The sequence below is a fragment of the Chiloscyllium plagiosum genome, unplaced genomic scaffold (genome assembly GCF_037043375.1).
Source record: "Chiloscyllium plagiosum isolate Xiang-an unplaced genomic scaffold, Cpla_swu_hap1 HiC_scaffold_33, whole genome shotgun sequence".
NCBI classification, from domain to species: domain Eukaryota; kingdom Metazoa; phylum Chordata; class Chondrichthyes; order Orectolobiformes; family Hemiscylliidae; genus Chiloscyllium; species Chiloscyllium plagiosum.
Genome location: NW_028270171.1, coordinates 26,189,857 through 26,334,035, shown reverse-complemented (window position 1 = coordinate 26,334,035; position 144,179 = coordinate 26,189,857). Strand labels below are relative to the sequence as shown.

The following is a 144,179-nucleotide window of genomic DNA, read 5'->3' as shown; positions in this document are numbered from 1 at the left end:
TTACAGTGTGCGTTTGTACTTCTTTGGAAGTGGAGACACAGGTTGACAGGGTGGTGAAAAAGACATTTGGCACACTTGCCTTTATTGGCATGTGCATCGGAGTTTGGACATCATGTCGTGACCGGACAGGGCATTGGTTAGGCATTATTTTGGAATACTGCATTCAATCCTGATCTCCCTGCTATAGGAAAGGTGGTGTGAAACTTGAAAAGATGCAGAAGCGATTTACAAGGACGTTTGCCAGGACTGATGGGTTTGAGCTATAGGGAGAAGCTGAATAGGTTGGGGTTGTTTTCCCCGGAGCATCAGAGGGTGAGGTGTGACTTTACAGAGGTTTATAAAATCATGAGGGGCATGGGTAGGGTAAGTAGACAAAATCTATTTCCCAGTGTAGAGGAGTCCAAAACTGGACAGCATAGGTTTAAGGAGAGAGGGGAAAAAGTTAAAAGGGAACTAAGGGGCCACTTTGTCACGCAGAGGGTGGTGTGAGTATGGGATGAGCTGCCTGAGGAAGTGGTACAGTTTCAACATTTAAAAAGCATCTGGATGGGTACTTGAAAAGGAAGGGTTTAGAGGGATATGGGCCAAATGCTGGCAAATGGGACTAGATTAGTTTAGGATATCTGGTCAGTATGGACGAGTTGGACCGAAGGGTCATTTTCTGTGCTGTACATCTCTGTGAAGGGTCAACTGGCACCTTACATGACAAGCCAAAGTATCTTAACTAAGCAGTTGGCTCTGAAACAGCCCGGCGTGGTCTTGCAGTACTCACAGTGAAGTTATAAGGTGGGATTTTGTGTTTGTTGATATGAGTGTCTGCAAGTTCCTTCACATTGACACTATGGTTTCCCTTCTGTCTAAAAATATTGCCAAGAGCCCGGAGAACAGTGGTTCCATGTTTGCGAAGGTCCTCATTGTTCCCCAGCTGTTCCAGAGGGATATCCTTAAACTTGGGGAATAAGGCTTTGGTGTCCGGGTGTTCCTTGAATAATCTGAAGGGGGGGAAGAGAGAGAGAGAGAGAGAGAGGAAGGTTAAAGTGGCACCTTCTTACTTTTTAATTGTCCTGCACAAGGGTTGAGGAAGAAATCCTAGGGCTATGAAGCAAAGGGTAGAGGAAGGAAAGATGAATTGAAGAGGATTGGGGTAAAGGAGAGAGAGGAATGACCTGAGGACTTCTCAGGGTTGCTGCGGACATTTAACTGCTCCCTCCCTCCCCCTTCATCCCCCCCCCCCACCCCATTCCATTCTTGCCACATCTCTGTCTTTCCAAACCAGTCTCTCAGAGACAGCCCTCAAATAACACCAGCGCTGGCTTCACAAAACCCTTTCAATCTCAGGGCATAGGAAGCAAGGCGCCTTATAACCCAAGAAATAAGCATTAAAAGGAAGACTTTACATTTATGTAGCACCTTTCACAATCTCAATGATCCGATAACTTACGGTCACGTGTGTAAGATAGGAAGCAAAGTAGCCGATTTGGACACAGCATGATGCCATTAATGGCGGTATGCTAATAACCACCACCATTTTGGCTGAGGATAACACTTTGGGCAGGACAAGGGTTACCAACCCCCCCGGGTGTGTCCTGGAGTTTCGCTGCATGAAAATTTAATCTCCAGGAAACAACGACAAGCAGCCCAGAAGGATGATTAAAACAAGTTGCCTTTTTTCCCTAAATTTTTATTGAACACTTATAACTCTCAACAAATGAAACTGGAGATGAGGGTAAAAGGCTGACAGACCACGGGCAGCACGGTGGCTCAGTGGTTAGCATGGCTGCCTCACAGCACCAGGGACCCAGGTTCGATTCCAGCCTCGGGCAACTGTCTGTGTGGAGTTTGCACATTCTCCCCGTGTCTGCGTGGGTTACCTCCGGGTGCTCCAGTTTCCTCCCACAGTCCAAAGATATGCAGGTCAGGTGAATTGGCCATGTTAAATTGCCTGTAGTGATAGGTGCATTAGTCAGAGGGGGGTGGGCTGCTCTTCGGAGGATCAGTGTGGACCTGTTGGGCTGAAGGGCCTGTTTCCACACTGTAGGGAATCTAATCTAATAAGACCAGGGCAAGGGGGATATCAGAAACCTACCTAATGGCAGCTTGTAACAGTTAGACAAGACTCTGAGGATAGCTCCCCACAATGGCCACTGGTTTAACATTTCATCCCAAAGACAGCAGCGCAGGAACAGTGTAGCACTCCCTGCCCTGGTAATGTCAGCTTAGGTCATAGGTTCAAACCCTGCACTGTGCCACACACTGACCAGTGCACAAACTTTATTTTTAACTTTGAGTTTGTTGCTCGGCATCCAAATATGTCACAATGAAAGAATTCCGATGAACTGAAATGTTATTTACGGATGCCGTCAGTCTCTCTCTGACAATGTCCTGACCTTGCCCTCTCCCTAGGGAAACAAAAGCATTCCTCAATATGCATCCATTTCACGGCTGACCCCTAACTTAGCAGATGCCTTTAATAACTGTCAGCAATCCAGCTACAGAGGCACACAGAGAATGTGCAAGGTACAGGCCATTCAGCCCAATGGTTTGTACTGGTGACATTTATAGAATCACACAATATGGAAACAGATCCTTCGGTCCAACCAGTCCATGCTGAACATAATCCCAAACTCAACTAGTCCCACCTGCCTGTTCCTGACCCATATCCCTCCAAACCTTTCCTATTCATGTATCCATCCAAATGTTTCTTAAGCATTGTAATTGGACCCGCATCCACCACTTCCTCAGGCAGTTCATTCCACACATGAACCACCCTCTGTGCAAAAAAGGTTTGCTCCTCATGTCTTTTTTAAATCTGTCTCTTCTCACCTTAAAACTGTGCCCCCTAATCTTGAATCCCTCATCCTCAGGAAAAGACACCTGCCATTAACTCTGCCTATACCCCTCATGATTTTATAAACATCTATAAAGTCACCTCTCAATCTCCTGCGCTCCTGTGAAAGAAGCCCCGGCCTACCCAGCCTCTCCTTTGTAACTCAAACCTTCCATTCCCAGCAACATCCTGGTAAGTCTCTTCTGAACCCTCTCCGGCTTAATAATGTCCTTCCTCTAACAGGGTGACCAGAATTGGACACAGTACACCATGATCAAAATGTCTTTTGCATTGCTGCCCGTGTGAAATCTTGGTGGATGGTGTAATGTTTAATGTGACGGAGGGAGTGCCAATTAAGTTTTGGCCTGGATGGTGTCGACCTTCTTGAGCACTGGTAGAATTTCACTCAGTGAAGAAACTGGAGAGTATTCCGTCCCATTTCTGATTTGTGTCTCATACCTGACTGACCAACTCTGGGAAGGTGAGATCCACGTTCCCTTTCTCAGATTACCCAGTCTCTGACCTATGACCATATTACTGAGACAGCTGGTCAAGCTACATCAATGTTGGGCAACACAGGATATTAATGGCGGGCCATTCAGCCATTGTATTCCCACTGGATGCCATGGGGAGATGGTTAGATTTGCTTGCGTTGGAGATGACCATTACCTGGCACTTATGATGGTGCCAATGTCAGTTGTCTCTTACAAAGTGAATCCGGAATGTTGTCCACTTGGTGAAGGAATGAGACATGGAAATGAACAGTTAGTTTACCTACTTGTGACCTTCTGTTAGAGTGAAGGTCATTGATGAAGCAATTAGTGAGAGTTGCAGCCTTGTCTTGACACTGAGATGCTTGGTTTCCAAATGTCTCATTTGTCTCTACATCTGCTCTCTGACCTCCTTGAGGTGCCCAGAGATGAGGAAGCAATTTGTTAAAATGTGCCTATAGGGGCTAATGCTAGTTTGGTACCTGAAAGGGAGACTCACTAACATTAACCCAGAGGGAGACTCTAACACTATCCCAAAGGGAGACTCAAACATTACCCCAGAGGGAATTCTAACATTATCCCAGAGGGAGACTCTAAAACTATCCCAAAGGGAGACTCAAACATTACCCCAGAGGGAATTCTAACATTATCCCAGAGGGAGACTCTAAAACTATCCCAAAGGGAGACTCAAACATTACCCCAGAGGGAATTCTAACATTATCCCAGAGGGAGACTCTAAAACTATCCCAAAGGGAGACTCAAACATTACCCCAGAGGGAATTCTAACATTATCCCAGAGGAACACTCTAACGCTATCCCAAAGGGAGACTTGTACATTATCCCAGAGGGAGACTCGAACATTTTCCCAGATGGAGACTCACTAACATTATCCCAGAGGGACACTCTAACGCTATCCCAGAGGGAGACTCAAACATTATCCCAGAGGAACACTCTAATGCTATCCCAGAGGGACACTCGCACATTATCCCAGAGGGACGCTCGAACATTATCCCAGAGAGAAACTCTAACGCTATCCCAGAGGGAGACTCAAACATTATCCCAGAGGGAGACTCACTAACATTATCCCAGAGGGACACTCGAACGCTATCTCAGAGGGACACTCTAATGCTATCCCAGAGGGACACTCTAATGCTATCCCAGAGGGACACTCGCACATTATCCCAGAGAGAAACTCTAACGCTATCCCAGAGGGACACTCGAACATTATCCCAGAGGGACACTCGCACATTATCCCAGAAGAATGCTCGAACATTATCCCAGAGAGAAACTCAAACTCTATCCCAGAGGGAGACTCAAACATTATCCCAGAGGGAGACTCGAACATTATCCCAGAGGGAGACTCACTAACATTATCCCAGAGGGAGACTCAAATGCTATCCCAGAGATAGACTCTAACACTATCCCAGAGGGAGACTCTAAAAGCATTCCAGAGGGAGATTCTAACATTGTCCCAGAGGGAGACTCACTAACAGTCTGTGAGATGAGAACTCATGGTGAGCAGACAGTCCACATTTTATAACCACTGTTTCACAGCAGCCACTGCACTCACACCATTTCACACCAACTTGGAAGGTGCACAACAGTCACTGCCTCCTGATGCTACACTATTACACGCAGTCGCCTATGTTCACACATCCTACATGAGAACTGATGTGATTATATATTTACCCTCTAACACCAATCAGCTTCTGCACAAATCGTCTCTTCACAACAGACAGCTCCACCCACCTGTCCACAACAGGTAAACTTACAGCATTACACAAAAGACATTCACAACACTACAAGCATTGCACGCATCTCTTCACAACACCAAGCAGACATTGAGATTTGGATAGACCTTGCTTCCCGCTGTACACTCAGCAATTCACAGGAGTCAACTGTGGTCACACACACACACTCTCTCTCTCTCTCTTAACCTCAGTGCATCCCAAAAGACGTTTCTCTGGTAAATACAACACACATAAATTTCACATAATTGCCATGACAGTGAGTGGGTCATCACACAGCAGCTGGTTGGATAGTGAGTGGTTGCGGAGGGTCATGTCTGGGAATGGGGTGTTTGGATAGAAGAGGTAGCTCAGGAGAGACTGGTTGGAGAGGGGGGCATTTGGGGTAACATTTCTGGGAGGGAGGGAGTGATTAGTTGAAAAAGGGGGCAATTTCGCAGAGACGGCACGTAGAAGGGGGTGGTTAAAGGGTAACTAGTCAAACAGGGAACGTTTGGAGACTGACCCATTGCGGGAGAGGGGTTTTGGGGAGTGACCCTTTGGGGGAGAGTGACCCATTGGTGAAGGGGGGAGGTGGGTGGTTGGGGAGTGACCCATTAGTGGAGACGGGCATTTGTAACCAGGGAATTGATAGTCAAGGTGCAGAAGGGGGGGGCTGAGCGCAGACTAAGTCACGGAGGAAGAGAACAAATAAAACACACTCAGGAATAACCGTCAGAATTCACTTTCTTCTTTTCCAGCAGGGTTTCAAGGTCCAAATATTTACCGTTCAGTTGCAGAAAGTGACCTGTCTGTTCAAGTCAGGGCTTTGACTCACCTTTGGGAATTAAACAAAACTACATTTTCGTGGCATTTTCCATTCTGCGACCAGTGATGTTTTGGTGGGACTTGGACACAGAATCGCGTGTGAGAGACACCAAAACTGTGTCAGAGACGACACTGGTCCCAACTCTGAAAAGGAGCAAGAGAGTTACTTTCACAGGACTAATACATCGAAGTGATGCAGGACAGTGATTTACCGCAGTAGAATATTCTGCCCGACAGTAGTTATGTTTGGCTCCACCGCACTCCAGACCGTATTCACATTCTCCCAGTCACTCATTCTTCAGACCTCAGTGTAAAGACCTTTATGCTCCAAACAAATGCCAGGAATGACTCTGGCTGTAGCTGCAAACTGGACCTTTTATACCTTGCTGAATGCTCTCTCCCTCCTCCCATCAGTCAGCCAATCCCCTGCAGTCTAAGCTGCCTATTTTGAGCCGCATTGCTGCGCAGGTATGAGAGGTTTTGGCAAGTCCTTATCAGGGACTAACAGTACTGAGCAGAGGCTGGTCAGTGAGAGGACTAACAGACCCCCCACACAGTCCCAGCTCTTCATGTAGACCTTTCCAATCTCCACAAGCTGTGGGCTTTACCTTGTTGAATGACAGGAAATGTGACATTTGCTTTTGCTGGAACCCAGGCTGTCAGTTCACAAAAGATTTGAACAGGAGAGTACAGAATCTCAGGTTCCAGAGTTAGAGAAGGGGCCACGCTGAATGAGGGCTGCACAAAGACTGTGTTCAGTTAACCCTCACCCAGATCACCCTGTGCACATTTTGGAGTTTTCTATACTCTTGTGTTGGCACCTACTTTTTTCTGGGAATATACTTTATTTGTGGTGTCCATTGGTTTAGGGGGAGAATGGACTGCGCCCAGGACATATGATGCTTAAATCGTAAACGTATACAATGGCTTAAATTTGACATTATAGAGATCTCATTTCTGTTCACAAACTCTGAGGTACCAACTACAGTTAATACTAACAATTTATAATTACAATATGCATTTAAACTTCTTGTCACTCACACATTCCTGACGAGATCTACACTCCCTAACTTCTTGGTGCTCTACAGCAGAAAGATCTTAGGAGTGACCTTTCCCCACTGTCCCTTGGCAGCAGCTGCCCCAAGCTTCAGTGCGCCCCTCAGCACTTAGTCCTGAACCTTGGAAGGTGTCAGTCTGTAACACTCGGTCAGGGTCAGCTCCTTGCTCTGGAAGACCAACACGTTTCGGGCAGATCAAAGAGCGTCTCTCACTGAGTTGATGGTCCTCCAGGCGCAGTCGGTGTTTGTCTTGGTGTGTGTCCCGGGGAACAGACCGTAGAGCACAGAGTCCCGCCTCACGGAGCTGCTCGGGACGAGCCTCAACATGACCCTTTAGATTAGATTAGATTACTTACAGTGTGGAAACAGGCCCTTCGGCCCAACAAGTCCACACCGACCCTCCGAAGAGCAACCCACCCCTACCCATTCCCTTACATTTATCCCTTCACCTAACACTACGGGCAATTTAGCGTGGCCAATTCACTTAATCTGCACATCTTTGGACTGTGCGAGGAAACTGGAGCACCCGGAGGAAACCCACGCAGACACGGGGAGCATGTACAAACTCCACACAGTCAGTTCCCTGAGGTGGGAATTGAACCCGGGTCTCTGGCGCTGTGAGGCAGCAGTGCTAACCACTGAGCTACTGCATCTCTCTCCAGACTTCCTTGACAAAGGCCCATTTCAGAAGGAGATGTGTGACAGTCTCTATCCCCCACAGCCGCTTCAAGGGCAGCGTGCGATGGCACAGACCGACCGGGCGTACATGAAGGATCTGACAGGCAGTGCCCTTCTCCCCACCAGCCGAGTGATGTCTTGGGGCTTGTTGGAAAGTTCTGGTGATGGGACATTCTGCCGAATGACTTTGACAGTCTGCCCAGGGAACAACCCGACAGGATTCACCCTCTCCATTTCCCACAGGGTCTTGACGAACGTTATGTGCTGACTATTTCCTGATGGACTTGTGGTCAAAGGGCTGTCATGTTGTATCGTCTGTTATAAAAGGATTTGTCGATCCACGGAACATAATTCTGTGGTGACTTTGCCAAACCACATTTTCCCTCTTGTCGACATTATTCAGAGCAAATATAGAAAGGTCACACATCCCTGGCTGCTGGCAGGTACTCAGACATCACTATCTCAGTAAAGCTGACTATGTGTGAGGGAACAATAGAGTAATCTTAGACTAACAGACAAGGATAGGAGCAGCATTCTACAGAACTCTTTCATAACCTCAGAACATTTTACTAAACAAAATCATACACTTCAGGTAAAGTGTCTCTTGTACTGTAGAAAGTTTGGGGCAATTTTGCAGACAGCAAGATCCCACAAACAATTTAACAGCCAGATTATCTGTATCTCTGGAATTGTTGGTTGGCGGATATATTTGAGACCAAAAGACATTGGAGCCGAAAAAGCCCATCAAATCTCCTCTGCCATTCAATGAGATTGTGGCTGATCTGATAAGCCCCAACTCCACGTTTCTGCCTTTTTCCCTTTCTAACTAAAAATCTGTTTATCTCAGCCTTGAACACACATAACAACCCATCCTCAACAGCCCTCTGTGGTGAAGCATTTCACAGATGCACTCCCCTCTGAGAGAAGGAATTTCTCCTCACCTCTGTCTTAAGTGAGCAACCCTTTATTCTGAGGTGACGCCCTCTGCTCCCAGTCTCTCCCACGAGGGAAACAACCTTTCTGCATTGACTCTGTCAAGTCCCCAAAGATATTTGTACATTTCAATAAGGTCACCATTCATTCTTCTAAACTCCACTGACTACCGGCCCAATCTACCCAACCTCTCCTCATAAGACAGTCCCTCCATACCTGGTATCAGCCGAGTGAACCTTCTCTGGGCTACCTCCAATGTCAGAATATCTCTCCTTAGATAATGGGCCCAAAACTATTCAGTGTTCCAGCTGTGGCCTGACTAGTGCCTTGTATAGATTTAGCCAAATGATTAGATTAGATTCCCTACAGTACGGAAACAGGCCCTTCAGCCCAACAAGTCCACACTGACCCTCCAAATAATAACTCACCCAGACCCATTAGATTAGATTACATTACATTAGATTACATTACAGTGTGGAAACAGGCCCTTCGGCCCAACAAGTCCACACCGACCCGCCGAAACGAAACCCACCCATACCCCTACCCCTACATTTACCCCTTACCTAACACTACGAGCAATTTAGCATGGCCAATTCACCTGGCCCTGCACATCTTTGGACAGTGGGAGGAAACCGGAGCACCCGGAGGAAACCCACGCAGACATTGGGAGAACGTGCAAACTCCACACAGACAGTTGCCCGAGGTGGGAATTGAACCCGGGTCCCTGGCGCTGTGAGGCAGCAGTGCTAACCACTGAGCCACCGTGCCGCCCCAATGATTAATTGATGAGTACTCCCAAATCCCTCAATGCTGCAGCTTTCTGGAGTCTTATTCCATTTAAATAATTTTCAGCTGTTCTATTCTTCCTGCCAAAGTGCGTGACCTCACATTTCCCAACATTACATCCCAGCTGCCAAGGTTTCACCCATTCACTTAACCTGTTTATCTCTCTCTGTTGATTCTCTGTTTGGTCCTCACTACTTGCCATTGATTCTTGTGTCATCCACAATCCAGGCACCAGCACATTCAGAGTCAAAAAGTGTGGTGCTGGAGAAGCACAGCCAGTCAAGCAGTACCTGAGCAGCAGGAGAGTTGGCATTTGGGGGATATGCTCTTCATTGATTCTCCTGCTCCTCGGATGCTGTCTGACCGGCTGTGCCTTTCCAGCACCACGCTCTTTGAGTCTGATCTCCAGCATCTGCAGTGCTCACTTTCTTCTAGTGTATTCACTCCTATCAGCCAAGGCATTAAAAATATATTGTAAATGATTGCAGCCCTAGCTGACCCATTTATCTCTTTGATTAGTTAGCCAATCCTCTACCAGACTAATATATTAACTACTGCATGGCCCCATATGTGCCCAGTTGAGAGTTCTGACAGAGCCTTTGTTTATCTGAAAAACCGCAGCTCTGACAACACTGCACCCTGTCAGTACTGCAATGGGCTGTCATCCACAATTATTGCCTGAAATGCCTGGAATGGGACTAAAAAAATCCCCTGAGCTTCTGACTCAGTGACAAAAGCACTCCCAGTATTAAGAAGCCCATTTTCCTTCAGTGCTGAGGGAGTGCTGCACTGTCAGAGGGTCAGTGCTGAGGGAGTGCTGCACTGTCGGAGGGTCAGTGCTGAGGGAGTGCTGCACTGTCGGAGGGTCAGTGCTGAGGGAGTGCTGCACTGTCGGAGGGTCAGTGCTGAGGGAGTGCTGCACTGTCGGAGAGTCAGTGCTGAGGGAGTGCTGCACTGTCAGAGAGTCAGTACTGGTGGAGTGCTGCACTGTCAGAGGGTCAGTGCTGAGGGAGTGCTGCACTGTCAGAGAGTCAGTACTGGTGGAGTGCTGCACTGTCAGAGGGTCAGTGCTGAGGGAGTGCTGCACTGTCGGAGGGTCAGTACTGAGGGACTGCTACCCTATCAGAGGGTCAGTGCTGAGGGAGTGCTGCACTGTCAGAGGGTCAGTGCTGAGGGAGTGCTGCACTGTCAGAGGGTCAGTGCTGAGGGAGTGCTGCACTGTCAGAGAGTCAGTGCTGCACTGTCGGAGTGTCAGTACTGAGGTAGTGCAGCATTGTCGGAGGGTCAATACTGAGGGAGTGCTGCACTGTCAGAGGGTCAGTGCTGAGGGAGTGCTGCACTGTTGGAGGGTCAGTGCTGAGGGAACCACTGCACTGTCGGTGGGTCAGTGCTGAGGTAGTGCTGTACTGTCGGAGGGTCAGTGCTGAGGGAGTGCTGCACTGTCACAGGATCAGTGCTGAGGGAGTGCTGCACTGTCGGTGGGTCAGTGCTGAGGGAGTGCTGCACTGTCAGAGGGTCAGTGCTGAGGGAGCGCTGCACTGTTGGAGAGTCAGTGCTGGGGGAGTGCTGCACTGTCAGAGAGTCAGTACTGATGGAGTGCTGCACTGTCAGAGGGTCAGTGCTGAGGGAGTGCTGCACTGTCAGAGGGTCAGTGCTGAGGGAGTGCTGCACAGTCGAAGGGTCAGTACTGATGGAGTGCTGCACTGTCAGAGCGTCAGTGCTGAGGGGGCGCTGCACTGTCAGAGGGTCAGTGCTGAGGGAGTGCTGCACTGTCAGAGGGTCAGTGCTGAGGGAGTGCTGCACTGTCAGAGAGTCAGTGCTGAGGGAGTGCTGCACTGTCTGAGGGTCAGTGCTGAGGGAGTGCTGCACTGTCAGAGGGTCAGTGCTGAGGGAGTGCTGCACTGTCTGAGGGTCAGTGCTGAGGGAGTGCTGCACTGTCAGAGGGTCAGTGCTGAGGGAGTGCTGCACTGTTGGAGGGTCAGTGCTGAGGGAACCACTGCACTGTTGGACGGTCAGTGCTGAGGGAACCACTGCACTGTCGGAGGGTCAGTGCTGAGGGAGTGCTGCACTGTGGGAGGATCAGTGTTGAGGGAGCGCTGTACTGTAGGAGGATTAGTGCTGAGGGAGTGCTGCACTGTCGGAGGGTCAGTGCTGAGGGAGTGCTGCACAGTCGGAGGGTCAGTGCTGAGGGAGTGCTGCACAGTCGGAGGGTCAGTGCTGAGGTAGTGCTGTACTGTCGGTGGGTCAGTGCTGAGGGAGTGCTGCACAGTCGGAGGGTCAGTGCTGAGGTAGTGCTGTACTGTCGGTGGGTCAGTGCTGAGGTAGTGCTGCACAGTCGGAGGGTCAGTGCTGAGGGAGTGCTGTACTGTCGGTGGGTCAGTGCTGAGGGGGTGCAGCACGGTGGGAGGGTAGGTGCTGAGGGAGTGCTACACTGTTTGAGGGTCAGTACCGAATGAGTGCTGCATTGTCGGTGGGTCACGCCAACTTGCGGAATCGTTCAGAGAACATCTCCAGGACACACGCACTAAACAACCACCCTGTGGCTGACCACTTCAACTCTCCCTCCCACTTCACCAAGGACATGCAAGTCCTAGACCTCCATTAGTGCCAAATCCTAGCCACCTGAGGACTGGAGGAAGAACACTTCACCTTCCCCCTTGGGTCTCTCCAACCACATGGCATCAATGTCGATCTCACAAGTTTCCTCATCTCCCCTCCCCACACCTTACCCCACATCCAACCCCCTAATCTGGTACTGCCCCCTTGAACTATCCTGTCCTTCTTCCTTCCCATCTATCCGCTCCACCCTCTGCTTCGACCCTCCACCATCCCCTCTCAGTATTGAAGGAGTGCTGCACTATTGTAGGGTCAGTGTTGAGGGAGTGCTGCACTGTCGGAAGGTCAGTGCTTAAGGACTGCCACATTGTCAGAGGGTCAGTACTGAGTTTGTGCCGCATAGTTGGAGGGTCGGTGTTGACAGAGTGCGCACAGTTGGAGGGTCATTGTTGAGGGAGTGTGCTATACCGTCGGAGGGTCAGTGCTGAAGAAATGCTGCACTGTCAGAGGATCAGCACTGAGGACCCTGATGTAGGGTCAGTGGTGAGGTAGCAAACACCATCGGGGAGGGTCAGCGCTGAGAGAGTGGCACACTTTTGGAGGGTCAGCGCTGAGAGAGTGGCACACTTTTGGATGGTCAGTAATGAGAGAGTGCTCATTGATGGAAATGCCAGGTTTTTGGTGAAATTGTTTTGCTGTGGAGTATTTCAGACACTGTTGGAAGTCGTCCCCTGATCTGGAGAAAGCTTGATGTCCTCTGGATCCAGTTTTAACTTCACTCTGTCTTGCCAAATCCTGCTTACACACACAATCCTTACAACATAGTTCTGGTCGCCCGACTATAGGAAAGATACAGAGGCTTTGGAGAGGGTGCAAAGTAGGTTTACCAGGATGCTGCCTGGACTGGAGGGCTTGCCTTATGAAGAAAGGTTGACTAAGCTCGGACTTTTCTCTCTGGAGAGAAGGAGGAAGAGAGGAGACCTGATAGAGGTATACAAAATAATGAGAGGAATAGGTAGAGTCAATAGTCAGAGACTTTTCCCCAGGGCAGGATTGACTGGTACGAGAAGTCATAGTTTGAAGATATCAGGAGGAAGGTACAAAGGAGACATCAGAGGAAGGTTCTTTACGCAGAGAGTTGTGGATGCATGGAATGTGTTGCCAGTGGTGGTGGTGGAAGCAGAGTCATTAGGGACATTTAAGCGACTGCTGGACATGCACATGGATAGCAGTGAATTGAGGGGTGTGGAGGTTAAGTTATTTTATTTTACATTAGGATTAAACCTCGGCACAACATCGTGGGCCAAAGGGCCTGTTCTGTGCCGTACTTTTCCATGTTCGATGTTCTAATCCACTGAACGAGCTATTAACCAAAGAAAGTTGGTCGATGACGGTTTGTAACCAAGCTCAGAGTGAGGCCACTCAGCCCATTGTGCCTGTACTGGCTCAGCTGTCCGATATGCGTTTTCTTTTTTAATTCACGTGATGAGAGCATCGCTGGCTAGGCCAGCATTTATTGCCCATTCCTAATTGCCCAGAGGGCAGTTAAGAGTGAACCACATTATTGTGGGTCTGCAGTCACATGTAAGCCAGACCAGGTAAGGATGGCATTTCCTTCCCTAAAAGATATTAGTGAACCAGATGGGTTTTTCTGACAATTGGACATCATTAGACTGTTAATTCCAGATTTTCACTGGATACCAATTCCACCATCTGCCATTGCAGGGTTCAAACCCAGAACACTCCCCGGGTCTCTGGATTAACAATCGAGCGATAATATAACTAGGTTATCATCGCCCGTTAATTACATTCCACTGCTGTAGTCCCATCACCTTAAAATGTTTTCCGAATTTGAATACTCACCCAATTCTTTTTCCTCTCAAATAGATTTTGGTCACACAGACTCAGCAACTTGCCTCTCATTACACACCCAGTGTGTGCAAACTTTTACTTCATCACCTTCAGTCTATATCCTCCGGTTCCCAACCCTTCACCCCTGGAAACTGGATCTAGTTCCTCAAAAGCTCCTACGTATTTTTCAAAGTTAAAAATCACACAACACTAGGTTATAGTCCAACAGGTTTAATAGGAAGCACTAGCCTTCAGAGCACTGCTTCTTCATCAGATGGTTGTGGAGAATAAGATCATAAGACAAAGAATTTATAGCAAATGTTTACAGTGCGATGTAACTGAAATTATACATTGAAAAAGACCTGGATTGTTTGTTAAGTCTCTCATCTTTTAGAATGACCATGTTGGTTTCAGTTCTTTCATATGTAAGTTGCAGAACTTTTTAAATGTTACATTCTCAAGTGAACTTTTAAAATTGGTGTCATGTCGGCCCAGACAATGCATTGATGGTGTGAGGTGCCCTGTGTGAGACTGTCCGTGCCACAATGTTCAGACTGATTCTAGTCGAAAAAAAAAACGGATTTACAGAACCTTACATAGATTCATGCAATTTTTCAGCCAAATAAAATGTAATTCTGCAAGTTCAAGTTCACCCCACAAACTTATATGTGCATGTGTGGGGGGTTATGAGCATCTGTAAGTGTGTGTATGTGTGTGAGTGTGAGTGTAAAGGAGTATAAAGCATGTGTGTGTAGGTGTGTATGTGTGAGCATATGAGAGGGAGATTGTGTATGAGAGTGTGTGTGCGTCTGTAGGAGTGTGTGAATGTGTGAATGTGTGTGTGTCTGTGAAAGTCTGTGAGAGATAAGACATAGAGGGCACCTGTTGCCCCATGTCACGTTGTTTATCTCTGAATACTGCGCCTGAGTTCAACACTTCACACCTCGGGCACATTTCCCTTTGCCCAATCCATCAAGTAGTCTGGCACTCACTAGTTCACGCTGGGCTGGAGGTCAGACCTCAGGCTTGTCACCCAGGACTGTTCAATAACTCAGTGGGAGACAAGCTCTTCAAACCCGCAATCTGAACATGTTTGAGAGGCCACTGACATTCCAATAGGCTAGCCTCTCATGGACAGAAGATGTAAAGGCCAGTTGCTGAGGGTTATGTCAACTCAGAGAAATCTTATTCCAACTATAGATAGACGAATGTTGTAACTGGGATCTTGTGACTGAACGGAAAGAGAATCAGCTGCAGATAGAATAGAACAGAATACAATAGAAATGTATTGTCATGTACTTCTCCATGAAAGACTTTATAAGTTGCTCCACCACAGCGCCCTAAGATATAAGGCCCTCTCTCTCCCGGGCTCCGACTCAACACAGCACAAGTGGGGAGGCAGGGTTGGTGCTGGCCAGAACCCCAGGCTGACCTTCTGGGCAGGCCTGGCCCACGAGGCTGCAGGGGCGTGGAGCTGCATTGTGCCCTGTGATTTCTGACCCAGGCCCTGCTTCTGGATGGCTGGGCTCAAATCCCTCAAGGGCAGCAAGTGAAATCTGAATTCAACAGAAAATCTAGAATGAAATGTGAGCCTAATAATGACCGTGCAATCAACATTCATTTCCGTATAACCTCATCTGGTTCACTAATGTCCTTTAGGGAAGGAAAACCTGCCACTCTTACCTGGGCCGGCCTACACGTGACTCCTGACCACAGCAATGTGGGTGTCTTTTAACTGCCCCCTGGGCCACGAGGGTTGGGTGATAAATGCTGGACCAGGTACTGAAGTTTGCATCCCATGACCAAATAAAATCTTTCGGTTGGAACGGTGGTTCTTTATACAAATCCTGGATTTATACCATCTCCGGGCCTCATAAAAAGCTTCAGTGTTAACAAAGTAGTTCATGGAGTGTAGTTATTGTTGTAATAAAGGAAAAGCAGTAACTCTGGGTGAAGAATGTGATGGAGAAAACAGAAAGCAGAAAATGATGGGTATGACAGATATCAGGTGGATTGCAGAAGTGAGGACAATGCTTAATATTGAAATTTCCATGGGAAAGTCAATAAGCAAATAAGGGAGGCAAAGAGAGAATGTGAGAAGAGCCCGGCAGCGAACATAACATGGTTATTCCAGAGACATAGTTGAACAATAACATAACTTTTGACCTGAATATCAAAGATTACAGGACATTTATAGAGAACAGGAAGCTAGGAAAATGTACAGCTGCTAATCAATGATGTTATTAGCACAGTCGAGCAGAATGATTAAAATTTAGGAAACCAGAATTCAGAAGTGGTTTGGGTAAAGATGAGAAAAAAATAAAAACAAGAAATCGCTTGTAGGAGTAGTGCCCAGGCCCCTTGATGTAATAGATGAATATAAAGGAAGAAACAATTGGACCTTGTCAGAACGCTTTGGTTTTAATCACTTCGAATTTTAATCCACGTATAGATTGGGACGACCAGATGTGCAAAAGTAGCCCAGTTAAGGAGTTCATCAAAATCTTTCAGGATAGTTTCTTAGAATAGCATGTGCTGGAGCTGACCAGAGAGCAGGTTTAATAGACTTGCTATTGTGAAATGAGGTGAGACCACAGATTGAAAATACCTCTAGGAAACAGTGATCATAACATAATGGCAGCAGTGGAGTAGGCAGCAGCCTGGGTCTCATCCATTCCATCAGCTTTCTTTTTCCCTTCTTTTCTCTTTTTCCGTTTTTCTAACTAACTGTCTGGAGAGAGCTCCAACGTGGAGGTGCTGGTGATGATGGAGTGTGGCAGGGGCTGGGGCCCAGCACAAGCCCCATTGGTGGTCAGTGGTGAAGTGGCAAGTCAATCCGGGCAGGACTTAGCCCAGAGTGGGGAATGGTCAGTGTGGGGAATGGTCAGTGTGGGGAATGGTCAGTGTGGGGATTGGCCAGTGTGGGGAATGGTCAGTGTGGGGAATGGTCAGTGTGAGACATGGCCAGTGTGGTCAATGGTCAGTGTGAGACATGGCCAGTGTGCGGAATGGCCGGTGTGGGGAATGCCCAGCGTGGGGATTGGTCAGTGCGGGGATTGGTCAGTGTGGGGAATGGCCGGTGTGGGGAATGGCCAGTGTGGGGATTGGCCAGAGCGGGTATTGCCGAGTGTGAGGATTGGCCAGTGTGGGTATTGGCCAGTGTGGGGAATGGTCAGTGTGGGGATTGGTCAGTGTGGGGATTGGCCAGTGTGGGGAATGGTCAGTGTGGGGATTGGCCAGTGTGGGGATTGGCCGGTGTGAGGAATGGCCAGTGTGGGGAATGGCCAGTGTGGGGATAGGCCAGTGTGGGGAATGGTCAGTGTGGGGAATGGTCAGTGTGGGGATAGGCCAGTGTGGGGATAGGTCAGTGTGGGGATAGGCCAGTGTGGGGAATGGTCAGTGTGGGGATAGGCCAGTGTGGGGATAGGTCAGTGTGGGGATAGGCCAGTGTGGAGATAGGTCAGTGTGGGGAATGGTCAGTGTGGGGATAGGCCAGTGTGGGGAATGGTCAGTGTGGGGAATGGTCAGTGTGGGGAATGGTCAGTGTGGGGATTGGCCAGTGTGGGGAATGGTCAGTGTGGGGAATGGTCAGTGTGAGACATGGCCAGTGTGGTCAATGGTCAGTGTGAGACATGGCCAGTGTGCGGAATGGCCGGTGTGGGGAATGCCCAGCGTGGGGATTGGTCAGTGCGGGGATTGGTCAGTGTGGGGAATGGCCGGTGTGGGGAATGGCCAGTGTGGGGATTGGCCAGAGCGGGTATTGCCGAGTGTGAGGATTGGCCAGTGTGGGTATTGGCCAGTGTGGGGAATGGTCAGTGTGGGGATTGGTCAGTGTGGGGATTGGCCAGTGTGGGGAATGGTCAGTGTGGGGATTGGCCAGTGTGGGGATTGGCCGGTGTGAGGAATGGCCAGTGTGGGGAATGGCCAGTGTGGGGATAGGCCAGTGTGGGGAATGGTCAGTGTGGGGAATGGTCAGTGTGGGGATAGGCCAGTGTGGGGATAGGTCAGTGTGGGGATAGGCCAATGTGGGGAATGGTCAGTGTGGGGATAGGCCAGTGTGGGGATAGGTCAGTGTGGGGATAGGCCAGTGTGGAGATAGGTCAGTGTGGGGATAGGCCAGTGTGGGGATAGGCCAGTGTGGGGATAGGCCAGTGTGGGGATGGGTCAGTGTGGGGATAGGCCAGTGTGGGGAATGGTCAGTGTGAGGATAGGCCAGTGTGGGGATAGGTCAGTGTGGGGAATGGTCAGTGTGGGGATTGTGCAGTGTGGGGATAGGCCAGTGTGGGGATAGGCCAGTGTGGGGATAGGTCAATGTGGGGATAGGTCAGTGTGGGGAATGGTCAGTGTGGGGATAGGCCAGTGTGGGGATAGGTCAGTGTGGGGATAGGCCAGTGTGGGGATAGGCCAGTGTGGGGATTGGCCAGTGTGGGGAATGGCCAGTGTGGGGATAGGCCAGTGTGGGGATAGGCCAGTGTGGGGAATGGTCAGTGTGGGGATAGGCCAGTGTGGGGATAGGTCAGTGTGGGGATAGGCCAGTGTGGGGAATGGCCAGTGTGGGGAATGGCCAGTGTGGGGATAGGCCAGTGTGGGGAATGGTCAGTGTGGGGAATGGTCAGTGTGGGGATAGGCCAGTGTGGGGATAGGTCAGTGTGGGGTTAGGCCAGTGTGGGGAATGGCCAGTGTGGGGATAGGCCAGTGTGGGGAATGGTCAGTGTGGGGAATGGCCAGTGTGGGGATAGGCCAGTGTGGGGATAGGTCAGTGTGGGGATTGGCCAGTGTGGGGATAGGCCAGTGTGGGGATAGGCCAGTGTGGGGAATGGCCAGTGTGGGGAATGGCCAGTGTGGGGATAGGCCAGTGTGGGGAATGGTCAGTGTGGGGAATGGTCAGTGTGGGGATAGGCCAGTGTGGGGATAGGCCAGTGTGGGGAATGGTCAGTGTGGGGAATGGTCAGTGTGGGGAATGGTCAGTGTGGGGATAGGTCAGTGTGGGGATAGGCCAGTGTGGGGAAAGGCCAGTGTGGGGAATGGTCAGTGTGGGGAATGGTCAGTGTGGGGAATGGTCAGTGTGGGGATAGGTCAGTGTGGGGAATGGTCAGTGTGGGGATAGGCCAGTGTGGGGATAGGCCAGTGTGGGGAATGGCCAGTGTGGGGATAGGCCAGTGTGGGGAATGGTCAGTGTGGGGAATGGTCAGTGTGGGGATAGGCCAGTGTGGGGAATGGTCAGTGTGGGGATAGGCCAGTGTGGGGATAGGCCAGTGTGGGGAATGGTCAGTGTGGGGACTGGTCAGTGTGGAGATAGGCCAGTGTGGGGATAGGCCAGTGTGGGGATAGGTCAGTGTGGGGAATGGCCAGTGTGGGGAATGGCCAGTGTGGAGATAGGCCAGTGTGGGGATTGGCCAGTGTGGGGAATGGTCAGTGTGGGGATAGGCCAGTGTGGGGATAGGTCAGTGTGGGGAATGGCCAGTGTGGGGAATGGCCAGTGTGGAGATAGGCCAGTGTGGGGAATGGTCAGTGTGGGGAATGGTCAGTGTGGGGATAGGTCAGTGTGGGGATAGGCCAGTGTGGGGATTGGCCAGTGTGGGGATAGGCCAGTGTGGGGATAGGCCAGTGTGGGGAATGGTCAGTGTGGGGAATGGTCAGTGTGGAGATAGGCAAGTGTGGGGATAGGCCAGTGTGGGGATAGGTCAGTGTGGGGAATGGCCAGTGTGGGGAATGGCCAGTGTGGAGATAGGCCAGTGTGGGGATTGGCCAGTGTGGGGAATGGTCAGTGTGGGGATAGGCCAGTGTTGGGATTGGCCAGTGTGGGGATAGGTCAGTGTGGGGAATGGCCAGTGTGGGGAATGGTCAGTGTGGGGATAGGTCAGTGTGGGGATAGGCCAGTGTGGGGATTGGCCAGTGTGGGGATAGGCCAGTGTGGGGATAGGCCAGTGTGGGGAATGGTCAGTGTGGGGAATGGTCAGTGTGGGGAATGGTCGGTGTGGGGATAGGTCAGTGTGGGGATAGGCCAGTGTGGGGAATGGTCAGTGTGGGCAATGGTCAGTGTGGGGATAGGTCAGTGTGGGGATAGGCCAGTGTGGGGATTGGCCAGTGTGGGGATAGGCCAGTGTGGGGATAGGCCAGTGTGGGGATAGGCCAGTGTAGGGAATGGTCAGTGTGCGGAATGGTCAGTGTGGGGATAGGCCAGTGTGGGGATAGGCCAGTGTGGGGATAGGTCAGTGTGGGGATTGGCCAGTGTGGGGATAGGCCAGTGTGGGGATAGGCCAGTGTGGGGAATGGTCAGTGTGGGGAATGGTCAGTGTGGGGATAGGTCAGTGTGGGGAATGGTCAGTGTGGGGATAGGCCAGTGTGGGGATAGGCCAGTGTGGGGAATGGTCAGTGTGGGGAATGGTCAGTGTGGGGAATGGTCAGTGTGGGGATTGGCCAGTGTGGGGAATGGTCAGTGTGGGGAATGGTCAGTGTGGGGAATGTCAACGTGGAGCGAATGCAGGCCCGTGGCTTAGGAAAGAATTGTTACGTTTAACTTTTAACTTTATTTCTTTATTTTCCTACTTTACACTAATCAGAACTGTAGTGATGAAATTTTAACTTATTTCTTTATTTTTCTGTTTTTGTGTCTAGGATTTTGTACCTGGGTCACCTTGTACTTAAGATGGTGCCAGGGATGGCAACATTGAACACTTCACTGTCCTCCTGTACTTGAGTATGTGACAATAAAACCTAAATCTAATTGAATTTTTCATCCAGTTTGAGTTATGAGTGAAGGAAAAGGTGAAATTGTTCGTTTGGCAGGAAGAATAGTAAAACAAAATAAATTATCTAAATGATGTGAGATCAAGAGAACTGAGATGCTGAGTGATCTGAGTTCAAGAACCACAAAACAAATCGTTTGCAGGTTCGGCAGGTATAAGGAAATTGGTGAAATGATGAAAATTTCCTCACAGAGGGTTGAGAATTCTTTGAAACTCTTCCTCAAAACATGGCGGAAGCACAGTCTCTGAATATTCCTAACAGATTATTGACAAGCAAAGGGTGAAAGGTTACTGAAGGCCAGCAGGAATGTGGAGTAATCAGGGCAGCCATTCATCTTATTGAACAGGCTTGCAGGGCTGAGTGGCCTCTTTTGGCACCTAACCACCTCCTAAACATCAGGGAATTCAAAGTATTCTCTGGGATTACAAACAATAGGAAGGTAAATAGAGAAAGACCGAGGTCAGTTAAGGAGAGATCTGTGTGTAAAGACAGAGGACATAGTTGAGATACTAAATGGGAGCTTCGCATCTGCCATTGTCAATGTCACAATGAAAGTGCAGCTTGTTTGGTTAGGAAAGCATTTGTGGGAATTACTGACACATAATGGCCATGCACTTGCTGCAATTTCCAACTTGAACATCATTGTCAAGTTGATTACATTTATAACAACCATGTTAAGAAGAACATGCTGCACGGGGACAAGTTGAATATTATTGCAAATATTTGTGGGCGGCACGGTGGCACAGTGGTTAGCACTGCTGCCTCACAGCGCCAGAGACCCGGGTTCAATTCCCGCCTCAGGCGACTGACTGTGTGGAGTTTGCACGTTCTCCCCGTGTCTGCGTGGGTTTCCTCCGGGTGCTCCGGTTTCCTTCCACCATCCAAAGATGTGCAGGGTCAGGTGAATTGGCCATGCTAAATTGCCTGTAGTGTTAGGTTAGGGGTATGGGTGGGTTTCGCTTCGGCGGGTCGGTGTGGACTTGTTGGGCCGAAGGGCCTGTTTCCACACTGTAATCTAATCTAATCTATTGTAAGGTTCAAGTTGAAATAGTTTTATCATAATTACAAATTTCATGAATAAAACATGACTTTGTAAGATAATTTTTCAATACTCTAGTTACAGAGGCAGTGTAGGGAACTGGAGAATTGAAAATATTGTTTCAAGAAGGGATTTCAGGGTAATTCCAGTATCTTCAGGGCACTCAATTTAATCTAAGCAGTGGGGAAGGCTTTCGGACAAAATTTACAGTCTCTTGGACAAGTGTGAATTCATTAAGGAACATCAGCACGGATTTCTTAAGGGCAAATTGTGTTTCACTAACTTGACAGAGAAGGTAATGAGGGCAATATAGTTGATGTGTATACACGGACGTCCGTGTTTACCCTACACATACCCCACAGGCTTGTCAGCAACATTGACGATCAGGGAGGGAGAGGAATGGGGCCACACAGACTCCAGGTTGGCTGAGCGTCAGGAGAGCTCCCTCTCAAGCTCATAATCCTCCTGGGATCTTGTCCTTCCTGCCACACCTGGGCTAGAAACAAAAGAAATGCAAGTGAAAGGGCCTAAAATATCAAAAATGCAATTATCTATATTTTACATCTCCTGTGATCGGGGATACACAATGTGAATATCATGGAAACATTTCAAACACTGCATGAACTGAAGAACTTTGTGATACACATCTTTTAAAATTCTTTTATAGGAATGTGGACCAGTGTTTGTTGCTCTCCCATTTCAGAGAGCAGTTAATGACTAATCACATTACCGTGGGTCTGGAGTCACATGTAGGCCAGACCAAATAAGGACAGCAGTTTCCCTCCCTGAAGGACATTAGTGAACCAGGTGGGTTTTTAATAGCTTCACGGGCATCATTGCTGAGGTGAAGTCTCAATTACAAACTTATTTAATGAACCGAATTGAAATCCCACCAGGTCTCCTGCTAGGATTTGAACCCAGGATTAGTGGAGGTACGAGACCAGGGACAAACCATCCCGTCTCACAAAGCATAACTCATTCTGTGCTCCAAAATACTCTCAGGTTGATTCTAACTTAAGGCTACACATCATTCTGATATACACACCATTCTATCACAAACCCCACCCACATTTACCCCACTCATACCCTATATTTACCCCACTCATATCCAACTCATATGCACTCATACCCCACATCTGCACACTTATACCCCCATCTGCCCACTTATACCTCACATCTGCCCACTCATACCCCACATCTGCCCACTCATACCCCACATCTGCCCACTTATACCTCACATCTGCCCACTTATACCCAACATCTGCCCACTTATACCCCACATCTGCCCACTCATACCCCACATCTGCCCACTTATACACATCTGCCCACTCATACCCCACATCTGCCCACTTATACCCCACATCTGCCCACTTATACCCCACATCTGCCCACTCATACCCCACATCTGCCCACTCATACCCAACATCTGCCCACTTATACCCCACATCTGCCCACTCATACCCAACATCTGCCCACTTATACCCCACATCTGCCCACTCATACCCCACATCTGCCCACTTATACCCCACATCTGCCCACTCATACCCCACATCTGCCCACTTATACACATCTGCCCACTCATACCCCACATCTGCCCACTTATACCCCACATCTGCCCACTCATACCCCACATCTGCCCACTTATACACATCTGCCCACTCATACCCCACATCTGCCCACTTATACCCCACATCTGCCCACTCATACCCCACATCTGCCCACTTATACACATCTGCCCACTCATACCCCACATCTGCCCACTTATACCCCACATCTGCCCACTCATACCCCACATCTGCCCACTCATACCCCACATCTGCCCACTTATACACATCTGCCCACTCATACCCCACATCTGCCCACTTATACCCCACATCTGCCCACTCATACCCCACATCTGCCCACTTATACCTCACATCTGCCCACTTATACACATCTGCCCACTCATACCCCACATCTGCCCACTTATACCTCACATCTGCCCACTTATACACATCTGCCCACTCATACCCCACATCTGCCCACTTATACCCCACATCTGCCCACTCATACCCCACATCTGCCCACTCATACCCCACAGCTGCCCACTCATACCCCACAGCTGCCCACTTATACCCCACATCTGCCCACTCATACCCCACATCTGCCCACTTATACCCCACATCTGCCCACTCATACCCCACATCTGCCCACTTATACACATCTGCCCACTTATACCCCACATCTGCCCACTCATACCCCACAGCTGCCCACTCATACCCCACAGCTGCCCACTTATACCCCACATCTGCCCACTCATACCCCACATCTGCCCACTTATACCCACATCTGCCCACTTATACACATCTGCCCACTTATACCCCACATCTGCCCACTCATTCCCCACATCTGCCCACTCATACCCAACATCTGCCCACTCACACCCCACATTTACCCCAGCCTCTGTGTTGCTGAATGTAGAGTTTGCAAGGTGACAGGCTGCTAAGATTCTTATTCACCTTACTACAGCTCAGTCTCAAACTCCAATCCAGCCTCCACCTGGGCTGACTTTATTCAAGTTTTCACATTCAGACTTTCAGGAGACTTTGCACACTTCCTAGAGTCAGGGCATCCTGAGTGCACCTCTCCATTATCTCAGTGTCACTCAGTTGTAGGTTCAAGTACCACTCCAGAGAGCTGAGTACAACCTCCCCATACTGAGGGAGTGCCACACTGTCAGAGGTGCTGTCCTTCCTTTGAAACACTGAATTGATTCAGCACTGTATTGCAATGAAGAAATAAGAAATTTACAAGTGGATATAGAGTGGCTAGGTGAATGGACCAAAACTTGGCAGATGGGAGTTTAACATGGATAAGTCTGAGGCTATCCATTTTGGTTGGAGGAGTGGAAAGGCAACTTATTATCTAAATGAAGAGAAACCTCAAAGTGCTTCAATGCAAAGAGATGTGAGTGTCCTCATGCAGGAATCGCAGAAAACTGGTATTTAGGTACATCAGGTAATAAGGAAGGCAATGGAATTTTGATATTTATTGTGAAAGGAATAGAGTATAAGTGGAGGGATGTGTTGCTGCAACTGTACATGGCATTAGTGAGATTGCACCTATGGTATTGCACTACAGTTTTGATCCCCCTTACTGGAGGAGAGTTAGAGTTGCAATTGAAGAGAAGGTTCACTAGATTGATTCCAGAGGGGTTTGTCTTATGAAAAGAGATTGAGCAGTTTAAGCCCATGCTCTCTAGAGTTTAGCAGAATGAGAGGTCTAAGTGTATATAAGATGTTACAGGAGATTGACAAAGTAGACGCAGAGCAGGTATTTCCACTTGTGGGACAGTTTTGGAGTAAGGGATGACAGATTTAAAATGGAGGTGAGTGGGATTTACCTTCTCTGAAAGGATCATAAAGCTGAAGAATTCATTAACCCAGACAGCAGTGAATTCTGGGACATTGTGTAAAGTTAAGGAGGAGATTGAGAATTTTTAAATTAGTAATTAGAATCCCTACAGTGTGGAAGCAGGCCATTCAGCCCAACAAGTTCCACAACAACCCTCCGAAGAGCATTCCATTCAGACACACCCCATAACCCTATATTTCCCAAGGCCAATCCACCTGACCTGCACATGTTTGGTAATGGGTTGAAGGATTATGGACAGCAGTCAGCAAAGTGGGGTTGAGTCTGAGGTAAGCTCAGTCATGATCGTAATGAATGGTTAAAAATCACACAACACCAGGTTATAGTCCAACAGGTTTAACTGGAAGCACTAGCTTTCGGAGCGACGCTCCTTCATCAGGTGATAGTCAGAAAGTCCAAACGCTTCTCTGCTGAATGGTGGGATGTTTAATAAACAGTTAATTTTAAACCTGAGACTGCTAGTTACTTTGTTATGCTAAGGGCTGTGGGGTGAGGCAGGTATAGATCACAGAATAGTTGCTGAACTCAGAGTGAAATAGGCTCCAGATGTGCATAATGGGACTATATTCCCTCCCTGTCCCTCTCTCGACACTATCATTCTCTCCCTTTCCCTGATGAAGCGTCGCTCCGAAAGCTAGTGTGCTTCCAATTAAACCTGTTGGACTATAACCTGGTGTTGTGTGACTTTTAACTTTGTACACCCCAGATACCAACACTGTCATCTCCAAGTAATGAATGGTACAGGTTTGAGGGGGTAGAATGGGCCTACTCCGGCTCCTAGTTCTCATGATGCCCAGCCCATCCCCAACAGTAAGGCAGCAGCGCCACCTATTGTGCAGCTGCAGCTTATGTCCACAAAATGGAATTTGGAATGAGATGCAGATTTGAATTTGTTTTCCCTAAAAAAAAAATCAGAAAAAAAATCAGCTTTTCCTCAAATTGGAAAGAGAGTTTTTGGGAATGGGAGAGAATGATAGTGTCGAGAGAGGGACAGGGAGGGAATATAGTCCCATTATGCACATCTAGAGCCTATTTCACTCTGAGTTCAGTAACTATTCTGTGATCTATACCTGCCTCACCCCACAGCCCTTAGCATAACAAAGTAACTAGCAGTCTCAGGTTTAAAATTAACTGTTTATTAAACATCCCACCATTCAGCAGAGAAGGGTTTGGACTTTCTGATTTCACTTTTATCGGGCCTTTCTCTAATTCTTCAGCTGGGACCCAGTCAATGTTGTTCCTCAGATCTGGGATGCGTCTGGAGATTAATTATTTGAACCTCCCACACTAACCAGTCCCTCAGGTTTTTTTCCTGCACACATTCCCTACGTCTCTCTACAGGTTACCATTTTAGCTTCCCCCCCCCCCCCCCCCAGGCTGCCATGTGGGGTGTCTTCCAGAATAGTACAGCAAGCTCAAAGGGCTGAATAGCCTCACCCCACTCGAAGCCCTGTGTTCCTTTCCCTCGCTCTAATCAGCCACAAGAAATGGATCTGCCCCTTCCCTGGACAATACCTTTTCAAGCTGCTCCTCACCTCAGGATCATGTTGTCAACATCTCTTCTGCTCTGAAGAAGAGTCACTGGACCTGAAACATTAACTCTGTTTCCTGCTCCACAGATGCTGCCAGAGCTGCTGAGTTTTTCCAGCAGTTTCTGTTTTTGCTTCAGACCTCCAGCACCTGCAGGTTTTTATGTTTTCTTTCAAGGTCCGTTCCACGTCTGTCTGACATAGACTCCCTTTACTGCACAAGCGCCTGGTTACATCGGGCCCACAGTGAGCAGCAGCTCTCTGCATTGTGTGTGACTGAAGTCTGGAGCAAACTGTCTGGTTACCTGATGAAGCGCTTTTGCCCGAAACGTCGATTTTCCTGCTCCTCAGATGCTGCCTGACCTGCTGTGCTTTTCCAGCACTACTCTAATCTTGTCTGGTTACCCTTCCTTGGAGAAAGTGAGGACTGCAGATGTTGGAGACCAGAGTTGAAAAATGTGATGCTGGAAAAACACAGCAGGCCAGGCAGCATCTGGGGAGCAGGAGAATCGATGTTTCGGGCATAAGCCCTTCTTCAGGAATGAGAGAAGGGCTTATGCCCGAAACGTCGATTCTCCTGCTCCTCGGATGCTGCCTGGCCTGCTGTGTTTTTCCAGCATCACATTTTTCAACTCTGGTTACCCCTCCTTCCCTTCTCTGTCCAACTTTCTCCAACTTTCACTTGAGCTAGACTGATTCTGAGATTACAGTCCTACACTACAATACAATCCCACTCTACCCTACTCTAGATTACAGTTTTATACTACAATACAATCCCACTCTGCCCTTCCCTAGATTACAGTCCCACTCTACATTACAGTCCCACTCTGCCCTACTCTAGATTGCAGTCCCACTCTACATGACAGTCTCACTCTACATTACAGTCCCACTCTACATTATAATCCCACTCTACCCTTCTCTAGATTACAGTTCCATTCTACATTACAGTCACCCTCTACATTGTAATCCCACTCTGCCCTACTCTAGATTGCAGTCCCACTCTACATGACAGTCCCACTCTGCCCTACTCTAGATTACCTTCCTACACTACATACAGTCCCACTGTCCTTTTATAGATCACAGTCCCTCTCTCTCCTAGTCCAAATTACAGTCCATTCTGTCCTACTCTAGATTAAAGTCCCCTCCAAAAACAGTCCCACTTTGTCCTAGTCCAGATTATAGCCCCATTCTGTTTCATTCCAGATTATAATCCCACTCTGGTCTGTCTCCTATTTCACCAATTTGTGTGCGCCCTTTAGAGGTTCCACACTATTTTCCCCACAGTTTGCAAAGCCTCTTAGTTTAGAATCCTCCACAAACTTTATAATTGTGATCCATACAATTTTGTTGATTGATAATGCAGATTGAATCTTTTGTTCACTATTAGTTTCTGGTCACTGCGGGCTTTAGTTGCAGTCAGTCTCAGTCATTAGGTAATATCTGAGAGCTCTGAATCCATTGAACCTGACTGCAATTGTGAGGCAGCACTGCCACCTGGTGGCCAACACCTTTTAAAACAGCAGCTCACACATTTACAATGGAATCTCCATGCAGCCACATTTCTGATCTTTAGTAATGCCTTGGTTGAGAAGAGCTCCTGACAGGATCACATTCTTAGTCTTAACACAGGAATTTCCATCTTCACATCCTGCCCAACACCCAGGGAAGATTCGACAGACATTGGCTCCGTTGTAACTAGGAGATAGAGCCTCCTGAACTTGCCCAGGACAGTCACACTGGGAATCAGAGGCGCAGGATATGGCCAGAAAGTGACTAACTGCAAAAAATGCATCCGAAGGCCTCAAAATGTACTTTAAAAAAAGATTTCTGAACAATTAAAACCCTCCGCCACATAAATGACCCCACCTTCACATCCACTCTACCTCACACTACAGTTCTTCAGCATCATATCCATTACTACAGCCAAATCCTCTCCCTCACACTCACGCACAGACCCCCAACGCTCAACTCCCACCCTCACCCTCACACACAGACACCTATAAACAGACACCACAGCATAACTCCCACGCTCTCTTTCCTTCTTTCTCTCTCACACACACACAAACTGTCTCTCATTATAACTAATCAGAATGAGAGGTGATCTCATTGAAACATTGAGGATTCTTAAAGGACTTGGCAGGGTAAGTACTGAGAGAATGTTGCCCCTCATGGGACTCTAGGACCAAAGGGCATAGTCTCAGAATAAAGGCCTGCCAATTTAAGTCTGAGATGGGGAGGAATGTCTTCTCTCAAAGAATGAGAGTTTTTGGAACACCTTACTACAGAGAGCTGTGGGGGCAGAATCCTCATGTATATTTAAAGCTGAGATAGATTCTTGATCAGTTGGAGAGCCAAGGGATATGGGAAAAGAGCAAGAGGTGGACAGAAGGAATGTCAGGATCAGCTACGATCCTGTTGAATGATGGAGCAGGCTTGAGGGGCTGAATGGCCTACTCCTGTTCCTATTTCTTATGGTCTCTCTCTCTCACACACCAGAACCAGAACACATAATGTTGCAATGTGGCAGAACATACTGAGGGATATTTTTAAAGATCAATGACAATTAGTGGAGATATAGGAATAGTTGATGACTTGACTGGATCCAAGCTGGGCTCGGTGACCCTTGGTTGAGTTATTGGTGGTTGATTAATATTCTCTACCAGAGAAGTCGATGCTAAAAACTTCAGCCTCGGTGAATGAGTGGTCACCCAGCAGGTAGGGTTCGAGCTGCTGGCATGCCTGGGACTTTCGGAACACCATTCCTTTCTTCGCACTACTATCCCAATCTATAATTGGACCATTATCATTCGCTTTTATAAATGCTCTTAATTCTTGGACTTCTCTGTAGCTTCCTCATAAATGTGTTCCTCCGTTCTCACTGATCATTGTGATTGCATCTTCTTACTCCTTAGTTCTCACCAGATTGATACGATAAGCTTTCTGAGACATTCTTTTTTTCCTAGCACTGCTACGCTCTCCTTATTAGTAACTCCACACCTCCACCTTTTCTCCATTTCCTATCTTTCCTGAAAATCTTGTATCCAGGAAATATTTTACAGCCCAGTCTTACCTTTATTGAGCCGGTTCTCTATGCTTGTCCCAAAATTGTGACTGTATCTTGGCAATTTACTTCCAACACTTTGTGCATTCACACACATTGTAATCCTTGGCACATAGTCAGAGACCTTGGGATATGAAGGTATTGAAGAGAGGGTACAGTAAAGATTCACAAGAATAATTCCAGGGATGAAGAGTTTTAGTTACAAGGATAGATTGGGGAAAGGCAGGAAGGAGTTCCCAATGTCTGGGGTCTTCTGAACCAGGGGTTACAATCCATGGATTTGGGGTGGGTCATTCAGAATTGCAAAAAGAGGAAATGTCTTCACCCAGAGAGTGGTGAACCAATGGAATTCACTACCACAGAAAATGGTTGAGGCAAAAACATTGAATGTCTTCAAGAAGGAGTTAGATATAGTTCTTAGGGCTAACGGGGAGAAAGCAGGAACAGGGAACCGAAGGGCATATAGGAAGGCACTTCTTCCATTAGTGGAGGCGTCAATAATCAGGAGGCATAGATTGAAAAGTCTTATCTCCATAAAGGTGTTTGGAACCCTCCAGGAAGAGCTTTGTCACTGACGCCACCCCCGAACGTGAGAAGGAGCCATGTCGTTGTTGCTGCTGTATCCAATCACCGGGACCACGAGCAGGCAGCCGCCATTATGTGAAAGGGCCGCTCTCACTGCCCCTGCCTCTGATCGATGAGAGGAGCCTGGGAGGTCACTGCCTGCAATCCTGCTGCTACCCCTGATTGCCAGGAGGCCTGCTATCACTGCCGTGACAATGCCGGCGAATTACCACAAAAGGTTTTAAAGAAAACGAACAAAACAAAGGAGAACAAAAGTAAAAGAAGAGAAAACCTATATGGAGATAAGGCTTTAGAGTTTAAGATCTGTATGTTTTCTTACCTTATGGCTCTTTTTTTTAGATTCCTTACAGTGTGGGAACAGGCCCTTCGGCCCAACAGGTCCACACTGACCCTCCGAAGAGTAACCCACCCAAACCCATTTCCCTCTGACTAACGCACCTAACACTACGGGCAACTGAGCATGGCCAATTCACCTGACCTGCACATCTTTGGACTGTGGGAGGAAACCGGAGCACCCGGAGGAAACCCACGCAGTCACGGGGAGAACGTGCAAACTCCACACAGACTTTGTGCACTTTTCACTGTCCTCCTGTATTGCTATGCTTGAGCGTTCGTGACAATAAATCTAATTCTAAATAAATAGAATAGAATAGAAATTTATGGCCGTATGTTCTTTTACATGAAACATACATTGAATAGTTTTATAAGTCATAGACTCACGGAGATGTACAGCTTGAAAACAGACCCTTCAATCCAGCTCGTCCATGCCGACCAGATATCCTAAATAAATATAGTCCCATTTGCCAGCACCTGGCCCATATCCCTCTCAACCCTTCCTATTTATATAACATCCAAATACCTGTTAAATGTTGCAACTGTACCAGTTTCCACCATTTCCTCTGGCAGTTCATTCCATATACCCACCATCCTCTGTGTGAAAAAGTTGCCCCTTAAGCCCTTTTAAATTTTTCCCCTCTCACCTTAAACCTATGCCCTCTAGTTTAGGACTCCCTATCCTAGGGAAAAGACCTTGTCTATTTACCCTATCCATGCCTCTCATGATTTTATAAACCTCTATAAGGTCATCCCTCAGCCTCTAATGGTCCAGAGAAAACAGCCCCAGCCTATTCAGCCTCTCCCTGTAGCTCAAACCCTCCAACCCTGGCAACATCCTTGTAATTGTTTTCTGAACCCTTTCAAGTTTCACAACATTCTTTCTTATAGCAAGGAGACCAGAACTGGATACAGTATTCCAAATGTGGGCTAACCAATGTCCTGTACAACCACAACATGACCTCTCAACTCCTGTACTCAATGTACTGACCATTAAAGGAAAGCTGACCAAGCGCCTTCTTCACTATCTTGTTTACCTGTCATTCAATTTTCAAGGAACTATGAACCTGCACGCCAAGGTGTACTCTTTATTTGGCAACGCTCCCCAGGATCTTACCATTAAGTGTATAAGTCCTGTCCTGTCACCTCATCCCAGCATTTACATCAATGACAGGAGTCATACGTAATGTGAAAAAAAGTAAAATTCAGAAAAAGTTCATCACAGTTCAGTTACTGCTCCTGGGATCAGGGAAAGTTGATTAAGGAATGATGGAATACCCTGAAGGTGCAGCCAGGACAAGACTGCCACGCCAGTCTGCTGGAACACTGGGCCAGAGGTCTCTGGCTAAGAAGACCATCATGTGGTGCTGAGCCCATAACTCCTGGATGTGATCACCTGCCAGGCCGATGGAAAACCTGGACACTGAAGATGAAAAAGACCTCCACACCGGGACAAGACTGCCATACAAGAAGAAGAGTATTGAAGAGGTAAAAGGCTAAGAGGCTAAGCAAGGGTATGAAATGTGTTATCGGCATAGATAGGATTTGTGGAGTAATCATGATCTTTTTGACAGGTGGAGCAGGTTTGAGGGGGTGAGTGGCTTACTCCAAATCCTAATTCATATGTTGGTAGGTAGATGTTTGTGTCTATATTTGATGTTTGTATCTCTATGTTTGCATATAAATGTTTTTGTGCACATTTGTGTGTGTTTCCTTTTTATATGTTCATATGGAAATGTTTGTATCTATGATTATGTATGTTCGCACATCTACATTTGTATGAATGTTTGCATGTTCATGTTTCTACATATGTTTGCATGTATTTACGTTCACATGTATTTGTTTGAATGTATACATTTACATGTTTACATGTATATCTTTGAATGTGTTTTAAATAAAAAATCTTTGTGTACATATTTGTTCAATCTATTTGATTGTATATGTTTGTTGTAGAGGTGGAGTTTCCTCATTTTGGGTTAAAGATGTGACCGATTGCACCTCCCACTGGATACATGTGGAATTTAGGGAGGTGATAATCTAGTGGCATTATCACGAGACTATTAATCCAGGACGATAAAAACAATGACTGCAGATGCTGGAAACCACATTCTGGATTAGTGGTGCTGGAAGAGCACAGCAGTTCAGGCAGCATCCGAGGAGCAGCAAAATTGACGTTTCGGGCAAAAGTCCTTCATCAGGAATAAAGGCAGAGAGGCTGAAGCGTGGAGAGATAAGCTAGAGGAGGGTGGGGATGTGGAGAAAGTAGCATAGAGTACAATAGGTGAGTGGGGGAAGGGATGAAGGTGATAGGTCAGGGAGGAGAGGGTGGAGTGGATAGGTGGAAAAGGAGATAGGCAGGTAGAACAAGTCCGGACAAGTCATAGGGACATTGCTGAGCTGGAAGTTTGGAACTAGGTGAGGTGGGGGAAGGGGAAATGAGGAAACTGTTGAAATCCACATTGATGCCCTGGGGTTGAAGTGTTCCGAGGCGGAAGATGAGGCGTTCTTCCTCCAGGCGTCTGGTGGTGAGGGAGCGGCGGTGAAGGAGGCCCAGGACCTCCATGTCCTCGGCAGAGTGGGAGGGGGAGTTGAAATGTTGGGCCAGGGGGCGGTGTGGTTGATTGGTGTGGGTGTCCCGGAGATGTTCCCTAAAGCGCTCTGCTAGGAGGCGCCCAGTCTCCCCAATGTAGAGGAGACCGCATCGGGAGCAACGGATACAATAAATGATATTAGTGGATGTGCAGGTAAAACTTTGATGGATGTGGAAGGCTCCTTTAGGGCCTTGGATAGAGGTGAGGGAGGAGGTGTGGGCGCAGGTTTTACAGTTCCAGCGGTGGCAGGGGAAGGTGCCAGGATGGGAGGGTGGGTTGTAGGGGGGCGTGGACCTGACCAGGTAGTCACGGAGGGAACGGTCTTTGCGGAAGGCGGAAAGGGGTGGGGAGGGAAATATATTCCTGGTGGTGGGGTCTGTTTGGAGGTGGCGGAAATGTCGGCGGATGATTTGGATTATGCGAAGGTTGGTAGGGTGGAAGGTGAGCACCAGGGGCGTTCTGTCCTTGTTACGGTTGGACGGGTGGGGTCTGAGGGCGGAGGTGCGGGATGTGGACGAGATGCGTTGGAGCACATCTTTAACCATGTGGGAAGGGAAATTGCGGTCTCTAAAGAAGGAAGCCATCTGGTGTGTTCTGTGGTGGAACTGTTCCTCCTGGGAGCAGATACGGTGGAGGCGGAGGAATTGGGAATACGGGATGGCATTTTTGCAAGAGGTGGGGTGGGAAGAGGTGTAATCCAGGTAGCTGTGGGAGTCGGTGGGTTTGTAAAAAATGTCAGTGTCAAGTCGGTTGTCATTAATGGAGATGGAGAGGTCCAGGAAGGGGAGGCAGGTGTCAGAGATGGTCCAGGTAAATTTAAGGTCAGGGTGGAATGTGTTGGTGAAGTTGATGAATTGCTCAACCTCCTCGTGGGAGCTCGAGGTGGCGCCAATGCAGTCATCAATGTAGAGGAGGAAGAGGTGGGGAGTGGTGCCAGTGTAATTACGGAAGATCAACTGTTCTACGTAGCCAACAAAGAGACAGGCATAGCTGGGGCCCATATGTGTGCCCATGGCTACCCCTTTGGTCTGGAGGAAGTGGGAGGATTCGAAGGAGAGATCGTTGAGGGTGAGGACCAGTTTGGCCAAACGAATGAGAGTGTCGGTGGAAGGGTACTGTTGGGGATGTGTGGAGAGGAACAAACGGAGGGCTTGGAGGCCCTGGTCAAGGCGGATAGAAGTGTAGAGGGATTGGATATCCATGGTGAAGATGAGGCGTTGGGGGCCAGGGAAACGGAAGTCTTGGAGGAGGTGGAGGGCGTGGGTGGTGTCTCGAACATATGTGGGGAGTTCCTGGACTAGGGGGGATAGGACAGTGTCGATGTAGGTAGAGATAAGTTCAGTGGGGCAGGAGCATGCTGAGACAATGGGTCGGCCAGGGTGGTCAGGCTTGTGGATCTTGGGAAGGAGGTAGAACCGGGCAGTGCGGGGTTCCCGGACTATGAGGTTGGAAGCTGTGGGTGGGAGATCTCCTGAGGTGATGAGGTTCTGTATGGTCTGGGAGATGATGGTTTGGTGATGGGGGTGGGGTGGGGTCATGATCGAGGGGGCAGTAGGAAGAGGTGGTCCCAGGCTTGAATCCCACAAAGCAGACGTTTGAATTTGAATTCCATAACAACATTGGAAATTGAGAGTCAAATGATGACCATTAATCATTAGGGTGTTGTGAGAAACAAAGCTCACTCACTTCAATAATGTCAGTCCGAGACAAAAATCTGAATCAGTAGTGTCCTTTATTTGTACACTTGCAAGTGGGTGCAATGTCAAATGCCAGGCAAGGCAATGACAAATACACATCATATTCCACAAACTTTCAAAATTTATACAATTTGAGCTTACGTCACTCATTTCCTTAAGACTGATCCCACAACTTCTGTTTATCTGTGACAAATGCCTATCTCTGGCCCCCATAAGGTTGTTTGACGTCATCCCACTGCAGGTCATCACTCGGCATATCCTTTCGTTATCAGCATTTATTCCTCTCCGGAGGCCACTCTGACCTTTATGACCTCTTTAATTAGGGTTTGTTCCTGTGTCTCCGTACAAGTGGGAAACAGATGTTTTACCTACTGTTATACAAGTGATTGCATTCTCCTACAACTTCGTATCTATTCGCCCATACATCTACCATTGTTTTGTAATCACGTCTCATGCTGACATACCATTTTTAACTGATTATATACTTCCTCTATATAGTCCCCATTCTTGTTAACTCAGCTCTTAGCGAAACAATTACACACTGATGTGAATTCATTTACTCTGTATCAGAACTTATAATTGCAGAAATAACATTAATTCACCGATATCCCACAATTTCCCCTTTTTCTTTTTAATTATCATTTGTTATTTTCTGCATTTTTTTTAACATCGTTCCCGAAATTTGCAAGCATCATTCCAGAGATTTCATCCATCTTGGTTTCACTCATCTCCTTATTATTTAGTCGATAAAGTTCCTCTGCCTGATTCCCTCTTAGGGGCATCTGTTTCATCAAGGCTGTTTCAATCAGCCTCTGGGTGAGCCCTCGTATACAACAGCCAATGGCCACCAATACCCTGACTACTACTATCAGGGAAGTAAGGATAGAAACCACCACCCCCTTCCATTTTCCAAACCAGGATTCAAGCCATCCCGTGAGAGATGTGTCTACTCCTGAATTCTCAGCCAGTTCCTCTGCTAAGGTAGTCAATCCCCTTAGGGCCCGAGTAATTGAACCATCAGGTGCAGTGTTATTAGGAATAAAGGTACAACAGCTTCCTCCTAACATCACACACACACACCCTTTTTCTGCTAAAATCATATCAAGGGCCATTCTGTTTTCCCATGCCATCCTACTTGTCGCATCAAGCTGTTCTGATATTCCTTTAACCGCATCTCTTGTATAATTTATAAATCGCTGTTGATTATAGAAAATGTAATTTATCCAATCTAAATTTTTATTAATTGTTACCCACCAAAAGAGAGCTGACTCAAAGCCTGCTGCAATCTGGTTACGAGCCTTGAATTCATCAGGTACTCCCCCCCCCGGGACTCCTACCGAGTCGAGATAAATCCTGTCATCAAAAGAAGTATCTAACAGTAATCTCTTACCCCTTCCCTTTTTCCCTACTATCTTCTCCTTCTCAAATGCCAAGGTAAATGGAATTGCCAATTGTACAATTGCGCATATCCCTTTCCAATCCGGAGGTAGGGTGGGTCTCAATATTTGCCTCCACAGTACCACCACAGATCCGCTCGGGGAACCTTTAGTGCTGAGTAGTTCCCTCCCTTCTCCGTTTCAGTAACATTCTTAATCTCTGTACATAATTTCAGCTCCCCCCAAATGTCTCGACCGACTTGTACCTCGCCTGTGCACACACGACGTGTGATTTCCAACTGCGGCGGAAAATGTGGGGGGAACTTTTACATCTTTCTTCTCCAAGGGAGGGAACATCAGAGATAGGGAGGTACAATTCCTATCATTCCATGCAGCCTCATCCTGGTACAGGGCTATCATACATTTCATGCCCTTCCTGTCTCACTTCCACCCGAGCGGAAAGGGAACCACCTGGGCCACTGGCCTACCGGAGGCACATCCATAGCAATTGCTTTTGTTCAGACTTTTTACAGTATACTTTACCCATTCAACCCAGGCATTTGCATCCCCGTACCCAGTCTCTATCTCGATGGTCTGTTTCAAATCCTTTACCTCTATAATTTTTACTACTTTAGGATCATTGGGAGGGGTGAAAGGTTGTATCTTATTACCCAGTAATTCTACCCATTTTCCCTGTCCTACGCTAATTCGAAAACAACAGCCCAAGAAATCCTTCCCATTTGCTTCCATTTCGATCCCAAATGTTTCATTTAATTGTATCTCATAGGTGCCCCCCCGCCCCCCCAGAATTGCTTCGTGCCATGTGGTTTTCCTTATTGTTAGGTATATTGGGTTACACTTTTTATCGGGACAATCGCGAGCTGGTCGGAAGGGGGCCCGGTGTACTGTGACATGACCATTATACCAGGTACCATCCCCAAGGCCATCCCCATAGGACTTAAGGTGTATCTCAGAGCTGCGGTACTGTCTCTGATTATCTACATCCCCACAATTTACTAAGCTGCATGCATCAGCGTCTATTACTTGTGGATTATCAGACTCAGGAACTGTTAATAATACATATGAAAATGATATTTGACAAAATCCCAATACCAAGAGGGCTAGCATCATAACTCTAACCATTCCCAGTATTCTAAACATCACGCTGAAGCACAAAAAGGCTTAATATACAATCTTACAGAAATGATCCCGCGCCCGCGCCGCCACTGTATAGTCAGTTACTCAAAGTCTCTTTAGTCTGAGTTTCAGCGGGTCTTGCGTTGATTCGGCTGTCCAGACTTCTTCCTCAACTGGAGAGTCCACTGGCCCTTTGATCCGAGTGTAGTGAGTCCAGCCTTTCTCCGCCATCCTTATTGCCGTTTTGGTCAAAAGAGCCTGGTACGGCCCTTCCTAGTCCGGCTGGAATTTAGTCTCTGTCCATGATTTTACTAAGATGAACGGTGGGATGAACGGTGAATTCAAAGGGTGGAGTCTGTGCCTATAAACCCTGTTTCCTGAGGAAAGACAAAGAGGAGGACAAGCCCAGTATATACGTCTTTAAAAACAAATCTTTAGTTTCGGCAATTGGCAATTCTCCATTCGTTCCCAGATAAGGTATTCCAAATAAGATTTCATAGGGGGATAGTCCCAAATCTTTCCTCTGCCAAGGGACAAGCCCAAAAGGCATCCTTTAAATCTATCGCACTAAACCATCTGTGGTCATGGGGGATCTTACTTAATAACGTGTAGGGGTTTGGTACCACTGGGTGCCTGACCTGTACTATTCGATTTAATGTTCTCAAATCCTGCACCAATCAATAAGTTGCATCAGATTTCCGCACTGGTAGAATTGGGGTATTATAAGGAGACATACATGGCTCCAACAGTCCATCTCTAATCAGTCCCTCAATTACTGGCTGCAGTCCTCGTTGACCTTCTATGGAAATAGGGTATTGTCGTTCACAGACAACGTCCCCTTTCTGTTTTAAATTTATTAAAAGGGGAGGGATCTGTAGTTTTCCACGCTTCCCTTCTCTAGCCCATACAATAGGGTCTATCTCTCTCTCTGCATCCTCTGTTAACATCGCCAGTTGTACAACTAATTCTTTTTCCTGAATTCCAATCTCCAGTCCTAAGAGGATAATTAAGTCTCTCCCCAGTAAGTTACTTCCTATATCAGGGATATACAGCAGTTCCCCTGTGACCCTATCCCTAAGACCTTCTATCATCATAGGTTCAAATACTGGAACAGTAAATCCTTCCCCTTTTACCCCCGAAACAGTAATTGACCGTGTCGACATTTCTACTTTCTTTGGTTTAAAATTCAGCGATGACCGTGCTGCCCCCGTATCTACTAGGAAGACTACCTCTTCCCTACAGGGTCCCACCTTCAAGTTTATCAAGGGTTCCTGGTGGGCCCCCGAGGGCAGGAACCCCTGACACCCCTATTCTTCATCAAAATTCATAAGTGGAATTGCCCTTTCTCCTCTTTGTAGATCAGGACACTCCCGCTTAAAATGCCCTATCTTTCCGCAATAATAGCATCCTGCCTGTGGAGACTTCCATCTCTGCCCCTGTCGCTCAAACCCTCTATCAAATGCTCCCCCTTGTCCTCTCCCTCTCCCTCTCCCTCTCTGTCCGACATGCTGCCTCCCGCCGCTCCGGTTGCTTACTATTGGTTCCATTCTTTTCTTAATTACCTCATCAACCGTAGCTACCATCATTTTCGCCTTCTGTTTTTGTCTCTCATCCTCCCTCTTTACAAACACTTTCTGTGCCTCTCTCAACAATTCATCTAATGGTTTTTCACTCCATCCTTCTATCTTCTGTATCTTTCTCTGTATGTCTGGCCATGCTTTTGTCACAAAATGTACTTTCAAAAGACCCTGTGCCACTGGGTCCTCAGGGTTCATTCCAGAGTATTTCCGCATTGAGTCCCTTAATCTTTTCAAGAAAGCTGAGGGAGTCTCATCTTTCTCCTGTCTAACTTCAAAGGCTTTAATCAAATTCTGTGACTTCGGAACTGCCTCTTTTATTCCTTTTCGAATCAGGTCTTTCAATTCCCTCATTTCTTCTCTATGCTCCGGGTTTTGGTTTTCCCACTGGGGGTCTCTGAGGGGAAACTTCACCTCTCCCTGTCCAGCATCCCCATCTCCAATCGGGTGTTCCCTGTCCCATATTTTAATGGCGACTCCTCGTATAAGTCCTCTTTCTTCCCCAGTAAATAGTATATTCAAAATAGACATTAACTCAGCCCACGTATACAGACTGGGCCCCAAAAATTGATCAATTTGTTCAGACAACCCTACCGATCCTCAACCAGGACCTTCATTTCCTTTTTAAATGTTCCGACCTCCCCACTGGTGGGGGGGGGGCACTCACAAACCCAATCTCTTTGTCCCCTATGGGGATAAGTCATTACGTTCTTCCCTTTTTTTTCTTTTTTTTAAAGAAATATTGCAATATTTCTAGCTCCCCATAACTTCGAACACCAATTCATCAATTCATGCTTGACAAACTTTAAAGCCTGTTCCAAACTTGTAAATATATTTATATATTTACGTTCATTTATTTAGTATTTAATATTTAAAATGTAAAATGCATTAGTTCCCAATTTTGAAATCCACTGTAATCACCCAGTTTTAATCCCTTAATTTAAATCCAAAATTAGTTTTATTAAGTAATCCTGACCAATCGTTGCTCAATTACAATACTATAGGTCGTGAAATAATCAGAGCTGCCTTAAAAGAATTTGTCTATTCAAGTTTAAAAAAAACTTCTAATGCATGAACAATGGCTGAATCCAAGGTCACAGATATTAACCATAGAATTTTGTTTTTACTACAATTTAATGTTGAACTGAAACTTCAACTGTCCTCCATAAATCGCTTTTATGTAAAGATAAAAGAGATTAGTTAGAAACTGATAGTAAGGCAGTCATGACCTGTAAAAAGAACAGGAGTTATCATTCTTTTTTTCATAATCTCTATAGAATCCTTAACCTTAAAAGAAATCATGTTAAATTTCCATAATAAAAATCAGATTCAAAACAGTCCTGGAACTCAAGCTCCAGGGAATAAAACACAAACATTCAATCACCAACAAACAAATGTTCACTCAAACCAAATCACAAAGGGTTAAACTTTCTACCAGCTGTACAGCTCTTTTCATTCTCTCTCCCTCACACATTGACATATAAATTCAGATACTTACAAACCCAGTCTTCGTCCGACCTGTACTTTGGCCAGAAGACAGCGGGACGAAGAATGGATTCCTTAGTCCATACAAAGCAACAATATTTAATCATCTTTCTCCCTTGTATAAGTATTATTTCTCCAATTCCACAACATCCTGCCCAAAGGACTTCCTGGAGGTATGTTGTAAGGGACCCCGCCTCCATTTCCATTGCCTTTTTCTTCTTTTGTTTTCCCGGAGGCTTTTTCCTTACCAACGGCACAACCCATATTGAGTTCCTTCGTTAGTCCCTTATTAACTACTAAAACTCAATCCCGGCCACCAAGGCAATACTTAAAAGTCAATTTTCTTACCTTGGTCTGTGCAAAGAGTTGCCTGGCCCCTTTTTGCCGTATTTTCTATCAACCTCCCATCACTGTCTGATTCAGATGTCTCTCTTGTGGGACCCGTACCAGTCGCCCAAGGGAGCAGACCAAACCGGGACACGAGACCGCTCCTCAATGGGGAACGGGACGCGTCTTCCCAGTGTCCAAGGCCAGCCACTCCCCCCGGCGATGGAAGAAAATCCCGGACGAGCCCCCAATTGTGAGAAACAAAGCTCACTCACTTCAATAATTCCAGTCCGAGACAAAAATCTGAACCAGTAGTGTCCTTTATTTGTACACTTGCAAGTGGGTGCAATGTCTAATGCCAGGCAAGGCAAAGACAAATACACATCATATTCCACAAACTTTCAAAATTTATACAATTTGAGCTTACGTCACTTATTTCCTTAAGACTGATCCCACAACTTCTGTTTATCCGGCCTTGTCCGTGACAAATGCCTATCTCTGGCCCCCATAAGGTTGTTTGACATCATCCCACTGCAGGTCATCACTAGGCATATCCTTTCTTTATCAGCATTTATTCCTCTCCGGAGGCCACTCTGACCTTTATGACCTCTTTAATTAGGGTTTGTTCCTGTGTCTCCGTACAAGTGGGAAAACAGATGTTTTACCTACTGTTATACAAGTGATTGCATTCTCTTACAACATCTTATCTATTCGCCCATACATCTACCACTGTTTTGTAATCACGTCTCATGCTGACATACCATTTTTAATGGATTATATATTTCCTCTATATAGTCCCCATTCTTGTTAACTCAGCTCTTGGCCGAAACAATTACACACTGATGTGAATTCATTTATTCTGTATCAGAACTTATAATTGCAGAAATAACATTAATTCACCGATATCCCACAATTTCCCCTTTTTCTTTTTAATTACCATTTGTTATTTTCTCCATTTTTTTTAACATCGTTCCCGAAATTCGCAAGCATCATTCCAGAGATTTCATCCATCTTGGTTTCACTCATCTCTTCATTATTTAGTCGATAAAGTTCCTCTGTCTGATTCCCTCTTAGGGGCATCTGTTTCATCAAGGCTGTTTCAATCAGTCTTTGGGTGAGCCCTCGTATACAGGGTATGACACAACAGCCAATGGCCACCAATACCCCGACTACTACTATCAGGGAAGTAAGGATAGAAACCACCACCTCCTTCCATTTTCCAAACCAGGATTCAAGCCATCCCGTGAGAGATGTGTCTACTCCTGAATTCTCAGCCAGTTCCTCTGCTAAGGTAGTCAATCCCCTTAAGGCCCGAGTAATTGAACCATCAGGTGCAGTGTTATTAGGAATAAAGGTACAACAGCTTCCTCCTAACATCACACACACACACCCTTTTTCTGCTAACATCATATCAAGGGCTATTCTGTTTTCCCATGCCATCCTACTTGTCACATCAAGCTGTAGTGATATTCCTTTAACCGCATCTCTTGTATAATTTATAAATCGCTGTTGATTATAGAAAATGTAATTTATCCAATCTACATTTTTATTAATTGTTACCCACCAAAAGAGAGCTGACTCAAAGCCTGCTGCAATCTGGTTACGAGCCTGGAATTCATCAGGTACTCCCCCCCCCGGGACCCCTACCGAGTCGAGATAAATCCTGTCATCGAAAGAAGTGTCTAACAGTAATCTCTTACCCCTTCCCTTTTTCCCCACTATCTTCTCCTTCTCAAATGCCAAGGTAAATGGAATTGCCAATTGTACAATTGCACATATCCCTCTCCAATCCGGAGGTAGGGTGGGTCTCAATATTTTCCTCCACAGTACCACCACAGATCCGCTCGGGGAACCTTTAGTGCTGAGTAATTCCCTCCCTCCACTGTTTCGGTAACATTCTTAATCTCTGTACATAATTTCAGCTTCCCCAAATTTCTCGACCGACTTGTACCTCGCCTGCGCACACAGGACGTGTGATGTCCAACTGCGGCAGAAAATGTGGGGGGAACTTTTGCATCTTTCTCCTCCAAGGGAGGGAACATCAGAGATAGGGAGGTACAATTCCTATCATTCCATGCAGTCTCATCCTGGTACAGGGCTATCATACATTACATGCCCTTCCTGTCTCGCTTCCACCCGAGCGGAAAGGGAACCATCTGGGCCACTGGCCTACCGGAGGCACACGCATAGCAATTGCTTTTGTTCAGACTTTTTACAGTATACTTTACCCATTCAACCCAGGCATTTGCATCCCCGTACCCAGTCTCTATCTCGATGGTCTGTTTCAAGTCCTTTACCTCTATAATATTTACTACTTTAGGATCATCGGGAGGGGTGAAAGGTTGTATCTTATTACCCAGTAATTCTACCCATTTTCCCTGTCCTACGCTAATTCGAAAACAACAGCCCAAGAAATCCTTCCCATTTGCTTCCATTTTGATCCCAAATGTTTCATTTAATTGTATCTCATAAGTGCCCCCCCCCCAGAATTGCTTCGTGCCATGTGGTTTTCCTTATTGTTAGGTATATTGGGTTACACTTTTTATCGGGACACTCGCGAGCTGGTCGGAAGGGGGCCCGGTGTACTGTGACGAGACCATTATACCAGGTACCATCCCCAAGGCCATCCCCATAGGACTTAAGGTGTATCTCAGAGCTGCGGTACTGTCTCTGATTATCTACATCCCCACAATTTACTAAGCTGCATGCATCAGCGTCTATTACTTGTGGATTATCAGACTCAGGAACCATTAATAATACATATGAAAATGATATTTGACAAAATCCCAATACCAAGAGGGCTAGCATCATAACTCTAACCATTCCCAGTATTCTAAACATCACGCTGAAGCACAAAAAGGCTTAATATACAATCTTACAGAAATAATCCCGCGCCCGCTTCGCCACTGTATAGTCAGTTACTCAAAGTCTCTTTAGTCTGAGTTTCAGCGGGTCTTGCGTTGATTCGGTCATCCAGACTTCTTCCTCAACTGGAGGGTCCACTGGCCCTTTGATCCGAGTGTAGTGAGTCCAGCCTTTCTCCACCGTCCTTATTGCCGTTTCGGTCAAAAGAGCCTGGTACGGCCCTTCCCAGTCCGGCTGCAATTTAGTCTCTGTCCATGATTTTACTAAGATGAACGGTGGGATGAACGGTGAATTCAAAGGGTGGAGTCTGTGCCTATAAACCCTGTTTCCTGAGGAAAGACAAAGAGGAGGACAAGCCCAGTATATACTTCTTTAAAAACAAATCTTTAGTTTCGGCAATTGGCAATTCTCCATTCGTTCCCAGAGAAGGTATTCCAAATAAGATTTCATAGGGGGATAGTCCCAAATCTTTCCTCTGCCAAGGGACAAGCCCAAAAGGCATCCTTTAAATCTATCGCACTAAACCATCTGTGGTCATGGGGGATCTTACTTAATAACGTGTAGGGGTTTGGTACCACTGGGTGCCTGACCTGTACTATTCGATTTAATGTTCTCAAATCCTGCACCAATCAATAAGTTCCATCAGATTTCCGCACTGGTAGAATTGGGGTATTATAAGGAGACATACATGGCTCCAACAGTCCATCTCTAATCAGTCCCTCAATTACTGGCTGCAGTCCTCGTTTACCTTCTATGGAAATAGGGTATTGTCGTTCACAGACAACGTCCCCTTTCTGTTTTAAATTTATTAAAAGGGGAGGGATCTGTAGTTTTCCACGCTTCCCTTCTCTAGCCCATACAATAGGGTCTATCTCTCTCTCTGCATCCTCTGTTAACATCGCCAGTTGTACAACTAATTCTTTTTCCTGAATTCCAATCTCCAGTCCTAAGAGGATAATTAAGTCTCTCCCCAGTAAGTTACTTCCTATATCAGGGATATACAGCAGTTCCCCTGTGACCCTATCCTTAGGACCTTCTATCATCATAGGTTCAAATACTGGAACAGTAAATCCTTCCCCTTTTACCCCCGAAACAGTAATTGACCGTGTCGACATTTCTACTTTCTTTGGTTTAAAATTCAGCGATGACCGTGCTGCCCCCGTATCTACTAGGAAGACTACCTCTTCCCTACAGGGTCCCACCTTCAAGTTTATCAAGGGTTCCTGGTGGGCCCCCGAGGGCAGGAACCCCTGACACCCCTATTCTTCATCAAAATTCATAAGTGGAATTGCCCTTTCTCCTCTTTGTAGATCAGGACACTCCCGCTTAAAATGCCCTATCTTTCCGCAATAATAGCATCCTGCCTGTGGAGACTTCCATCTCTGCCCCTGTCGCTCAAACCCTCTATCAAATGCTCCCCCTTGTCCTCTCCCTCTCCCTCTCCCTCTCTGTCCGACATGCTGCCTCCCGCCGCTCCGGTTGCTTACTATTGGTTCCATTCTTTTCTTAATTACCTCGTCAACCGTAGCTACCATCATTTTCGCCTTCTGTTTTTGTCTCTCATCCTCCCTCTTTACAAACACTTTCTGTGCCTCTCTCAACAATTCATCTAATGGTTTTTCACTCCATCCTTCTATCTTCTGTATCTTTCTCTGTATGTCTGGCCATGCTTTTGTCACAAAATGTACTTTCAAAAGACCCTGTGCCACTGGGTCCTCAGGGTTCATTCCAGAGTATTTCCGCATTGAGTCCCTTAATCTTTTCAAGAAAGCTGAGGGAGTCTCATCTTTCTCCTGTCTAACTTCAAAGGCTTTAATCAAATTCTGTGACTTCGGAACTGCCTCTCTTATTCCTTTTAGAATCAGGTCTTTCAATTCCCTCATTTCTTCTCTATGCTCCGGGTTTTGGTTTTCCCACTGGGGGTCTCTGAGGGGAAACTTCACCTCTCCCTGTCCAGCATCCCCATCTCCAATCGGGTGTTCCCTGTCCCATATTTTAATGGCGACTCCTCGTATAAGTCCTCTTTCTTCCCCAGTAAATAGTATATTCAAAATAGACATTAACTCAGCCCACGTATACAGACTGGGCCCCAAAAATTGATCAATTTGTTCAGACAACCCTACCGATCCTCAACCAGGACCTTCATTTCCTTTTTAAATGTTCTGACCTCCCCACTGGTGGGGGGGGGGCACTCACAAACCCAATCTCTTTGTCCCCTATGGGGATAAGTCATTACGTTCTTCCCTTTTTTTTCTTTTTTTTAAAGAAATATTGCAATATTTCTAGCTCCCCATAACTTCGAACACCAATTCATCAATTCATGCTTGACAAACTTTAAAGCCTGTTCCAAACTTGTAAATATATTTATATATTTACGTTCATTTATTTAGTATTTAATATTTAAAATGTAAAATGCATTAGTTCCCAATTTTGAAATCCACTGTAATCACCCAGTTTTAATCCCTTAATTTAAATCCAAAATTAGTTTTATTAAGTAATCCTGACCAATCGTTGCTCAATTACAATACTATAGGTCGTGAAATAATCAGAGCTGCCTTAAAAGAATTTGTCTATTCAAGTTTAAAAAAAACTTCTAATGCATGAACAATGGCTGAATCCAAGGTCACAGATATTAACCATAGAATTTTGTTTCTATTACAATCTAATGTTGAACTGAAACTTCAACTGTCCTCCATAAATCGCTTTTATGTAAAGATAAAAGAGATTAGTTAGAAACTGATAGTAAGGCAGTCATGACCTGTAAAAAGAACAGGAGTTATCATTCTTTTTTTCATAATCTCTATAGAATCCTTAACCTTAAAAGAAATCATGTTAAATTTCCATAATAAAAATCAGATTCAAAACAGTCCTGGAACTCAAGCTCCAGGGAATAAAACACAAACATTCAATCACCAACAAACAAATGTTCACTCAAACCAAATCACAAAGGGTTAAACTTACTACCAGCTGTACAGCTCTTTTCATTCTCTCTCCCTCACACATTGACATATAAATTCAGATACTTACAAACCCAGTCTTCGTCCGACCTGTACTTTGGCCAGAAGACAGCGGGACGAAGAATGGATTCCTTAGTCCATACAAAGCAACAATATTTAATCATCTTTTTCCCTTGTACAAGTATTGTTTCTCCAATTCCACAACATCCTGCCCAAAGGACTTCCTGGAGGTATGTTGTAAGGGACCCCGCCTCCATTTCCATTGCCTTTTTCTTCTTTTGTTTCCCCGGAGGCTTTTTCCTCACCCACAACACAATCCATATTGAGTTCCTTCGTTAGTCCCTTGTTAACTACTAAACTCAATCCCGGCCACCAAGGCAATACTTAAAAGTCAATTTTCTTACCTTGGTCTGTGCAAAGAGTTGCCTGGCCCCTTTTTGCCGTATTTTCTATCAACCTCCCATCACTGTCTGATTCAGATGTCTCTCTTGTGGGATCCGTACCAGTCACCCAAGGGAGCAGACGAAACCGGGACACGAGACCGCTCCTCAATGGGGAACGGGACGCGTCTTCCCAATGTCCAAGGCCAGCCACTCCCCCCGGTGATGGAAGAAAATCCCGGACGAGCCCCCAATTGTGAGAAACAGAGCTCACTGACTTCAATACTGTCAGTCCGAGACAAAAATCTGAATCAGTAGTGTCCTTTATTTGTACACTTGCAAGTGGGTGCAATGTCAAATGCCAGGCAAGGCAAAGACAAATACACATCATATTCCACAAACTTTCAAAAATTTATACAATTTGAGCTTACGTCACTCATTTCCTTAAGACTGATCCCACAACTTCTGTTTATCCGGCCTTGTCCGTGACAAATGCCTATCTCTGGCCCCCATAAGGTTGTTTGACGTCATCCCACTGCAGGTCATCGCTAGGCATATCCTTTCTTTATCAGCATTTATTCCTCTCTGGAGGCCACTCTGACCTTTATGACCTCTTTATTTAGGGTTTGTTCCTGTGTCTCCGTACAAGTGGGAAACAGATGTTTTTCCTACTGTTATACAAGTGATTGCATTCTCTTACAACATCTTATCTATTCGCCCATACATCTACCACTGTTTTGTAATCACGTCTCATTCTGACATACCATTTTTAATGGATTATATATTTCCTCTATATAGTCCCCATTCTTGTTAACTCAGCTCTCAGCGAAACAATTACACACTGATGTGAGTTCACTTACTCTGTATCAGAACTTATAATTGCAGAAATAACATTAATTCACCAATATCCCACAATTTCCCCTTTTTCTTTTTAATTACCATTTGTTATCTTCTGCATTTTTTTTAACATCGTTCCCAAAATTCGCAAGCATCATTCCAGAGATTTCATCCATCTTGGTTTCACTCATCTCCTCATTATTTAGTCGATAAAGTTCCTCTGTCTGATTCCCTCTTAGGGGCATCTGTTTCATCAAGGCTGTTTCAATCAGTCTTTGGGTGAGCCCTCGTATACAGGGTATGACACAACAGCCAATGGCCACCAATACCCTGACTACTCCTATCAGGGAAGTAAGGATAGAAACCACCACCTCCTTCCATTTTCCAAACCAGGATTCAAGCCATCCCGTGAGAGATGTGTCTACTCCTGAATTCTCAGCCAGTTCCTCTGCTAAGGTAGTCAATCCCCTTAGGGCCCGAGTAATTGAACCATCAGGTGCAGTGTTATTAGGAATAAAGGTACAACAGCTTCCTCCTAACATCACACACACACACCCTTTTTCTGCTAAAATCATATCAAGGGCCATTCTGTTTTCCCATGCCATCCTACTTGTCGCATCAAGCTGTAGTGATATTCCTTTAACCGCATCTCTTGTATAATTTATAAATCGCTGTTGATTATAGAAAATGTAATTTATCCAATCTAAATTTTTATTAATTGTTACCCACCAAAAGAGAGCTGACTCAAAGCCTGCTGCAATCTGGTTACGAGCCTTGAATTCATCAGGTACTCCCCTAGGGACTCCTACCGAGTCGAGATAAATCCTGTCATCAAAAGAAGTATCTAACAGTAATCTCTTACCCCTTCCCTTTTTCCCTACTATCTTCTCCTTCTCAAATGCCAAGGTAAATGGAATTGCCAATTGTACAATTGCGCATATCCCTTTCCAATCCGGAGGTAGGGTGGGTCTCAATATTTGCCTCCACAGTACCACCACAGATCCGCTCGGGGAACCTTTAGTGCTGAGTAGTTCCCTCCCTTCTCCGTTTCAGTAACATTCTTAATCTCTGTACATAATTTCAGCTCCCCCCAAATGTCTCGACCGACTTGTACCTCGCCTGTGCACACACGACGTGTGATTTCCAACTGCGGCGGAAAATGTGGGGGGAACTTTTACATCTTTCTTCTCCAAGGGAGGGAACATCAGAGATAGGGAGGTACAATTCCTATCATTCCATGCAGCCTCATCCTGGTACAGGGCTATCATACATTTCATGCCCTTCCTGTCTCACTTCCACCCGAGCGGAAAGGGAACCACCTGGGCCACTGGCCTACCGGAGGCACATCCATAGCAATTGCTTTTGTTCGGACTTTTTACAGTATACTTTACCCATTCAACCCAGGCATTTGCATCCCCGTACCCAGTCTCTATCTCGATGGTCTGTTTCAAATCCTTTACCTCTATAATTTTTACTACTTTAGGATCATTGGGAGGGGTGAAAGGTTGTATCTTATTACCCAGTAATTCTACCCATTTTCCCTGTCCGACGCTAATTCGAAAACAACAGCCCAAGAAATCCTTCCCATTTGCTTCCATTTCGATCCCAAATGTTTCATTTAATTGTATCTCATAGGTGCCCCCCCCCGCCCCCCCAGAATTGCTTCGTGCCATGTGGTTTTCCTTATTGTTAGGTATATTGGGTTACACTTTTTATCGGGACAATCGCGAACAGGTCGGAAGGGGACCCGGTGTACTGTGACGAGACCATTATACCAAGTACCATTCCCAAGGCCATCCCCATAGGACTTAAGGTGTATCTCAGAGCTGCGGTACTGTCTCTGATTATCTACATCCCCACAATTTACTAAGCTGCATGCATCATCGTCTATTACTTGTGGATTATCAGACTCAGGAACTGTTAATAATACATATGAAAATGATATTTGACAAAATCCCAATACCAAGAGGGCTAGCATCATAACTCTAACCATTCCCAGTATTCTAAACATCATGCTGAAGCACAAAAAGGCTTAATATACAATCTTACAGAAATAATCCCGCGCCCGCTTCGCCACTGTATAGTCAGTTACTCAAAGTCTCTTTAGTCTGAGTTTCAGCGGGTCTTGCGTTGATTCGGCTGTCCAGACTTCTTCCTCAACTGGAGAGTCCACTGGCCCTTTGATCCGAGTGTAGTGAGTCCAGCCTTTCTCCGCCATCCTTATTGCCGTTTCGGTCAAAAGAGCCTGGTACGGCCCTTCCCAGTCCGGCTGGAATTTAGTCTCTGTCCATGATTTTACTAAGATGAACGGTGGGATGAACGGTGAATTCAAAGGGTGGAGTCTGTGCCTATAAACCCTGTTTCCTGAGGAAAGACAAAGAGGAGGACAAGCCCAGTATATACGTCTTTAAAAACAAATCTTTAGTTTCGGCAATTGGCAATTCTCCATTCGTTCCCAGATAAGGTATTCCAAATAAGATTTCATAGGGGGATAGTCCCAAATCTTTCCTCTGCCAAGGGACAAGCCCAAAAGGCATCCTTTAAATCTATCACACTAAACCATCTGTAATCATGAGGGATCTTACTTAATAACGTGTAGGGGTTTGGTACCACTGGGTGCCTGACCTGTACTATTCGATTTAATGTTCTCAAATCCTGCATCAATCAATAAGTTCCATCAGATTTCCGCACTGGTAGAATTGGGGTATTATAAGGAGACATACATGGCTCCAACAGTCCATCTCTAATCAGTCCCTCAATTACTGGCTGCAGTCCTCGTTGACCTTCTATTGAAATAGGGTATTGTCGTTCACAGACAACGTCCCCTTTCTGTTTTAAATTTATTAAAAGGGGAGGGATCTGTAGTTTTCCACGCTTCCCTTCTCTAGCCCATACAATAGGGTCTATCTCTCTCTCTGCATCCTCTGTTAACATCGCCAGTTGTACAACTAATTCTTTTTCCTGAATTCCAATCTCCAGTCCTAAGAGGATAATTAAGTCTCTCCCCAGTAAGTTACTTCCTATATCAGGGATATACAGCAGTTCCCCTGTGACCCTATCCTTAGGACCTTCTATCATCATAGGTTCAAATACTGGAACAGTAAATCCTTCCCCTTTTACCCCCGAAACAGTAATTGACCGTGTCGACATTTCTACTTTCTTTGGTTTAAAATTCAGCGATGACCGTGCTGCCCCCGTATCTACTAGGAAGACTACCTCTTCCCTACAGGGTCCCACCTTCAAGTTTATCAAGGGTTCCTGGTGGGCCCCCGAGGGCAGGAACCCCTGACACCCCTATTCTTCATCAAAATTCATAAGCGGAATTGCCCTTTCTCCTCTTTGTAGATCAGGACACTCCCGCTTAAAATGCCCTATCTTTCCGCAATAATAGCATCCTGCCTGTGGAGACTTCCATCTCTGCCCCTGTCGCTCAAACCCTCTATCAAATGCTCCCCCTTGTCCTCTCCCTCTCCCTCTCCCTCTCTGTCCGACATGCTGCCTCCCGCAGCTCCGGTTGCTTACTATTGGTTCCATTCTTTTCTTAATTACCTCATCAACCGTAGCTACCATCATTTTCGCCTTCTGTTTTTGTCTCTCATCCTCCCTCTTTACAAACACTTTCTGTGCCTCTCTCAACAATTCATCTAATGGTTTTTCACTCCATCCTTCTATCTTCTGTATCTTTCTCTGTATGTCTGGCCATGCTTTTGTCACAAAATGTACTTTCAAAAGACCCTGTGTCACTGGGTCCTCAGGGTTCATTCCAGAGTATTTCCGCATTGAGTCCCTTAATCTTTTCAAGAAAGCTGAGGGAGTCTCATCTTTCTCCTGTCTAACTTCAAAGGCTTTAATCAAATTCTGTGACTTCGGAACTGCCTCTTTTATTCCTTTTCGAATCAGGTCTTTCAATTCCCTCATTTCTTCTCTATGCTCCGGGTTTTGGTTTTCCCACTGGGGGTCTCTGAGGGGAAACTTCACCTCTCCCTGTCCAGCATCCCCATCTCCAATCGGGTGTTCCCTGTCCCATATTTTAATGGCGACTCCTCGTATAAGTCCTCTTTCTTCCCCAGTAAATAGTATATTCAAAATAGACATTAACTCAGCCCACGTATACAGACTGGGCCCCAAAAATTGATCAATTTGTTCAGACAACCCTACCGATCCTCAACCAGGACCTTCATTTCCTTTTTAAATGTTCCGACCTCCCCACTGGTGGGGGGGGGGCACTCACAAACCCAATCTCTTTGTCCCCTATGGGTACCTCCCGAAGGGGATAAGTCATTACGTTCTTCCCTTTTTTTCTTTTTTTTAAAAAGAAATATTGCAATATTTCTAGCTCCCCATAACTTCGAACACCAATTCATCAATTCATGCTTGACAAACTTTAAAGCCTGTTCCAAACTTAAAAATATATTTATATATTTACGTTCATTTATTTAGTATTTAATATTTAAAATGTAAAATGCATTAGTTCCCAATTTTGAAATCCACTGTAATCACCCAGTTTTAATCCCTTAATTTAAATCCAAAATTAGTTTTATTAAGTAATCCTGACCAATCGTTGCTCAATTACAATACTATAGGTCGTGAAATAATCAGAGCTGCCTTAAAAGAATTTGTCTATTCAAGTTTAAAAAAAACTTCTAATGCATGAACAATGGCTGAATCCAAGGTCACAGATATTAACCATAGAATTTTGTTTCTATTACAATTTAATGTTGAACTGAAACTTCAACTGTCCTCCATAAATCGCTTTTATGTAAAGATAAAAGAGATTAGTTAGAAACTGATAGTAAGGCAGTCATGACCTGTAAAAAGAACAGGAGTTATCATTCTTTTTTTCATAATCTCTATAGAATCCTTAACCTTAAAAGAAATCATGTTAAATTTCCATAATAAAAATCAGATTCAAAACAGTCCTGGAACTCAAGCTCCAGGGAATAAAACACAAACATTCAATCACCAACAAACAAATGTTCACTCAAACCAAATCACAAAGGGTTAAACTTTCTACCAGCTGTACAGCTCTTTTCATTCTCTCTCCCTCACACATTGACATATAAATTCAGATACTTACAAACCCAGTCTTCGTCCGACCTGTACTTTGGCCAGAAGACAGCGGGACGAAGAATGGATTCCTTAGTCCATACAAAGCAACAATATTTAATCATCTTTTTCCCTTGTACAAGTATTGTTTCTCCAATTCCACAACATCCTGCCCAAAGGACTTCCTGGAGGTATGTTGTAAGGGACCCCGCCTCCATTTCCATTGCCTTTTTCTTCTTTTGTTTCCCCGGAGGCTTTTTCCTCACCCACAACACAATCCATATTGAGTTCCTTCGTTAGTCCCTTGTTAACTACTAAACTCAATCCCGGCCACCAAGGCAATACTTAAAAGTCAATTTGCTTACCTTGGTCTGTGCAAAGAGTTGCCTGGCCCCTTTTTGCCGTATTTTCTATCAACCTCCCATCACTGTCTGATTCAGATGTCTCTCTTGTGGGATCCGTACCAGTCACCCAAGGGAGCAGACGAAACCGGGACACGAGACCGCTCCTCAATGGGGAACGGGACGCGTCTTCCCAATGTCCAAGGCCAGCCACTCCCCCCGGTGATGGAAGAAAATCCCGGACGAGCCCCCAATTGTGAGAAACAGAGCTCACTGACTTCAATACTGTCAGTCCGAGACAAAAATCTGAATCAGTAGTGTCCTTTATTTGTACACTTGCAAGTGGGTGCAATGTCAAATGCCAGGCAAGGCAAAGACAAATACACATCATATTCCACAAACTTTCAAAAATTTATACAATTTGAGCTTACGTCACTCATTTCCTTAAGACTGATCCCACAACTTCTGTTTATCCGGCCTTGTCCGTGACAAATGCCTATCTCTGGCCCCCATAAGGTTGTTTGACGTCATCCCACTGCAGGTCATCACTAGGCATATCCTTTCTTTATCAGCATTTATTCCTCTCTGGAGGCCACTCTGACCTTTATGACCTCTTTATTTAGGGTTTGTTCCTGTGTCTCCGTACAAGTGGGAAACAGATGTTTTTCCTACTGTTATACAAGTGATTGCATTCTCTTACAACATCTTATCTATTCGCCCATACATCTACCATTGTTTTGTAATCACGTCTCATTCTGACATACCATTTTTAATGGATTATATACTTCCTCTATATAGTCCCCATTCTTGTTAACTCAGCTCTCAGCGAAACAATTACACACTGATGTGAGTTCACTTACTCTGTATCAGAACTTATAATTGCAGAAATAACATTAATTCACCAATATCCCACAATTTCCCCTTTTTCTTTTTAATTACCATTTGTTATCTTCTGCATTTTTTTTAACATCGTTCCCAAAATTCGCAAGCATCATTCCAGAGATTTCATCCATCTTGGTTTCACTCATCTCCTCATTATTTAGTCGATAAAGTTCCTCTGTCTGATTCCCTCTTAGGGGCATCTGTTTCATCAAGGCTGTTTCAATCAGTCTTTGGGTGAGCCCTCGTATACAGGGTATGACACAACAGCCAATGGCCACCAATACCCTGACTACTCCTATCAGGGAAGTAAGGATAGAAACCACCACCTCCTTCCATTTTCCAAACCAGGATTCAAGCCATCCCGTGAGAGATGTGTCTACTCCTGAATTCTCAGCCAGTTCCTCTGCTAAGGTAGTCAATCCCCTTAGGGCCCGAGTAATTGAACCATCAGGTGCAGTGTTATTAGGAATAAAGGTACAACAGCTTCCTCCTAACATCACACACACACACCCTTTTTCTGCTAAAATCATATCAAGGGCCATTCTGTTTTCTCATGCCATCCTACTTGTCACATCAAGCTGTCGTGATATTCCTTTAACCGCATCTCTTGTATAATTTATAAATCGCTGTTGATTATAGAAAATGTAATTTATCCAATCTACATTTTTATTAATTGTTACCCACCAAAAGAGAGCTGACTCAAAGCCTGCTGCAATCTGGTTACGAGCCTGGAATTCATCAGGTACTCCCCCCCCCCCGGGACTCCTACCGAGTCGAGATAAATCCTGTCATCGAAAGAAGTGTCTAACAGTAATCTCTTACCCCTTCCCTTTTTCCCCATTATCTTCTCCTTCTCAAATGCCAGGGTAAATGGAATTGCCAATTGTACAATTGCACGTATCCCTCTCCAATCCAGAGGTAGGGTGGGTCTCAATATTTTCCTCCACAGTACCACCACAGATCCGCTCGGGGAACCTTTAGTGCTGAGTAGTTCCCTCCCTCCACTGTTTCGGTAACATTCTTAATCTCTGTACATAATTTCAGCTCCCCCAAATTTCTCGACCGACTTGTACCTCGCCTGCGCACACAGGACGTGTGATGTCCAACTGCGGCAGAAAATGTGGGGGGAACTTTTGCATCTTTCTCCTCCAAGGGAGGGAACATCAGAGATAGGGAGGTACAATTCCTATCATTCCATGCAGCCTGATCCTGGTACAGGGCTATCATACATTTCATGCCCTTCCTGTCTCGCTTCCACCCGAGCAGAAAGGGAACCATCTGGGCCACTGGCCTACCGGAGGCACACGCATAGCAATTGCTTTTGTTCGGACTTTTTACAGTATACTTTACCCATTCAACCCAGGCATTTGCATCCCCGTACCCAGTCTCTATCTCGATGGTCTGTTTCAAGTCCTTTACCTCTATAATTTTTACTACTTTAGGATCATCGGGAGGGGTGAAAGGTTGTATCTTATTACCCAGTAATTCTACCCGTTTTCCCTGTCCTACGCTAATTCGAAAACAACAGCCCAAGAAATCCTTCCCATTTGCTTCCATTTCGATCCCAAATGTTTCATTTCATTGTATCTCATAAGTGCCCTCCCCCCCCCAGAATTGCTTCGTGCCATGTGCTTTTCCTTATTGTTAGGTATATTGGGTTACACTTTTTATCGGGACACTCGCGAGCTGGTCGGAAGGGGGCCCGGTGTACTGTGACAAGACCATTATACCAGGTACCATCCCCAAGGCCATCCCCATAGGACTTAAGATGTATCTCAGAGCTGCGGTACTGTCTCTGATTATCTACATCCCCACAATTTACTAAGCTGCATGCATCATCGTCTATTACTTGTGGATTATCAGACTCAGGAACTGTTAATAATACATATGAAAATGATATTTGACAAAATCCCAATACTAAGAGGGCTAGCATCATAACTCTAAACATTCCCAGTATTCTAAACATCATGCTGAAGCACAAAAAGACTTAATATACAATCTTACAGAAATAATCCCGCGCCCGCTTCGCCACTGTATAGTCAGTTACTCAAAGTCTCTTTAGTCTGAGTTTCAGCGGGTCTTGCGTTGATTCGGCTGTCCAGACTTCTTCCTCAACTGGAGGGTCCACTGGCCCTTTGATCCGAGTGTAGTGAGTCCAGCCTTTCTCCACCGTCCTAATTGCCGTTTCGGTCAAAAGAGCCTGGTACGGCCCTTCCCAGTCCGGCTGCAATTTAGTCTCTGTCCATGATTTTACTAAGGTGAACGGTGGGATGAACGGTGAATTCAAAGGGTGGAGTCTGTGCATATAAACCCTGTTTCCTGAGGAAAGACAAAGAGGAGGACAAGCCCAGTATATACTTCTTTAAAACAAATCTTTAGTTTCGGGAATTGGCAATTTTCCCTGCGTTCCCAGATAAGGTAATCCAAATAAGATTTCATAGGGGGATAGTCCCAAATCTTTCCTCCACCAAGGGACAAGCCTAAATCTATCACACTAAACCATTTGTGGTCATGGGGGATTTTACTTAATAACGTGTAGGGGTTTGGCACCACTGGGTGCCTGATCTGTACTATTCGATTTAATGTTCTCAAATCCTGCACCAATCGATAAGTTCCATCAGATTTCCGCACTGGTAGAATTGGGGTATTATAAGGAAACATACATGGCTCCAACAAACCATCTCTAATCAGTCCCTCAATTACTGGCTGCAGTCCCCGTTTACCTTCTATGGAAATAGGATATTGTCGCTCACAGACAACATCCCCTTTCCATTTTAAATTTATTAAAAGGGGAGGGATCTGTAGTCCTCCACAATTCCCTTCTCTAGCCCAAACAATTGGGTCTATCTCTCTCTCTGCATCCTCTGTCAACATTGCCAGTTGTACAACTAATTCTTTTTCCTGAATTCCAATCTCCAGTCCTAAGAGGATAATTAAGTCTCTCCCCAGTAAGTTACTTCCTATATCAGGGATATACAGCAGTTCCCCTGTGACCCTATCCCTAAGACCTTCTATCATCATAGGTTCAAATAGTGGAACAGTAAACCCTTCCCCTTTTACCCCCGAAACAGTAATTGACCGTGTTGACATTTCTACTTTCTTTGGTTTAAAATTCAGCGATGACCGTGCTGCCCCCGTATCTACTAGGAAGACTACCTCTTCCCCACAGGGTCCCACCTTCAAGTTTATCAAGGGTTCCTGGTGGGCCCCCGAGGGCAGGAACCCCTGACACCCCTATTCTTCATCAAAATTCATAAGTGGAATTGCCCTTTCTTCCCTTTGTAGATCAGGACACTCCCGCTTAAAATGCCCTATCTTTCCGCAATAATAGCATCCTGCCTGTGGAGACCTCCATCTCTGCCCGTCGCCCGAACCCTCTATCAAATGCTCCCCCTTGTCCTCTCCCTCTCCCTCTCCCTCTCTGTCCTACATGCTGCCACCCGCCGCTGCGGTTGCTCACTATTGGTTCCATTCTTTTCTTAACTACCTCATCAACCGTAGCTACATCATTTTCGCCTTCTGTTTTTTTCTCTCATCCTCCCTCTTTACAAACACTTTCTGTGCCTCTCTCAACAATTCATCTAATGGTTTTTCACTCCATCCTTCTATCTTCTGTATCTTTCTCTGTATGTCTGGCCATGCCTTTGTCACAAAATGGACTTTCAAAAGACCCTGTGCCACTGGGTCCTCGGTTCATTCCAGAATATTTCCGCATTGAGTCCCTTAATCTTTGCAAGAAAGCTGAGGGAGTCTCATCTTTCTCCTGTCTAACTTCAAAGGCTTTAGTCAAATTCTGTGACTTCGGAACTGCCTCTCTTATTCCTTTTAGAATCAGGTTTTTCAATTCCCTCATTTCTTCTCTATGCTCCGGGTTTTGGTTTTCCCACTGGGGGTCTCTGAGGGGAAACTTCACCTCTCCCTGTCCAGCATCCCCATCTCCAATCGGGTGTTCCCTGTCCCATATTTTAATGGCGACTCCTCGTATAAGTCCTCTTTCTTCCCCAGTAAATAGTATATTCAAAATAGACATTAACTCAGCCCACGTATACAGACTGGGCCCCAAAAATTGATCAATTTGTTCAGACAACCCCACCGGATCCTCAACCAGGACCTTCATTTCCTTTTTAAATGTTCTGACCTCCCCACTGGTGAGGGGGGCACGTACAAACCCAATCTCTTTGTCCCCTATGGGTACCTCCCGAAGGGGATAAGTCATTACGTTCTTCCCTTTTTTTTTCTTTTTTTAAAAGAAATATTGCAATATTTCTAGCTCCCCATAACTTCGAACACCAATTCATCAATTCATGCTTGACTAACTTTAAAGCCTGTTCCAAACTTGTAAATATATTTATATATTTACGTTCATTTATTCAGTATTTAATATTTAAAATGTAAAATGCATTAGTTCCCAATTTTGAAATCCACTGTAATCACCCAGTTTTAGTCTCTTAATTTAAATCCAAAATTAGTTTTCTTAAGTAGTCCTGACCAATCATTGCTCAATTACAATACTATAGGTCGTGAAATAATCAGAGCTGCCTTAAAAGAATTTGTCTATTCAAGTTTTAAAAAAAAACTTCTAATGCATGAGCAATGGCTGAATCCAAGGTCACAGATATTAACCATGGAATTTTGTTTTTACTACAATCTAATGTTGAACTGAAACTTCAACTGTCCTCCATAAATCGCTTTTATGTAAAGATAAAAGAGATTAGTTAGAAACTGATAGTAAGGCAGTCATGACCTGTAAAAAGAACAGGAGTTATCATTCTTGTTTTCATAATCTCTATAGAATCCTTAACCTTAAAAGAAATCATGTTAAGTTTCCATATTAAAAATCAGATTCAAAACAGTCCTGGAACTCAAGCTCCAGGGAATAAAACGCAAACATTCAATCACCAACAAACAAATGTTCACTCAAACCAAATCACAAAGGGTTAAACTTTCTACCAGCTGTACAGCTCTTTTCATTCTCTCTCCCTCACACATTGACATATAAACTCAGATATTTACAAACCCAGTCTTCATCCAACCTGTACTTTCGCCAGAAGACAGCGGGACGAAGAATGGATTCCTTAGTCCATACAAAGCAACAATATTTAATCATCTTTCTCCCTTGCAAAAGTATTATTTCTCCAATTCCACAACATCCTGCCCAAAGGACTTCCTGGAGGTATGTTGTAAGGGACCCCGCCTCCATTTCCATTGCCTTTTTCTTCTTTTGTTTTCCCGGAGGCTTTTTCCTTACCAACGGCACAACCCATATTGGGTTCCTTCGTTAGTCCCTTATTAACTACTAAAACTCAATCCCGGCCACCAAGGCAATACTTAAAAGTCAATTTTCTTACCTTGGTCTGTGCACAGAGTTTCCTGGCCCCTTTTTGCCGTATTTTCTATCAACCTCCCATCACTGTCTGATTCAGATGTCTCTCTTGTGGGATCCGTATCAGTCGCCCAAGGGAGCAGACCAAACCGGGACACGAGACCGTTCCTCAATGGGGAACGGGACGCGTCTTCCCAGTGTCCAAGGCCAGCCAGTCCCCCCGGCAATGGAAGAAAATCCCGGACGAGCCCCCAATTGTGAGAAACAAAGCTCACTCACTTCAATAATGTCAGTCCGAGACAAAAATCTGAATCAGTAGTGTCCTTTATTTGTACACTTGCAAGTGGGTGCAATGTCAAATGCCAGGCAAGGCAATGACAAATACACATCATATTCCACAAACTTTCAAAATTTATACAATTTGAGCTTACGTCACTCATTTCCTTAAGACTGATCCCACAACTTCTGTTTTTCCGGCCTTGTCCGTGACAAATGCCTATCTCTGGCCCCCATAAGGTTGTTTGACGTCATCCCACTGCAGGTCATCGCTAGGCATATCCTTTCTTTATCAGCATTTATTCCTCTCCGGAGGCCACTCTGACCTTTATGACCTCTTTAATTAGGGTTTGTTCCTGTGTCTCCGTACAAGTGGGAAAACAGATGTTTTTCCTACTGTTATACAAGTGATTGCATTCTCTTACAACTTCTTAGCTATTCACCCATACATCTACCATAACCAGCAACCGTCCACTGATTGGACAGCGGCCCGTCAATCAGAGGAACGCAGAGAACGTCAGGGAATACCGACTCCGCCCCTTCACCGATAGTCCCTTCTCTGATTGGTCTAATGCGACGTCAATCGAAATATATGGCCCATCCACAGTGTACCCGGATCTTCGGACTGCGCATGTGACCAGTCTTCCTCCGGAGACTCGACAGTGGCTTGAGCAGTTCAGTAAAACCTCATTTTTTTATTATTAATTTTTATATATTGACTTTGGTTTACCAGAGAATATTCATGAATATTGAGGGGCTGGAGAATCCTCACCCTTTGGGGCGAGACTGGGGAGCCCTCACTGTGGGGCGAGGCTGGAGGACCCTCACAGTGAGGCGGGCGGGGCTGGAGGACCCTCACTGGGGGGGCGGGGCTGGAGGACGCTCACTGGGGGGCGGGACTGGAGGACTCTCACTCGTGGCGGGGCGGGGCTGGAGGACCCTCACTCTAGGGGCGGGGCTGGAGGACCCTTACTGTTGGGTGGGCGGGGCTGGATAGACCCTCACTCTAGGGGCGGGTCTGGATGACCCTCACTCTAGGGGCGGGGCTGGTGGGCCCTCACCGTTGGGTGGGCGGGGCTTGTGGACCTTCACTTTAGGGGCGGGGCTGAGGACCCTCACCGTTTGGTGGGCGGGGCTGGAGGGCCCTCGCTCTAGGGGCGGGGCTGGAGGGCCCTCACTTTAGGGGCGGAGCTGGAGGGCCCTCGCTCTAGGGGCGAGGCTGGAGGACCCTCACTTTAGGGGCGGAGCTGGAGGACCCTCGCTCTAGGGGCGGGGCTGGAGGGCCCTGGCTCTAGGGGCGGGGCTGGAGGACCCTCACTTTAGGGGCGGGGCTGGAGGGCCCTGGCTCTAGGGGCGGGGCTGGAGGGCCCTCGCTCTAGGGGCGGGGCTGGAGGACCCTGGCTCTAGGGGCGGGGCTGGAGGACCCTCACTTTAGGGGCGGGGCTGGAGGGCCCTGGCTCTAGGGGCGGGGCTGGAGGAGTTTTGGATACAAAGTTGGCTGAAGCAGTGGAAGGTGGTATGTTGTGGTGAGTAGTTCTTTAGCTGGAGGGAGGCCTGCTGTCAGTACCTGATGAAGGAGCAGCACTCTCAAAGCTAGTGCCTCCAAATAAACCTGTTGGACTATAACCTGGTACTGTGTGATTTTTAATTTATTATTTGTGAAGGTAGTAACAGGGCAAGTTGAAAACAAAAAGGGTACAGGACCCTTGTTACGTTCTCAGAACAGAAAGTGGGAAGTTGTGTCTCAGCATCGTAAGGTTTCCATTTAATTCTGGATGACCTGCTTCTGAATGATTTGTACTAGGAGTGATTTTAATTCTGTGGAGACAGTGTGATATGTGGAAGTGTGGTTAGTACGTTTACGGGTGATGCCAAATTTGGTGGTATAGTTCAAAGTTTGGGAGAAGATTTGTAGCTCGGGTGCTCGTTGCTGTGGTTCTGTTCGCCGAGCTGGAAGTTTTTGTTGCAAACGTTTCGTCCCCTGTCTCGGTGACATCATCAGTGCTTGGGAGCCTCCTGTGAAGCGCTTCTGTGGTGTTTCCTCCGGCATTTATAGTGGCCTGTCCCTGCCGCTTCCGGTTGTCAGTTTCAGCTGTCCGCTGTAGTGGCCGGTATATTGGGTCCAGGTCGATGTGTGTGTTGATGGAGTTTGTGGATGAGTGCCATGCTTCTAGGAATTCCCTGGCTGTTGTTTGTTTGGCTTGCCCTATAATGGTAGTGTTGTCCCAGTCAAATTCATGTTGCTTGTCGTCTGCGTGTGTGGCTACTAGGGATAGCTGGTCGTGTCGTTTCGTAGCTAGTTGATGTTCATGGATGGTGGTATAATGGACAGTGAAAAATCTTATCTAAGAGTACAGTGGGACATTGATCAGATGGGCCAATATGCTGAGGAGTGGAAAATTGAGTTTAACTTACCAAAATGCAACACCTTGCATTTATCTAAGACAAACCAGGGCAAACCTTGCAAAGTTAATGGTAGCGCCCTGGGGAGTCTAGTCAAACAGAGACCTAGGGGGTTTAGGTACATAGTTCCTTGAAAGTGATGTCACGGGTAGACAGGGTGGTGAAGAAGGCATTTGGCATGCTTGCCTTCATTGTTCAGAACATTGACTACAGATGTTGGGGCATCATGTTGCAGCTGTACAGGACATTGGTGAGGCTACTTTTGGAGTACTGCGTATAATTTTGGTCACCCTGTTACAGGAAGAATGTTATTACATTGAAAAGGTTGCAAAAAAGATACACCAGAATGTTAACGGGGCTGAAAGGTTTGAGGCTGGATAGGCTGGGACTTTTTTTCTTTTGAGCATAGGAGGTTAAGGGGTGACCTTTATAGGTGTTTATAAAATCATGAGAGGCATAGATAAAGTGAGTTTCCCCAGGGCAGCGGAGTTCAAAGTTAGAGGGCATAGGTTTATGGTGAGAGGGGAAAGGGACCTGAGGGGCAGCTTTTAACACACCGAGTGTATATGGAACAAACTAGAAGAAAGTGAGGACTGCAGATGCTGGAGATCAGAATTGAAAAGTGTGGTGCTGGAAAAGCACAGCAGGTCAGGCAGCATCTGAGGAGCAGGAAAATCAACATTTCAGGCATAAGCCCTTAATCAGGAATATGGGGGTGGGGATAAGGGGGCTGAGAGATAAATCGCAGGGTGTGGGTGGTGCTGGGGTGAAGGTAACTGGGAAGGCAATAGGTAGATGCAGGTGGGGGGGGGGGGGTGGCTAATGGTGATGGGTCGGAGGGGAGGGTGGAGTGGATAGATGGGAAGGAAGATGGGCAGGTAGGACAGTTCAAGAGGGCAGTGCCAAATTGGGAAGGTTGGATCTGAGATGAGGTGGGGGGAGCGGAAAGGAAGAAACTGGTGAAATCGATGTTGATGCCGTGTGGTTGGAGGGCGCGAAGTGGAAGAGGGAAATACAGTTACAACATTTAAAAGACACTTGCACAAGCACGTGAAGGAAAAGGATATGGGCTAAACGCAGACAAGTGAGAGTAGTTTAGTCTGGGAAACCTGGTCAGCATGGACGGGTTGGGCTGAAGGGTCTGTTTCCAGGCTTTAAGATGCTATTTATTGGTGTAGCGAGAGATTTGTTTGAAATGTTCAAAGTTATGAAGGATTTTTGATTGAATGAATGAGGAGAAGCTGTTGTAAGTTCACCAGAAGATACAGAATTAGGTGTCTGGCAGAGAAAAATCCAAGAGGGGAACCAAGGAAATGTCTCTTTACGCGTTCGGTTCTGACCTGGATCGCAGTGATGAAGGAAGGGCTGCACCTTCACAATGGAGCAAAATCAGATGCTTGAAGGGAAAGTCCTTACTGAGCAACGAGCAGGAAAAAGATCAAAATGGAGTAACTCTACTACATGAATGATGGGCAGAATGGCCTAACTTCATTTGATGCCCACTAACATTGCAAGCAGGTCATTTGCCCCCCCCCCCCCCCTTAATGTTGTTCTATCACTCAGTAACTTAATGATGGATCTGAAACAAAAACAGAAGTTGTTGGGGAAAGCTCAGCAGGTCAGGCAGCATCTGTGAAGAGAAATTAGAACTAACACATTTGGGTCAGGTGACCCTCGGAATGTCACTAGACCCAAAACGTTAACACTGATCTCTCTTCACAGATGCTGCCTGACCTGCTGAGCTTTTCCAGCAACTTCTGTTTTTGTTTCTGATTTACAACTCTGTAGTTCTTAACGGTTTTTAATGATAGACCTGACTGTGCTGTCAACTTCACTTTACTGTCTGTCCCCCTCTAGTCTTTGACACCCATATTGGTCAAGATTCTATCTAACTCAGCCTTAAAAGTATGAAACTCTGTTATTGAAAGGCGAGCATGATTAAAATGTCTTTCCGTCCTTGGGCTCACTGTTAATTTGCCGTTTTCTTGTCCTTTTAAATAGGATGTGATCTGAATCCTTCCCTGCGGTTGGTCAAGAAAATGTCCTTCGTGTCAAAGTGTTTTTCCATGGCAATCGTGAAAGGTGAGATTTGTCCTTGGAAACGCTCATTTATGAGTGGAACATGATGCTACTCAGCAATCAACCTTTCAGTGAGGGTGGATAACATTGAGGGGGAGTTAGGAACAAAGGTAGGAGTATACTGTGAAAAACAGAAAGATTTGCATTTCACAACCTCAGTCCTTTTTGAAGCGAATTAGCAAACATGGCACCTGCTCACCCACAGCAAGCTTCCATAAACAACAATATGACAACCACTGCATCATTTATTAATAATAGAGTGGTACAGCGTAGAAACATGCCCTTGGCCCACCATGTCTGTGGTCGTGCAGAATTTGGGTATTGTGGATAAATGTGAGGTTATCTGTTTTGGTAGAAAGAATAGGAAGGCAAGTTATTATCTGAATGGTGATTTAAATTGGGAAAGGGGAAGGTGCGACAAGACCGGGGGTAAACCCTTACTCCAGTCACTGAAAGTAAGCATGCAAATGCAGCAGGTGATGAAGAAGTCAAATGATATGTTGACCCTCCAAGTGAGAGGATTCAGATACAGGAGCAGGGAGGTCTTACAAAGCCACAGAGATATACAATATGGAAGCAGACTCTATGGCCCAACCCTAAGTGGCAACCTTTCCACGCAGAGGGTGGTGCGTGTATGGAATGAGCTGCCAAAGGAACTGGTGGAGGCTGGTACAATCACAGCATCTAAAAGGCATCTGGATGGGTAGATTAGATTACTTAGTGTGGAAACAGGCCCTTCGGCCCAACAAGTCCACACCGACTCGCCGAAGCGTATACCACCCAGACCCATACTCCTACATTTACCCCTTCACCTAACACTACGGGCAATTTAGCATGGCCAATTCACCTAAAATGCACGTTTTTGGATTGTGGGAGGAAACCAGAGCACCCGGAGGAAACCAACGCAGACACGGAGAGAATGTGCAAACTCCACACAGAGTCGCCTGAGGCGGGAGTTGAACCCGGGTCTCTGGTGCTGTGAGGCAGCAGTGCTAATCACTGTGCCACCGTGCTGCCCATGGTAGGCTAGTACAATTCCAGCATCTAAAAGGCATCTGGATGGGTATATGAATAGGAAGAGTTTGGAGGGATATGTGCCAAACACTGGCAAATGAGACCAGATTAATTTAGGATATCTGGTCGGCATGGATGAGTTAAACCATCTGTATCCGTGCTGTCCAACTCTATGACTCTAAAAGGAGGGTGCACAATTTCCAACATTGGATTTGTCCTTCGGTTTGCCTGTCTGGATCATTGAGAGCACGGGTAGCAGTCCTCCTGCCAATGGCAGTCTCTCTCATCTGCTGCTAATGGTTTGATGGTCACCCAACCCCTCACAATGAGGATCTACTGGGCACCATCTTCACATACCTGGCTAAAGTTAGAAGGTGAGATTGACAGCTAGAGTGGGAGCAGCGAGTGCCAGGGTTTCATGAGCTCTTGCATGCTGTCACCTTAACACAAGACATTGAAAACAGTCAATTGGACAATGTTCTGTTTTATTTCATTCTTTCATGGCACGTGGGCATTGCTGGTCTGTCATTCATTCATTCATTGTCAGGCTGTAATGGCCTGAGAAGGTAGTGGTGAACTGCCCTCTAGAGCTGCTACAGTTCATACAATGCAGTGGCTTACTGTCACGCAGAGGAGTTCAGACTCTGGTGTCACATGTAGGCCAGACCAGTGATGTCAACAGATGCCCTTCTCAAGAGGTAATTCATGAATCAGATGGGGATTTTGCATCATTGATAAGTGCGTGGTCACTATTTGAGACTAGTTTTCTGTGCCAGAATTGTTAGGAGTTAATTTACATTGAATTAAATGGTTGTGGCTGCCGAGGTGGGTTTCGAACCTCTGCCCACACAGCAGAAACTTCTGGATTTCTAATCCAGTAATCGTACTACTACATTATTGGTGTGGACTCCATGGGCTGAATGATGTGCTTCCCCACAGTACAGATCCTATGATCACCATCTCCCCTCTATTTTCCTGACAATCACAGAGGAGCTTCCTGTTCATTCCTTCCATACAGGCGTCTACCGTGAGCTGAGCTTCACAGTTCCGTGGGGCCACATCGCAGCCAAGGCCTGGGGTCATCCCAGTGGGCGCCCAGTATTATGTCTGCACGGCTGGGCAGATAATGCCAACACTTTTGACCGACTCATCCCTTTGCTTCCCGGAGGTGAGTACCAGCTAACAATCATTTATGAGTTTCTCTCTAGGAACTACAATTTCTTAAGATAACAAAATTAGAGACTTTGCCTCAACCCATCTGCTGAAACCCTCTTGTTTTTTTAATTGACTTTGTTCCTCCTAAATGTGAATATTCCAATGTTTATCCTGGCCACCACCATCATCTGAAGCACTAGCTTTCGGAGCGATGCTCCTTCATCAGGTGGTTGTAGGAACGGCGCTCTGAAAGCTAGTGCTTCCAAATAAACCTGTTGGACTATAGCCTGGTGTTGTGTGATTTTTAATTTTGTCCACCTCAGTCCAACACTGGTTCCTCCACATCATATCTCCTTTGTGTATGAGCCCCACAGCGCTCCAAGATATCTGCGTTGCTCCAATTCTGGTCTCTGACATATCCTTGATTTTACGTGTTCCCTGCCTTTAGCTGCCTGGGCCCTGAATTCTGAAATTTCCCTCCCTCCAGACCGCTGTGCCTCTCTTTATTCATTTTAGGCTGCTCCTTGCAAGTGTTTGGTCATTGCACCTAATATCTCCTTATCGGGCTCAAATCCCTCACTGGATGTCAGATCCTCGAGGCGCACATTTTACTGCATCAAAGACACAATATAAATGTAAGTCGCCAGTGAACTCAGGAGTGAGAAAATTGTCACCTCGTTGATGCATATCTTCAGTTAGCCTCCATTTGGAGTAACTGCAGTCAGCTTTAGATGCTGTATCTCAGAGAAGCAGTATTAGCCTGGAATTGAATTAATTGTTACCAGAATCATGCTGCAGCCTAAAGGATTAATTTGCGAGGGCCGGGGCACAGACTAGGCTTGTTTTCGTTTTGGTTCAAGAGATTTTAGAGGGGATCTAATCAAGGTATTTATTCAACAAAATGAAGAATCACAGAGTCATTACAGTGCAGAAGGGGGCCATTTGGCTCATCATTGCCTGGACCGGAAAAATAAAGAGAAACTGGATGTTCGACAGGAACACTGACGAGGGTGTCATAATCTGAACACTAGTGATAGGCTGTCCACACCCAGCTTCAAGACCCCAGCAACATCTACTACTAACAAACTAAAGCTAAAGCGAATCCTGGTTCTGTGGGAGCTTGACCCCACCCACTCAGGCTGCTTCTATTGTTCCAACTTCTCAAAAAAAAAAGAACCCAAGGCTTCACAAACTGCTTACTTGATTTGTCTCTAAGTTGACTGCTTTGCACCTCTCTCTCAACCTTTCCTCATTTAAAAACAAAAAGGACAAACTACACCTTTTTAAAACCATAGTATCATCACAAATGCTTGAGCGTCAAAGGTATTTCATCAACTGTAAAGTGCTTTGGGGCAGCTTGTGGTGATGAAGGACCTCAAAAATGGGCAAGCTTGAAATTTTTTTTTTAAAAGACTTTTGTTTCGGAGTAATAGAAGCAGGAGTAAGCCATTTGGCCTGTTGAGCCTGCTCTGCCATTCATTCAGATCATGGCTGACCTATCCATAGTTTCAGATCCTCCCACCTGCATTATCCCTATAATCTTTAACTTCCCCTACCATGAAAAACCCATCCAACCGAGTCTTGAGTATATTTAATGAAGCTGCCTCTACTGCTTCCTTGGGCAGAGAATTCCATAGATTCACTACTCTCTGGGAAAAGCCGTTTCTCCTCATCTCTGTCCTAAATCTACTCCCTCTAATCTTGAAGCCAGATCCTCTAGGCCTAGTTTCCCCCACTAGCGAAAGCAACATACCTGCCTCTACCTTATCTATCCCTTTCATAATTTTATAAGTTTCTGTAAGAAACTGTCATTCTTCTAAATTCTACTGAGTACAGTCCCAGGTGGCTCCTCATAGAGTAACTCCCTCATTACCAGAATCAACCTAGTGACCCTTCTCTGCATTGTCTCCAAAGCCAGTATGTTCTTCCCCAAGTAAGGAGACGAGAACCGCGCACAATACTCCAGGTGCGGCCTCACCAACACCTTGTATAATTGCAGCAGAACCTCCCTGCTGTTAAATTCAATCCCTCTAGCAATGAAAGCCAATATTCCGTTTCCCTTTCTGATTAGCTGTTGCAGCTGCATATCAACCTTTAGCGAGTCATGTACGAGCACTCCTAAGTCTCTCTACACAACAGCATGCTGCAATCTTTCACCATTTTAAATAAAAATCTGACCTCCTATTTTTACTTCCAAAGTGGATAACCTCACATTTACCAACATTGTACTCCACCTGCCAGACCCTCGCCCACTCACTAACCCAATCTAAATCCCTTTGCAGACCCTCCACATTCTCTGCACAGTTTGCCTTTCCATTCAATTTAGTGTCACCAGCAAATTTGGATACATTACACTCTGTTTCCTCTTCCAAATCATTTATATATATCATGAACACTTGCGGGCCCAACACTGATCTCCAACCAGAGAGCCATCCATTTATCCCAACTCTCTGCTTTCTATTGGCTAACCAGTCCTCTATCCATGCTAGTACATTCCCTGCAACTCCATGCATTCTTCTCTTATGGATGAGTCTTTTGTGCAACACCTTGTTGAACGCCTTCTGGAAATTCAAGTATACAACGTCCATCTGTTTCCCTCCATCCATTGTGTTTGTTACGTCCTCAAAGAACTCCAGTAAGTTTGTGAAACACGACTTTCCCTTCCTGAATCCTTGCTGCGTCTGCCTGATGGAGCCCTTGCCATGTGGATGTCTCACTGTTTCTTCTTTCATGATAACCTCCAGCATTTTCCTGATTACAGATGTGAAACTAATTAACCTATATGTACCTGCCTTTTGCACACGCCCTCTTATAAATAGCGATGTGACATTTGCTGTATTCCAGACGGCCTGGAGCTGCTTTGAGTCTAGTGAACTTTGGTAAATTACCACTAACCCATCTACTGTAACTTCCGCCATTTCTTTCAGCATCCTGGGATGCATTCCATCAGGACCAGGGGACGTATCTACCTTCAGACTCTCAAGTTTGCTCAATACTGCCCCTTTAGTGATCACAATTGAAATGAGATCTTCACCTCTCATCATATCCTTAACATCATTCTTTGGCATGTTAGACACATCTTCCACTGTGAAGACTGACACCAAATAGTTTCCAAGGCCATGCCTGTTTCAGCATTACCCAATATTAATTCCCCTTTCTCATCCTGCATGGTTGTAGATCCACTTTAGCCACCCTTTTCCATTTTATATATTTATAAAATGTTTTCCTTTCAGTGCTAGTTTGCTTTCATAATCGATCTTTCCTTTGTTTGCTGCTTGCTTTGTAGTTCTTTATTGCTTTTTAAAGTTTTCCCAATCTTCCTGTTTCCCACTATTCTTGGCTACTTTGTAAGCCTTTTAATTTTAATTGGATGCCTTTCTTTATTTCCTTGGTTATCCAAGGCTGGCTCCTCCCACCCTAGCTATCTTTGTTTTTTGACTGGAATATACTTCCGTTGAGCATTATCAAGGATCTCTAGAGCCGGAGGCTGTCCTCTCTTACCTCTGGGAGCCACTGTCGTGAGTTACAGGAATAGTTGGACCTGGAAATTTCGGGTTAATTACTGGAACGTGATTAAAGTTTTCTGATAGAGATTTCAAGTCACCTTCCTATCTGGTCACATCCCTAACGATTCTCCCAGTGTGAGATTTTCCACTATTCTGTCACTTCCCAGCATTATGTAAGTGATGTCTGAAGTTTGCTTGCTGTAACCTATAAAGAAAGGAACTTGCATTTTCTTGGCACCTTTTCACAAGCCCAGGACGTCTCAAAAAAGGTTTTATGGACAGTCAATGACTTTTGAATTTTAGTTGCTGTGCTGATTTAGAAAACGCAGCAGCCACAATGTGCACAGGAAGCTGTCACAAATAACAATGTGATGATAAGCAGACCGTCTGTGTTCAGTGGTGTTGGAGGATGGGTACATTTTGGCCCTTGGACACTGGGAAGAACTCCACTGATTAACTTTGAAATGGGCCCATGGGGTGGCCTGCACTTACCTGAGAGGGCAGATTTGATTTGATTTATTATTGTCATATGTTCCAAGATACAGTGGAAAGTATTGTTTTGCGTGCTAACCAGACAAATCATACCTTACATAAGTACATCAGGGTAGTAGAACAGAGTGCAGAATAAGGATGCAGCTACAGAGAAGCTGCAGAGAAAGATCAACTCTAATTTATGAGAGGTCATGATATGGAGATGCAGGTGTCGGACTGGGGTGTACAAAGTTAAATATCACACAACACCAGGTTCTAGTCCAACAGGTTTAGTTGGAAGCACTACCTTTCGGAGCACTGCTCCCTCATCAGGTGGTTGTGGAGTATAAGATTGTAAGACACAACTTGTGATAAATTCTGTGTCTTACAATCTTATACTCCACAACCACCTGATGAGGGAGCAGTGCTCCGAAAGGTAGTGCTTCCAATTAAACCTGTTGGACTATAACCTGGTGTTGTGTGATTTTTAACTTACGAGAGATCAGTTCATAAGTCTAATAAAAGCGGGGAAGAAGCTGTTCCTAAATCTGTTGGTACTTCTTTTTCAAACCTTTGTACCTTCTGCCCTATGGAAGAGGGTGGGCGAGAGTATGTCTGGAGTGGGAGGGATGTTTGATTATGGTGGCTGCTTTCCTGAGGCGGTGGAAAGTGTGATTGGAGTCAGCGGACGGAAGGCTGGTTTGTGTGATGGATTGGGTCACATGCACAACTCTGTCTAATTTCTTGCGGTCTTGAGCAGAGTAGTTGCCACACTAAGATGTGATGCATCCGAATAGGGTGCTTTCTATGGTGCATCTTAAATGGGGGCTTGGTTTAGCATCTCGTCAGAAGACTGCACCTCCTGTTGCTCAGAGGAGCCTTTATTACACTGTGAGCATTGAGTCCATACAGGAGTGGGAGAGTGGTGTTGAGGAGCTCCTGGATTTGGCTCGGGGGAATCATTTTTGGGATCTGCAGTGGTGGAAATCAGAGAGATTGCACTATTGGTGCACTTCACGTAAGAAAAGATTTTCTGGGAGGGAATGTTCCTGTTTATCCACTGTAACTTGCCCGCAGTAGGCTGGGGACCCTGGTTTGATACCACATTCAGGGGGCTGTCTATGTGGAGTTTGTGCACTCTTCCTCTGTATTGCGTGGGTTTCCTCCGGGTGCTCTGGTTTCTTCCTACAGTCCAAGAATGTGCAGGTTAGATGGGTTGGCCATGCTAAAATGCCCCGTAGTGTCCAGAGATACGTAGGCTAGGTGGATTAGCCATGGGAATGCAGGGTTACAGGGAAAGGGTAGGGGATTCGGTCTGAGTGGGATGCTTTTTGGAGGATCAGTGTGGACTTGATGGGCTGAATAGCCTCCTTCCAAACTGTAGGGATTCTACGATTCTAACTGAGAACCAAGCAGCAGGACCAGATCAGCAAAGGTAGGTCTTAGTGTTCAGGGAGAATGAGGAGAAGGTGCTATTCACTGTTACTGAGTTCTGATAAAATAGACAATTCTGGAATTGAGTCTTTCCAACCGGTCTGTCGTTCATGAGCTGCAATTTGCATTGAACCTCCAAAATCACTATTTTCTTACCTGGAGCAATGTTTGTAGATCCAGTTGACTCCAATTATAAAACATGTTTGTCCCTCGCGATTTCACCCTTTTGCAAGGTTTTCTGTTAAAGTATCTCCTGTGAATGGCAGCACCTGACCATGAGTGCTGGAAACCTGAACTACAGACAGAAAATGCTGGAAGCACTCAGCAGCATCTGTGAAGAGAGAGAGAACCAACATTTCAACAATGCACAGATTTTTAAAAAGCACCTCGATGGCCTTTCATGAGAATAGGAAGAAGTTTGAGTAGCAAGTACAGAGGCATGGAACAGAGGTGCGGGAAAACAGAAGGAAGGGTTTGTGCCAAGTTGAAAGGTGAGAGAGATTAATTGGTGAAAGGATGCTGGTGCAAGGGAAACAGCCTACTAACCTGGCATCATACTGGCACTGATACTCATGTGTGACAACATGGTCCTCTGGCTTTTCACAATAGGCAGGGAATGGAACATACTCAACCAGCCCACACCTTCAAAACATAAGGTCAGCCATTAGATGATTCCACAATTAGACAGCACTGACTGGCAACCCTCAGTGCTCTACATAGAACATAGAAAAATACAGCGCAGTACAGGCTCTTTGGCCCTCGATGTTGCGCCGATCCAAGCCCACCTAACCTACACTAGCCCACTATCCTCCATATGCCTATCCAATGCCCGCTTAAATGCCCATAAAGAGGGAGAGTCCACCACCTCTACTGGCAGGGCATTCCACGAACTCACCACTCGCTGAGTAAAGAATCTACCCCTAACATCTGTCCTATACCTACCACCCCTTAATTTAAAGCTATGCCCCCTTGTAATAGCTGACTCCATATGTGGAAAAAGGTTCTCACGGTCAACCCTATCTAAACCCTAATCATCTTGTACACCTCTATCAAGTCACCCCTAAACCTTCTTTTCTCCAATGAAAACAACCCCAAGTGCCTCAGCCTTTCCTCATACGATCTTCCTACCATACCAGGCAACATCCTGGTAAACCTCCTCTGCACCCGTTCCAGTGCCTCCACATCCTTCCTATAGTATGGCGACCAAAACTGCACACAATACTCCAGATGCGGCCGCACCAGAGTCTTATACAACTGCAACATGGCCTCAGTACTCCGGAACTCCATTCCTCTACCAATAAAAGCCAGTACGCCATATGCCTTCTTCACTGCACTATTTACCTGGGTGGCAACTTTCAAAGATCTGTGTACGTGGACACCAAGATCCCTCTGCTCATCCACACTACCAAGTATCCGACCATTAGCCCAGTACCCCATCTTTTTGTTACTCTTACCAAAGTGAATCACCTCACACTTACCTACATTGAACTCTAATAACTATCAGTTTAAGATCATTAGTCAAAGTGGCTCATTTATACTTAACAGAAATGACACGTACACAGACTGGTACTTGGAAAACTATAGGAACATGTTTGTGCCTATGGTTTTTTGAAAGCCCCAGGAGTGAAGTCTGTAGTTCTCATGGCATCACCATAACCAATCAAAATTAACTAACCAACCAATCAGCACCCCATTCTCCCTTGGCATAGTTGTTATCATTTTTCAAATTGGGTTTTCTTGCATTTGTCCTGATGTGTGCTTCAGTAATATGTCTCTCTTCTCAGTTGTCACCTTTGCAATTTCTCTCTTGTGTTCATGCCGCCCCTCCCACACCGTGCCACCTTCTCCCAAGAGGCTCCTCCCTGTTGCTGTTCCAATCTGGTGCTGTGTCTAACTGTCTCAAGTTACACAAACTGCTACAGATATTAAAGGTACAACACAGCACTTCCTTTCCACCCTGCAGCAAATTCCTGCTCTCTCCAAATTCTAAACTTCCCTCTCTGTTCACAATGCAATTCGTTACATCCACTAAAACTAATGTGGCTCTTTCAACCCCTATTCCATAAGTTTGTCAATCTGTGTCTTCCAATCCTCCAGACATCTGAGAACCGTGTCTCCTATTTAATTTGAACAACACCCTTTATAATCCTGAGCACTTAATCTTCCCATGATCTTCTATCCTCCAAGGAGAACAATTGCAATATCTTCAGTTTTTTCGTGTAACTGAATTTTCTCATTCCCTTTGTCACTCAAGTAAATCTCCACGCCTTTAATAAGGCCTTGTGTTTTCTCCTATGCAGACTGACACATAATTGCACACCCAGTGCTCTTGTTAATACTGAGGCTTAACCAGTGGCTTATAAAAGTCTAGCATGATTTCCTTTTATACTCCTGAAATGAATAGAATTTTGTGGTGAAAAGTCTGCGATAATAAATATAATTTTTTGAGATTGTATTATGAGTGTTGGTCTTTATTTTGTGAAGGGTCCTCCTGGAGTGTTAATGTTTACATTTTAGGCGTTATAGGAAAACATTTAGCAATCAAATAAGGGGGATGGAAAGCAACAGAAGCTAAGATGAGCAAGTTTTTTTTTCCCATTTAATTAAAAAGCTTTTGGGCAGTTTGAAGGAGACCTGAATGCAAGTGGTGCGTCTCTTAGAAAAAGAAGACTGTTTAGAGCAGTTAAGGAAATATGTGAAAGAGTTTAGTTTATGGAATGTCAGGAGTGTTTGGATATAAGCCTGCTTTGCTTATTCAAAGCTGAGAAAGTCTAAGCTCTTGATTGTATGAATGATCAAAGGGAAAAGCCTGCATGGGACCAACAGAGTAGAAGTAGTTAAATCAAACTCGTGGGTTTGATTGGGAGGGAAATATTCCTGTGCTTTTGCGTAACTGTAAAGCGATGGTGCTGGGGAGTAGTTGGGATTTTGTATTACCTTATGTTTTGAAATCTTTCACACTGTGTCATACATAGAAAATTTGGTTTGTTTCACTTGTTTAAATATAATTAACCTCTGTTTCATTGCTAGAACCAAATTGGCAGCCTGCTGTACTTACATTGCAATGAAAGGTCACCACATTAAACGAGAAATATGATTTGTCAAGCCAGATTTATTCTGGGATCTGACTTGTCCAGTAGTAACTAGAATTCTAATGATATGCCGATTATAGTTTATACTCTGTGTGAACCTCCTCCCTCCCCTCTTCATCTCATATCAGCATGACCTTGCTCTCTCATGTGTTTATCTGGTTTCCCCTTTATTCAATTTGGACTTTTAACCGCCACTATTCCACATGGCAGTGCGATTCACATTCTCACCACTCGCTGGTTAAAGGTGAATTAGAATTAGGTTTTATTGTCACGTGTACTCAAGTACGGGAGGACAGTGAAAAGTGCACAATGTCACCTCTCATGGGGTCATCTTAGATGGGGTCATCTTAGAGTGCCTACGTACAAATCTAAGATCGAAAAGAGTAATAAAGGAGAAAAAAGGTACATTACTTCAGTTATTCATAGTAAAAGATCAAAATAAGGCATGCAGTTAAACGGATAAACATTACAGTCAGATAAACCGATTTCAGATAAACCGATTACAGATAAAGATTACATTGCAGTCAATCTGAGCCCCCACCGCTCCAGTCCGGCAGCCACCTCCATTTCAGCTCTCCGACCCCACTACCAAGAATATCTTCCCCTCCCCACCCCTCTCAGTTTTCTGCATGGATTGTTCCCTCTGACAGTCACGCCACCTCCACCAGGCAAAAGCGAGGACTGCAGATGCTGGAAATCAGAGTCTAGATTAGCCTTCTATCTCTCCACCCTGGAGGCTTCCTGCCTTCATTCCTGATGAAGGGCTTTTGCCTGAAACGTTGATTTTCCTGCTCCTTGGATGCTGCCTGACCTGCTGTGCTTTTCCAGCACCACTCTGATCTGGACGCCACCTCCACCACCCAACCCCAGGTACTTTTCCCTGCAACCTGGACTTCCCAGTCACTGCCCATTTCAATTCCCCCGACCACTCCCTTTCCAACATGACCATCCTTGGCCTCCTCCATTGCCAAACCACCAAATGGGTCCATTCCTCCCAATTGACCAACCAGGTTATACCCTCGACCTGTCTTCACGTATCTTCAGCCAGAGAGTAGTGGGCCTGTGGAATTCATTGCCACAGAGTGCAGTGGAGGCTGGGACGCTAAATGTCTTCAAGGCAGAAATTGATAAATTCTTGATGTCACAAGGAATTAAGGGCTACGGGGAGAATGCGGGTAAGTGGAGTTGAAATGCCCATCAGTCATGATTGAATGGCGGAGTGGACTCAATGGGCCGAATGGCCTTACTTCTGCTCCTATGTCTTATGGTCTTATGGTCTTATCCTCACTTCACCCCCAACCCCCCCTTTAGTGCAGCTTCCCCCACACCCACCCCAGCCCTGAAGAAGGGTTGCACCTGAAACTTCGACTTCTCCACCTCCTGTTGCTGCCTGGCTTGCTGTGTTCTTCCAGCCTCCTGCCGGCCTTTCTTGAATCGCAGCAGTCAGTTCTGCTATCGTCCTTGCAAATCTGTTTTATTTTTCCATTCATGGGATGTGGATGTCTCTAGGCCAGCATATATTGCCCGTCCCTAATGGCCCAGAGGGCAGTTTAGAGTCAATTACATCGCTGCGGGTCCAGGGGTCACATGTAGGCCAGACCAGGTAAGAAAGACAGATTTCTTTCCCTCAAGGCATTAGTGAATCCAGATGGGTTTTTCTGACAATTAGCAATGATTGTCGACATTAGGCCCATAATTACCAATTCTTTGTTGAATTCAAATGCCACCATTTGAACCTAGGTCCCCAGAATGTTAGTTGAATTTCTGGCAATAATCTAGCAATAATACCACGAGGCCAATGCTTTCCCTGTTACAGTTACACAGCCAGGGATATGAGCTTGAAACCTTTGTATCTGCTCCAAACGATAGAGTGTAGCCTAGAATTTAACTAACTCTGGGCAGAGTGAGTTCTTTATGTTGGTAAAAAACTAATTCCTCTGCCAAAGCAACCTGTGGTGACTGCTGTTTCCTGTTTCAGAGTTTTATTACGTGGCATTGGATTTTCCTGGTCATGGCCTTTCCTCACACCGGTCGCCAGGAATTCCCTATTACTTCACGGAATACATCTCGGACGTGCGGCGAATTGCAGACGGTAGGTTTCGGTTCTGCTTGGATTTGGTGGGTCACGGCGAGGTGAGCCCGGTCTCGAGGCTGTTACTCAGCCCCTACTGATTCTATCTGCTTGCAGGAGACCTGTTAGTTGACGTCAGAGCCCAGGGCCAAATGTCGTTTTGTGCTAACTTCACTGATCTCCCAGGCAGCAGCAGGGGCACTGGCATATCCGTCTCCACTCCAGGAGTGGGAAGTTTAGCCAAATGTCAGTCGCTGGAAAAGCAGACCGTTGTGGAAATTGGTTTGTGGTGGGGTTGTGTCTGTTACTACAGCTGGTGTGGTCAAGGCATGCACGTGAAGCTTGTCCACTTTGCTGAGGATGACGTGAGTTACATCAGGCTTTAGTTTTGCCACTGGCTGAATTATCGAGAGCCAGGACAAAATCAGCTTGCATTTATGTGGCACCTTTCACAAACTCAGGATGTCTTGAGTGGTGGTGTTCTAAGAGAAGCTGCAGTGACTTGCCCAGTGCCCTGCTCAATGTTTATCCCTCAACTAATGCTGAAGGTTATATGGTGATCATCTTGTTGCTACGTCTGATCTCGTGTCTGTTTTGGCTGCTGAGTCCCCTACAAGACCACGCTTCAGAAATATCCCATTGGCTGCCCAGCGTTTTGAGTCATCCAGAGGTTGTGAAATGCAAGTTGCTTCTCCCTTTAAAAGGAACACCAATTTCTAATAAAGTGCCCAGGCGTGACTTGTTTCAGTGCAGCCCATTTTTTTGGGGAAGCATTGGCTGGATATTGATGTGTTCTGTGACATGAGGAATAGGTCAGGGCACCTTTATGAGACACACTCTCTCTCATGTCATCACTATCCTAGCATGTGACCTGAGGGTATCAGAATCTCAAACTCCATCTTACGTCTGATCACTTGAAGCATGACACGCTACTGGAGGCGTGCTTCTCTGTTGCTCCTGGGATGGAAGGACTGGTGTATGAAGAGAGACTGGATCGGTTAGGACTGTATTCACTGGGCTTCAGGAGAGCAACAGGGTATCTCATAGAAAAGTCTAAAATGACCAGATAGGGTAATTGTAGGAAGAATGTTCCCGATGACTGGGGAGTCCAGTCCATGGGCTGAAGTATAAGGAGACAGGTCTTTTAGTACTTCACCAAGAGAGCAGGGAGCCTATGGAATTCTCTTCCACAGAAAGTAGTTGAAGCCAAAACATTGGATGTTTTCAAGAAGGAATTAGATATCGTGTTCTAGGGTTAAAGGGATCAAAGGCTGTGGGGAAAACCTGAGGAACAAGGGACTGAGTTGGATGGTCAGCCATGATCCTACTGAGTGACAGAACAGGCTTGAAGGACTGAATGGCCTATTCCTTATTTTGTATGTTTCCATGTTTGAAATGGAGTACCTTAATATCTGCTCAAGGACTCGTGAGCCTGAAGAATTTTATGTTTGTACAGAATTGGTTGGAATAAACATCTTTTGGATTCTTCAGAGCTGCAAATCCACACGCACCCTCTCACAGAATCATAGAATCCCTATAGTGTGGAGGCTGGCCATTTGGCCCATCAGTCCACACCGACCCTCCAAAGACCATCCCACCCAGAACCCCAACCCCCAACTCTATCCCTGTAACCCTACACTTCCCATGGCTAACCCACCTAGCTTACACATCCGTGGACACTGGGCAATTTTAGCATGGCCAATCCACCTAACCTGCACATATTAGGGGCATGTCCTCCCCTAATATGGGGAGGACATGCAAACTCTACACAGACAGTGTAGAGTTGGAGTGTACATGTAGCAGAAAGGCTTAGTTTCCCAAAAGATGTTCCCCTAGAATTCCATGAGTCTATAAAGTTAGGCTGAACCTTTATAAGGCTTTGTATAGGGTAGAACACTGGTAGTGTGTCCAGGTCTAGTAATCACACTTCAGATATCGAACCCAGGACCCTGGTGCTGTGAGGTGATAACATAAGTATTTCCTCATCAGATTGAAGACCCTGTTGGAGGCTAGCTCACACCAGAGATCCCCCTCTCGTTGCAGTCTTTACAACAAATATTTGTGTGTGTGTGTGAAAAATGGCTCTGGGATGCCCCTTTCTCCCAGTGTCTAATAACTTGCTGCACCCTATGTTGAGGCTGACTTGTAGCAAGGTGTTGCATTAACCCTCCTGGGACATCCATCTGGTGAAGAATGAACATTTGCAGCAGAGGAGGGTGGGGAACTAAAGAGAAATTAAAACTTCAAAAGCACTCCTGATTTTGTTTTGTTTTATTGTTACAGCTTTAAACTGGAATAAGTTCACCATTTTAGGCCACAGCATGGGTAAGTGATGTTACCATGTGTCATTGCATGTACAAAGTCCAAACCAAACATCGTCCTCGTGTAAGATATGCTGAGAGAGTAAGTGATAACCAGCATTAAAGGTCAAGCTAAAGTCACTGTAAGTTACTGGACCATGGGATTCTTGTCACATTTAGAGAGAGGTGACTGGTGGTAGTTTAACCTGAAGGTCACCTCGGCTGAGGGGAGAAGGTGAGAAGGAGCATCCTTTGTGGTAACCTCAGCCTGTGTGGAAATTTTAACCTGCGCTATTGGCATCTCTCCATATCTCAAACCAGCCGTCCAGCCAACTGAGCTTGGTAAAAACAAGGACTGCAGATGCTGGAAACCAGATTCTAGATTGGAGTGGTGCTGGAAAAGCACAGCAGTTCAGGCAGCATCCGGGGAGCAGGAACATCGACGTTCCGGGCAAAAGCCCTTGAGCTTACCAATCCCCATAACCAGCAGTAGAATATAAATATCAGTGAGTCAGAAGATTGCAGTTTCAAGTTTCACTGCAGATACTCATAGAATCCCTACAGTGTGGAAGCAGGCCATTCGGCCAATCACATCCATACTGCCCCTCCGAAGCGCATCCCACTCAAGCACATAATCCATGCTGCCATTCCCAGTGCAGGACTGAGGGAGTGTCGCAAAATCAGAGGCGCTGACTTTTAAATAAGACCTTGAGACCGAAGCCCACCCCATGAGGTCAGCACGAAAGATCTCCAAGCACTACTTTGTGAAAGAGCGGGGGGAGCTGTTCCCAGTTTCCTTAACTAGTTTTACCTCTTAACTAGTACCTGTAAAAACAGATTCTGTCGTAATTGTCACATGTCAGCTAGTGGGAATCGGCCTCTTCACTGTTTAATTCCTGTATTACAATAGAAATTGTAATTAAATTGTTAACTGGCTCTGAAGCGCTTTAAGAGATCCCAAAGTCATGACAGGTGCTATATAAATGCAAGTCTTCCTTTAAGCCCAGGTTTTTATTAACTAAGGTCAGTTGTCAGTAATTCAAAATTCTGTTGGCATCCAAGTGTTGGAACTATTATTGTCTCACTGCTCCTGCAGAGAGAAATAAATCTACCCTTTTTTTTATAGCATTTCTCTCGACTTCAGGGCGCCCTCAAACATGTCCCTGTATAGAAATTTCCTTAAAATGTAATCGATGTTGCTCTTTGGGCAAATGTGGCCAGTGTGTGCACAGCAAGATCCCACAGACCACAAGTGATCTGTCAGAGGAGTGCACCATTGTATGGGATTTTTTTCCATTGGCATTTAGCAACATCAGAGGTGATCCTATCGAAACTTGTAAGTTCCTAAAAGGGAGGTGATGGGGTGGATCCTGAGAAGATGTGTCAGAGGCTGGAACATGGGAACGTGGTTTAAAAATAAAGGATCTCCTGTTTAATATGGGATCAGGTGAGGAGAATATATCTTTTAGAATGCCATGAATCTGTGGAATTCTCTTTCGCAGAGAGTGATGGAGGCACACCGCTTGAATATATTTAAGGCAGAGTTAGGTAGATTCTTGACTAACAACCGAGACAGTGATTTTCGGGATTGGACGAGAATGTGGGGTTGAGGCCACAATCAGATCAGCCGTGATCTTGGCGAATGGAGGACCAGGCCTGAGGGGCTGAATGGCACATGTAGAAAGACTGGTAGATTGTTTAAAGCAACATGTCCTTTCAGCTGTTTGCAACAAGAAAGGTATCCATACTTGCAAAGCTTTAAATACAGTGTCCAATATTAGTTGTGATTCCATATCTGCTAAATAATCCTGTGTGTGCTAAGAATTACTGAGAACCAAGTTAAAAATCACACAACACCAGGTTATAGTCCAACAGGTTTATTTGGAAGCACTAGCTTTCGAGGTGCTGCCTCTTCATCAGTGCATCTCAAAAGCTGGTGCTTCCAATTAAAGCTGTTGGACTATAACCTGATGTTGTGTGATTTTTAACTTTGTCCACCCCAGTCCAACACCAGCATCTCCAACACATGACTAAGAACCAAATTTAAGACGGTTAGTTGGGCTCGTTTTGTGGTGCAATTGTACTTACTGGAAACTACCTATATTAATGCTCAGGGGCCCAGTTCTTTGCAACCAGAAGAATTAGAATTAGGTTTATTGTCATTTCCAAAAGCTGCGCCTGTTTCAACTCAACAGAACTGGTGATGTCTATTCTCTTGTTCAATTCTCAGGGAAATGCCTTGACACCTCCGAGTCAATTTGCCTGGTTTAAAGCTTTTCAGTTAACTGTCAGTTGTCAGCTGTCTGGTGAATTATCCATGGTGATAAATCAGCACACTGTCCTCATTTTAGTAGAAAAATTCTTCTCCCATTTTATGTTTGTAGTTCTTGTGAATAGTCCTGACCAGTGCAAGATGAAAAGCTTCAGCAATACTCACATTGTGTGCAGTCAAAAGGCGATCCATATCTGTGTGTTGTCAAGAGGGTTAATGTTCATCAGACTGTTGTCAAATGTTCTAACACAGAGTGAGATCATTTACATTTGCTTTATTAAGCAAAAAGGTTTACCCCCTCAACCATAACAAAGTCAAAAAGTGGGAGGGAGGCTGCTGGATGACTCTGGAAAAGCCTGGTAATGGGATGTAACGAATAGTCCTGAGTCTCTGCCAGGGTGTCAGTCTAGACGTTACAATTGCTTACCAAAGGCTAGATTAAAAACCAATGATGCCGGTTGCAAAAGTACATGGGTGTGAACAATGTATATAAACCAATCCAGGCCTGTAGAAGACAGAAAGCCGAGAAGGGGTGATGACATGATTGAGGTATTTAGGATTATTGAGGATGAGATCTTGTGGTGTTTCCATTTGCTGGAAAGTGCAGAATTCAGCAGCCTAAGTACGAGGTAGTCACCAAAGCTCCAACAGAGAATTCAGTAGAAATCTCCTCACCCAGAGAATTTGAAAACGTGGACCTCACTCCCACAGGGAGCAGTTAAGGCCAACAGCATAATTACATTTAAGGAGAAGCTAGATTAACACGTCAGGGAGTCCGGAGTATAAGGAAACCCTGATGGGCTGGGTGAGGAGGGGAGGGGAGAGAGGATTTGCATGCAGTATAAATACCAGCATTAACCCATGGAATCAAATGAGCTGTTTCTTATGCTGTAAATCTCAGACCATCCTCTCTCCAGTATTCATGTTCTCCACGGTTCTTTTTCAGGGGGTAATGTTGGAGGCTTGGTAAGTAGTGACACATTTTAACTTAAGCCGTAAATTCCAAAACCATGACTTAATATTTTTTAACTTCAAAAATATACTTTATTCATAAAGTATGTTTACATATACACACAGTCACTAAAGCAGTCTGGTTCTGTATATCAGCATATGATAAAACAAACAAATATTGGAATTTGATTCTATTCAACAAACAAACCAAAGGCATTTCTTTCTTGTATGTATCTTTATTTACGTCTATTTAGGCTCCAGGACAATCCAATAACTGATCAGACCCCCATTTTCCTTCAGCAGGAAGCCCTCAGACAGGGGTCTTTCCCCACTGCCCCTTGGCAGCAGCTGCCCCAAGCTTCAGTGCGCCCCTCAGCACGTAGTCATGGACCTTGGAAGGTGTCAGTCTGTAACACTCAGTCAGGGTCAGCTCCTTGCTCTGGAAGACCAACACGTTTCGGGCAAATCAAAGAGCGTCTCCCACTGAGTTGATGGTCCTCCAGGCGCAGTCGGTGTTTGTCTCGGTGTGTGTCCCGGGGAACAGACCGTAGAGCACAGAGTCCCGCCTCACGGAGCTGCTCGGGACGAGCCTCGACACAACCCACTGCGTCTCTCTCCAGACTTCCTTCACAAAGGCCCATTCCACAAGGAGGTGTGTGACAGTCTCAACGCCCCCATGATTTAATCTTGTAATTGTCCTTTTCTTGCTGCCACTGATACCCTTCGCCTTTGCAGCTCCTGCTGTGTAGAAATCTTGGAGGTGGGAGTGAGTTTTGTTCAGAGCCTAGGACTGTGGATGGTCCTGCAGAGGGGTCATCAGCAGAGAGTCTCAGTGATTTTGAGGAAATGATGATGAGGGAATCTCAGTCGTATTGATTTGTCCTGTTAGGTTCATGTGTTGAGTTTTGCCCCCAGCATTTCCTCCAGGCGTTATAACTGTGTGACTCCTTTGGAAATTGCCCATAAGGCTAGGAAGGAATTCCTTCGGAAAAAGCAAGTGCATCTCTTTAATCATTTACAGAATACAGAGGAACTTTGATTATCCGAACGAGATGGGCGGGCATTATTTTTGTTCGGTTAATTGATTCAATGCCTTTCCTCTGGGGCTCAGAGTTTTCTGTTAAGTCTGCTCCCTGTTCAGGAGATGAGGCAGCACACCGTGTGCGAGCCCGTCCAACACCGCCCCCCCCCCCAGCTGCCCTCCAACACGGTCCAGCACTGCTCCCCATTTGCCCCCACACCTGCCCGCCCCCTCTTTGGGGCAGCCGGACTGGACACCAGCAACTGCCGCCTTTTGGGGTGTGAGTCTCCAGATAGAGAATGCCTGCACACACACAACTTTTTACTGCAACTTTTTGACAGGTTCCACCTTTGCCCTGTACAATCTGGGAAAGGGGGTGTGGTATGGGTATGTAGCTGTGTAGAACTCCAGGGTGTGTGTGTGTGTGTGTGTGCGCGTGCGTGCGTGTGTGTGTTGAGAGGACGGGCGGTCGGTCCTGTAGAGATGGTGCCCGGGCTCCCATCGGTCCAGGACTGTTCTCGGCAGCATGTCAGTAAGTTCACGTTTAATCACTGTAAACAAAAGACACGATCAGTGTTGGAAACACGTCTTTGATATAATGTTTCTATCGGGACCTCAAGATCTCCTTCGGATAATCCGATATTTGGATAATTGATATTTGGATAATCGAGGTTCCTCTGTAGTATGCTTGAGGCAAGGCAGTTGATGAAAGAGGTATAGTGAAGGGTTTAGAAGGACATGGACCAAACACAAGCAAATGGGACTAATTGGGATGCCTAGTCAGCAACTACTACCGAGTTGGACCGAGGGGTCTGTTTCTGTGCTGTATGACTCTATGTACGTGTCAGTAGGCCGTGGATAGTGCAAGGAAAGTGACTGATTTAACAATGGGACTAACAGCCGGTGTAGCAGAGGCTATTTTAACCTGTGGATGAAGTGAGCCAGGCAAACCTAGCCTTGCAATAAAAACTCTCTGAAATGTGTTAGGCTACAGATTTGCTTGAGCTGAAAATGTGTTGCTGGAAAAGCGCAGCAGGTCAGGCAGCATCCAAGGAACAGGAGAATCGTCGTTTCGGGCATAAGCCCTTCTTCAGATTTGCTTGGATTCCTTTGGTGCTCTTCGTAAATTCTGTCAGTACAGAGCAAAGTGTAGCAACAGTATCTGATGAGACCAAGCTGGTGCTGACACTACAACAGAGAAAGTGAGGGCTGCAGATGCTGGAGATCAGAGCTGAAAATGTGTTGCTGGAAAAGCGCAGCAGGTCAGGCAGCATCCAAGGAACAGGAGAATCGACGTTTCAGGCATAAGCCCTTCTTCCTGAAGAAGGGCTTATGCCCGAAACGTTGATTCTCCTGTTCCTTGGATGCTGCCTGACCTGCTGCGCTTTTCCAGCAACACATTTTCAGCTCTGACGCTACAACAGGCAAGTCTGGCCTTTTCTACAGTTTCCATTGTAGGGTGGTACTGAAGGAGGTCGTTCAGCCAGTCATGTCTGTGCTGGCTCTAATCAATTACTTCCTGGCTCTTTACCCAGAGCCCAACATATCCTACCCTTTCCAGGATCGATCCAATTCTCTCTTGAATGTTCCTTTTGAATCTGTTCTCCACTGTCCCCTCAGGCAGTGGGTTTCAGGTTACAACGACTCGGTTTGATTTTTTAAAAATCATGTTGTTTCGTGTTTCTCAATCACCTTAGCATGCTCTCCCAGTTATCGACCTTTCCACTGTTGGGAATGGTTTGTCCTTATTTACTCCTCAGAACCCTTCATGATCTTAAACCCAATTTTATTTTATAAAATCTCCTTCTTTACCTTCACTGCTTTAAGGAGAAAAATTGTCGCGCCTCCATGTAACTGGAAGTGTTGACAAACAACATTTATCAAAGACTGTGATGCAGGAAGCAAATGAAAAGTGACGAAAGTGAGTTTTAAGATATTGATGATAATGTGTATTTTATTTGTGTAACTGTATACATGTACACAGGGACATTAATAACCAGACTCCTCTCTGATTGGTGAATCTCTGCTCCTCTTTATAGTTTTGTTCAGTATTCCCAGACTTGGTCGATAAACTGATTGTGCTGGATGGATATGGGTTTTATCCAACTGCAATTGTAAGTTTTTTATTAATTTTTAAAAAATATAAATATACATGCAGGGTGACAACAAGCTGTTAGTTATACACAAGCTTATGACTGGCTGAGAGTGCTACAGACTTGGCTTCCTCCTTACATCAAGTCAATGTTCTCTGGACTCGGAGCATCGCTTATTGAGTTCCCTTCCCTGAGCGACGGGCTCAGCTGAGCCCGATCGGGGGAGTTCACAACAATTCCCAGATATTGCTGTCAGAGCTCTCAGGTGGAGGACTCTCGGTCGAACCGTTTTTGCTGCTCCTGGCTGCACTGCTTTAATCTACGCTGTGGCTGCAATGTTGCAACCGAGAGTGGAAAGCAAGTTAGCCTATCGTGGAGTAACTCACAGATGCACAACTCAATGCCTGACCCTCAGGAAGTCTCCCTTGGTAGGTAGCCCCAGCTTTCAGTTCCCTCCCTCAGCGTGTGGCTGCTGCTCTTGCACCCAATCCTACCGTGTCCTCCACTCAATGGCCATTGTTAACTGCCTGCAAGCCTCTTTCAGGCCGTGCGTTCCAGATCCCAGCACTGGGACTGAACTGAGGGGGTGGGTGATGCACAGACCAGGCTTTGCACAGGCCGCTGTGCAGGTTTCGATGATTTAGATGTTTTCTAAAGAAGCTGTTCAGAGATGTTATTACACACCTCTGGAGCAGGTGGGACTTGAACTCGTATCAGGACTGAGGGAGGGGTGTGGAGGGGTTGAGGGAAGGGATGGAGGGTCGGGAGGGTGGGTGGAAGGATCAAGGAGGGGTTGGGCAAGGGGGTGGATGGGTTGAAGAAGGGGGCTGACGAGCTTGAGGGGAGGGGTGGAGGGTTGAGCGAAATACCATCAGGTAAAGAACTGAAGCTGTGAGCACTATTGCCCTGAACCGAAGGGACATTGTGTGGGTAAATCCCGAATCATCAAAATGAAATAACCAGATATGGCCATCTCACTTCATTCTATCACTGTCTGTCTGGGAGCTGAGAGTATGTTGCAAATACAGAAAGGAGAGCATGGTACTTAGTAACAGGAGTAGACCATTCAGCCCTTTGGGTCTGCCCCATCATGCAACAAGATCAAGGGTCATCCAATTGTGGCCTTAACTCCACATTTGTATGTGTTCCCCAAAAAAAATAAGCAAATTTTAGCAGGACTTATACACTTAATGATAAGGTCCTGGGGAGTGTTGCTGAACAGAGACCTTGGAGTGCAGGTTCATAGCTCCTTGAAAGTGGAGTCGCAGATAGATAGGATAGTGAGTATTGGTCAGAGTATTGAGTACAGGAGTTGGGAGGTCATGTTGCGGCTGTACAAGACATTGGTTAGGCCACTTTTGGAATATTGTGTGCAAATCTAGTCTGCTTCCTATCGGAAGAATGTTGTGAAACTTGAAAGGGTTCAGAAAAGATTTACAAGGATGTTGCCAGGGTTGGAGGATTTGCGCTACAGGGAGAGGCTGAATAGGCTGGGGCTGTTTTCCCTGGAGCATCGGAGGCTGAGGGGTGACCTTATAGAGGTTTACAAAATCATGAGGGGCATGGATAGGATCAATAGACAAAGTCTTTTCCCTGGGGTTGAGGGACTCCAGAACTAGAGGGCATAGGTTTAGGGTGAGAGGGGAAAGATATAAAAGAGACCTGAGAGGCACCTTTTTCACACAGGGTGGTGTGTGTGTGGAATGAGTTACCAGAGGAAGTGATGGAGGCTGGTACAATTGCAACATTTAAAAGGCATCTGAATGGGTATATGAATAGGAAGGGTTTAAAGGGATATGGGCCGGGTGCTGGGAGGTGGGACTAGATTGGTTTGGGATGTCTGGTTGGCATGGACGGGTTGGTCCGAAGGGTCTGTCTCCATTCTGTATATCTCTCTGACTCTAGAGAAGAAGAATTAGGCCATTTGGCCCACCGTTCAGTCTGCTCCACCAATCAAACATGGCTGATATGTTTCTCCTTCTGCTGGCTTCTCCCCATAATCCTTGCTCTCCTTACCAATGAAGAACCAATCTATCTCCATCTTGAATACACTCAATGATATGGTCTCCACAGCCCTCTGAGGCAATGAGTTTCACAGATTCCCCACCCTCTGGCTGAAGAATTTTCTTCTCATCTCCGTTCCAACGGATCCATCCCTTCACTCTGAGTCTGTGCCTTCAGGTCTCTCCTATTAATGGAAACATCTTCTCCACATCCACTCTATCCAGGCCTCTCCGTATTCTGTAAGTTTCAATCAGATCTCTCCCTCATTCTTCTAAACTCCATTGAGTACAGACCCAGAGTCCTCACTTGTTCCTTTTATGACAAGCCTTTAACTCCCTTAACTATTTAACTCCACCTTGGCTAAATTCAATGAGCCAACCTCCCATCACCTTCTGAGGAACAGATAGATAACTCTTGAGAAAAACCTTCCCCTCAGCTTGATCTTAAACGCGAGGCCTTGTCTTCTTGAACTTTTCTTGAGGTCCAGCCTCTCCCACAAGTGGAAATATCCTCTCAGCAGCCATCATGACAAATTCTCTCAGGGTCTTTGTAGGTTTCAATATGACCACCTCTAATTCTTGGAAATTCAATTAGTACAGACCCAGCAAGTCCAAATTCTCCTCATATGATAACCTCCTTCTCCCAGGAATGAGTCGAGTGAACTTATTTGAACTTATTCAAATGCATTTGCATCCGTCTTAAAGTACTGAGACTAAAGTTGGACACTGTACTCCAGATGTGGTCCTGCCAATGCCCTGCATAGCTGTAGTAAAATATACCCACTTTTAATTTCCATTTCTCTCGCAACAATGCCATTTTTTTTAGAAAGAGCTGGTAGAATGCTGATGTTTTGCCCAGTTCGGGGTGACTGCACTGAACTGAAATATTTTGTTTTAATGTTTTAATTGCAGACTGCTATCCGGGAACGACTTCAGACAGCGATTGATGAGCTTATAAAGCTGGAAAAGGAGCAGGGTTCACCCCGTGTGTATACGCCTGGTGGAGCACTAAAGAGGTTGGTACCAATTCTGTAGATGGGACTGAATTAGATCAGCTTGTTCTCTGGAAGGGAGTGCTGTCGTGGTGAGCAAGGATGTGCATTTATATATAGCGCCTTCCACATTCTTGGGGCATTCCAAGTTCCCAAGAATTTGATGTTATTTCTGAAATGCAATTACTATTGCACTGCAGGCCCCTTACAGCAGCCAGTTTATACCCAGTCAGATCCCACCAACAATTGCTGAGGTAACAGCAAAGTGATGCAGATAGTGGAGAACTGAAGTAAATACAAAATGCTGGAGAAACTCAGCTATATTCAGCGTCTGTAGAGAGAGAAAAAGAGAAAATGTGCACTTTTCCAGAACTAATTATTATAACTGTATAACTATTATTTTCTATAACTATTAATTACTATAACTATTAATTATTACAACTGTATTAATTATTTTTTGTGGGTTTAATAGGACAGAAAAAATTATTCGCCACTCCACCCACCAGCAGAATAATATCCAGATTGAACTGGCACAGTGATCTTGCCCTTATTCTCTTATTTAAATCTCCTATGGGGAGTTAGGATCGGCTCACAGACACTGATTGATTCATCCAGACTGAAATAGCACAGAATTCCAGAGTCAATACAGCACAGAAAGAGGCCATTCAGCTCCAACACTCCCCCTCTGCCCCTTCATAAACAACCCCCACCCCTTCGTAAATTTAAACATTCCATCTGCCCCTTCATAAAGTTAAACACCCTCCTCTGCCCCTTTATAAGGTTAAGTTGCCCCCCCCCCCCCCCCCACCCCATCCATTGCTCACAGTCTCTGTTATCGGTCTCTGTCAATCACTGTCATCAGTTTGGATCAATGGTCATCCGTGCCATGTTAATTCTCTGTCTCCACAACAGCTGCTGGACCTGCCGAGTGTTCCCACTATTTTCTGTTGTTTTTCTTACTTCAGATCTCCAGCATCCACAATATCTTGTGGTCACGTGGAGACCGGCCACGTTTTAATGTCATTCTTTATTATTTTTGATGGTGTGTGTTCTGTTGTACCTTCAGATTTTCCTTCAACTAAACTCTTTCCCTTACTCTTCAGGTTGCTGCAGGGAAATCGGTCCGTTTCTGAGGAAAGTGGGAAGATTCTGCTTCAGCGGGGAGCCACTGAGGTATCTGGAGGTACAGTCAGGCTGCAAAATGTGGGTGGCACGGCGGCTCAGTGGATAGTACCACTGCCTCACAGCGCCAGGGATCCCAGTTCGATTCCTGCCTCGGGCAACTGTCTGTGTGGAGTTCGTACATTCTTCCCGTGTCTGCGTGGGTTTCCTCCCACAATCACAAAGATGTGCAGGTCAGGCGGATTGGTCATGCTAAATTGCCCATAGTGTTAGGTGCATTAGCCAGGGGTAAATGTAGGTGAGTGGGTCTGGGTGAGTTGCTCTTCATAGGGTCAGTGTGGACTTGTTGGGCTGAATGGCCTGTTTCCATACTGTAGGGAAGCTAATCTAAGGCGGCACAGTGGCTCAGTGGTTAGCACTGCTGCCTCACAGCGCCAGGGCCTCGGGTGACTGTCTGTGTGGAGTTTACACATTCTCCTTGTGTTTGCGTGGGTTTCCTCCGGATGCTCCAAAGATGTGCAGGTCAGGTGAATTGGCCATGCTAAATTGCCCATAGTGATAGGTGCATTAGTCGGGGTAAATATAGGGTAGGGGAATAGGTCTGGGTGGGTTACTCTTCAGAGGGTCGGTGTGGACATTTTGGGCCGAAGGGCCTGTTTCCACACTTTCGGGAATCTAATCTTAAAAAAAAATGAGTGTTGTCGATTATGAACTTGAGGTTTATTCCTGAGCTGCCAGACATTTGTGGCCCAATTTGGTGAAAATAGGAATCATGGAATCATTGTGGTCCTTCCAGCCCATCGAGTCAATGCCTACCGTCTGTACAGCAATTCAATCGTCTCATTGTCCTGCTCAATTCCCACAGCCCTGCTGTTTATTTATTGAGATGTTAGAGCAAGAAAACTTGCCAGGCCTCGCATAGAGAAACCCTTCATGAAACCTGACTAAAATTACACTGAGCCCGAATGTACTAAGATTCATGCTCTCCGTCTCAAGCATGGACACAATTTCAAATTTAAAACGTTATATTTTTGTCCTTGCATTTTTATGTAAGTATTTATAATTCAATACCAATTTGAGGAGCAGAGATGTGGGAGTGGGTCAGAAATTGGAAGTCGGTGTTACGGAGCTGGTATGTGTGTAACTGAAGCTGAGCAGTACCATGACTGACAAAGAGGCCTTTCTGCAACGTGACCGTTTTTCACAGCTACTGTTCATCATCAACGCAGTAAGAATAACTTAGAGGACAGAGGAACGAGTTTGCTGGGGCCCTGGTGGAGATATTTAATACTTTGTTGGCCAAAAGTGACCCTGGCGGATAGATCATGTGGTTCCTTTGTTCAAGAAGGGCAGCAAAGATAGGCCAGCCAGTTACCGCTGTCTGATGTCAGCAGTAGGGAAATTATTGGAAAGTTTCTGAGGGACAGGATTAGTCAACACTTGGAAAGATAGGGATTGATCAGGCATCATCTTCATGGATTTGTTAGAGAGAGATTGTCTGGCTAATTTAATTGAGTTTTTTAAAAGGTGAGTGAATATATTGATGAGGGTGGTGCAATCGACGTGGTATACATGGACCTCAGTGAGGTCTTTGACAAGGTCCCACGTGGAAGGCTAATTCAAAAAGTAAGTGCCCATGGGATCTAAGACCAGCAAATTGGAACCAGAAAAATGGCTGCAAATAGGGGGGAGAAAAGGTAACAGCAGAGGGCTAATTTTGTGATTGGAAGCCTGTGACCAGCAGTATACCACAGGGATGTTGCTGGGATCCTTGCTGTTTGTTATGTACGTTGACAACTTGGATGTAAATGTAGAAGTTTTATAATTAGTGAGTTTGCAGATGGCATGAAATTGGAGGTGTTGTTGATAGTGAGGAGCATGGTCTCAGGCTACAGTCTGATATCAATTAGCCGGTAAATTGGGCAGAGCAATGGCAGATGGAACGTAATCCTGAGAAGTATGAAGTGATGCATTTTGGGAGGTATTAAGAGAAGGACATGCACAATGAATGGTAGAGTACTGAGGGAGTATTGAGTAACAAAGGGACCTTGGTGTGCAAGTCCATAGATCCCCGAAGGTGCCAGTACAGGTCGATAGAGGGATGAAGAAGGCATACTTGCTTTCATTAGCCGGGCGTAGAATATAGGAGGAGGGAAGTCTTGTTGCAACTTTATAAAACATTTGGTTAGGTCACAGATGGAATACTGGTTCAATGCAATATGGTTCACCACACCATTGGAAGGATGTAATTGCACTGGGAGGAAAGTCTCAGTTATGAGGAGAGACTGGATTTGTTTTCCCTGGAGCAGAGGAGGGTGAGGGTGGATCTGATTGAGATATACAAAATTATAAGGTGCATAGGCAGGGTAGAGCATGAGAATCTATTCCCGTGTCTGAGACCGAGGCCACAAGTTTCAGGTGAGGAGTTTAGAGGAGATCCGAAGAAAAATGTTTTCACTCAGAGAATGGCATAAATATGGCAGTAAGCTGGTCCACAACTGGACTCTCCTGACTCTTAACAAAGATGAAGAAACAATCAAAAAATGCTAGGCGGAGGTGGGGGAGCACTTCAGAGACCTCTTCAACCAGGGCTCTGTCGTTGATCTGAGAATTCTTGAACACATTGCAGTATTCTGACCCAGTCTGTCCTGTTTGTGACCCACTGCAGCATGATTGACTAAAGTGGCCTGGCAAACCCGTAAAAAGGATGACTCATGTCTGCCTTCTCAAGGGCTATTAGGGGTGGCCAATAATATCTCGCGTATGAATTTCTGTGCTTGGTCGACAAGTCATCTATCAATTAACACCAGCAGCTGACCTGGTCATTTATCTAATTGCTGTTTGTTTGTGGGGATCTTGCTGTGCAAATGAGGTTCCCTGGTTCCTACATTACAAGAACTGCACTACATGAGAAGCACTTTGGGAAAGAAATGCGATATGAATGCAAGTCTTACCTTGGATAACAGCTTTACAGTCCTGAAGGATCTCTCCGACATGATTGTTTTATACTCTTTTAACAGGTTTCTGATGAGACACGCGAACATTAACAGGGCCATCTGTTTACCAGTAGAGGGATTGAGAAATGTAATTTTTTTTTTTAATGCTTCTGACTGAATATATTACTCTTTTAGGTGTTGTCTTCAACCGCGATTTGAGAATTAATCTGGTGAGTTTTTCCCAAAATGTTTCTTTTAAGCCTTCCTTTAAGGTCTTCCCATGACTGTTTTTGAAATTCACTTGTGAAATGGGAATGTTGCTGGCTGGGCCCAGTATTTATAGCCCATCCCTAGTTACCCTTAAGAAGGTGGTGGTGAGCTGCCTTCTTGAACCGCCACTGTCTATGTGCTTGGTGGATGAACCTCTCCCAGCTTTCCCCTCAACCTGACACCCTTTTGTAACTGGGACCAAGAATTTATTTCATTGCTTCACCTTAATCTAACCGTCCTTGGCAGGCTGCCTAACATCAGGTGGAGGACTGGAGGGTGATAGAGATAGAGTCATAGAGATATACAGCACAGAAACAGACCCTTCGGTCCAACAGTAATGTCACTGGACTGCTCATGTAGAGGCCCTTGTTAATATTCTAGAGGCATAAATTCAAATCCACCATGGGTGGCACGGTGACTCAGTGGTTAGCACTGTTGCCTCACAGCGCCAGGGACCCGGCTTCAATTCCCGCCTTGGGCAACTGTCTGCATGGAGTTTGCACATTCTGTCCATGTCTGCGTGGGTTTCCTCCGGGTGCTCCGGTTTCCTCCCACAGTCCAAAGATGTGCAGGTTAGGTGAATTGGCCATGCTAAATTGCCTGTAGTGTTAGGTGTATTAGTCAGGGGTAAATGTAGGGGTATGGGTCTGGGTGGGTTGCTCTTCGGAGGGTCGGTGTGGACTTGTTGGGCCGAAGGGCCTGTTTCTATGCTGTAGGAAATCTAATCTAATCATGACCAGTGGTGGAACTTAAATCCAGTGAATGAATCTGGAATTGAAAACTAGTCTGTGATGGTCACCATGACTGCAACACCACTGATTGTTGTGAAACCCATCTGGCAGGGAAAGAAGTCTGCTGTCCTTACCTACGTGGCCTACATGTGACTCAGACCAACAGCAATGGAGTCAACTGTTAGCTAGCCTCTGAAATGGCCCAGCGTGATACTCTGTTCAAGGGCATTTCAGGATGGATGACAAATTCTTGCCAGCAACACCCACATTTGATCGAAGAATGAATTCTAATACCCTGTGATGAACCACTGTCCTTCATACAAATCCAAGGAGAGCTGTGTCGTAGCTGAAGAACAGACTACTGGTGGGAAGCGATGAAACAAAGCACTGTTTAACAGCTCCACCTTGTGTTTTTGTTCAACCTCCCCCCCCCCCCCCCCCCGCACCAGCACAATCCTGTAAGGATGACCATCGAACAGTGTCTGGAGTTTCAGAAGAATATCACAGCTGCTGTCCTCCTCATTATGTAAGTACCACTGCCCGTTATTGTGCGCCCCTCGACTGGTTTTTCCAGATGGTGACCATACTCAGTGGGTAGTCCCTTTGTCTCTGTGAATACGAAGATTGTCCTCCAGGGACTTGAACACAGAGTTTAAGCAAATGCTTTCAGTGCAGAGTGTTGGACAAAGACAGTAGAATATAGGAGCAGGAGTAGTCCATTCAGCCTGTTGGGTCTGTTCCCCCATTCAATATGATCATGACTAATCATCCAACTCAGTCCCCTATTCCTGCTTTCACTCCATACCCTGCGATTCCTTCAGCCCGAATAACTGTATTGAACTCCCTCTTGAACACATTCAATGTTTTGGCTTTATCTGCTTTCTGTGGCAGAGAATTCTACAGGCTCCCCACTCTCTGGGTGAAGACATTTGTTCTCATCTCAAGCTTAAGTGGCCTACACATATTAGACTGTGACTCTAGCTCTAGATCCTCCCAGTAATCAGGAACATCTTTCCTGCATTTACACTGACGAGCTCTGTTAGAGTTTTATGGGTTTCTATGAGATTCCCCGTGATTCCCTGAGAGACCAAAACCTGGTCCACCCCAGCCTTAAATGGATTAAAGGATGAAATCCTAAAGGATTGAAACCGTGCCCCTGTGTTTCAGATTCCCCCGCCCAGCAAAGACTCTCTCTCAATGGTTACCCTCTCAACCCCTTCAGAATCTCGGATGTTTCAGTGGGATTGTTTCTCAGTTTTTCTCTAAACTCCTGGAAAGAACTTCACGAGACCTTAAGAAATAGGAACCAGAGTAAATCGTTCAGCCTTTTGAGGCTGCTCTGCCATTCAATAGGATCGTGGCTGATCCAACATTTCTCGCGTCCACTTTCCTGCCCTTTCCCCATAACCCTCCGTTCCCTGACTGATCAGTAATCTGTACATGAGGACTGTGCCTCCCATCTGTCTGTGGCATAGAGTTTCAAAGACACTCAGCCCTCTTAAAGAAGAAATTCCTCCTCATCTCGGGTTTAATTGGTGCCCCTATGTTTTTGTTTTCTGCCCTCTTGTCCTGGACACACTCTTATATATGTTTCATTGAGATTGCCTATAAATATCTAAACACCAAAGTAACTCACTTCTGATTGCCCATAGCCAGTCCACTGTCTACAAGGAAAAAGTCAGGATGGAATTCTGTCCAATTGCCTAGATGGGTGCAGTTGTATCCAGATTCAAACACTCAACACCATCCAAGAGAAAGCAGCCCGCTTTATTAGCACCCCATTTGATGCCTCCAACATTCACTATCTCCTCCACTAAAGCATAGATGCAGTGGGGAGTTCACCAACGCTCCTAAGACAGCAACTTCCAAATTCCTTCCCTCTAGAAGGACAAAGGCAGCTGATAGCTGGGAACTCCACCATCTCCAATTCCCCTTTATGCCACTCAGAAAAAACATCAATAGAGGATGCAGGAGAAAATCAGCCAGTTTGCCAGCATCTGAGGGGGTGAAAATCAGTGTTAACACTTCGAGTCTGGTGTGATTCTTCTTTGGAAGTGGTCCCTCGCTATCCTGACTGGAAATGTATCGCTGTTCCTTCATTACTGGCTGGGTCAAACCACGCCCCCTGACAGTACTGTGGGTGGACTGCTGCCGTTCAAGAGGCTAGCTCAGCACCACCTTCTGAAGGGCAAGTACGGGTGAACAGTAAATGGCCAGCAATGCCTACATTCCATGAATAAATAAAACAAAATCAAGACCAGGGATCCAATTTATTCAACATCTCATCCTACAGCTGCCCCCCTCACTCCAGGGATCAATCTAGTAAACCTTTGCCATATCAACTCCAATTTACCCTTTCGGATGGATGTAAAACCCTCCCCAAGGCTTTATTTTGGAGAACGGCAGGGGAGGTTCCCTCTATGTCCTGGCCAATCCTTCAGCCAACAGCATTCAAGGTGGTTGTGGGAGCTTGCTGTGCAGAATTTGGATGCATATTTCCTACACTGCGACAGGCCAACCCTTCATGATTGCTTTATAATTCACTTTGGGACACCCTCTGGCTGTAAAAGGTTGTGTAGAACCGTAGGATTTTTTTTTGTGTGATTATTATCAAGGCAGACTGGCTGGAAGACCAGGCATGAGTGGAAGATTCCAGATTCTAGTTAAAGATGGACAATTCTTTAAGTTTCACTTCTGGCACGTTGATATTAATTAAAGGGGGGGATGAGCCAAACGTTTGGAGGTGAGGTGAACCAAAGTAAACAGTGCGAGGTTTTGGTTTGACGTTTTGCATAAGGAAGGAATGGGTGAGAGGGGTGGCTCAGGATTTGTAAAGTGTGTCAGTTTGAGCTGACAGTAAATGGAAGCTGATGTCAGAGGGGTTTTGGGAGCTGGCCAAGGAGATAGAAGGCAGAAGAGCCTGGGATTGCTGCTCCCACCCTCGAGTGAAGCACTTGGTCTAAACTAAGCACCATGACCCAATGAACATGAGTATAAAAGTCGGAAGGTTTTGCTAAAACTATGCAAGGCAATAGTCAGACCACAGCTGGAACACTGTGAACAGTTTGGGCCCCTTATTGAAGGGGAAAGATGTACTAGCATTGGAGAAAGTCCAGAGAAGTTTCACTTGGCTGATACCACGTCTGGAGGGTTTATTCTTTAGAAAGAGGGTGAGTAGATTGGACTTATCCTCATTGGAATTTGGAAGAATGAAAAGAAACCTTATTAAAATGCACAAGATTCTGAAGGGATTTGACAGGGTTGTGCAGTGGGGTTGTTTCCCTTTAGAGTCAGAGGTTTACAGCATGGAAACAGGCCCTTCGACCCAACTTGTCCACAACGTCCAGTTTTCACAATTAATCTAGTCCTATTTGCCTGTGTTTGGTCTGTATCCCTCCATACCTATCCTATCCCTGTATCTGGGCTTATGCCCGAAACGTCGATTCTCCTGTTCCTTGGATGCTGCCTGACCTGCTGCGCTTTTCCAGCAACACATTTTCAGCTTTATCCCTGTATCTGACCAAGTGTTTCTTAAATAATAACATTGTACCTCGACCCCACCCTGGCAGCCATTCGAGACTGCCATCACCCTCTGTGTGAACAAACTGACCCTCTGGACCCTCTTTGTTTCTCTCCTTGCTCACCTTAAACCTATCCTTCTCGTATTAGACTCCCCCATCATGGGGGAAACACTGTTGGCTGTCTTGTGGGAGAGTTTAAGACTTGAGGGCATCATTCTCAGAGTAAAGGGTCACACATTTAAGACAGAGATGAGGAGGAATTTCTCCTTGCAGAAGGTAGGGGATCTGTGGAATTTTTCACTGTCGAGGCTGGGTCATTAAGGATATTCAAGGCTGCGATTAACAGATTTTTATGCAGAAAGGGAATCTAGGGTTATGGGGAAAAGGCAGGAAAGTGAAATTGAGGATGATCAGCCCAGCCAGAATCTCATTGAATGGTTGAGAAGACGCAATGGGCTGAATGGCCTCTTGCTCCTGTGTCTTGGTATTGATTGTGGAATTCGGTGAAATCGCTGCTTTTTAAAGGGCCAGGCTCACACTGGATCAGCCACACAGTGAGCTCAATCAAAGACCGTGATTGTCAGGTTGGGTCAGGGTTAAGATTATATTGATCAGAGCCTCATTTCCCTTTCTCACGGCTCTGTCGATATATTCACCTTGGGCTGTGCAACATCACTGAGACCAGAAAAAAAACCCCACAGATTCAATTCCTGCACCCATTGTGTTCGCTGATTTAGCACAGTGGCTGTGTTCAGCACAGTTAGCTTCAGTGGACCTGAAAGATCCTACAGGGCTTCCCATTCCTGAACCCTGTCCTGCTGGGATATGTTGTGGTGTCAACCTGATGGAGGTGAGAGATGGGCCCCAGTCAGTTCGGGTTGGTTTCACTCATGAGGAATGAGGGAGGCTAGTAGAGTGGACAGAAGCTGCTTAGAACTGAAGCCCAGCTTCATTCACCCTCATGTGAAGGGGGGACTGACCTCACATAGAGTCATAGAGATGTACAGCATGGAAACAGACCCTTCGGTCCAACCCGCCCATGCCGACCAGATGTCCCACCTGCCAGCACCCGGCCCATATCCCTCCAAACCCTTCCTATTCATATACCCATCCAAATGCTTCTTAAATGTTGCAATTGTACCAGCCTCCACCACATCCTCTGGCAGATCATTCCATACACGTACCACCCTCTGTGTGAAAACGTTGCCCCTCGGGTCTCTTTTATATCTTTCCCCTCTCACCCTAAACCTATGCCCTGTAGTTCTGGACACCCCAACCCCAGGGAAAAGATTTTGCCTATTTACCCTATCCATGCCCCTCATAATTTTGTAAACCTCTACAAGGTCACCCCTCAGCCTCCGACGCTCCAGGGAAAACAACCCCAGCCTGTTTAGCCTCTCCCTGTTGCTCAGGTCCTCCAGTGCCCCCTCAATCATTGTACCCGCCCCCCCACACTCCATCGAATCTCCAGGACCAGCTGGTCAAACACTGTCACCCCCACTGCCTGTGTCCAGGATGATGTGAAGACTGACTTGTTGGTTTATGTGGAGGATAATCCCAGGGCAACGGGTGGAGCTCCCAGTGACCCCTGTTTGTTTTTATCTTTCAGCGCTAAGGACGGACTGTGCTCAGAAAAAGCATGGAATCCCAACAAGCCACCGTTTAGTCTCTTACTGGAGGGATACCGGACTCACCTGAAGGAGGTAAAAAGAGGCGTTTCAGTTCAGGGTTTGAAATACATCCATGTCCAAGCGGGCCCATAAGAACAAGGTTTACCATCAGGGGACCTCTGAGCTAGGACAGAGTTCAGCCATATTCTGATCTTCACGCAGCATATCTCATGTCAGGCCCAACGTTTGCTGCACACCTTTTGACTCTGTTAGTTTTCTGCTTTTTCTGTTTTGGTTAAATCACTGACTTTACGGCAGAAAATGCTGCAAGTCAGCCAAGTGTAAAAGATCTGGGACGCTATCTTCAAACCGTGCACAGGAACGTCGGCGGCTGACATTCTGGCCAGATTGCAATGCACCATTAGCTCTTTTGCTGTCAGACTCCAGAGCTGAGACCCTTTCTCACAGGGTCTGATTTCTGTGCACAAATACAATGTAACAAATATAAATCACCCCAAACTCCTCGGAATTCCCACCAACGCAATTCCTGATCTCAAACACACACTGTTAATAACACCTTTCAAAGCTACTCTTGATAAAGCATTGTGTCTGGTCTCTCTCCACACTGCTCAAGTTGCTGCTCTCTCTCTCTCTCTCTCTCTGTTCCTCCATGTGGCCATCTCTCAATTTGCACTGTCTCTCTGAGGAGTGGGATTTCTCACTGTAATCTTGACTGTTCAAGGTTTCAATCAACTAGGAGACCTTCAGCTTGGCAGGAACAAGCCTTAAAAATTGGCTCAAATGTGAATTGTGGGTCAAAAAGTCTGGTGCTGGAAAAGCACAGCCGGTCAGGCAGCATCCGAGGAGCAGGAGAGTCTTCATCAGGATGAAGAGCTTATGCTCGAAACGTCGACTCTGCTGCTCCTCGGATGCTGCCTGACCAGCTGTGCTTTTCCAGCCCCACACTCTTGACTCTGATTGAGGTTTCAGACAAATTTTCTGTAAGCAGCTTTGGGATCATCCTTGTTAATGTCACCTTCTCACAGGAAAGGACAGGTTTAACTTGGCCATTCTGTGTTCTTTAGCCTTGATACCTTGCCATCTGGCCTTTACAGGCAAGTACTTGTATGTTAAGATGCCAGACCGACAGTGGCTATTCTGTTAAAACATACCTAACGTAAACATTGGCTGTGATACTGAAATGCCTAAATCCATCGGGGGCAGGAACCCTTTTTGCGCAAGTAGATAACTTTCAATTTCTGGCTTTTTGATGCCAGGCTCTTCATTATTTGAGCCAATGTGTCATCAAAACTTTGGATGAAAATTATAGTAATCGAGACATACAGCACAGAAACAGACCCTTCAGTCCAACCCGTCCATGCCGGCAAGATATCCCAACCCAATCTAGTCCCATCTGCCAGCACTTGGCCCATATCCCTCCAAATCCTTCCTATTCATATACCCATCCAGATGCCTTTTAAATGTTGCAATTGTACCAGCCTCCACCACTTCCTCTGGCAGCTCATTCCATACACGTACCACTCTCTGTGAGAAAAAGTTGCCCCTTAGGTCTCTTTTATATCTTTCCCCTCTCATCCTAAACCTACGCCCTCTAGTTCCGGACTCCCCTACTCCCCGGACAGGGAAAGAGGAGACAGTTGAACTGGGGATTGTTTGATGGGGCTGAACGGCCTTTCTGTACTGTACTACAGGGTTCTACAGAAACAGACCCTTCAATCCAACTCATCCACGCTGACCAAAAATCCAAAAGGATCCAGTTCCATTTACCAGCATTTGGCCCATATCCTTCTAATCCCTTCTTATTCATATGCCCACCCAGATGCCTTTTAAATGTTGCAATTGTACAAGCCTGTACCACTTCCTCTGGCAGCTCATTCCACACACGCACCACTGTGTGTGTGGAGTAGTTATCCCTTAGGTCCTTTTTAAATTTTTCCTCTCTCATCTTAAACTTAAGCCCTCTAGTTTTGGACTCAGCCACCCTGGGAAAAAGACATTGCCTATTTACCCTATCCATGCCCCTCATAATTTTGTAAACCTCTATAAGGTCACCCCTCCGCCTTCGACACTCCAGGGAAAACAGCCCCAGTCTGTTCAACCTCTCCCTATATCTCAAATCCTCCAACCCTGTCAACGCTGAGCTTAAATCGTGTATAACAGGATATCGCCAAGAGCAGAAACTGAAATGATCACTGACCTCTGAGAGTGGCACTTCCTTGTCGCTAAGTCTATGGGTTCTGTCAGTCATATGTTTTTGGTGCTTTCCTGACTGGTCACTTCTTCTGATGGTCAAATTCAAATTTATAAAGATGTTGCCGGACTTGGAGGGAGACTCTGAATAGGCTGCAGTATTGTTTCCCTGCACCGTTGGAGGCTTGAGGGGTGACCTTTATAGAACTTTATAAAATCATGAGGGGCATGGATAGGGTGACTAGCCTAGGTCTTTTTCCCAGGGTGGCTGAGTCCAAAACTAGAGGGCTTAGGTTTAAGATGAGAGAGGAAAAATTTAAAAAGGACCTAAGGGATAACTACTCCACACACACAGTGGTGCGTGTGTGGAATGAGCTGCCAGAGGAAGTGGTACAGGCTTGTACAATTGCAACATTTAAAAGGCATCTGGGTGGGCATATGAATAAGAAGGGATTAGAAGGATATGGGCCAAATGCTGGTAAATGGAACTGGATCCTTTTGGATTTTTGGTCAGCGTGGATGAGTTGGATTGAAGGGTCTGTTTCTGTAGAACCCTGTAGTACAGTACAGAAAGGCCGTTCAGCCCCATCAAACAATCCCCAGTTCAACCGTCTCCTCTTTCCCTGTTTCTGCGTCACTCGTTTCTCCCTGTATCCGATTCTACTGTCCTCCCCTCCTGATCCCTTTCCCTTCCTCCTCTGTAGTTCCGAATGGAGAAAGTACAGGGAAATCACCATGTCCATTTGAATGAGCCGGAACGAGTGGTGGGAATCATCACCAAGTTTCTCCAGATGGACGTCACATCCAAATTATGAGGATGGAAGATGGGCAGCCTGTGCCTGGTCCAGCATAAAGAAAGGAGCTCCTTCCCAGGACAGAAGAAAGCTCTCTCAACTCGACACTGGTAACCAGGTCAGAGATACCAGTCCTGTAGGAGTACCCCTGGGCCTGACCAGTCAATAACTCTTTTAACAGTATTTTAACAGGAAATATTAATGGATTCAATTGTTTTGTAAAGATTTATTGCTGACTAACTGGAAGGCTGTCAGAATAACAGACATCACAGCAGGTTTAATTGCAGAAGGATGAATTGTTGGAGAATATTGTTGAATGGTTTAGAATTTTGACTTTCTGTTCACGGGTTAGAAAATTGAAATCCGAAACCGGTTAAATCAGGTGAATGGGCTACAAGCGAATGTCATTGACCCCTCCTTGGCAGCAGAATTTCCCAAGGCTATCTCGGAGACGCTGGCACAGAGTTTGCCAATCACTTGAATTACAAATGCACTATAACTGTCTCAATGATAACCCTCTGAGGGCCCTGCACAGGATTAACTGCACTAAGGCAAACTTCTGTGTCTGAGGGCTCTAGTGGCACGGTGATAGTGTCCCTATCTCTGCACCAGGAGGCTTAGGTTCAAATCCTGTCTGCTCCAGATTGTATAACAGCATCTCTGAGCAGGTTGGTTGGAAAATAACCAAGCTCTAGCTTGGGCTATTGTGACACAGTGGTAGTGTCCATGCCTAACCTCAAGTCTTGGAAGCATTGGCTTGAAATACCTAAACTTCTGACTTGTCTAAAATGCCAATCTCTTAGTCCCATAAAGGTTAGTTTTATTTATTTATTTATTTATGTGGGATTCTGTAGGATAGAAACAGGACCTCAGTCCAACTAATCCATATTGAGGAGATGCCAGTATTGGACTGGGGTGGATACACTTAAAGAAATCTCACAATACCAGCTTATAGGCCAGAAGGTTTACTTGGAAGTTCTAGCTTTCGGAGCGCAGCTCCTTCATCAGGTATCCCACGAAGGAACAGTGTTCTGAAAGCTACTACTTCCTAATAAACCTTCTGGACTACAACCTGATGTGTGATTTCTAACCAATTTGTGTCAGTTTTCTACACATTGCCACCCCCAGCCTTTCCTGTGAATTCTTCTTACCAGGCCAGAGTGGAGAATCTGAGAGAGGGGGAGTCTCTGCCTTTCAGGTCCATAAACTGTAACAAAATGAGGGAAACTGATGGAATGGTTTTCTTCCTGCTCCTGGAGCACCCCACACCAGCAGCAGGTCCCTGTCACAGAACAGTGGGAGAGCTTTGACAGAGAAAATCAACAAGTTTTAATTCCTCCAGCCCTGTTAATGTAGGAAATGTTCCAGTGCATCCCAGGAGAGGGAAGGGTTCTTTGGCAATGCTGAGAGAGTTGGGTACAGTTGCTGTGAAAAATGGCCTTGTTTACAGACTGCCAAGGAATACAAGAAAGAATGACATTCCAATGTAAGTTTTTTACGTTCTCAGTAAAACTGTCCGTTGCCATGGCAGTGATTGTCATCATTAGATTAGAAGTTTGAATGTTTAATCATCAGTAACAGTTTTCTCAAAGTTAGTTGTATTTTCAAGCAATAAGTTGATATTCTCAATCTATCTGTTTCTTGCCTTATAACAATACATTGATTAAAAAGCCAGATTTTCTGTTCTGAAATTTCTGAAGTTTCTGGATTTGTGAAAGAATTAGCCCTTTTCAGGTGAGGCCAACGTTCCTAATTACCCATGAACTGAGTGGCTTGTTCGGCCATTTTAGAGAACGGTTAAGAGTCAACCCCACTGCTGTGGGTCTGGGCCAGATTAGGGAAAGATGGCAGATTTCCTTCCCTAAAGGACATTAATGAAGCGGATGTTTTTTTTTAAAACAGTCATCATTAATAATCTCATTGCCAAGACCAGCTTTCATTCCCAGGATTGTCAATTACATTTTATTAATTACATTGAAATTCTGCTGGCTGTGATGGGATTTGAACATGGCTCTCTGAAACATTACCCAGGGGGCCACCAGTAACATTACCATTACACCATCATCTCCCCATGTTTTAAGGTGTGCTAGCTGGCATTATCTCCCACTGACTGAATGACATCATCACAAATCTTTTGTTTAAATAGTGCCAAGAAATGCGTTTGGGAACAAGAACATTTCTTGCTTCCACCCCAAGTTGTGTTCCTACCTGTTATAACAAGTTGATCCATCTCAGTCTCCTCCAAGGTCCCAACATGACAGATCCCAGTCTTCAGCTAAACTGATTCACTCCACGTGCTCTCAAGAAATGGTTGAACTCATTAGTTATAACCAAGTATCTGGATTCTGACAATCCCCTGGATGTAGCACTGAGGCACTGCACTCCAGGTCTGGCCTCACTTCTAGTCGAACTGGTCTGGTACTGACACCTGAAAAATGTGTTGCTGGAAAAGCGCAGCAGGTCAGGCAGCATCCAAGGAGCAGGAGAATCGACGTTTCGGGCATAAGCCCTTCTTCAGGCTTCTGCCCGAAACATCGATTCTCCTGTTCCTTGGATGCTGCCTGCCCTGCTGCGCTTTTCCAGTAACACATGTTTCAGCTCTGATCTCCAGCATCTGCAGTCCTCACTTTCTCCTGGTACTGACACTTGCCTGACTAAACAGCAAAGTGTCCTAATCACAGGGTAAATCCATTCGAGCCAATTACTGTCCCTTCAGTCTGCTCTTAATCAGCAAGTTAGCTAAAGGTGCTCTGCTCTCACACCACATTACTCACCAGCTCTCTGCTCAACCATTAAAAGCAAAATACTGCTGACTCTAGAAATCTGAAATTTAAAAAAAGAAAGTTTGGGAGAAACTCTGCAGGCCTGGCAGCCACGGTGGAGAGAGCATTCGAGGTGACATTTCAGCTCCAATTTGATTATTCTTAAGGATCCATTCCAATTAAGTCATGTTGACTCTCTTTCTCTCTGCTGCCAGACCTGTTGAGTTTCTCAAGAGCTTGATATTTCACCTCATTTTGGATTCTACAAGAAACACTCAGCACTCGGTCCAAAGGTAGACAATGGATGCAGAATGTACTGCAGTAGCACACCTTCCAAACCCACCCCTCTACTGTGTAGAAGGACAGGGTCACAGAACCATTGTGTGAACACCTCCTCCTGCAAGTTCCCCTCCAAGCCAAGTACCATTCTGACTTGGAAATACACCGGCGTTCCTTCAGTCAAAATTCTGGAACTCTCTCCCGAAATTATATGCATGTCCCTGTACACCAAGTGCTGTTCAAGTCGGCAGCTCACCACCACCTCTTCCAGGGCAATTCGGGATGGGCAATAAATACTGGCCCTAAACACTGAACATATTAATAAAGCTGGGTCAGGGTGACTACCTTTTGATAGCAAGGCAGTATTTAACCAAGAATATCTCGAAAAGAGCCTGATAATGGTTGGAGTCTGGGGGTAAAACTGTGCTCTGGTTGGAATCATATCCGGCACAAGGAAAGATGGTTGTGGTTGTTAGATGCCAGTCACCCCATCCCCCCACCCCGACCTCACTGTAGGATTTCTTCAGGGTAATTCCGAGACCCAACCACCTTCAACAAATTCATCAATACCCTTCATCAAGGGCTGTCTGCTGATTGCACAGTGTTCAATTCGATTTGTAATTCCTCACATACTGAAGTAGTCCCTGTCCATCTGCAACAAGACCTGGAAAAGTAAGTGGCAGGTAACTTTGTATCACACTAGTGCCAGACAATACCAAGCCCATTAAAGGAGAGGCTGACCAGCAGTCCCTGGCATTGTGGTATTTATCATCACTGAGCCCTCCACTATCCACTGACAACAGAATGATATAAATGTGCGGCTACAAGAGTTGGGAAGAGGTTAGGATTCCTGCAATGAGAAACTTGCCAAAAGCTTTAAGCTTCTTCCACCACCTGAAGGGGACAAATCAGAATTGCAGCTCCAACATTTAAGCGGTTCACCTTGATTCAGAACTAAGTCTCCTGGCTAATCAATACCTTTACTTTTTACACTCCTCCATTCATCATGAATACAGCACCCGTAAGACCACTGGATTAGAAGTTTGCAAATGTAACATTTCTCATCAACAGAGGAGGTCAAACAGAAAACAGGAAACGATAGACCAGTTGGTGTGACATCATACATCAGGAAAATGCTGGAAATTCCTGAAGGAGGTCTAAGCAATGCACTTTGAAATTTGTGGTACAATTAGACAAGGTCAACATTTGACAAATATTAATAGAGCCTTTTTGAAGATAGAACCAACAGGTCAGATAAAGGGGCACCAGTAGATTTTTTTTAAAAATTCCTTATAGTGTGGAAACAGGCCCTTCATCCCACATCTACCCTCTGAAGAGTAACCCACCCCCTCTGACTAATGGACCTAACACTATGGACAATTTAGCACGGCCAATTCACCTGGCCTGCACATCTTTGGACTGTGGGAGGAAACCCACACAGACACGGGGAGAATGTGCAAACTCCACACAGACAGTCACCTGAGGCTGGGATCGAACCTGGGTCCCTGAGGCAGCAGTGCTGACCACTGAGCCACCATGCCACCCCAAATTGTATACTTGAATTTCCAAAAAGCATTCAATGAGGTGTCTTCCCTTACAATATGTCCTGTTTTCTCTACTCTTAACTGGACAACATTCTAAGGTCAGTGGTGTTGGAAATTCCTTGTCACTGGTCATAGGCTGTGTGAATCCTTATATGGCAGATGAGCCTGATCCTAGAGCCACATCTCTGACTACACATTAGGCTGGTTATCTCTGGGAGGTGGATGTGGCCTTTGGTCTTGGGATTGCTGGCATTCCTTTATCCGATTCTTTTTGCATTCTTCCTCTAGCTGACGGGTACTGTCAAAGAATGTGTCCCTTCGTTCAGGAGGTTCATCCAAGTCGATTATTTCTGAGTGAGGGTCTCCCATGTATTAACAGCTCTGCTGTATTTCTTGAGCAAAGCCTTCAGGGAGTTTTTGAAACGCTTCTTTTGTCCACCTCTCATTCGAGTGCCTTCCAGCAGCAGGGTAAAAAAGATTTGCTTTGGCAGTCAGAACACAGGCATCGTAAGCTCATTGTTGGCACAGCAGAGTTGGTTTTGGATGACAATGGCCTCCAAGCTAATCATCAGTCGGTCAAATTTCAGATGACGACAAAACAGACTACAGCTGGGAGATGGAAGACCTGGAATAACGGTGCACTGAGAATAGCCCAGCTTTCAATGCTGGCAAAACCAAGGAACTTATTATTGACTTTCAGTGGGATGTTACTCATGCCCCCCTACACATTAACAGCACAGAGGTGGAGAGTGTCAAGCTCCTGGGAGTGGTCAACAACAAGTTTTTTTGGACTCTTCACGTGGATGCACTGGTTACAAAGGCCCAACAACGTCTCTTCTTCCTCAGGCAGCTGAGAAAATTTGGCATGACGGGCGAATACCCTCGCCAACTTTTATAGGTGCGCCATCGAGAGCATTCTGTCTGGGTGTATCACTACCTGGTATGATAACCGTACCATTCAAGATCGGAGACGGTTACAGAGAGTGGTGAACTCGGCCCGGACAATCACAAAGGCCAACCTCCCATCTATAGAATCCATCTACCAGGCCCGCTGTCAAGGAAAGGCCTCCAGCATTCTCAAAGACCCATCCCACCCTGGCAATGTTTTTCTACAACCTCTACCATCGTGGAGAAGGTACAGAAGCCTGAACACACGCACCAACCAGTTTTGAAACAGTTTCTACCCTACTGTTGTTAAAATACTGAATGGACTCACAAACTCTTAACCATCATCTGTACCCGTGTTTCTGTTCCTGCTGCTGTTTCCCTATTATTTACTTATCTATGCTACTTAATTCTGTGAGCTGCCTGTATTGCTCACAAAACAAAGCTTTTGACTGTGCCTCTGTACATGTGACAATAAATTCAATTCAATTCAATCACCAACATACTGTTCTAGGGTAGGACAAGGAAAAATGCTCCAAAAATACTCTAACATCCTCCTTGAAGTCTGCTGGAATTGACCCCAATCATGAAAAATGAATAGAATAGTGACTTATTGTCATTTTTTAAAAATACAGTGAAAAATGTTTAAGTTGCCATACCACAGCGTCTATATTAAAAACAAGTCATACATAAGATTTTTTAAAAGACAATTAAGACAAAGTGCATCTTAGTTCAATTCCTGGATTTGAGAAATGACAGGACACTGGAATACTGTGCCAGAAGATTCCGCAGTAGCCACTCCAAGAACCAATCTCATTACCGCTCCCAGGAAAGTTAAAAATCACACAACACCAGGTTATAGTCCAACAGGTTTAATTGGAAGCACACTAGCTTTCGGAGCGACGCTTCTTCAATCACCTGATGAAGGAGCGTTGCTTCGAAAGCTAGTGTACTTCCAATTAAACCTGTTGGACTATAACCTGGTGTTGTGTGATTTTTAACTTTGTACACCCCAGTCCAACACCGGCATCTCCGAATCGCTCCCAGGAAAGAAGACCATAGCAAAAGCCGCCCAAAGGATTCCCAGGCCATCAGATGCCGAAGCCGCAGCTGGTCTCCACTCACGTACCAGATCCTCATGCTCACCCTTCCCGCCGGTCACCTCCTCGAAGCCAATTCCAGAATCCTGCTTCTGACCTCCACCCTCCTCACTGCCTCCTCCAGGTCCCACTCTGATGTCACCAGCCATCGTCACGCTCTGGACTCCCAACGAAGACACCTTCATCATGCCTTCAAATAATAAAAGAGAGAAAAATAAAGCTGATGGATTGCTGAGTCCTGGGCCCAGGAGCCCAGAAACAGTCTATTCCATGTTGCCATCTTGGAAGGGACCTGTGTCCAGGGGCTGTGAAGATTTGACAGCTGGCTGGTTCTGAAATTTGAATTTTGGTAAATCTTCCATGGGGGTTTTATCAGACTATTATAGGAAGGAAAGTAAATATAGGAGTTGTAAATAGTTATTAGTTAATTATTCTCTGTTATATTTTAAGAAATAAAGTTGTTACCTTTTGTTTTAACTAGTTTTTTTTAAGATTAGATTCCCTACAGTGTGGGAACAGACCCTTCGGCCCAACAAGTCCATACCGACCCTCCGAAGAGCATCCCACCCAGACCCATTCCCCTACATTTACCCCTGACTAATGCACCTAACACAACGGGCAATTTAGCAAGGCCAATTCACCCTAACCTGTACATTTTTGGACTGTGGGAGGAAACCCACGCAGACACGGGGCGAATGTGCAAACTCCACACAAACAGTTTGCCCCGGGTGGGAATTGAACCAGGGTCCCTGGCGCTGTGAGGCAGCAGTGCTAACCACTGAGCCGCCCAAAATTGACAAAAGACAAACCATGAATAGTCAGACACCCCAGGTGGGACTTGAACCCACAATCCCTGGCTTAGGAGGCCAGTGCCTTATCCATTAGGCCACTGGGGCCTTTCCAACTTTCATAGCTGACTGCACGGGATAAATCTTTTCTGTGTTGCTGGTTTAATTTGGGCAGGGGGGACATGGGTTTTACCGCATGTCGTAACAAGGAGGAGATAAGATTTTCTCTTAATGACAGGTTAAAGGGAATATGGAGAGCAGGCGGAATGAGGCTGGGCTGAGATCAGCCCTGATTGTACTAAATGGCAGAGCAGGCTCGAGGGCCTGAGTGGTCTCCTTCTAGTATTTGTAATTTTGAAAAGTTCTATCAGATTCCCTCTTAGTTTTCACCCCTCCAAAGAGAACAGTTCCAACCTCTTCAATTTAACTCTCCTAACTAAAGATTCTCATCCTTCTAAACATTGTCTTAAACATAAATGACTGAACTGTACAGAGAACCAACCACAATCATCATTAGCACTGTTAATGTCATAAAACACCCTGAGGGTTTCACAGAAACATTACCAACAAAATCAGACAGTCCTTTGAGGACATATTAAATCAAATGAACAATGTCTTGACCAGAAGCTTAGGGAATGTTAGGTTTGGGAAATAAATGTCAGAGTTTTCAGGGCGATCAGTGGGATTGGCCACTAATGAAAGCAACTAAAATGAACAATGTGCAAAAGGCCAGAGCTAGAGGAATGTTGGCAGATTCTGAAGGTTACAAAGATAGAGAAGGATGAGATAATCAAAACCAGGAATGATAATCTGACATTGAGTGAGTTTCTGGACTGGACATCAAAGTAAGTTAATGGGAATGAGGGGGTAATGACTCAGAGAAAAACTCTGCTTCCCTCCCATCCTGCTGTTTAAATTGCCAACTGCTACCTTATATTTTTTCAACTGCTGGTAAATGGGTGTAAGAATTTCTGCAGCTTGTTTTGTTAGTCTGGCTACGGTCAGTCTCCCTGATTCAGTCAATGTTTGTAAATAATGCTTCCCCCTGTTGGAATGATATGAAACTACACATATGTGATGTACGTACAGTAGATCTCGAAAGAAAGAGTATACTCACTGCCTAAGGCCTGAGCAGGTCTTCTAGGTGAAATAGTGATCTGTGTGTACTTCACTCAGTTTGGTAAGCTGCATTCACTGCTCAGAAGGCAGTTTTCTCTATACAGGGAGGAACAAGCAGACACCGGGTGACAACTTTGTGAAATATCCCCACTCGGATTGCAAGTATGACCCCAAACTCTTGATCAACTACAAATTAAATTCTCCGCCTCGCATAGTGACCTCTCTGCTCAGACCGTCATCTCTACTTCTTTTTCATTTTAAGGTTTTGGGGTTAACCAATCTTTCATTTGCTTTTGTTTATGGACAACATATGTCCATCATCTGCCATTCACACTGTCTCCAGATTTTGGCCCTGTTGTCATTTAATCTCAACTTCTACATCTCTGACTCTTTGACATCTTCTGTTTTCATTTCTGAGGATAGGGTGGCCACTGATATCCACTAGAAACCCACCAACTCCCACAGTTACCTCAACTATACATCCTCACACCCTGCTCCCTGTAAGGACTCCATCCCATTCTCTTTGTCTCCGTTGCACCTGTTTCAATGATGATACATTCTGCAGGGGTCCTCAGAAATGTCCACCATTTTCCTCAACTGAGGATTCCCCATCCATGTGGTTCACCTTAACCATGTCCAACCCATCTCCCGCTCTTTGGTCCTCAATCCCTGTGTTCCCTCCCACAAAAATGATAGGGTCTCCCTAGTCCTCACCTACCATACCCCCAGCATCCACATCCAAAGGATCATTAGCCACCATCTCCAGTACGATGCCACCACCAAACACATATTCCCCTCTCCTCCTTGTCAGCATTCCGCAGGGTCCATTCCCTCCGGAGCACTCTGGTCCACTCCTCCTACATTCTCAATGCCTGCCCACAGCCCCATGGCATTTTCCCATGCAAATTCCTCTGCCCATTTACCTCCTCACTATCCAAGGCCCTAGACACACCTTCCAGGTGAAGCAGCAATTGACCTGTACTTCACTTAATCTAGCCTACTGTACTTTCTGTTCACAGTATGGTCTCTTGTACACTTGGGAGAAGAAATACAGGCTGGGTGACCACTTTGCTGAACACCTACACTCGATCTATGAAAATGCCACTTCAGCCCCTGGCTAACACTTCTGTCACAGGCCAACTGTAGTGTTCAGTGAGTCTGTGGGAAAAGATTTGCTAGCCCACAAAAGCAAATTGGCCAAATTGTACCAGGATACCCAGAATTCCCGAGCAGCTCACAAACTTGGTAAGACAGCACGCAGACAATGGAATACGCTTTAAGCTCCCATGGACATGACAGAGATCTCAAAGCCATAAGGGCAGTTTCACAAGCCAGCAATTTCTCCTCCAGCGATATCGCTTGCAACAAACTGTGTCAATTTCACTTCGAGCTGGGTTTTGTGATCTCTAACCTATTGGGCAAATTTCTCTGACAGAGCCTCAGCGTAACTTTGAAGAACAACATCTCATTTTCCACTTAGGGACCCTGCAGCCTCTGGGACTCAAACTTCTCACACACTCATTAGTGTCTGATTCCATCCATCCACGTTTTTTACCCACTCCACACTTGGTCCTGTTTTGACATGGGTTATTTTTTAGCAGACAGTCACCCATTCTCACGAACTCCTTGGTCCTTTATCCCATTATATGGGTTGCATTCACCACAGCTAACCCATTTTCTCACTCCTATGTTTTATTATCACATTGTCAACTTTTTCTCTGTCCTACCTGTAATCGTCTTGTTTACTACGCCTTTCATACTCTATCTCCACCTATCCACTCACTTCTCCCCTCCCCCGTTCAGCTTCAGCTTAAATACCATATTTTCGAGCTACTAAATGTTCTGATGAACAGTCGCTGGACTCGAATCGTTAACACTGCTTCATTCCCACTGCCAGGCCTGCTGAGTTTCTCCAGCATTTTGATGTGTTTTCATCTTTTCCTCCACTTTTGTCTCTCTTTTCACTTTCTCAGAAGTTACTACTTTTTTCTATAAAAGCTGGCAATCTCAGGGGAGAGAGAAACAATGTACTGGAGAAACTGAGCAGGTATGGCAGTATCTGTGGAGAGAGATAGTTAATTTTTTTTATTTCAAAAAATATACTTTATTCATAAAATATTTTGATGATCTGTACAATTGGTCATGCCATACATCTGTAAACATTCCATTTCTTGGTATACAGAGACAGAGTAATCATTCCTATTTACAGGTCTGTACGATTACATATTTAGCTGAGGCATCAGCAGAGCCCAAATGACTGCGTGGGCCCCCTGTTCTTCTCCGACAGGCAGATGTTACATGGTGGTCTTTCCCCACTGCGCCTTGGCGGCAGCTGTCCCAAGCTTCAGCGCGTCCTTCAACACATAGTCCTGGACCTTGGAATGTGCCAGTCTGCAACAATCAGTCAGGGTCAACTCCTTCAGCTGGAAGATCAACAGGTTTCAGACCACCCAGAGAGCGTCCTTCACCGAGTTGATGATCCTCCAGGCACAGTTGATGTTCGTCTCGGTGTGCGTCCCGGGGAACAGGCCGTAGAGCACGGAGTCCCGCGTCACGGCGCTGCTCGGGACGAACCTCGACAAACACCACTGCATTCCTCTCCAGACTTCCTCTGCATAGACACATTCCAGAGGGAGGTGTGTGACAGTCTCGTCCCCCCCGCAGCCACTTCGAGGGCAGCGTGCAGTGTGGCTGAGAGACCGGGCCTGCATAAAGGATCTCACAGGCAGAGCCCTTCTCGCCACCAGCCAAGCCATGTCTTGGTGCTTGTTGGAAAGTTCTGGCGATGAGGCATTCTGCCAAATGGCTTTGACAGTCTGCTCAGGGAACCGCTCGATAGGATCCGCCCTCTCCTTTTCCCGAAGGGTCTCAAGGATACTACGTGCTGACCACTTCCTAATGGACTTGTGGTCAAAGGTGTTTTTCTTCATAAACTTCTCCACAAAGGACAGGTGTTACGGAACGGTCCAACTACTCGGAGCGTTCCGCGGCAGCGAGGCCAGGCCCATCCTTCGCAACACCGGGGACAGGTAGAACCTCAGTACGTAGTGACACTTGGTGTTTGCGTACCGGGGATCCACGCACAGCTTGATGCAGCCACACGCAAAGGTGGCCATCAGGGTGAGGGTGGCATTGGGTGTATTTTTTCCCCCGTTGCCCAGATCTTTGTACAGCGAGTCCCTTCGGACCCGGTCCATCTTTGATCACCATATAAATTGGAAGATGGCCCGGGTGACTGCAGCGGCACAGGTTCTGGGAATAGGCCAGACCTGTGCCACATATAACAGCAATGACAGTGCCTCACACCTGATGACCAGGTTTTTTCCTGTGATGGAGAGCGACCGTAGCTTCCATCTGCCCAGTTTCTGCCTCACTTTGCTGATACGCTCCTCCCAAGACTTGGCGCACGCCCCAGCACCCCCCCCGAACCAAATACCTAGCACCTTCAGGTGGTCGGTCCTGACGGTGAAGGGATCGAGGATTGGTCGGCCCAGTTCCTGAAGAGCATGGCCGCGCTCTTGCCTCGGTTTACCTTGGCCTCCGAGGCCCGTTCGAACTGGTCACATATGCACATGAGTCTGTGCACGGACAGCGGATCCGAGCAGAAAACGGCGATGTCATCCATGTACAGGGAGGCCTTAACCTGTAGGCCCCCCGCTGCCAGGAATAGTCACCCCTCTCAGGCTCGCATCCTTCCTGATGGACTCGGCAAATGGCTCTATGCAGCACACAAACAAGGCAGGAGAGAGAGGGCAGCCCTGCCTGACTCCAGGTCTGACTGGGAAGCTATCTGATTCCCACCCGTTGATTGAGACTGCACTGACAATGTTGGTGTAGAGCAGTCTGATCCAATTGCAGATTCCCTCCCCAAAGCCCATTTTGGAGAGAACATCTCTCATATATCTGTGTGATATCCTGTCAAAGGCTTTCTCCTGGTCCAGGCTGATGAGGCAGGTGTCCACCCCCCTGTCCTGCACGTAGGCGATCGTATCCCTGAGGAGTGTGAGACTCTCAGCGATCTTCCTACCCGGTACAACACAGGTTTGGTCAGGGTGAATCACCGATCCCAGAGCAGACCTGACCCAGTTGGCGATGACCTTTGACAAAATGTTTAGGGATGTGCGTGCTAAGTGGATTAGGAAGTGCAGAGTTACCCAGAGATAGGGTAGGGGGGTGGGTCGGAGTGGGATGCTCTTTGGAAGGTTGGTGTGGACTCGATGGGCTGAATGGTCTACTTTCGTATTGTGGGGATTCAATGATTCTATATTAAGGGTGATGTGAGGATAAAAGGTTTTCACTCAGCAAGTAGTTAGGATTTGGAAAGCACTGTCTGGAAATGTGGTGGAGACAGGTTCAATTGATCCATTTGAGAGGGCATTGGATGGTTATTTGGATAGAAATGGTTTGCAGAAATATGGGGAAAAGACGGAAGAGTGGCACGTGGGAATAGAAGCAGGCACAGTGGAATGAATGGCCAACTTCAGTGCTGTAATAATTCTGTGATGACTGCCAAATGTGGAACTCATCTATCTCAGAATATGAATTACATGGTGAATTCTAAACACAACATGGAGGAATCTTGGTCTCCACAGGGTTTGTGTTGACTTTGGTTGACAGTGTAAAATTTCCAATGCTGCACCAGCCCTCCTGCACTCTTCACTGAACCAGGCTTGATCCCCTGGCCTGAAGGCGCAGTGGGAGATCTGCGGAGCCATGAGGTTGCAAATTGTATTGGACTAGAATTTGGCAACTGCTGATGATGGCCCACAGCACGTCATGGATGCCCAGTCTTCAACTGCTGGATCTGTTCAATGTCTGTCTCGTAGAGCACGATGATAGTGCCACACAACACAATGGAGACTATTTCAGTGTGAAGGTAGGACATCGTCTCTGGACTGCACGGTGGTCACTCTTACTGATGCTATCCTGGATAGGAACATCTGCAGCTGGTGAAGATGAGGTCAAGTATGTTATTCTCTCTTGTTGGTCTCACAGCTATGTCCTTCAGGAGCCAACTAGCTCGATCAGCCGTACTGTTGCCAAGTCACTCTTGGTAGTGGAAATCCTTCACCCGGAGTATATTTTGTGCCCTTTCCATCCTCAGTGGTACCTCCAGGTATTATTCAACATGGTGGAGCACTGATTCATCAGCCAAGGGAAGGTGGTATGTGGTATTCAACAGGAGGTTTCCTTGTTCATGTTTAACCTGAAGCCATGAGACTTCATGGGGTTTGGAGTCAATGTTGAGGACTCCCAGGGCAACTCCCTCCTGACTGTATACCACTGTGCCACCACCTGTGCTGGGTCTATCTTGCTGATGGGACAGGACATAGCTAGGGATGGTGATGGTGGTGGCTGGGACATTGTCTATAAGGTATGATTCTGTGAATATGACTGTCAGGCCGTGGGTTGAGATAGCTCCCCCAATGTTGCCAATAGCCAGCAGACGTTAGTAAGGAGGAATTTGCAGGGTCGACAGAGCTGTTTCTGCCGTTGTCCTTTCTGGTGCCTACTTTGATGTCAGGGGTCCATCTACTTTCATTTCTTTTTTCAGACTTCCCAGCAATTTGGCAGTGAAGAATCAACCACGTTGCTGTGGTCCTGGAGTCACACATGACCATAAGATGAAGGAGCAGAAGCTGGCCAGTCGGCCCATCGAGTCTGCTTTGCTGTTTGATCATGGCTGATATGTTTCTCAGTCCTATTCTCCTGCCTTCTCCCCTCAACCCTTGATCCTTTTACTCATCTCGAACCTGTCTATCTCTGTCTTGAATGCATTCAATGACTTGACCTCCACAACCCTCTAAAGCAATGAGTTCCACCAAACCACCACCCTCTGGCTGAAATCTCAGTTATAGAGGGTCATCCCTTCACTCGGAGGCTGTGCCCTCAGGTCCTCGTCTCTCCCTTTAGTGGAAACAACAATGAGTTTGTGACTGATCTGAAAATCTTCAACTCCAGTTTCCTGTCTTATCCTCATAACCATCAATTCCCTTACTAATTAAAAATCTGTTCATCTCAGCCTTGAATATAATTAATGGCTCAATCTTGCCAGCCCTCTGTGAATTGAATCATTACTCTCGGAGAAGAGATTCCTCCTCACCTCTGCCCTAAATGTACAATGCCCTTATCCTGAGATGATGCCCTCTGGTCCTAGACTCTCCCATAAGGGGAAACCACCTTTTGACATCTATCCTGTGAAGTCCCTTAAAGAATCTTGTATGTTTTAATAAGGTTCTTCTAAACTCCGATAAGTATATACCCAACCTCTCCTCACAAGACAGTGCATTATATCCCTGAAGGTCACCGAGTCTTCCTCAATGCAATATTCCTATTTTCACTGTACAAAGGTGACTCTTCAGAATTCCTACGGGTTGCACAGACTAGGCTTGATTCCATTGGAGATTGGAAGAGCGGGGGGGGTGATTTGATACAAGTGTATAAGATCCTGACTGATGTTGACAAGGTGGATGTGGAAATGATTCTTCCCTGTCATAGGTGAGCCCGCAACTAGTCACTGCTAAATAATTAGAGCACTCCCTTTTAGGACAGAGAGAATATTTTCTCTGAGGATTATGTGAATTTGGAATTCTCTGTCTCAGAAGATGATTGAGGTGGAGTCTGAATATTTTTCAGACAGAGGTAGATTAATTCCATTGCTGAACAGGAACCTTAAGGTTATTGGGAGTAGATGAGAACATGAAATGTGAAATAAATGCAGATCAGCCATGACCTTATTGCATGGCAGTGTCGACCTAAGGGGCCAAATGACATATTTCTGCTTGGTTTGCATGCTTTACACAAGCATCAGTGCATATGAACATACAAACCCAGCACAGTATGTTTTAGAATCAACCAGAGAGAACAGGTTATGCTATTAGACTTGGCATTGTGTAATGTGACAGGATTAATGAGTGACCTCAGAGTAAAGGCACCTGTTGCAGTGACCACATCATTGCATTTTACACACAGTTTGAGGGGGAGAAGATTGGGTCTGAGACTAGTATTCACCTGAATACTAATAAACTAGTGGAATCACTAGAGTCCCAGAGGACTGGAAAATCGATAACGTGATACTCCTGTTTAAAAAGGGAGTAAGGCAAAAGGTCGATTAGCCTAACCTTGGTTGTGGGTAAGATTTTGGAGTTTGTTGTGAAGAATGAAATTTCTCTGTACTTGTAAGTGTACAGTAGAATAGGGCAAAGTCAACATGGTTTCGTCAAGGTAAGGTCAAGCCTGACAAATCTGCTAGAATTCTTTGAGGAGTAACAGGTTAGACCAAGGAGAGCCAATGGATGTTAGCAACCTGGACTTCAAGAAGGCCTTTGACAAGATGCCACACAGAAGGCTGTGGAGTAAGATAAGGGCCCATGGTGTCAGAGGTAAGTGCTAGCGTGATAGAAGCTTGGCTGTCTGGTAGAAAGCAGAGAGTGGGGATAAAAGGGTCCTTCTCAGGATGGCAGCTGGTGACAAGTGATGTTCCGCAAGGGTGTCAGTATAAACGTTTCACTTTATACATAAATGATCTAGATGAAGGAACTGAGGGTAAACTGGCTAAGTTTGCGGATGATACAAAGATAGTTAGAGGGACAGATAGCATTGAGGTGGTGGGGAGGCTGCAGACAGATTTGGACAGGTTAGGGGAGTGGGCAAACAATTAACAGATGGAATACAATGTGGGAAAGTGTGAGGTCATGCACTTTGGTATGAAGAATAGAGGAATGGACTATTTTCTAAATGGGGGGAAAAATTCAGAAGGTTGAAATGCAAAGAGACTTGGGAGTTCAGTCCAGGATTCTCTCAAGGTAAACTTGCAGATTGAGTCAGTAGTTAGGAAGACAAATGCAATGTTGGCATTTATTTTGAGAGGACGTGAATATAGAAGCAGGTATGAACTCCAGACACTCCATAAGGATCCGGTCACACCACATTTGGAGTATTGTGCGTAGTTTTGGGCCACGTATCTCAGGAAAGATGTACTGACCCTGGAGCGTGTTCAGAGGAGGTCACGGGAATGGTCCCAGGAATGAAAAGTGGAACATTTGAAGACACTGGATCGAGACTTGATGAAGTTTAGAAGGATGGGGCGGGGATCTAATTGAAACCTACAGAATACTGAATGGCCTGGACAGAGTAGATGTTGGGAAGATGTTTCCATTGGTAGGAGAAACTAGGCCCCAAGGGCACAGCCTTAGAGTAAAGGGAACACCTTTTAGAATGGAGAGAAGGAGAAACTTCTTTAGCCTGAGAGTGGTGAATCTATGGAATTCATTGCCAGAGAAGGCTGTGGAGGCCAGGTCATTGAGTATATTTAATTTGGAGATAGATAGGTTCTTGATTGTAAAGGCAATCAAGGGTTACGGGGAGAAAGCAAGAAAATGGGGTTGATAAACACATCAGCCATGATTGAATAGTGGAGCAGACTCGATGGGCTGAATGGCCTAATTTATGCTCTTGTGTCCTAATGGTCTTAGCATGCAGCTTCAATTAATGGAGTTAGGAAGGGCTGCCCTGTCACCCCTGCCCTGTTTGTGTGTTACGTAGAATCCTTTGCTGTGTTCATTAAGAAGGGGGGGTGACTTCTGCAGGTAGCTGAGAAACTTGGTTCAGAGCCTCTTCTACATGAGCAACGTCACTGTCCTTTGCTCAGACTCATGAGATAAACCTGGTATTGGGCGGCACGGTGGCTCAGTGCTTAGCACTGTTGCCTCACAGCAGCAGCGTCCCAGGTTCGACTCAAGCCTTGGGTGACTGTCTGTGTGGAGTTTGCGCATTCTCCCCGTGTCTGCGTGGGTTTCCTCTGGGTGCTCCGGTTTCCTCCCACAGTCCAAAGATGTGCAGGTCAAGTGAATTGGCCATGGTGAATTGGCCATGCTAAATTGCCCATAGAGTTAGGTGCATTAGTCAGAGGGAAACGGGTCTGGATGGGTTCCTCTTCGGAAGGTCGGTGTGGACTGGTTGGGCCGAAGGGCCTGTTTCCACACTGTAGGGAATCTAATCTAAATCGAGACAAGAGTGAGGTCAGGGCGTCTTCAGGAAATGGGCCAATGCTTTGTCTTTCACCGTCAGGACAGATTACCTGAAGCTTCTAGAAATGGAAGGCTGGGTGTGCACCAAAAACTGAGCAAAGTTTATATTGAAGTTGAAACAGAAGTTGATCATATGAGAGTGATGTTGACTCTTAACCACGGCTAAAAACCTGAAGTGGGTTGCTCTCAGTACAGCAGGTCTGGTCCACATCCTACTCTTGTCCCAGATTTTTCTGATCAACCGGTTCAGAGACATTGGTATCTCTTGAGCAAGTGGGACTTAAACCCAGATCTACTAGCTCTGAGGCAGGGATGCTATTGGCACTACCCCAATCCTGTACCCCAGACATCACCAAATCCATGACAGAATCTGTTACAACAAAAGTTCAAACTGAACATCATTGTTTATTTGAACTTTTGAAGAAAATACAATGGAAGAATTCTGATAACGATTTAGTACAAAAATCAAAGTAGAAGCAACCTGCTTGAGAATTGTTGATTCAGTTTACAACAAACAGGAAATATAAAACATTTTAACATAATAGCAAAACAATTCTGCTTCCCTTCCAATCCCCCTTTCTCAGCACTTCGCCTTCATCAATATAGGGAAGGTGAGGAGTGATTTGATTTTTTTTTTTAAGATTCCCTACAGCGTGGAAACAGGCCCTTCGGCCCAACCAGTCCACACTGACCCTCCGAAGAGTAACCCACCCAGAACCATTTCCCTCTGACTAATGCACCTAACTCTATGGGCAATTTAGCATGGCCAATTCACCCTGACCTGCACATCTTTGGACTGTGGGAGGAAACCGGAGCACCCGGAGGAAACCCACGCAGACACGGGGAGAACGTGCAAACTCCACACACAGAGGCCCAAAGCTGGAATCAAACCTGGTGCTGTGAGGCCGCAGTGCTAACTACCGTGCCACCCACAGAGTATTAAGAGAAGTGACAAGGTCAACAGAGAGAAGCCATGTCTGCTAGTTAGGGAGTGAAGGAAGAGGAGATGGACCTTTGTTATGGAGTAGATCTCTCAAAATATATTAAGATGAGCCTAGACCCTCACTTTTTCTTATTTTAAAGGCAAGTGCCAGGCATTGCATTTTGGATGCAATTCCAGCAGCAGAAAGAGAACCCCAGCTTTTAACTGTAACAGAGAGGAGGGAGAACAGCTTTCACATCTAGCTTCAAGACTCCAGCAGCAACTGCTGCTGAAAAACTAAAACCCCTGGCTCTGGGGAGCTTGACCCACCCATTCAGGCTGTCTTCAGGAGTGATGGCAAGAAATATTTCCACATATAATGGGGGGGGGGGGGGGGGGGGGGAGGAGAGAGAATGAAATTTGGAACTCTCCGCTCAATGGGTCTGGACTGATCTTCAATGACTAGGAAACATTTTGTATCGCTTATGTATTTAATTTTCCACAGAGGGCTGTCAAATCAAACTCAAAGAGAGGAGGAGACCCCTTTGATCAAAGACCCTGGTTTTAAGGAGGGTCTTAACAAAGTAGAGCACACGACAGACTTAGGAAGATTTTGAAGACTGAGCACTGCCTGGACAGCTGAAGGAATGGCCTTCAGCACTGGGGTGAAGGGAAGAGGGGCTTTTGAGTTATAAGGAGAGGCTGGATAAGCTGGGACTTTTCCCACTGGAGCATGGGAGCTTGATGGGTGACCTTATAGAGATTTATAAAATTATGAGAGGTATAGATAAAGAGAAAGGCAGGTATCCTTTCCCAAAAGGTGGGCGGTTTCAAAATGATGGGGCACATTTTTACGGTGAGAGGAGGAAAAAAAAAATGAAGGGAATTTTGTTGCAGCTGTACAGGACATTGGTTAGGCCACTGTTGGAATATTGCATGCAGTCCTGGTCTCCTTCCTATTGGAACGATGTTGTGAAACTTGAAAGGGTTCAGAAAAGATTTACGAGGACATTGCCAGGTTTGGAGGATCTGAGCTACAGGGAGAGGCTGAACAGGCTGGGGCTGTTTTCCCTGGAGCGTCGGAGGCTGAGGGGTGACCTTATAGAGGTTTATAAAATCATATGGGGCATGGGTAGGGGAAGTAGACAAAGTCCTTTTCCTGGGGTGGGGGAGTCCAGAACTAGAGAGCATAGGTTTAGGGTGAGAGGGGAAAGATAGAAAAAAGACATGAGGGGCAACTTTTTCACACAGAGGGTGGCACATGTATGGAATGAGCTGCCAGAGGAAGTGGTGGAGGCTGGTACAATTGCAACATTTAAAAGGCATTTGGATGGGTATATGAATAGGAAGGGTTTGGAGGGATATGGGCTGGGTGCTGGCAGGTGGGACTAGATTGGGTCGGGATATCTGGTCGGCATGGACAGATTGGACCGAAGGGTCTGTTTCCGTGCTGTACATCTCTATGACTATGTGTGAAATATACTTCTAGAGGGAGTGATGGATGCAGATACAGTTACAATGTTTAAAAGACATTTAGGCAAGTATATGAAAAAGAAATGTTTGGAGGAATATAGGCCAAGAGCAGGCAGATGGGACTGGTTTAGTTTGGAATTATGGCCAATAGGGATTGGTTGGTCCAAAGGGTCGATTTCCATGCTGTTTGATTCTATGAGGCTAGAATTGGAGGAGCACAGGAATCTGGAAAGCTAGAGGATGTTACAGGGGTTGGGATCATGGAGGGATTTTAAGTAGAGGATAGATATTTTAAAGTCAAGGTGTTGCCAGCACAAGACCTACACAGGTTAGTGAGCAGAGGGGTGACAGGTGAGCAGGACTTGGTGCAAGTTGGGATGCAGGCAGTGAAGTTTTGGAAAGGCTGAAATCTGTACAGGATGAATGGCAAGAGGCCAGAAGGAGTATGTTTGAACAGTAAAATCTAGAGAGGCTTGAATCAGTGTTTCAGTGGCAGTGAAAAGGGATAAAATTACGGAGGAAATAGATGATCTTCATCATTTTCATCGATACCAACTGCCCCACTCTTTCTGTTCCCTGCAGCTGTTTGATGAACAGCTCTGTTTGAGCTGCCCTCGGTTTCACAAACTTCATCCTCCCAATCCCAAAACAGCAGTTGTTCTCTACTCCCTCCCATGGCTGGAAACAGGCCGAGAGGTTAAAAACAGCAGGACTGCCTGTCACCAGTGCTCACATCAACTCCACCCTGCCCAAGATTAAACCGTGATTAGCGACTCTCAGCAAGATTCAGTGACTGAATACACCCAAATAGACTCTGTCACTCTGACCCGGGAGCAAGAATTGAGTCACGTGACAAACCACAGAGCAACTAGCTGATGCTTTAGTCCCTCAAATTCCAGGCATCCCATCATCCACAAAGCACAGTAAACTAAATTGGGTGTAAAAGTACAAAATAACGCCCACAAAACTCTGAAAAGAGAAGGCATTGGGTATACCCTTCTTGCATGACTGAGCTTTCAATTTGAGAATAAAACAGACATTCATTGTGTCAACGTGCCTGAGAAAAATAAAGTCTATAGCTGTTGCTAAAGGTAATGAAGACCTCTTCACAGTTTCAAGAGGCTGAATTCCGGCCTTCTCTTGTCCCAATCCTGTACTAATTGCATCTCCGGATACACAAACAGCATCACGACTCCACTGGGATTGATGGTGACAGTGAACTTGGTGTCGATCTCCAGCTGGTGCAGGACCCGCCCTGAATAAACATCCTGCATCTAAATCCAGAAGAAACAAAAGGACCAAGACAGAGCACATGAGAGGCAGTACTCTCTCACAACCTGGGCGATGAACTCAAAACTGTTCACCGACTTCCTGTCAGGCAAAGAATGTTTTACAAATAGAATGAGAGTGTAAATCTTACATTAGAATAAGAGCAACAGAGATGAGTTCGGCTTATTCCTGAGATGAGGGTATTACCTTATGAGGAAAAGTTGGGCATGTAAAAATTTAGAAAAATGAAAGGTGATCTTATTGAAACACAGAACATCCTGGAGGTGTACATTGAGAGAATGAGTCCCCCTTCTGGGTAAAATTTGATCTAGGAAATACAATTTAAAAAGAAAGGAGCTTCCATTTAAGACAGAGATGAAGATAATTTATTTCACTCAGAGTACTATGATTTTATGGAACTCTCTTCCCCAGACAGTCATTGAGCAAGACTGTATCATTTTAAAGTTACACACAAACATTATTCTTGGGTTTGTATTTGCAGCCTGGATTTCCATATCTGCAATTCTAATTGAAGTAGCCAATGTATTTGTAACGAGAGACTCCAGCTAGTGGGAGTACTACAGGGTGCTGGGTTTAAATAGCACCCATTGTAAATATGGAAGTGGGGAGACAGCTCTGTCGTTTTCTTGCTACCTGAGGAAAAGATGTCGGGTAAAACATCACTGATGTCCCGGAGGAGAGTTCAGATGCAGATTCTCCAAATGCAACCTGGCAGGGGCTTGCAGCATCCGAATTTCATCAAACCTACAGCACTCTATCATTCAGAGCCAGTGATCAGGCTCCTACTCCCTTCATCGCACCCTGTCAGTATATTTCTATTCCCTCCTCCTTTATCTGTTTACATAATCTCCCATTAAACTTATCTATACTGTTTGTATCAACCCCTTCCCATGGGGGAAAATGTCCCACATTTGGACTGTTCTGGGTAAGGAAGTTTCTCCTGAAATCCAGGGAATTCCCTCTCTGCATCCTCCCAGCTGTCAAATCCATTAATAGAATCCCTACAGTGCAGATAGAGGCCACTTGGCCCATCAAGTTTACACCAATCCCTCTGAACAGCATCCCAGTCAGACTCGTCATTTACCATAACTAATCCCCTAAGCTTACACATCCCTGGACACTACTAGGCAAGTTAGCATGGTCAATCCACCTACACTACACATCTCTGGCCATTGGGAGGAAACCGGAGCACCCGGAGGAAACCCCGCAGACACGGAGAGAATGTGCAAACTCCACACAGCCAGAGTCACCCGAGACTGGAATCAAACCTGGGTCCTTGGCGCTGTGAGGCAGCAGTGCTAACCACTGAGGCACTGTGCCTCCATTCATAATTTTAAAACAAAGTTCTCAGGTCTGACTTTACCTGGGAAAAGAGCCTCAGCCTATTCAAACGTCCCTGAGAGTTCTGACCTCTCCATTATGCTCATGAAGCTGTTTTGCTTCAGTAATGTTCTGTTCAAACCACAAAAGGCAAACCATACTCACTGAGAACAGCTGAGGGGCAGTGATGTTGAGCTGGCCAAGAGACGTCGTGTAGTGATAAGGCATGTCAGTGCGCTGACTGAAGAAAGCCAGTGCCATAGTTGATGAGGAAAGCTGTCGCATCCAGACTTCGATATTGTTCTTACCCTGGGGTGAGGGAGGGGAATGGGTAAAACAATAGCTGTTGAAAACCGGTTGGCCGCGACGTGCTGCAAAAATAGTGGCAAGTTAACAATTATCAATGTGAAAATCCACAGTCATGTTCCAAATTTTGATTTGTGCTGTTTTCATTGTCCTGCGCTGGCATTGCACGATCAGCATCTCATTCTTAGCCTCAACAAACTGGTTGTATCCATTCATAAATTGGCTATTAAAAACAGATTTAACTTCTGAGTTTAACAGTGCAAATACCTTCCAACAGTATGGATATAGTTACAGATCATAGACATGTACAGCACAGAAGCAGACCCTTCGGTCCAACTTGTCCATCCCGACCAGATATCCCAACTCAATCTAGTCCCACCTGCCAGCACCCGGCCCATATCCCTCCAAACCCTTCCTGTTCATATACCTGATTAACGATTGCTAGTCAGCTTTTCCAGCCCAGAAGGACATCAATTTAGAACATTAATTTTCATTCCTTCGGATAATCAATTGTTGTTGGGAGATGTTTTGGTGACAGCACACTCCTTATGCATTTAAGAAATCTCTATTCCATTATTTAACGGCATATCTTGTATGGTTTGTGTACTGTAACTTATCACTAATAATGATCAAATCTAGCACATGGATTATTGTTTGTGCTACTCGAATGGGCTGATTAAAATCATTGATATTTTTGTTGAAGGGAGAAAGGGCAGGAGATTAAGATTGAACAGTTGGATCAGCCATGGATTTGAATCTTGCTAACTTAATACCCAAAAAAAAAGGAGACTCCAGGATTTTCATGTTAAAGCAGGATACTCCTTTGGCACTTACCTAATGGGAAAAAGCACATGTACACAAAGATGCTAATGTTGTGCCTGTGGACGAAATAGTGGAGGTTGGATTCAGTTGCATGGAAAGTTATGGAAAAATTTAAAAGGTTGGGAGGGCTCAGCAGAGGATATCAAAGAATCCAGAAGATGAAATAGGACATAGTATGGAAGGGGTTAGGAATCTAACTTCAGATGCAACAGATGGTTGGGGCAGCACGGTGGCTCAGTGGTTAGCACTGCTGCCTCACAGCACTGGGGACCTGGGATCAATTACAGCTTTGGGCGACTGCCTGTGTGGAGTTTGCACATTCTCCCCGTGTCTGCATGGGTTTCCTCCGGGTGCTCCGGTTTCCTCCCACAGTCCAAAGATGAGGTGAATTGGTCATGCTAAAATGCCCATAGTGTTAGGTGCATTAGTCAGGGGTAAATATTGGGTAGGGGAATGGGTCTGGATGGGTTACTCTTCGGAGGGTCGGTGTGGACTTGTTGGGCCGAAGGGCCTGTTTCCATCTGTAGGGAATCTAATCTAACCTAATCATAAGGGGACAACTATGAGAAGGGATCAGCTGATGCAAGACTGAGGGTATTGTACTTAAAAGTACCAAGTATACAAAACGAGGTAAATGAGCTTGTAGCACAAATTGAAATTGATGTTGTGGGTACCACAGACACATGGCAATAAGGGCTGGGAACTAAATTTCCAAGGATATACGTCCTATCAATAGGATAGGCAGAGGTGGGTGGGGCTGCCTTGTTAGTACAAAATGAAATTAAATCAAGAGCAGAAGCGATATAGAGTAGGAGGGCGTAGAACCTGTGTGGGTAGAGTTGAGGAACACAAAGGTAAAATGGCCCAGATGGGAGTTATGTACAGGCCTCCTGGCAATAGTCAGGATTTGGGAAACAAAAACACAAATCAGGGGATAGAAAAGGCATGTAAGAAAGGCATTACTGCAATAATCTTCAATATGCAGGTGGACTGGCAAAATTCTAGCAGATCACTAGAATTTATGAAAGAAACTTGTGGAGCCCACTAGGGAAGAGGCAATTCTGGATTTAGTGATGTGTAATGAGGTAGACATGATTAAGGAGCTTCAGTGTAGGAACACCTCGGGGTCAGCGACCATAGTGGATTCTGAGCGGGAGAAGCTTGATTCAGATAAAATGGTATCACAACTGAGTAAAGATAACTACAAAGACATAAGGAAGGAGATGACCAGAGTTGGTTGGAAGGGAAACCTAGCAGGAAGCCAATGGAGCAGCCATTGCAGGAATTTCTGGAGGCTCAGCAGAAGTTCATCACAAGGAAGAATTATTTTCTAAATGTGAAAAGGCTTCAGAAATCTGAAGCACAAAGGGACTTCAAATCCTGGTTTATCTTAAAAATTAATATGGGAAGGCAAATGCAAGTCAGCATTCGTTTCCAGAGGGCTAGAATATAAGAGTTGAGGTATACTGCTGAGGCTGCATTAGGCTCTGGTCAGGCAGCATTTGGAATATTGTGAACAGTTTTGGGGTCCATATCTAAGGAGGGATGTGCTGACGTTGCAGGGGGTCCAGAGGAGGTTTACAGGAATGAGGGCTTGTCATATGAAGAGCAGTTGAGGACACTGGGCCTGTACATGATGGAGTTTAGAAGGAGAGGGAATCTCATTGAAACTTAGAGAATACTGAAAGGCCTGGATAGAGTGAATGTGAAGATGATGTTTCCACTGGTAAGAGACACTAGGACCTGAGGGCACAGCCTCAGAGTGAAGGGAGATGAGGAGTTAGTTCTTCAGCCAGTGGGTGGTGAATTTGTAGGGCTCACTGCTGCAGAGTGCAGTGGAGGCCAAGTCATTAAGTGTGGTTAAGTCAGAGACAGATAGGTTCTTGATTAGTAAGTGGGGGGGTCAAAGGTTACAGGAAGGCGGCTAAATTGAGCAACGTATCAGCCACGTTTGAATGGTGGAGCAGACGATGGGCAAAATGGCCTAAATGTCTTAAGGACATGTTCAAGACTGAACCTGGAGATACAGTGATTTAAAATGTCAACTTTACATTTTACTGTTTCTTTTCTGACCTTTTCTCTCTTAAACCTCTTTCTTATTCTTTCTACCCCAGAAAGAAGTTTTTTTTTAAATCAGTCCTGGGTGGAAAATAAAGTTTCAGGTGACTAAGCAGCAATCAGATACCTACCAGCTTTGATCAGAGATTAATGATTAATCAATGACAGTGTACAGACTGTACACAGAATGTGTCATTAAATAGCAACATAAGGATTCCCTAATATCTTTCATTAGGAGGTTTTGCTGCAACATCACCAAAAATCACTAACTATTGACTAACTGAAAGAATGAAATTTAACAGTTTAAATTCTTTTGCATGAATTTCCTAATTTGTCTCTAATTTATCCTCCCCTTTTATTTATTAGCTTACTGGTTAGTGAGATATGCTGTTGATCTCAGACGTCCTTTTATCCTTACTGTTTTGCAACTGGCTCACACTCCCAGCACAAAACATTTTTGAGCTTCACACCTTGGCAGGAACAAACCTTAAAAATTGGTTCAAATGTGAAATGCCCCATTCCCGAAAGATCCAGGTAATTGTGCCAATGTAACAGTTAGTGAATGCCCGATTTCTGAACCAGATCCAATCACTGATCCCCTTGTTCCACACCTTTTCACATTGGCTCTTCGATTCTCAGGGTGTACCCAACCATGTTTGACCAGGATTGTGCCAATCTCCTGCCAGGACTGTGAACTCCATAGTCACTGTCAACCAGTAAGAGATAGCACACGCTAATCCACACATGCCAATTTTAATAGTTCTCAACTTGACCTAACTTAGAATAACTTGACCTATCTTATGAGAGATGAAAATGACACGGGACTATTCAGTCCTTGCGCCTTAAAAGGTGATTTTGCTTTCTTGGCAACACAGATATCCCATAATCCTTTATTCTCATCACGTACTTTGGTACTGGGCCCAATCCACCTCAAAGCACAGCAGCTCCTTGTTGTTCCATTCCATCCTGCCACTCACCTTCAGTAGCATTTGGCCCTGCACTCCCAGTGGATCCTGGCTAATCCTGATTAGCAGCTTGTTCTGTAGGATGGAAGCTTCCTTCAAGGTGATCGCCCGCAAATCATTAGACATAAAGAGGGGAGCAGCGAGAATGGCCCAGAGAGCCATCTGGGACTTAGACTGCTCATAACTCAGGCCGAAGTTTCCGATAATTAACTAGAGGAAAGAAATATCAAAAAAAGGTGCATAAGAGAAATGGAGATAGCACACCACTGTGACTAACAATGCAACAAATATAACCTGCATTCACATAGCACCCTTTTTAAAAAAAAAACCTTTAACTGAGTAAACTATCCCAAGGCACTTTGCAGTAATGTAAACCAATCAGCATTTGAAGGCAAGGGAGTACTTAATGAATTACAGGACACTAGTATAGCCAGGTAGACCTCAGAAATAGGCATCCTGATTAAGGTTGTTAATCTGGTCCAATTAGAGAGCCCTGGCTGACAGGTAAAAACAGGAGTGTCTCCCCCTCCAACTCTATTTTGATTTAGTCCCTACCCTCCCCCTCACTGTTTTGATCACACAGCACTGCCCTTTGATGTGAAGGGCACTGCTTGTCACTGGCCACTCGGGTGTTTTCCTATCTTCCTGGTGGTGGAAATTGAATAAAGATTCGTGCACCTTGTGTCTCTCGCTGTGTCTCACACCTGCACACAGACAACATGGGTGCTGGGGAAAAAATAAGCACTACCGCAGTTAGGCGGTAGTCTGGGGGTTAAATTTATTTTTAAAAAAAGAAAGAGAAGGAAAAAAAAGAAAAAAAAACAGGAGTGTCAGAGGTTCTGCTCACTCTGAGACCTGGCTCCGAGGAAGCTGGAACAGTGTTAAGAACGCTCATTGGGTAAACAAAGGGTGGCCTCAGTGGGGTTATTTCAACCAGGAAGCTCAGAGGAGCAGAGGCATTTTGGGGTGCTTGTGCACAGATCCCTGAAGGTGGCTGGAAAGGATAGTTAAGGAGGCATATGAGACTCTTGCCTTTATCAGTCAAGACACTGGTTATAATAACAGGGTGGTCATGTTGGAGCTGTACAGAACTTTGGTTTAGGCTGTGGTTAGAGTACTGGTCACCACCCTATAAGAATATGATTGCCCTGGAGGGGGTGCAGAGAAGATTCAGCAGGATGTTGCCTGGGATGAAGCATTTCAGCTCTGAAAAGACGCTGGATAAGCTCAGATGGTTTTCTTTGGAGCAAAGTAGTTTGAGTGGGGGTCCTGAGGTGTATAAGATAATGAGGGATATGGATAGGGTGGACAGAAATTCCCAGTTGAAGGGTCAATAACAAGGGGATTCACTTTCATGATGAAAGACAGGGGGTTTAGAGGGAATTTGAGGGAAAATTCTTTCACCTAGAGTGTGGTAGGGGTGTGGAATGTGCTCCTGGGAAGGTAGTTGGGGCAAGAAACCTCATAAGCTTTCATAAGCACTTGGGATGAGCACTTGAGATATCATAACATTTGAAGCTATGGGTCTCGTATAGAAAATGGGATGAGTGTAGGAAGTATTACATTTTTGGAGGGGGGGGGGGTACAAACCTCTCCTCTACTGTATAATTCTATGAATTTGACAACAATACTAGATCAGGTAATATCAGCCTTAGGAGCGTCTCAAAGAAGACGGAAGACAGGTGGAAAATTGGAGATGTTTAGGGAGTGAGTTCGTGGCCTGGGCAGCTGAAGACACACCCATGAGCTACGTTCCCCCGAATTTGATTTTCCTCCCAAATCCGTGCACAGCAATGGTTTCCAGAACCAGAAGTCAATGCATCAGCACACTGAACGCCACACGCACAACCTCCGAACAGACGTGTGGATACGGAGTGTCGGAGAAATGGGAATTAGGATGTGCAAGATGGCCAAAGCTGGAAAGCTTCGGGCTGGATGGGAGGGAGGGTGAAAAATTTGAAAACGAGGACGAGAAGTCGAAGCACTAAGGTGTCAGGAGTAAATGCCAGTGAACACGCTCAGGAGTGATACAGGTGAACAGTGCTAGTCAGGCGACAGTTGTAGAGGCATGGACGAGCTGATGTTTGCAAAGGGTCAGAGGTTGGTCACACCAGAATTGCCAAGTATGGAGGGTCCAGGGATTCAGCAGCTGGTGAACTGGGGAAGTGACAGTGTAGGGTCATGTTAGGGAGATGGAAGTAGGCAACGTTGGCAATGGAGAGTGGATTAAAGCTCAGCTAGCTCAATTAGGATGTCAAGATTACAAACAATCTGGTTTAGTTTCAGATCGTGACATTTGAAAAGGGTAGAATCAATGTCAGAAACCAGGAAGAAAGACACCAAAACGACAGCCTACCAACTCTTTAAGAGAAATTACCAGGTCGTTTTCAGCCCCATTACTGGCCCCTTCCCCTTCCTGTCAGAGGGACTGGCAGCTCCTGCCTCTTGCAACATTGCAAAAGCTTGGAGACCATGAATACTTTAGAAGAATAGTCTCATTTGGAACATGACTAATTTATGAACACAGCAAGATCCTATGAACTGCAATGACCAGAAAACCTAATTCTACTAGTGTTTATCAAGGGGTAAAATCATTCAGGTCACAAGGTACAACTTCCCTGCTCTTTGTGAATAATACCATGGGATCCTTCACATGCAACTCACGGGGGTAGAAATCCTTGGTTTAACATCACTTTTGAAAAGCAGCTGTTCTGACAGTGCAGCACTCCCTCAGTGCAGCATTAAGACTGTCAGTCTGGAATAGGGGCTCAAGTCTGTGGAGTGGGACTTGAACCTACAACCTTCTGAATGGAAGTGGACGCAGTCGATACAGATTAGATTAGATTCCCTACAGTATGGAAACAGACTATTTGGCCCACCAAGTCCACACCGACCCTCCGAAGAGTAATCCACCCAGACCCATTCCCCTACATTTACCCCTGACTAATGCACCTAACACAATAGGCAATTTAGCATGGCCAATTCACCTGACCTGCACATCTTTGGATTATGGGAGGGAACAGGAGGAAACCCACGCAGACATGGGGAGCATGTGCAAACTCCACACAGACAGTCACCCGAGGCGGGAATTGAATCAGGTCCTTGGCACTGTGAGGCAGCAGTGCTAACCACTGAGCCACCATGCTGCTATATAATGGAATTATAGAAGGATTTCCAAATTTTTTTTGGGGGGGGGGGGGGTTGGAAGCTATCAGCCATGATCTTACTGAATGGCAGAGCAGGCTTTGGGGCCTAAATGTTCCATTGCTGCTCCTAATTTGTACAAGTGCTGACACCAAGCTCTATTCATGCCGTGCCTAACCCTGCATGTCAGAAAGTCTCCCATTGTGTGGCAGAGAGGGGCACAGACCAAGGCAAGGATACCATGTCAGGGTCATTCCACTTCCCTGGGCCAGCCACGGGCTGCAGCACGTCCTGGTGCCTCGAGTACCAGTTAATGATGCCACGAACACTCTCCCACGAGTCGTCAATGTCAGCGTAGTTCCTCCACAGGTTGCAGATCTCTCCCAGCAATGTGTAGTTCACCTGCAAACAGCCATTGCGGCATAAAGACAATGTTCATGAATGGAGGAGGCTGGACGATGAGGGCGTGCAGGGGAGAATAAAAAACAGGGAACATGAGGGGAGGGTGTAAATTGGTAAATGAGAGTGCGAGCGAAAGGGAGCAAAAACAAAAACGAAGTGCATTTTTATAGCACCTTCACAACTTCAAGATATCGCAAAGTGTTTCATTAAAAGCTAGAGTACAGGCTTTTATCTCAGGGCCTGAAATATAACGGGGGGGGGAGTGGGGGGGGGGGGGGGGGGGGAGAGTTCTGCCTCAGTTATAGAAAACTTTGGTTAAAGACCATTAGTATTGTTGAGGGGAATATAATCTAATAACACTCTGAAGCAGATGCAGGTAAGTTATACCATGGCCCAAAAACAGAAGTTGCTGGAAAAGCTCAGCAGGTCTGGCAACATCTGTGAAGAGAAATCAGAGTTAATGTCTCAGGCCAGTGACCCTTCTTCAGAACTAAACAGTGTTTGAGGAAGGGTCACTGGACTCACAACGTTAACTGTGATTTCTCTCCACAGATGCTGCCTGACCTGCTGAGCTTTTCAAGCATCTTCTGCTTTTGTTTCTGATTTCCAGCATCCGCATTTCTTTCGGTTTGTAAATTATACAATGGCTCTAAAGCTTAAACTATGAGGGTTGGTTGCAGTGACTTAGACTTATTATTGTTCAAAGTTAAAAGGCTGAATGGTGATAAAATCAAGGTGTCTAAGATGATTAAAGAATTTGATTGGGGGATGAAATAATCTGAGTATGAATCAGGGGCTATTGCAGAGTTGAATTCAGGAAGCACTTTTCCCTCATAAATGTCGCTGGAAATTGGGAACCGTCTCTCCCTGAAGCAAACCAACTAGAGATTTCAAAACTGGGATAGGTAGATTCTTGCTGGGTAAGGGTAAGAGATCAAAAGTGGGTCAACAGAGTTGAGGTGAGGAGCTAAGTGGGCAAGTCAAACAGACTCAACAGTGTGAATGGCTCCTGCTATGATTGCTGTTTAATAATATCCAATTTCAGCCAGTCCTTCAACTTTGCATCTGAGCTGTGGAGCTTTCATTGAGAAGCACTTCCTTTCAGCCTTCAAGTTATTTATGCTTCTGATCCCTACAGCTTCCAGAGGGCGGGAGCTGGCAGAATCCTTCCAAACGTGTTGCAGAATTTCCAGCTTTGGCTCTCCCCTCGCCCAGCAATGCTGCCCTAAATTTCAAAGTCAGCAGGGTGTAATGAGATTCACACGATAATGGCTGCTAATGAGAGCTTAGCAACCAGAGACAACATGGCAAATATCTGCAGAATCCAGGAGGGTGTTCCCCCCCTCCCCCCCCAACTCCAGGTAAAGTTGTCATAGTCCCAGAGGATTACTCATCTCTCTCATTACAGAGAGACAACTGTATAACTGGAGGGTCACCACATGTCAGGAAAAGAATGAGGTTGAGAAGGTGGGGCCTTCATGGTAACTGGTATAGAAACTGAAAACCGTACATTACTCCGTATTGCAAATCAGCCATCCAACCAACTGAACAAACCACCCCGTCTATTAGCAAGGTGGACACTGTGTTCTGCAGCCTTACCAGAGGGGGCAGACCTCCTTCATAAGCTGGCCAGCTACACGAGAAAGCAATTGGACGGCCTGTGGCGTTCAAAGCCTTTGACATCAACGGATAGCCTGTTCAAAAAAGAAACGACAAATAGGAACACTTAAAAATCCATGCATCTGCAGCTCAGAGTATGCACAAATATCATCAGAAAATAAGTGAAGCCTGAAGGCCAGAATAGAGTCTGCTTCCGCTCCTCCTATCACCCCCAGACTGCCTCACACAGGATGCATCATCACCAGTTGTCCATGTCCGCCCGCTTCACAAGCATTGCAGAGGGGGAGCTAGACAAAGTTGATTAACCTGCAGTTTCTGCTCCAAGGGCCAGTGTGAATGAAGTTTAGGCTTGGAAGCGTTTGGGCTTCAATACGATATGTACGATGCCATCTGCAGATGAAAAGCTAATCGCTTCCTAGACGCAAGAGAAAATGCCCCAAGTCACTTCACAGGAATGGGAGCAGCACTAAGAAAAAAGAAATTGATCCAAAGAAAGTGAGGTTGGGAGAGGATTACCATATCCTTGACCACAGCAGGGTGACTTTAAAGAGGGGGGGGGTGGAGTTATGATAGGAATTCTGGAATGAGCAGTGACCACGAAAGTGGACAAGTTGCCATGTTGTCTCTGGTTGCTAAGCTCTCATTAGCAGCCACTATTGTGTGAATCTCATTACACCCTGCTGACTCTGAAGTTGAGGGCAGCATTGCTGGGCGAGGGGAGAGCCAAAGCTGGAAATTCTGCAGCACATTTGGAAGAATTCTGCCAGCTCCCGCCCTCTGGAAGCTGTGGGGATCAGAAACACACATAACTTGTTAAGGGTGAAAGGAAGTGCTTCTGAACAAACGCTCCACAGCTCAGATGGAAAGTTAAAGGACTGGCTGAATTTGAGAACAAGGAAAGAAATTCACAACATATGTGCCAGGAATCACCTAAACATTACACTTAACTCTATTAATAATCACTATGGAGTGTTAGAATCTTGATCACACTTCTACATCAACATTTAACATTCAAAGTAACTGTGTAAATATTTTGCACTGCAATTCTATGTACAGAGGAACCTTGATTATCTGGCATTCGATAATCCAAATTTCAGATTATCCGGCAAGTTCGCAAGGTCCAGATGCTTGGCTAAACTATGTCATCTGGCATCAATTATCCGGAATTCAATTAACTGAAAGGAATATTCCCCACCTGTGTCCTTTGGATAACTGAGGTTCCTCTGTAAACAGTACCATCTAACAAGTCAATTACAAACTTGGCCACTGTTATATTTTGAGAAAGGGCATTTCTGCTGAATTCCCTATTGAACTCATTTACAGTCTCCAGTGTTTGCCTATCAACCTGCATTTCAGAATGCCCCAAAGTGCCTTACATCTAATGAAGTGTCCTAACATTTTGAAGTACTGGCATTCTCATTATGTAGCAGCCAACATGTTTACAGAAAGCTCCCACAAACAGCAATGAAATAATCACCACATAACCTGTGTTTTTTGGGGGGGCATTGATTGAAAACATAAAAATTGCCCCAGCTTCTAGACAGAAGTCCTCTGCTGTTGTTCCAAAATACTGCCATGGGATCTTTCCCAAGGACCCAAGGGAGGAGACAGGGCCTCAGTATCTCACCTGATTGAGTATCTCACTCTCAGGACAGCTCCAATCACTGGAGCAAGGGCTTGAACCCATGACCTCAGGAGCAAAGGTTCCTGATGGACATTTCTGCATTTTGGTAAAACAAATAAGGGCAGGACTTATACAATTTATGATAGGGCTCTGGGTAGTGTTGTAGAACAGAGGGGACTTCAGGTACATAAGTCTTTGAAATTTGCATCACCGGTGGTTAAGAAGGCGTTTAGCACGCTTGCCTTTATTGCCAGACCTTTTGAGTATAGGAGTTGGGGCGTCATGTTGAGGCTGTATAGACGTTGGTGAGACTTCCTCTATAAGAAGGATATTGTTCAATTGGAGAGATTTACCAGGATGCTGCTAGGAATTGAGGGTTTGAGTTATACAAATAGGCTGGAGAGGCTGGGACTTTTTTCATTGGAGAGGTGGTGGTTGAGGGGTGACCTTCTCGAGATTTATAAAATCATGAGGGGCATAGATAAGCTGAATGGCAAGGGTATTTTCTCTAAGATGGGAAAGTTCAAAACTATTCTTAAGGCGAGAGAAGAAAGTTTTAAAAAAGATAAGGGGGCAACATTTTTACACAGTGTGGTTCGTGTGTGGAATGAACTACCAGAGGAAGTGGTGGATGCAGGTACAGTTACAACAACTAAAAGACATTCGGATCAATACATGAATAGGAAAGGTGTCGAGGGATATGGACCAAATGCAGACAAGGTGGGACTAGTTTAATTTGGGTACGTGGTCAGCGCATATGAGTTGGATCAAAGGGTCTGTTTCTGTGCTATTTGAGTCTATGAAACACTGCTCATGGGACTAAGTGCACAGATCAGACTGTGATTATTTTGCATCAATATATAATAATGATACAGTAAATAAGAAGAGACTTTTGCAATGACAGGAGTGGTAGTAATCAGATGGCATAGGAAAAGATATACCCCAGGTACTGGTCAGTTAGGATATGAGAACGTACTTTTATATGGGGAGCTATGATGATCTGGAAGGGGTTACCTGAATGGGTGGTGGAAGCAGATTTACTAATCATTTACAAAAGAGAAAATATCAGATGAAAACATTCAGAAGACTACCAAGAAGGGAGTAGGACCAATTGGATAGCACTAAGATGCTAGTACGACACACTGGGCTGAACGGCCTCCTTCTTTGCGATCATTCTGATTCTATAATTTCTGCAGAGATTCCCCAATCCCGTTGTGCCACATGGGATAGTGGTTGGGGAAATTTGCTCTGATGCAATGCAGTGATGCCAGCCAGGCCAGTTGCTCATGTTCTTACCCAGAGCCTTGGTAGAGGAATTGGAGTAGCAGCCATCCAACTTCAGCATGTCCACTCCCCAAGAAGCAAAGGTGTGAGCGTCCAGCTCAATCTGGTCCAGTGTGGTGCCTGGATAGCCACCACAGGTGTAGGTGCCCAGATCTCCATAAATACCAAGCTTCAAGCCCTTTGCATGGACCTGTCAAACAAGACAGAAACCTTTTGTCTTCTGTTTTGCTGTTTAAGGGTTTTCAAGAGTTACTGAAACATATTGGGTCAATTGCACTCTGATACAAAAGAGTCACAACTCACTTCAGCAGGACCAAAGGCGGCCTGAGTGTTATTGGCAGCCATGCTGGATTCCAGCTGCGGCCTTAAACAGAAAGCAGGTAAATTCTCGGATGGAAATGGAGGCTGGAATCCTCTCCCCTCCCCGAAAGCCTGAAGGCTATTCAGTCTTGGGAGGCTTGCATTCAACAGTAAGAGAGGAAACGGCTTTAGCCCATCCTTGTGGCTTCGGTCAAAGCTAGGTCCAAGAGGTGAAGGGTCAGTGATGAGGCAAAAGCAGAAGTGAACAGCAGCTCCCAGTGAAGGAACCAGTCATACCTGTGCTGGCTTTCTGCAAGAGCAACTCATCTAGTTCCACTTCCTTATCCTTTCCCTGTAGCTTTACAATTTTTGTTCTCTTCAGATAATTATCCAATTTCATTAAAAATGCCGGATTGACCCTCCATCTGCCGCATTCTCATGTATTTCAGATCCTAATCCCTCTGTGCAAAAATTTTTTTTCCCCTTCTGCCTTTAGTTTACCATTTATTTTAGATTGGTATCCTCTGGTTGTTAATCTTATCAGTCAGAGCAACTTCTCCTAATGACTCTGACCCCTTGTGAGTTTCAGAACCTCAATCAAATAATTTTCCAAACAAGAATAATCCCTTTGTAGCCAACCTATCCACGTAAGTGCACTCCCTTGTGATTGGAATTATTCTTATTAATCTTCGCTGCACCCTTTCGAAAGCCTTCACCATCCTATACTGGGTACAATATCCCAAATCGTATTGCCTTCTAGTATCTCGTCCAGTCAGACACACATTATGTGAGGAGGGACTGGTGAAGTGAGTTGATTGACCTGCTCTTGTTCCTTCCTTCGCTTGGAATGCAAATGTTGGAATGTGGCAGGACAAATTTATTAGGCTGTTAAATGAAAATATATTTTTTTTGGCTTTAGAAACAGGTCTCCAAGTTCAAAAGCAAGGTGAGTTGGAGAGAGGCAGGAGGAAGTTCATGTCGAGCGGTTAGCACTGTTGCCTCACAGCGCCAGAGACCCGGGTTCAGTTCCCGCCTCAGGCGACTGACTGTGTGGAGTTTGCACGTTCTCCCCGTGTCTGCGTGGGTTTCCTCCGGGTGCTCCGGTTTCCTCCCACAATCCAAAGATGTGCAAGATTAGGTGAATTGGCCGTGCTAAATTGCCCGTACTGTTAGGTGAAGGGGTAAAATGTAAGGGAATGGGTCTGGGTGGGTTGCGCTTCGGCGGGTCGGTGTGGACTTGTTGGGCCGAAGGGCCCGTAAGTAATCTAATCTAATAAAGAGTGGCCATTCCAATGTTGCAGATTCTGTATATTTCTATACCAGAACATTAAGTCAAACAGTTAGACATAACCTAAGCCCCAGAGCTGCAGAGAAAGACCGAGGGAGACTGGTATGGTCTGGTTTCCTGTACCAAGTGCCACAACTTCCCATTAAGGCCCTTAAGTGAATTATTAATAGCTTCTTAAGGGCAACAACTTGGCACCGCCCCAGTCACCCACTTCCTGATGGATGAGAGAGGTGGCCATAGACTGAGGTCCTACTTGTCTAATCTGGAGGCAATTAAGGGCACGGGAAAGTCTCTGAAAACTACTCTCTAAACACCCCTCTCCAACCTCCAGAGTCCCCCAGTTGTAGGTCTTAAGTAGCAGATTTTAGGACGCAAGCTGATGGCCAGTGACCCATAGGGGTGGTGTGTTAGTCACCATCTAATATAGTTGCCACCCCATCCCTCCCCCATCACCACTTACAAAGAACAGGAAAAGTCTTGCCCACTCGATGAACAATTGCAGAACAAATATGTTCCTCTTTCAGCAGAAACCTCTGAATGATGCATTGCAGAAGGATATTGAGACCACAATCAGTTTCCAACCCAGTCTGACTCATTCCACATCCAAGTCAACTGTAAATCTAACAGTTACATTTACACCCCTTCTCCCCTGGCTAGGGTGAGGTTAGAGTGGTACAGATAGGATCAAAGGATAAAGATGAGAGGAAGAAAGAAAGAGTTGGGGGAGGATGGGATAAAAGAGGAGCAAAATCTAGACTCACGTATTCAGCCAAAGCTTTGATTCCACTGGGAAATCGGATGGGATCAGCCACCAGCCGCCCTTCTGAGTCCCTTTCCTTTGCTGCCCAACAATCATCAATGTTCACATACTGATAGCCAAGCTCCTTCCAACCGTCCTCTGCCAACCGGTCAGCCATGTCCATAAACAGGCGCTCACTGTTTGCAATCAGAGGCAAAAAAGTCAACAAGTTAGAATCCTTGCCCACTGGTCCCAGTGCAGGCCACCGATAGATAGGGCACAGCACAAGGGCCAGGCCCCATGTCCCTAGTCCAGGACCCAGCTCCTGATCCAAATTCCAGCACAAGGCCCAGGTCTATCAGACAACAAACTGTCTCCCAACAGGCAGCTGGGCAGAGTTGGTATATTTTGAGTGTACTGGGTGTGAGATGTGTGACAGCAGGCATGCTATCACCTTGAAATCTGAATGCCATTCTAAACACCAGGGTGCCTAATCCATACTGACTGTAGAATGGCCAAAGGCCATTGTACTTTTGAAGCTGTCCTCTCATTTACTTTCATACCCCAGCAAGAGTCAGTCAGTGTAGTACCCGTATCCCTGTGAGAATCAGTGTGTTTGGGACCCATACCCTAGTGACAAGCCAGTGTGTATGAGATCCGTACCCCAGGGACAGCCAGTGTGTGTGGGACCTGTACACCAGTGAGAGCCAGTATATATGGAACCTGTACCCCAGTGAGAGCCAGTGTGTAAGGGACCCGTACCCCATTGACAAGCCAGTGTGTATGAGATCCGTACCCCAGGGAGAGCCAGTGTGTGTGGGACCTGTACCCCAGGGAGAGCCAATATATATTGGACATGTACTTCAGTGAGAGCCAGTGTGTATGGGACCTGCACCTCAGTGAGACCCAGTGTGTGTGGGGGAGATATTTGATAAAAGTGTCTGATTGGTCATGACAGACATAGCGATGAGTGAATTGCGTTTGCCTGTGATATTTTCAGTGACAATGGGGCCCAGTTTGATTCCAGTACTCGATTCAATGTTACTCCGCGATTCCGGATGTTGCCTCTGACCTGATGCAGTTTTCAGGATCATTGTCACAGTCTGTGTTACAGCGAAAGCGTTCCCATGCCAACCACCCCATGGGCGGGGTCCTCATTAAGCCATTGTCCAATGAGTGGCCACAGCTGGAGAGTAATATCACGAGGAATATTGGGAGTATCTTCATCCCCAACAACAAAATCCCTTCGACCTGTGGCATCAATAACAGAAAACACCATGTCAGACCGGCACAGGATAACTTGGCATAGAAAGAGGCCACTTGGCCCACCCTGGCTGTAGTAGCTCTTCATAAGAGCTCTCCAATCACTCTCACCCCCTCAATCCTGTAATGTCTGAACTTTAGATCTTATTTCTTTATTTTCTATTTAAATCTAAGGAAGTGTCACTGTACTATAATTACGGCAATGCTTAACTTTTAATTTTATTCTTTCTTTCTACCTTGTTCCTAAGATTCTGTACCTAGGTACTTGTACCTTCTGTGGCAACATTATACACTTTTCACTCCACTCCTGCATTTTCGCACTTGAATACATGTGACAATAAATATCAAAATCCTTTCCCCGTGTACATTTGGTCTCTCCCAGACTTTATCCAGTTCCTTGTTGAAAGCTGCTCATGTATCCTTTTCCACAGCCTTTCTACAAATGACACCAACCTCAACAACTGTGTCAGCATTCTCTGATTGTTGCATTTGATATTTTTGACCAGTACCTTAATTCTGTGTCCTCTGGCTCCCAAACTTCCAGCCAATTGAGAAAGCTTCACAATTTCTCCATTTAAACCCTTTGTATCCCTCAGATTAAATCCCCCACAAGCCCTTCTCTGCTCAAAAAGAAGATTCCCATCTTTCTGAGCAACTAAGGCCTAAATCAGTCTACTCAGATTTAGAGTTTCTCCCCGAATCTGACCAATCCGAGAAATCCCCCCCCCCCCCCTGAGGTGGGAAGGAGAGTGGATTCCCCCTCCCTTTGGGGTGGAGTGGATTCCCCTAGATAAAAACAAGGACCACAGATGCTGGAAACCAGATTCTAGATTAGAGTGGTGGCAAAGCACAGCAGTTCAGGCAGCATCCGAGGAGCAGGAGCAGAGATTTTCTAGCACCACTCTAATCTAGGAGTGTATTCCCCCTCCCCCTGGGGTGGAGGTGGGGGGGAAAGGGAGTGTATTCCCCCTCCCCCGGGGGTGGGGGGGGGGGGGGGGGGGAGAGTGGATTCCCCCTCCCCCTGGGGTGGGGGAGGGAGTGTATTCCCCCTCCCCCTGGGGTGGGGTGGGGGGGGGGAGTGTATTCCCCCTCCCCCTGGGGTGGAGGTGGGGGGAGAGGGAGTGTATTCCCCCTCCCCTGGGGATGGGGGGGGGGGGGAGAAGGCCCGCTCACTCAGACGGAGAATACCAACCTGGCTCCTGATGGTTCCTGGAAAGTGCAGTTTCTGGATAAACTTGCAACTTCCGGGTCTGGTGAGTCCCCGGCAGTCACCTGACCTGGGTCACATGATCACCCAGCCATTTGCCCCCTGAGCGTCTGACCAAACGCTGACGTCACCGGGAGGGAGCAGCTCCCTCAGAACCACAAGCTGGGGCGCTGCAACCAGCTGCAAACCTCCACCAACACTGCCCCCTACAGCTGCTACCCAGCCAGGATCAAACTTTAACCCTTTCCCGCGTCTGCAGGGTGTTTACTCTGCACAAACCTCACACACACACACACACCAACCATATGAATGGCTTGTGTTCGAGTCCCACTCCAGAAATATGATCAAGTTTCCAGCCAATACTGAGGAAACACTGAGGTAGAGCTGTATTGTCGATTGGAATAATAAACCCAGCTATTAAACTGAGGCAGACAAAAACAGAAAGGGAATTCTTTTTTGTAAGGCTGCATGGAAATGGCAGGATGGTGGAAGTATTTGGATACTTTTTTTTGCATTGTATGAGTCTATATAATTAATCTTTTTTTACTTCTTCATGGTATCTGGATATCTATTGTCATCCCAATTGCCCAGTGTGGAATATAAAGTCTAATTGAGTACTAACTTTAGTGTATAATTGTGGGATATAGGTAAATAATTATTAACTTTAGTGTATAATTGTGGATTATTGGGTACTAACTTTAGTGCATAGTTATTCTAGCAAATGATTTCTTTCATCATAGATTAAATAATTTACAGTCTCAGCAAAATAGTTGAGATAACTGAAACACATAAACTAGGCAAGAAAATGTTAAAATGTATGTTCATGTGGGATATAAGTGAATTAATGTTATTTCTGCAAGTATAAATTCTGATACAGAACAGGAATGAGAAAATACATATTCAGCAAAAAGAAAGGATATGTTAGCATGAGACGTGAATACAGAACAATGGTGGATATATGGGCAAACAGGAAAGCATCTGTTTCCCCCTACTCGGAGACACAGGAACTAACCCTAATCAAAGAGGTCAAAGTGGTCTCTGGATGGAAATAGATGCTGATAGAAGAAAAGATATGCCTAATCAATAATCTACAATAGACTGACGTCAAACACCCTTATGGGAGTCAGAGATAAGAGTTTGTCACGGACAAGACAGGATAAACAGAAGTTGTGGGATAAGTCTTAAGGAAATGAGTGACGTAAGCGAAGCAGGGAACAGACAATGGAATAAGGAAAACATATGGGAAAAAACAGTATAAATTGCAAGGGTTTTTTGGGATATACTGTGCATTTTGTCATTGCCTTACCTGGCAATTAGACAAAGCACCCGCCTATAGGTGTATAAATAAAACGACGCTGCTGTTCAGGAATTTTGTCTCGGACTGAAATTATTAAAGTGAGTGAGCTTTTGTTTCTCACATTCAGAAATGGAATGTACCAATGAACAATGGAAGATGTTACAAGCAAACTGATAATGTGAAAAGAACATCAAGATCCAAGTTTAGCAAAATCTCCCTTATGTCAGCACTTACAGAGGGGAGGGTCGCCAACTTGGAGAAGGGGGGAAGTAATAAGGGCAGAACACAATAAGGGAGGTTGATAGGTCTGAAGACCTATGAGGTAAACGGGGAGTACCAAAAATTAAAACTGTATAAATTGAAAAGCAATCCCTGAATGTGTGTGCCCACTGGTCACCCCTTCTTGCAAGAGGGTTTCAATAAAATTCGCTGCTTCAAATTTTGACTCGGACTGAAATTTATTATACTGTGAGTTTTATTTCTCACAATTTGGAGGCTTTGTCCGGGATGTCCTTCATCACCGGCAGGGTAAAGCACCGTCAACGGCTGGGAAGATGCGTTCCGTTCCTTTTAGAACGGTCCCGTGTTCCTCAGCGGTGGGTTCCTCCTTCTGGTTGACTGATCGAGATCCGAAGAAAGTCTATCTGAACCAGGCGAAAGGTTTAAGTAGGCACAGGGAGCCAGGCAACTCTGTGCACAAACCAAGGTAAGAAAATGGACTTTTAAGTACTGCCTTGGTGGCTGGGATTGAGTTCTAGTAGTTAATAAGGGACTAACGAAGGAACCCAATATGGGCTGTGCCGAGGGTAAGGAAAAAGCCTCCAGGAAAAAGAAAATGGAAATGGAGGTGGGGTCCCTGGCAACATGCCTCAAAAAGTCCGTTGGGCAGGATGTTGTGGAATTGGAAAAATAATACTTGTACAAGGGGCAAGGATAGGAAAAAGATGATTAAATATTGTTGCTTTGTATGCACTGAGGAATCCATTCTTCGTCCTGCCATCTGGCCAAAGTACGGGTCGGACGAAGACTGGGTTTGTAAATATTTGAATTTCTATGTCAATGGAAAACAGCCTTACAGTCAGGAGGAATCAGATTATGCTTTGTGTCGGAAGGGCGAGTAGCTGAAGGGCTACTGAGGATACACTTCATAACTAAATCATGGACAGACATCCAGAAAAAGATACAAAAGCTAGAGGAGTCATTGCGGGAAGCTCAAAGTGTCTGTGAGATACAGTGGCTTGTGAGTGTGTGAGAGAGAAAAAAGAGCTGTAGAGCTAACAGAAAGTTTAACCCTTTGTGATTCGGTTTGAATGCACATTTGTTTGTTGGTGATTGAATGTTTGTGCTTTGTTCCCTGGAGCTTGAGATCCGGGACTGTTTTGAATCTGATTTCTATTATGGAAATTTTAACATGATTTCTTTTAAGGTTAAGGATTTTACAGATTATGAAATAAAATGTTAACTCCTGTTCTTTTTACAGGTCATGACTGCCTTACTATCAGTTTCTAACTAATCTCTTTTATCTTTACATAAGAGCGATTTATGGAGGACAGTTGAAGTCTCAGTTCAACATTAGATTGTAATAAATCAAAAAAATTCCTATGGTTAATATCGGTGACCTTGGATTTGGCCATTATTCATGCATTAGAAGTTTTTTTTAACTTGAATAGACAAATCCTTTTCAAGGCAGCTCTGGTTATTTCACGACCTATAGCATCGTAATTGAGCAATGACTGGTCAGGATTACTTAAGAAAAC

The 144,179-nt window shown here is 45.7% G+C and overlaps 3 protein-coding genes and 1 non-coding gene across 6 annotated transcripts in view; 1 reads left to right on the top strand and 3 right to left on the bottom strand.

Annotated features, from left to right (window-relative positions):
* mb (myoglobin) overlaps window positions 1–6,242 on the bottom strand; it is a 9,429-nt gene extending 3,187 nt beyond the window's left edge. The window contains exons 1-2 of the mRNA XM_043679990.2: window positions 6,086–6,242; window positions 773–992 (exon numbers count right to left, since the gene is read on the bottom strand). Of these exons, the coding sequence (XP_043535925.1) occupies window positions 773–992; window positions 6,086–6,168 (303 nt within the window). The 5' untranslated portion in view covers window positions 6,169–6,242. The remainder of the gene's footprint in view (window positions 1–772; window positions 993–6,085) is intronic.
* A 53,943-nt stretch (window positions 6,243–60,185) lies between these two features.
* serhl (serine hydrolase like) lies at window positions 60,186–103,277 on the top strand. Of its 3 annotated transcripts, none has more exons than XM_087978386.1 (13): window positions 60,186–60,214; window positions 63,945–64,025; window positions 66,055–66,204; window positions 76,673–76,786; window positions 79,049–79,090; window positions 82,284–82,303; window positions 85,349–85,423; window positions 88,318–88,421; window positions 89,501–89,580; window positions 92,651–92,685; window positions 93,906–93,982; window positions 98,587–98,680; window positions 101,503–103,277. In XM_087978386.1, the coding sequence occupies exons 2-13, from the start codon at window positions 63,983–63,985 to the stop codon at window positions 101,611–101,613; spliced, it is 945 nt and encodes a 314-aa protein (XP_087834512.1). In that variant the 5' UTR covers window positions 60,186–60,214; window positions 63,945–63,982; the 3' UTR covers window positions 101,614–103,277. The 3 variants fall into 3 exon arrangements, with proteins under 3 accessions (XP_087834512.1, XP_087834514.1, XP_043535923.1); XM_043679988.2 differs by lacking the exon at window positions 60,186–60,214 and adding an exon at window positions 61,047–61,066; XM_087978388.1 differs by lacking the exon at window positions 79,049–79,090.
* A 5,708-nt stretch (window positions 103,278–108,985) lies between these two features.
* On the bottom strand, window positions 108,986–109,058 carry trnar-ccu (transfer RNA arginine (anticodon CCU)). Its single transcript has one exon. It is a non-coding gene; the product is annotated as a tRNA-Arg (tRNA).
* Window positions 109,059–119,483: 10,425 nt separating this feature from the next.
* On the bottom strand, window positions 119,484–141,257 carry LOC122542330 (alpha-N-acetylgalactosaminidase). Its single transcript, XM_043679986.2, has 9 exons — window positions 141,111–141,257; window positions 139,728–139,906; window positions 138,678–138,852; window positions 136,341–136,518; window positions 133,400–133,494; window positions 131,639–131,800; window positions 128,267–128,464; window positions 124,269–124,412; window positions 119,484–122,767 (listed from the first exon to the last, which is right to left on the bottom strand). Exons 2-9 carry the CDS (start codon window positions 139,880–139,882, stop codon window positions 122,600–122,602), a joined length of 1,275 nt encoding a protein of 424 aa, XP_043535921.1. The 5' UTR covers window positions 139,883–139,906; window positions 141,111–141,257; the 3' UTR covers window positions 119,484–122,599.
* Between the last annotated feature and the right edge of the window lie 2,922 nt (window positions 141,258–144,179).

What these genes read in the sequence shown, in the direction of transcription:
- serhl (XM_087978386.1), top strand. Translation starts at nt 63,983, where the DNA reads ATGTCCTTCGTGTCAAAGTGTTTTTCCATGGCAATCGTGAAAG. An exon ending in GGGGTAATGTTGGAGGCTTG is followed by an intron (nt 82,304 to 85,348) that starts GTAAGTAGTGAC and finishes TCCTCTTTATAG; the next exon opens with TTTTGTTCAGTATTCCCAGA. An exon ending in ACCGGACTCACCTGAAGGAG is followed by an intron (nt 98,681 to 101,502) that starts GTAAAAAGAGGC and finishes CCTCCTCTGTAG; the next exon opens with TTCCGAATGGAGAAAGTACA.
- LOC122542330 (XM_043679986.2), bottom strand. Translation starts at nt 139,882, where the DNA reads ATGAAGATACTCCCAATATTCCTCGTGATATTACTCTCCAGCTGTGGC. An exon ending in TCAAAGCTTTGGCTGAATAC is followed by an intron (nt 136,519 to 138,677) that starts GTGAGTCTAGAT and finishes CTTGTTTGACAG; the next exon opens with GTCCATGCAAAGGGCTTGAA. An exon ending in TTCCTCTACCAAGGCTCTGG is followed by an intron (nt 133,495 to 136,340) that starts GTAAGAACATGA and finishes TTTTTTGAACAG; the next exon opens with GCTATCCGTTGATGTCAAAG.